Genomic DNA, 144,179 nt, shown 5'->3' on the forward strand with positions numbered 1-144,179 from the left:
TTAAATTACAGTTAATACTTACCTGGCGTCTTGTCTGATTCCGACCGCGTCCAAACCCACTACACTGGTGACCCTCGACATTTCCTCGCAAGTCGCGATGGACCCGAATGCTCCTCAACACGCACTACCCGGTCAACTGCCCCTGGACCCTGCCAGTCAACTACCCCTGGACCCTGCTGGTTAGCCGCCTCTGGACCCTGCTAGACCACACCCCTTGGACCCTGCCGGCCGCACCGCTCTCCACGCCGTGGCGTTGAAGCTGCCTCCTCTTTGGACCGACGAGCCTGATTTCTGGTTTGACCAGGCCGAGGCGCAGTTTGCACTGCGGGGAATGACAGCCGACGCAACCAAGTACTTTGACATTATCAGCGCCCTCGACCAGGCCACTGTGTGATGGGTCAGACCTTTCCTTCGCGCCCCCCCGGTGGCTAATAAGTATGAGGGCCTCAAGGCCCTTCTCCTTCGTAAGTTCCGCCTCAGCGAGGCCGAGTGGGTGACCCAGATCTTACGGATGACTGGCCTGGGTGACCGCTGCCCGTCGGCCCTGCTGGGCGATATGCTGGCCCTTATGGGCGGCCACGAGCCCTGCTCGTTCCCGGGAAACGCAAGGGCCGGCCGCAAGTGATTGCATGAGCGGCCGGCCAGATTCATCGAGTTTTTGCGTGGGATCTCCGCACCGGGGCTCGTTTCCTTGTGGACACAGGGTCTGAGGTGAGCGTACTTCCCCCTTCAAATGATGACATCCACTATGGTAAACGCGGCCCCCTCCTCACTGCAGCAAATGGGACTCCAATCCGCTCGTATGGGATGCACACGCTCTCCCTCAACTTCGGAGATGGCCGCTTCTCATGACCATTCGTCATTGCTACTTTGAATGCAAAAGAAGCACATGTCCTTTGTGGTCATTCATAACATAGAACAGAAGAGAGAGAGAGAGGACTGTGGGGATCCAACAAAGTAAATGGAAGTGATCCTGATGAGCGAAGTATTGGAAAGAAGAGATTCCGCTCATACCCGAAGCATCGGTAAAAGTAAAATCAGAAAATCCTCTGAACTGAGACAGAATTAAACCTACTCTCCTTTATTATCTGTCAGTAAGACTCAATTATGTGAGCAAGTATGACCAAGTGCTTCAGTGCATATTAAGTACCATTTTAGTACAATCAGTGTCTGTGACTCTGATGAAAAGACAAAGTTCAATGAAGGTTGATATCAAATTGAGCTGTAAAGAGGATGCAAAGAATCTGCAAAATAAAATCCAGTCAGGTTAGATGGGTAAGTACGAAGATGATAAATGGAGTGTGAAAATAGAAAGCCATGTACTTTAATCGGAAGGATAGAGGAACAATGTAAATTGAATGGTGGGAAACAAACTAACATACACCACATGAAACGCAAAAAGTTAAAGCAGATTTGGAAGACAATCATAATGTCAGCTTTTATTGCAAGGAGTTTGGAATACAAGATTAAGGAATTCCTTCTACAATTATATTGTGGTTACACGTGGAGCATTCCATGCAACTTTGGTTCTCCTACCTCAGGAAGGGACACTTGTTTTTGATATAATCCAGTATGGATTCATTCAATGGATTTCTGGGGAAGAGAATATTATGGTTATCATTTCTTCAGGTGAGTTCAGAAAAGAAAACAAGCATTGATCTTTCATTACACAAGACATACACAATTCTAGAAGAGATTGAGAGAGTTGATGCTGACAGCTTGTTTTCTCTCATGGGTAATCTTGAAATAAGGAGATAGGCAGAATGATGGGTCAGTCTTTTAAGAAGATTGCAAACCTTTTGATTGTTCCATTCCATTCGGGTATTCTTCATGGGCATCTTTCTAATGTCAAAAGACCACTTCCAATAGTTACAAGGTGGTGCCACCCATGCAATTTTGAACAAAACTGCTAAATTGTGCTACATATCTCATGGGGTTCACCAGAAACTGGTTTTCAAATGTCCAGATGATAACCAGACAGAGATCATCAAACTGAGAACCAAGTTGGGTTGAGAATACCAACATTAGAACTGAGTTGACTACTGTTAAAACTCAAGTGTTTACAATTGCTGTGGGAATTTATATCCTTTCATTTAAAACTATAACTTAACATGACATAATACAATGGAAATATATTACAGGGTCATTATTCCAGCCATATACCAAATCTTTCTGTAAATTTCATTGATCTAAACCTCTGGCTGCAATGGCTCTGGCCTGAGGTGACTGCATTTAGAGGACAATTTCACAGCAGAGAATGCAACCACTGGTAGTTGAAAGAGGGTTAGCCACAAGCATATCCACTGTTGGCAATAGCCATTTAATTACTTTATGAACCAGTATCATACTGATTAATATAGTGTGATCAATGTATTTTTCCTTGCATTAAACTTCTTGGCCAGTAAGAATACTCCATAGTGAATTTAAAATTCCGTTAATCTTTTATCACTTACACGTTTGATATCTCCAGGCTGTCCAGGATATTCTATGTAGGATGGATTACCAAAGACTATTTAAGATCTTACACTTATTTTATAAGAATGGGAGATGACATTTGGCCCACAATTGAGATATAATGGGAACGTTGAGGTTTACTAATGAAAGCAGAATAATTTGTTTTAATGTCTGCTGTTTGGAAATGACCCGATTAGGTAATGTGATGGCAGTTTTTTAATTTCTTCTCACTTCATGTGTGCTGAATGGTTCTTTTCCTTGTTGACATTCTTTGCCAAAATGGGGTTGGACAGTTTTACCTTGTTTGCACCTCTGGGTATAATTCCATCTCATGCCGAGTGAGGCAAATGGCCAATGTACAAGGTGGAGATATTTTAACTGATGGATTAGAACTGTTATCCTAATGCTGACATTTAAGCTTGGTACAGTCATGCTAGATCTTGGAAGTTTTATTGTCCACTCAATCAGGGCCAAAAGTTCTATTTTCAGACAACTTAGACATCCAACAACAAATGGCAACCTAAGTGCAACATTTTTATATTAAGCTTATGATCATAGCCTGAAAGAGTTATGGCATCCACCGTTACACGAGTGTCATAACTTAGCATGCAGCACATGATACCACAAGTGCAAAGCAAGTTATTGAGTAATAACTTTGCCCATTATGGAGATATCGCGGCAAAATTGACTGGGATAGATTAAATGCTGAACTCAATAGAGACACTTTACATAATTTTTCACACAAGTAAAGCACAAAATCTGTGGCGATTACAGCATTTTTTACAACCATAAACTGGCTGCATCGCAGTAAAAGTGTTTCTTGATCAATTTACATTCATGGCCATTGAGTTTGAACCAATGCCATTGATCTCTTTCAGATTTTACCCTCTGAGTTGCTGGGACGGAAGTACATGGACTCACCTTATTCGAACACTAAACTATGACTGATGACAAATTAGTATGACTGATGACAAATGCAAAATCTGGTATTTCTCAAATTGGACTGTTGGTTGTTAATTAACAGCAAAACAAGGCCAAAATGGTATACTTAAATTATATTCGCTACTAGTTTTGATCAAACACTAACTTATTATTGTAGTACACTTCTGGAGGTCCAATTTTAGCAGCCCAATATGTAAAGGGGTGACTTTTACTGTGCCACCTTGAGTGTTGCAATCTTGGGTCAGTATCTGAGACAGATCTTTGTCATGGTGGGTAACCATTTATCTTAAGAAGAATGGGGCCCATCACTATTTGTTGGACCCAATGCAGCTTTCTTCTACCCATGGGAACCATGTGCTGCTTGTGGGCAGTGTGCAAGCAAATTTCCATCTCTTTACAACTAAGCAAGGTGATTGCTTGATGTCAGCCTATTGTCCAGATGAATTCAAATTCAGGCCTAATATTACTACTGACGTGAATAACGCATATGAGTTTCGTTAAAACAATAACAGAACCAGCAACCAATGTTTGCAACAATTATATCTGGTTATTTTATTATATCTGGTCAAGTTACTGCCTTTCTTCCCATAGAATACGTCATAATTTTTCTACTAGGCCTCCCGTGGTAGACTTTATTGGAACTCTTGAAACCATTGATTCTCTGCAGCTACTTCATTGCATTTATTTATCTAGTCTGTCACTTCTTTAAAGCAATTTCCTTTAACAAATCGTTGTCACTGTTCTTGATTAACAAATGCATTTTTAAAGCGTCTAAACAAAATCTTTAATTATGGATCTGATGAATTTGCCTGCAACTGACATTAGACTAACTGGTCTGTAGTTACTTGATTTATTTTCTCCCCATTCCTTTAATGTGGAGCTTTGACATGAAATCATTGATAGCATAATTTCAATTATATATATTTTTTACTGACCATATTTTAGAAGAATGTCAAATGTACTGTTGCAGCTTTTATTAGTCCACATGATATTGTAGGAGCAACCAATTTGGTGCACTGAGAAAGTCAACTATTTATACGTGATAGAGGATGAAGATTGATTAAGGATCTTCCAAGAGATAACCTGGTGTTTATTAACACAGTCCTGGCATTGCATCAAGATTTTCCCAATATTGATGTACTCACTACTTCCTTCCAAATTATAAGGGATTAATAAAAACAGCAGATTACATAATACATTCAGTCCAAGCTGGTGTACATTAGCTTATGACTGCATATTTCTGATCCATTGCCAAGGACAATGACACCTCCAAGACAAATCCTCCCAGTGATCTGGTGAGTCATTAGAATTTAGACAGCCAGATGGATATATGTAGAAACAAGGAACTGCATGCAAATGCCTGTTTACGAAATAAAGACACAAAGAGCTGGAGTAACTCAGCGGTCAGACAGTATCTCTGGAGAAAATGAATACATGACGTTTCAGGTCAGGACCCTTCTTCAGATGGATATAAGTACGGACAGATAGATAGAAAGACAGAGGAAGAAAGTTAACAGGACGGGTGTAGATAGACCAGCGAGACACAAGAATCTGCAGATGTGGAATCTTGAGCAAAAACCACAAAGCGATGGAGGAACTCGATGGGTCAGGCAGCATCTCTGGAGGACATGGATATATGATGTTTTAGGTCAGGATCCTTCTTCAGTAGATCAGCTGATAAGTATGGAAAATGTAAACATTGTGAGGGATACGTTGAAGACAGAAACCTCTTTATTATTGGCAGGTTTATTATTGGCACGTGTACCAAGGTACAGAGTAAAGCATTGTTTTGCATGCTATTCAATCAACTGAGAAAATACTATACTTACATACAATCAAGTCAAACTCAAGTACAATGGGTTGAGCAAAGCAGAAGACACAGAGTGCAGAATATCATTCTCAGCATTGTAGTACCCTGATTCCAATGACTAAGTCCAATGTCTGCAACGTGGTAGAGGTGAATCATACAGTACCTACTCTCCGACAGATCCTTTATAAGCCACTAGCTTATGGAAGGACCATTCCATAACAGCCTGATAACAGAGGGGAAGAAGCTGTTCCCGAGGCTGGTCAGAGATTTTCAGTTCTCAAGGGAAATCCCCATTCAAGCAGAATTTTAAACAAGACCCTACCATCCACTGCTATTGACACTAAAAAATACAGTAGATGGGGATCTATTTTTGATGAGAAGGATGAAGCCTCTCTGAAGTGGTGATGATTTAAGGGCCTCCCTCATCTTTGGTGGCAAGTTGCATTAGCAAAGTCACCTTCCTCCACTTATTACTTGTATTTATTGGTGTCACTTTCAGGAAGATTGATGTTTTGTTGATGAAGTCATCCTGAATTCCCAGAGTCCTGCAAAATAATTGTAAATCACAAGCGTGTGAGGCCACAGAGGTTAGCTTTTAGTAAGGCTGGAAGAGTTCAACAAATCTACTGCACATCATTTTATAAACTTCAATCAAATCACCCCTAAGTCTATGCATCCACAATGTCGAGGCCCAGAGGTTGCAGCTTTTTTGTGGTTAGCAAAACACTTTAAACTAGGAATTAATTTCATGACCCTCTGCTGCATTATTTTCAAAGTGCAATTATCATTTACTATATTTTTTAAGCCATGGTCATAGAGTCATATAGCACGGAAGCAGGCCTTTCGGCCCAACTTGAGAATGCCAACTGAATCCCACTTGCCTGTGCCTGGCCAATATCCCTCCAAACCTTTCCTACCCAAGTGTCTTATAAATGTAAATGTACCCACTTCTACCAGTTGCTTTGGCAGTTTGTTTCATAACCCTCGGACTATCTTTGATCGGACTTTATTGGCTTTATCGTGCACTAAACGTTATTTACGTTATTCCCTTCATCATGTATCTGTATATGTACACTATGGATGTCTGAAGAAGGGTCTCGACCCGAAACATCACCACCATTCCTTCTCTCCTGAGATGCCGCCTGACCTGCTGAGTTACTCCAGCATTTTGCGAAATAAATACTGTGGATGGCTTGATTGTAATCATGGATTGTCTTTCCGTTGACTAGTTTGCATGCAACAAAAGCCTTTCTTTCACGGTACCTCAGTACACGTGACAATAAATTGAACTCAACTCAATTTAAATGGACCACTGTCTGTGTGAAAAAGTTGCCTGTCAAGTCCCTTTTAAATCTTTCCCCTCTCACTTTTAATCTATATCTTCTAGTTTTCGACTTCCCAACTTTGGGGAAAAGACTGTAGCTATTCATCTTATCTGTGTCCCCCTTGATTGTATAAACCTCTATGAGGTCACTCCTCAGCCTCCGGCACTCCAGGGAAACATCTCCTAGCCTGCCCAGCCTCCCGTCATAACTTAAACCTTCCAGACCCAGTAACATCCTCATAAATATTTTTTGCACCTTTTTTTAGTTTAATGACATTATTTCCATTGCTGGGCAACCAGAATTATACACAAAATGTGCCTCTTGAACACCTGTAACAAAACATCCCAACATCTGGAGTATTGTGAACCGTTTTGTGCCCCAAATCTGAGGAGGGGTGTGCTGGCGTTAGACAGAGTCCAGAGGAGGTTTATAAGAATGATCGTTGGGATGATTGGGTTAACATACGAGGAGCGTTTGAAGGCCCTGGACATGTACTCGCTGGAGTTTAGAAGGATGAGGGGGGATCTCATTGCAACCTACCAGATAACAAGCATGGATATAGTGGAAATGGAGAAGACAGCACCTAAGGTCAGGATTGAAGTGGGTCTCTCGATTTAGTATAGTATAGTTTAGTTTAGTTTATTTTAGAGATACAGGATGGAAACAGGCCCATGGAGACTGCACCATCCAGTTTTCACCTGAATACTAGTTCTATTCCAGACACTAGGGACAATTTTTACAGAAGTCAATTAACCTCCAAACGTGCATGTCTTTGGAATGTGGGAGGAAACCGAAACACAGAGAAAATCCCTGCGGTCACAGGGAGAACGTACAAACTTCGTACAGACGGCACCCATAGTCAGGATCGAACCTGGGTCTCTGTTACTGTAAGGCAGCACCTGATGGAATTATCACTTTTGAGTGATGTTTTCAAAACTTATGGGCCTTTGAGGGGACTCTTTGGATTATGCAGTTTTTGATGAAACAACTCCACATGGCTCCAAAAGTTTGCATTGTTTTAAATCAAGTTTCTGAGAGAAGTTATGAAGAACCAAAGTGGTCATTAAATTAATTTGTTTTACATAATACCAGAACAATCAAAAGCTGGACTGGGCATTACCATTAACAATGCTTATTTTAGTGATAGACCCTGCTTCCACTCTTAATCAATTTTGTCCACCATGGTAAAATCTTACATTCAGCAATATGCAAATAACATGACAGAAAATTGGGCAGAAAAAAACCCGCTTCTGATTGCTGCCATAAATTTCAGCAAAATTTGCCCTTTTACAGCTAAATGGAAGCTTCCGTGCATTCATTTTTAAGCTGTACCTTTGATCATTTTCCCAAAAGCATTCTTCTTGTTACTGCTCATTGTCTGCATCTGCCTCTTTATAAAATAGATTAGTATCTATTGTTACATTTAAGATTCTACATAATTGACTTCTAGCAGGTCCACGGAATGTCCAGCCAGCTTTTAAGTTTTCCTTGGCTCAATGTTTTAATGAAAACATGCTATTATTATGCCATAAAGCAATATCAGTGCCAGCATTTTTTTGTATTAATTAACTACAAAATGCACTTAAAACACACTGGTGCATAAAATGGATGAGCCTTGCCTGCCCCTTCCATTCATTCTGCAGAATAGTTAGTCTGCTGTTTATATCAGTACAAGTTCAATTTACCTTTATTCCAAGCTGGCCAAATGCATTTTGATAGGAAGCAACTTGATTTAGTCGTTCCAACAAGGAGACTGAGGAAATTCAGCATGTCTCCAATGACTCTTAACATCTTCTACAGACGACCATAGAAATCATATTCTTGGGTTGCATCACAGCTTGGTTTGGGATGCAACCTGACCATGCCCTAGGCTGCAAGAAATCGCAGAAAGTTGTGGATGTAGCTGGCGATCACACAGATTAGACTCCCCACCATTGACTCCAGCTACACCATTGACTCCAGCTACACCATTGACTCCATCTATCAAAGATTATGTCCACCCCAGTCATTCTTTATTCTCCCTGTTCCCGTCAGGCAGAAGGTACAGAAGATTGAAGCATGCATCACCAGACTCAGGAACGGCTTCTTTCCCTCTGTCTCCCTAGGGTACAATACGATTCACGTCTACCCTATTGCGGACATTGAACTTTGTCGCTGGAACTGGTGCTCTACAATTCTGGGAGGTATATTCTGTGCCCTGTATCATTCCCTTTGCTCTGTCTATTGTACATGAGTTTGTCTTGATTGTATTAATGTATAGTATTATCTGATTTGATTGTGCAGCATATGAAAACAAAGCCTTTCACTGCAGCTCGGTACATGTGACAATATTAAACCTAAACCTAAATCTAAGGGAAGAATGTAGTAGAAAATATTTATGATCAGAATACATGTGGAAGTGAGAATGAAGGTTTGCAATAGTTACTTGTGGTTCAGAAGTAGCTTATTTTTTTCCATTAACTATTGCTTCCCTCTCATCGAAAGGTGCATTTTCAGGAAATCTGTTACTGGGAAATAGATCGACAAGTTCCAGAACCCCAAAGTAGTTACCATTTCTGCATGAGCAAACTACTGGATCACGATAAGGACATTCGTCTTAGAAGATGCCTTTACTGAGCATTGTGCTGCTGTTATCCAATGTACGTTTTCTCAAGTAATTGGTAAAATAGACTGCTTTATCTAAATTTTGATCATGGGTTCCTGAGTGAAACTGTTGCAGTCAAGCTCATCATGTCAGCCATGACTCGGTTAATTGCTCTCTTAGTCATGAGTAAGTAGGTTGTGAGTTCCATTCTGACTCCAGAGACTTGAGTGGTAATTGTCGATCCACGGTAATACTGAAGGAATGCGGATCTGATGAAGTTGCTACCTGTCTCAGTGTCTTCCATATTAACTCCCTAAGAAATTGGAAAGAGACAGTCATTTAAACCATTAATAAAGATACTTTATTAATGAAAGAATGTATAGTACAAGTTGGTATTGCTACCATGGCATTCTGCCAGTCAGAATGCCCCTAGAACTTTATATGCACATTATTGCAGCCTAGGCTGCAGTTAATCACATGATACCATCCTTAAAGGGATAACAGTACTATAGCCGCTAGTGTGGTTCACGGAGTAATGCTGCATATGGCACATAGGTTGTATCCTTTTTTAATCATAGACAATAGACAATAAACAATAGGTGCAGGAGGAGGCCATTCAGCCCTTCGAGCCAGCACCGCCATTCAATGCGATCATGGCTGATCACTCTCAATCAGTACCCCATTCCTGCCTTCTCCCCATACCCCCTCACTCCGCTATCCTTAAGAGCTCTATCCAGCTCTCTCTTGAAAGCATCCAACGAACTGGCCTCCACTGCCGCAGAGAATTCCACACCTTCACCACTCTCTGACTGAAAAAGTTCTTCCTCATCTCCGTTCTAAATGGCCTACCCCTTATTCTTAAACTGTGGCCCCTTGTTCTGGACTCCCCCAACATTGGGAACATGTTTCCTGCCTCTAATGTGTCCATAAAAGACAAAAAGGGGGATAAAAAGCAATATCCAAAATAACTTTTCACTTTATTGCATTTCTAACTCTCGCAGCCTATTTGATGTTCACAGTCGAATGTTGTCAGTATTGGTTTGATGATTCAAAAGTCACTGCAGACGACTACTGTTGTCTCTTGTGTTGGGGCATTGCAGAGGGCTGGCCTGCTCAGTTCGGAATCTGACTGTGTTGGTTTATCCTTCCTCATCCATGCTTGGTCATCTTCACCATGTTCTCTGCCTTTCCATCTGTCTGTCACTCTGACCAAATGTTAGCCGAGGGTCAGGAGGGACTTGATGACAGTGAAAAATTGGCATATTACTGGAGATCTACTGGTCACTTGTGTCTGCACATAGTCCCTGATCTCCTGCGGTTGGTAGATGCCTTTGCACACTTTGTGGAGGCGATCATTCACTCCCGAGTGTGAGGAGTGACCAGGTTTGACCATTTCATTCCGTTGAGCATGCGAGCAATTACACTTTCATCTCTAAAAGTCAAGTCATGTTGAATGACTAATTAATGTCTCAATTTCATCTGAAAACAGATTCAACCTGTCTGGTTCATTCATTTCAGGTGTTGTGGCATACATGATGGTCTACTCTATCTCCTGCATCAAAGGCCGAGGTATCAGAGGACTCATTGAGTCACAGAGCTTGGAAACAGGCCCTTTAGCCTAACTTGCCCATGTCGATCAAATTGTCCCATCTACACTTGTCCCACCTGCCTGTATTTTGGCCCATATCCCCTAAACCTGTCCTATCCATGTACCTGTCCACATGTTTATTAAATGTTGTAATAACACATGCCTCAACTACCTCCTCCAGCAGCTTGTTACATATACATACCACCCTTTGTGTAAAAACGATGCCCCTCAGATTCCTATTAAACCTTTCCACACTTAAACCTATGTGGCCTGGCTCTTGATTTCCCTACTCTTGGTTAATAGACTCTGCATTTGCACTATCTATTTCTCTCATGGTCTTATAGGAGACCACTCTCATCCTCCTGCACTCTAAGGAATAAAATCCTAGCCTGCACAACTCAAGGCCCTATTAGCTGAGGGCCTCGAGTCCTGGCAACATCTTCATAAATCTTCTCTGCACCCTTTCCAGCTTAATAATATCTTTCCAATGACAGTGTGACAAAAACTGAATGTAATACTCTAAATGTGGCCTCACCAGTGTCTTGTATAACTGTAACATGGCCTCCCAACATCTATACACATAACTCTGACTGATGAAGCTGAATATGCAGAACATGTTGATTATCTCAAGGTCCTTATTCTAGTGTTTTAGTTTTAGAGATACAGGGTGGAAGCAGGCCCTTCGGCCCACTGAGTCCATGCCGACCAGTAATCGCCCATACACTAGCACTATCCTAATTCTAGTCACTCCAACTTGGCTTTATAACTTCTCCATGAGAGTCAATGGAACATCTCTCAATTTGCACTTTATAATTTGCACCATCATCTATGACTAGATGGTATTCTAGTTGTTCTATTCCATGAAAGACATCTACATATTCATCTTTAAATTGTACCTAAATTAAAGGCAAGACACCAATTATTAAACAACAATTATTTTATATGAGCAAAGATTAGAGAATATTACATATATCACATATATTGCACTACCTTTAAGATATGACATGAAGCTGAGGTTCAGATTGTCCCTTCAGATAGCTGTAATCAGTCCTCCTGCATTATTTGAAGAAGAACAGCGCCATTTTTGCCTGCGGTTCCACATAATTTATCTCTCAAATGAAGCTGCATAAGAACCTTTAATTCTACAGTCCTTATCTCATTGCCTATGTCTTATAACATTATAACTTTAGCTCCACATCAACAAATTATACAGTATACTGGTTGTAAAATGCATTTGGGTTTCATATGAAAGGCACCATAGATACAGAAGCTTTTTTTATTTTAACACTTGGATTCATATTGCACCTTACACTATCTCAAAGAATATATTGAAATGCATTGACTGTCATTATGCAAATAATTGCAGCAGCCACAGCATGAGTGAAATTAATTAGCAGTCAAACTGATTTTTGATGATATTGATCAGAGCCTAAGACACTTGCTCACTCAGCAGAGTGTATTCAAACTTGGACCTTTTTCCTGAACATGCTTCAGCACCAAAATCCAACAAGGTGCCTACCTGCAAAGTCAGAAGGCTGAATTTCATTTAATCAGAAATGGCTGGTTTTAACAAAGATTAGATTACTTGATATTAAAAATTGATCATAAGATTTGTATGCTGCCTGATCCGTTGAGTTACTCCAGCATTTTGTGTCTACCTTCAATTTGAACCAGCATCTGTAGTTATTTTCCTACACATCGTACCGTTTTGGTAGTCAAAACGTTTTACAAAAGAAGAGCACAATTCATAAGCATTACAGTATAGATCTTGCAGCAAGAATACAGCATATACAAGTGTGGCACGGTGGTGCAGGAGTAGAGTTGCTGCCTCACAGTGCCAGAGACCTGAATTCGATTCTGACTACGGGTGCTATACGTATAGTGCTTGTGATCATATGGGTTTTCTCTGAGAACTCCAGATTCCTCCCACACTCCAAGATGTACAGGTTTGAAGGTTAATTGGCTTTGGTAAAAGATTGTAAATTGTCCCAAATGTGTAGTATCGTGCTAGTGTACGGGAATCGCTAGTAGGTGCGGACTTGGTGGGCCGAAAGGCCTGTTTCCACACTGTATCTCCAAACGAAACTAAACTAAACCAAACAAGGGTGTACTAAGAATTATTGTCAAACAAACCAAGTCATAGTCCCACAATCAAAGACAGCAGGAGGAAAGTCTATTTTCACAGATCAAATAGTATGACTTTTTTGGGTCTTTTATTGACGTTATCCAACATTCTGCCTATCAAATAATCCCCTCACCTGTGTTCACCTATTATGGGCCATGCACTGTCCTGCCCCTCCTTTTTTCTAGCTTTTCTAGGATAAGATCTTGGCTGCGGGTGCTTTTTGTACGGAGTTTGTACATTCTCCCTGTGACCGCAAGGATTTTCTACGCGCTCACTAATTTCCTACCACACTCCAAAGACGTACAGGTTTGTAGGATAATTGGCTTCTGTAAATTGTAAATTGTCCCTTGTGTGCAGGATAATGCTAGTGTACAGGATGATCACTGGTCAGCATGGAATTGATGGGCTAAAGGGCCTGTTTCCACACTGTATCCCTAATGTTTAAAGTAAAGTCTAAAGGCAGTATAAAACTCAAGGAAGAATGAGTAAAAGCTAAATGGAGCCTCATGCCTAAATGCCACATGGTTGAAAAGAAAAATAAATATCACTTTTTGTAAATCTGTGGCCCAAGTTTGCCATTGCAATGATGGCAAAACTGTTAGCATTTGCAGTCATTTCAACATGGAACTGACAGCAGAAGCTTGTGTTTAATCTGCTATCTGTGGTTCCACAAGGAGCGTTATTTCACGGTCTTCTCCAGCACAATTTTCAGAGATTGTTTATCTGAAAACTTGAAGCAAAACGAATTCTGTCAGTGTGGCCTGCCCTCCCATTGGCATTAGCAATGCTAAAGTAAAAATCAATCAGCCACTAGCTTGGTGTTGGCTGAAACACCGAGGTCCAGTTTGAGTCTTAGACTAAGAGAGATGCACAGCACAGAAATGGGCCCTTCAGCCCACCAAGTCTGCACCAACAATCAACCACCAATTTATGCCCTAATCCTACACTAATCCCATATTATTCTCCCACAGACACATCAGTCTTCCAGATTCTACCATCTGCATTCTGGGAATAATTTGCAGTGGCCAAATAACCTATTAATTGAGCATCTTTGGCATGTGGGAGGGGATCAGAGCACCCAGAGACATACAGGACGGAAACAGGCCCTTCGGCCCAATTTGCACACGCTGACCAAGATGCTTCATCTACACTAGTCCCACCTGCCCGCATTTGGTCCATATTACTCTAAACCTGTCCTATCCCTGTACCTGTCCAAATGCCCTTAGAATGTTTTCTCCCACATTCCAAAGCCATGCTGAGTGGTTAATTGAGTAATGTAAATAGTCATAGTGTAGGTAAATGGTAGGAGAATCAGGATGGATTAATGAGCACTTGAGAAAAAAAGAGGCTATAGGGAAATGTCTAAGTGAATGGGGCTGATGAGATTGTTGTGAGAGCTGGCATAGACTTGAGGGCTGAATGGTCTATGTTATATAGAGATATAAAATATGAAACAATGGTGGAATGCAGTGCCACAACTCACCGAGGTTACATAAAATAGCCTTTCAGTCTTTCAATAACCTTACAGTACAAAATGGATGAGGGCACTGTTGTCATCCAAAAGGGAAAACATAATTTTAATGAGGCTTTTTATTTCAATGCTTAAACTGGATGGTGCCAAGTCTATTGCGAGAGAAAATGCTGTGTGGCATGTTGGAAATCAAACACTGCCTTGTGATAGACAGCTTTATGGCACGCAGTAAAGACAAACATAAATAGTAAAGCATTTAAGGATTATATTTAATGAACTTAGATCTAAAGCAAAGGACTGAAGTATTTTACATACTCATTTAAAGAGCTTTCAAACATATTTCTTGTCAAGATATCCTGCTTGGATCAATTTGTTTCCATAAAAGCTGTTACACATATTTGTAAACCTGAATTGGTGATTCCTGTGACCTAGTTACTGTATTAATGTGGAACATTAAACTCTCAATGATTGATTGCTCAAAATTGCTTCATGAGGAGCAAACATTTAAAATTTTTGACAGAAGAAATGTAATGCACATGGAATGAAGTCCATTTGGCATGAACGTTGAATTGTCCAAATTCATGTAATCCTTGCCTCCTGTGTTCCTCTCGCTCTCCCCTACCAATCCCCCTATCCAGTCCACTTATTTGTCCCAACCTTAAACTTAATTTGTTAATTTCCTGCACAGAAACTGCCAGTTCCTTTGGATTGTTCCAGGGGTTTGTTTTCGGCTCAGGATCCCTGCATCTGCCTTCTCTTGCATCCCTCATTTTTGTTTCCTTTCCAACATCCCACCATCTTTCTCCATCCCCCCCATCACCAATTTTCATCCCACTCCCCCTCCTGGTTCCAACCATCTACAACCCACATTCCACCATTAGTCCCCACCGTGTGGTTTAATTTGCCTTCATCTCTGAGTTAATGACTTTTATACCTTCCTTACTTGATCATAGTATTTGTACAATCTACAATTGAACTGCAGATGCTGGAAGTTGGCATATACACAAAGCACTGGATAACTAGATGGATCAGGCTGCATCTGTGCAGGGGACGGACAGGTGACGTTTTGGGTCAGGACCCTTCTTCAGACATTGTAGTAGGGGGCAGAAAGCTGGAAGAGAGTTGAGAGTGGGGCAAAGCCTGGAAATTAATAGGTGGTTATAGGTGAGGAGGCTTTGATTGGCAGATGGATGGACAAAAGCCAGAGATGAAAGGGAGACAAAAGGGTGTCAGATAAGGCGAGAAGAGTGAAATGTAAAATTGGTCGGCGCAACGGCGCAGTGGTAGAGTTGTGCCTTACAGTGCCAGAGACCACGGTTTTATCTTGAGTATGGGTGCTGTCTGTATGGAGTTTGTGCATTATCTCCGTGACTGCATGGGTTTTCTCCGGGTGCTCCGGTTTCCACCCACACTCCGAAGATGTACAGGTTTGTAGATTAATTGGCTTCAGTAAAAATTGTAAGTTCTCCCTGGTGTGTTGTGTACGAGGTGATCGCTGCTCAGCATGGACTCAGTGGGCCGAAAAACGTATTTCCCCGCTGTGTGTCCAAAGTCTAAAAGTGTAAAGAAAGATATAGGTGGAAGGGGATGAGTGGTTGGGGGAGGGGAGTGGGGGGAGGGGGGGGGAGGAGCAGGATGGTGGGAGAAATGGGAGCGCACAGGGGTGGGTGGGATGCAGAGGAAAGTGAGAGAGGGGACGTGTTAATTTGAATTGGCAAGTTCAATGTTCATACCCATGAGTTGTAAACTACACAAGCAGAATAGGAGGTGCTGCTCCTCCAGTTGGCGTGGAGCGGGTGGGAAAGACAAACCGGTGGATGATGTGTGTGGTAGTAGGTGGATGGAACAAGGAGTTGAGTTTAGTTTATTGTCATGTGTACTGAGATACTGTGGAAAAAAATTGTTGCATGCTAACCAGTCAGTGGAAAGAAAATACATGATTACACTCGAGTCCACCGTGTACAGATACATGATAAAGGGAATAACGTAAATAACATTTAGTGCAAGATAAAGTCCTGTAAAGTCCAATCAAAGATAGTCCAAAGGGAGATAGTAGCTCAGGAGTGTTCTCTAGTTGTTGGTAGGATGGTTCAGTTGCTTGATAACAGCTGAGACAAAACTGTCCCTGAATCTGGAGGTATGAGTTTTCACACATATCTCTTGCATTAAGTGTTTTTTTCTTATTTTAGATTTAGATTTAGAGATATAGCGCTGAAACAGGCCCTTCGGCCCACCGAGTCCGCGCCGCCCAGCGATCCCCGCACATTAACACTATCATACACACACTAGGGACAATTTTTTAAACATTTTACCCAGTCAATTAACCTACATACCTGTACGTCTTTGGAGTGTGGGAGGAAACCGAAGATCTCGGAGAAAACCCACGCAGGTCACGGGGAGAACGTACAAACTCCGTACAGACGGCGACCGTAGTCAGGATCGAACCTGAGTCTCCGGCGCTGCATTCACTGTAAGGCAGCAACTCTACCGCTGCGCCACCGTGCCGCACAGTTATTAAACCCAGGCTCGGCCTGCCCTTTAGGTTCGTGCTAAATTACTGCAGGGCACCATTTTGAAGAAAAGCTTTGGAGTGCTTTCGCCAATATTTATCTTTCAAATTATATTTTTCTAAAATAAATTATCCAGCAATTATCACATTGACATTTGGGTGAGACATAGAGCATAGCAACAGGCCCTTCTGATGACCATGTCTATTTCGACCATCAATTACTCACCTATACAAAACCCATTTACCAGTACACCTTCTATGCCATGGCAATTCAAGTCCTCATCTCAATACTTCTCAAATGGAGGGTCTCTTTCCACCACCCTTAAAGGCAGTTTGTTCCATATTCCAATCACTTACTGGATACCATTTTTTTCCCCTCTGGTCCCCTCTAAACTTTCTAACCCTTACCCTAAAAACATTGCCTCTAGTTTTAGATACTTTAGTTTAGATTCATTTATTGTCACGTGAACCGAGGCACAGTGAAAAGCATTTTGTTGCATGCTAACCAGTCAGTGGACAGACTATATATACTTACAATCGAGCCTTCCATAGTACAGATATACATGATAAAAGGAATAACGTTTAGTGCAAGATAAAGTCCAATAAAGTTTGATTAAAGATAGTCCGAGGGTCTCCAATGAGGTAGATAGTAGCTCAGGACCGCTCTCTGGTTGATCATAGGATGGTTCAGTTGCCTGCTAACAGCTGGAAAGAAACTGTCCCTGAACCTGGGGTTTGTGTTTACACACTTCTGATACTTCTGCAATGGGGAGAATTTCCTACTGCATACTCTTTTTTTCCTTTTCATAACTTTTTATATTTCAACCAGCACTGACCAGCCTCCTCTGTTTAAAGGAACCATTAAGAATAATGTAATTAATAAATTGAAACTCATTGTACACCCTAAAAAGAACACTGTGGGGTCATGGTAGGCACATGATCATGGGCCCATTACTACAAACTACAGTTTTACTTGAAGCCGGTGATGTTTATTATGCTCCATAGTGTTTTCTGCTGCAGGCTTTCTTGAGCCACAAGTATCAAGAACTTCTGTTGAACAATGCACTTCCATTTTAGAAGTGCAGAGTGGATTTAAGCCTGTTTTCACTGATGCTATCAAGCATCCTTCTACAAGCAGCCAATCAATATGATGGTTAATGCAGACTGCGTGCAGAAATCATTAAGATGGGTAGATTTGCTACCTGCATTGCAACCAATGTGCACAGGTTAAACAAGGATTCAGATCCCTGCCCGTTTGTGGTTACAAGCCAACAAGCTCCTTTTGATTTGGTCATTTGCCTCCACCTAGTGGCTATATTTAGCACATTCTACTCTACTTCAAAGTTTAATCATTGATGCCAGTGGCTTTGAACAGTCATAATTCTGGAAATAAATATGTGTGCAATTGTTTCACGAATCTTTGTCATACGTTCTTAAATAACATTGGTATTATACAGGAACATTTGTGGCTTTGCAGTGGTATAAAGTACATAATCAGTGAGAATAGACAACACATCTTTCATAATAACTCTTAACACCAGTGCCCCGCAGGGATGTGTCTCAGCTTCCTACTAGACTTACTTCCAGTACATTCGTGACTGTGTGACAAAATTCTGTTTGAACATACAAACTCCATACAGGCAGCACCCATATTCAGGATCAAACTCAGGTCTCTGGCGCTGTAAGGCAACAACTGTACCACTGCGCCACCGTGCTGTCGCTAACTGACAAGCATCCCAAAAGTGCCTCTAAATGATCTGAATTGGTATGTGCATATGTAGCACAAGAAGTGAGAAAACTATTTGAATTTTGTCAATTAAATCAGTGGGTGGAGGAGCCATAAAAACTACAAGAACCATTATTTAAAATGTGGTTTTATTCACTGTTGATGCAACGTGATAAATACAAAGATCTAAGGACTTCGGGGAAGTGTGTTTGATTTTTCATTTAGTCTTCCTTTTCTTCACCGTGTGTGATGATGTAGCAGAGTGATTTATAATCCAGGTTACCCGCCGTGTCAAAGGGAGAGGACTTAAACATCTGGTCAGTCTAAAGCATACAGCAAAATGGAAGAAAGGGAGGATAACATATTACACTGCCATTAAATGTTTAAATGTTGAAATTGTGTACACCTGGTTCCCAGTATAAAGAAAACAGATGCAGACAATCTCATTAAATATATAAAAGTGGAAATGATAAAACCCATTGAAATCAACTCAAAAACCTATTTTGTGCATAGGTACCTTATGAATACAGTCATTGTTAACACAGGATTATTTTCATCTAAATCACACATCCTAACATAACTACATTACTGATACATACATTTTTAAAGAGAAAAATACGTCACCTTTTATTTACTTCTGCTGTTTTTTAAATGCAAGTTAATTTTTGGAGAACAAATTATATAACTTACTCCATTATGGGAGTTGTAACATGGAGAAGTTTTCTTGTTACACCCATTACATGGATGTGACAAGGTGTGTGATACCTTGTTACACTTGAGATACACTCTCTTCCATTTGTAATTGGCAAATGAGTATTGGTCAGAGAAAGGTGAACAGTTAAGTGTTTGTACAAACCTCCTCAGCTGTGAACTTGTCAGCTTGGGTCATTAACAAGTGTTTCAATCTGCAGGTGGAAAAGAACAGCATGAGAAACTTGACAATAAAGACAACAAGAAACTGCAAAACAAGCACTAGCAAAACCCAAGAAGATAAAAGAAACAAGTACTCCTCTTTGTTGATGTGTCCTTTCCCATTTGGATCAAACATTTTGAAGGCATTTACCATCACTTCTTCTGGATCAGAACCTGTGCAAAAAAAAAGAATCAGTGAGAACATAGTTAGGGGGCAAAAAATGGAAACAGCCGTGATATTTTCATACCATGTAATTTTGCTCCAAACAGATTTAAAAACATGGTGAAATTAATTGGACCAGTAGCCTCTTGCAGCATGGATTCCAGTTCATCATCTTTTATGTTGAGTTTGCCTAAAAATAAAATAGAAAATTAATGATATGGTATTTTTGATATGAATCCCATAAGCTATCAACTCCTCACATAGTTTTGACCAATCTTTGTTTTATTATTTTTCATGGCTGACCATCAAACATATTATATTAAATGGACCAGGGAACTAGACCATTCAACCCTGCAGAACTGTTCTTTTATGAGCATTTTTTGATAATGGATCTTAGTATTCTTTGAGAACATATATTTCTAGCCATATCTATTTTAATTCATTTTTTATTCATTTCCATTGACAGCCAAGGACCATATCCTGAGCAGGTCTCATAAGGAACTACACCATTCAACACTTTGTCTTTCCTTTTAGTTGACATTTCTCCAGAGTGTTAAGCTCAATACTATCAGGTTTTTTTCATATACAGGGCTCCTTGGAATCCAAATAACCTGATTTACAGAAATCTGACATTACATGAATTCTCCCAAATCTTCTGAAGCATTTTCAAACTTAATTATGTGTAATGTTAGGATGATTTGGGTAAATGTATGTAGAGCAATATGATATGGATAGCTGTTGAAAAAGGACATTTCAGACTTATGGACAAACCAGCTTATGGATAATTCTCAGAAACAGAACCTTTACATAACCTGAGGAGTGCCTGTATTTTCTGTCACAGGGATCATACTTGCGCTTCTTCTCTTTTCATGGTGTCGTCATGTTGCTTAATTCATGCTGACTAAAACTGAGCACAATATTCTGTGGTCTAACCAGTACATTGAACGGTTTGCCATTCACCAGTAATCTAGCCTTATGTACAAGTGTCTCGTAATAGTGTGACAATTCTGACTGTGGGTGCTGTCTGTATGGAGTTTGTAAGTTCTCTCTGTGACCATGTGGGTTTACTCTGGGTGCTCTGGTTTCCTCCCACATTCAAAAGACCATGCAGGGTTTGTAGGTTAATTGGCTTCTGTAAATTGTCCCTAGTGTGTGGGATAGAACTAGTGTATGGGTGATTGCTGGTCGGCATGGACTTGGTGGGCCAAAGGGCCTGTTTCCACGCTGTATCTCTAAACTAAACTAAGTTATACTCATTTTATCTGCCTGCACATTACTCGTATACTTCCATTCCCTGCATATCCATGTGCTTATCTAAAAGCTTCTTAAACTTCACCATCAAATCGGCAAACTAATTTTCCTTCTTACTAATTCTAATCCTTCTACTAATGATAGTTCAAAAGTAATGCATAGGTGGCGGTAAATTTTAAAATGCTTCAAGGATGTAGCAGACACAAGTCTTTTCTTTCACCAGTGTTTAGCTGATGCTGGCTGTGGGAAAGGAACAACTGAAGATAGCTGCAAGCTGTTACTGGTTGTCAGCTGGTCGATGTAACTGATACGGCAGAGGTTGAACTGAGACATTCCAGAGGCTGAAATGTGATATTCAAATATTTACGGAATATTCTAATATTAAAGTGGATCTGTCAAGTGACTAATAACCATCATAAAGGGAAATCACAAGTGCATTTTTCTGTATTCAGCATCAGTTACACTGAGAGGGTATGAGATTTGCAAATAGCATTTACCCAAGGATGCATAAGTGTCTTTCAGATCTTCTTTGTCAATGAAGCCATCTCTGTTCTGGTCAATCAGAGTGAAAGCCTGAAAGGAGAAAACCATCAAAACCATCCAGTTTAACATGTGGAATTCATTGCCACAGACGGTTGTGGAGGTCAAGTCTAAGGATATTTTTCAAGGTGGAGATTGACAGATTTTTGATTAGTACGGGTGTCAGTGGCTATGGGGAGAAGGCAAGAGAATGTGGTTGAGAGGGAAAGAAAGATCAGCCAAGATTGAATGGTGGAATAGACTTGATGGGCCAAATGACCTAATTCTGCTCCTAGAATTTATGAATTTATGAAGTAATTAATCCCTCTGACTCAGATAATTTTATGAACATGATAACGTGCAGTTACAACAGAAGATGCCTGGATTTCAATTGAACATCTAGAAATATTTTCGTCACTTATCTTGTAATGCAAATGAATAAAGCACAATATATTATCTATTTAACTCAACTGTAAAATATATTAAATTATGTAAACTATTGCACATGTTTCCAGCCCTGACACTTTCCTGGATTCATGAATGTAATAACTAGGGAAAAAACCCATTGGAGATATTCTGAACAGTAGGCGGTTCAATTGATACAAGGAAAGGATTTAGTTTTAAAACTTTGTGCTTGGATTTTATTTCAAGTTTAGATTTGTCTTTGCATTCCATTCAATATTGATGTCCCTAATCAAATATGGGAAACCGATATCAATTTAAATAGCGTAGGAAATAAAAGTCTTCCAGCAAATGGCTAATTGTAAATCATTTCATTTTTCAGATTTTAATCTTTCTCATATCCCTTTATGATAAGAAAACAACCGTTCAGCCTAGTGAATCTATTCCACTCTTAGAACAAACCCATTACTCTTTCCTGTGGCTTTCTCCCCACTCATACTATTCATGTAATTTAACATCTTCATTAATCATTGGCTCCTCCTACCCCAGTCGCCTGTTCCAGCCTACCAGTCTCGTTTCACTCTTTCCCACATACTAGTTGCAGGGTTATCCCTCCTCTTCTCTGCAGCTCTTCTGCAATTTTATACCCAGCATTGGGGAATCAAAAACATGAGGACATCTGTTTAAGCTGAGATGTACAAAATGTAATAGGAACCTCAGGGACAACTTTTTCCACTCAGAGGGTGGTTTGTGTATGGAACCAGTTGTCAAGGAGTACATAGAACAAAGAACAGTAAAGCACATGAACGGACCCTTCGGCCCACAATGTTTGTGCCGAACATGATACATTAACAACATTTAAAAGACACTTGGACAAGTACATGGATAGGAAAGGTTTAGAGGGATATGGGCCAAACGTGCGCAAATGAGACTAGCTTAGATGGGGCATCTTGGTCGGCATGGACGAGTTGAGCCGAGGGCTCCCGTGCTGAATTACTCTATTTCGTGTCAAAGAACAAAAACTTAATAAGGTATAAAGCGCCTCGGGGTCAACGGAAAGGCGCTGTACAAATGAAATTGGTCCCAGTTCCGGACACTTACTTCCTTGAATTCCTGGATCTGGGTCTGCTCAAAGCTGGAGAAGACGTTGGAGGAAGCCCTCTGGGCTCGCTTGGCGCCGCCTTCCTTCTTTTTGGTCTTCCTGCTCGCCTACAGGGCAAAGAAAACCATGGAGTCAGATCACAAGGATAAGCTGGTTGGGCTGGCCAACGCCGCGCCGCGCCGCGCCGCGCCCTGAGTCCACACACTCACCATGCTCGCCCGTGGCTGCCCATCGCGGCTGTGGTTTATATAGCGAGCCGGGCTGGTGATGGACTCTCCGGCTGGAGTCTTCTCAACTCCCTGAGGCACACTGCAGCCCGCACCAACTACTCCTTACAAGGAAACATTTAGCTCGACTGCAAAAGTGTCCCGGGAGAATGGTCGAGAGATTAAAGTTTCAGCACCTGACTGCAGATCCGTTCTGGACTTCTGCGGGAGGAATTTTAAAGTTGCATTTATCGCCAGTGAATCCACCAAAGTTGGTGAGGTAGCAAGAAATACAACTGCAAAAGAAAAGGAACGCACTTCAGAAATGCTCCCACGATCCCATTCTGAATTTAAGCTTGCTTGTTTTAAATTAGTTTAACTATTCTCATGAAAAAGCAAATCCAAAGGAAAAAGAACATGCAGTTTGGAAACATACTCCACCCGTTCCTTCTACTGGGGTAACTTTGTCAGACCTGGATTCAGGCCATACTATCGAGCAGGTAGGGTCCTGGGAGAGAGATGGACACAAAGTGCTGGAGTAACTCACCGGGTCAGGCAGCATCTCTAGAGAGAAGGGATGGGTGACGTTTCGGGTGGGGACCCTTGTTCATCTTTCTTTCCCCCCCCCCCCACCTGCAATCAGTCTGAAGATGGGTCCCGAGCCGAAATGTCACCAATCCATGTTCTCCAGAGATGCTGCCTGACCTGCTGAGGTACTCCAGCACTTCGCGTTCTTTTGTGCAAGCCAGCTTCTGCGGTTCATTGTTTCTACAACATGGACAGATTCTTGTAACAGGTTCTCCCCGGGTTACGTACGCCGATGTACATGCATCATGTGCATGCGAACAAGCGTTTGGAAGACCGGCGGGGTGGATTTACAGGCTACTGCGAGGTTGACATCCCCTCGCTCCGTCCCTTCCCTACCCTTGTCGTCGTACTCGTTTTACTGTCGTCCTGTTGAGTTCCTCTACTCGTTGTCACCTGTCCCACCTATTGTGTGCCACGTGTCCTTGATTATCTGTGCTTTTTGCATATCTTGCATAATGTTTTCACAAAATGCTGGAGTAACTCAGCAGGTCAGGCAGCATCTCTTCAGTCTGAAGAAGGGTCTCGACCCGAAACGTCGCCCATTCCTGCTCTCCTGAGATGCTGCCTGACCTGCTGAGTTACTCCAGCATTTTGTGAATAAACACCGTCGATTTGTACCAGCATCTGCAGTTATTTTCTTATATTCCCTTCATTTTTCCTCAGTACCGTTTACATCTCTCGACCCCCTTTCCTCTGATTCTCAGTCTGAAGGAGGGTCTCGAACCGAAACGTCACCTATTCCTTTTCTCCAGAGATGCTGCCTGACCTGTTGAGTTACTCCACCATTTTCCGTCTGTCTGCAGACATCTTCTGTCGTGTGGGGAACTTCGCGTAAGATGTGAATGGTTGCGCTAAAGATTGGTTGGACTATGCAACAGTTGCTTTATGTTGGGCCGCCACATTTGTGACTAGGGAACAGTTCTTAGGAACAGAACCCAGTGGCAACCTAGGTAGCCAGAGAGCTGTACACCATGGGAAATTGGCCCTTCGGCCCACCTGGTTCATGCCGACCAAGATGGCTTACCGAGCTAGACCCAATTACCTGCATTTGACCCATGTCGCTCTCAACCTTTCCTGTCCATAACTTTGTCCAAATGTATTTTTAAAGTCGTAATTATATCTGCTTGCGTAGCTTCCTCTGGCAACTTATTCGTTGGGAAGACCTTTACATGGGCAGTACAGAAGGGGTATCCACAACTGTTGATAAACGACTCTTTCCCAAGTACAGCAGCTTGTATTTACATTGGCCTGTTATTATAAAATCGAAATTGAGGCACTTTACCGAGGCTTAATCTGCTAGAAAGGCCCAGACAAACCGAAGGCACCATTTATAATATCTGCTAACATGAGGGCAGGGAAGATGAAATATACATAATCTGGAAGAAGGATAATACATCATCTGAGAAAGAAAGCTGTTTTCAAAATAGCATTGATCATTGATTTCTGACTTGTTAAATTGCTACCATGGAACTGGATTGTACTCAATCTCTGATAAATCCCCAGGGCCTGATGCTCTGCACCCCAGGGTACTTAAGGAAGTGGCTCTAGAAATCGTGAACGCATTGGTGATCATTTTCCAATGTTCTATAGATTCACGATCAGTTCCGGTAGCTAATATTATCCCACTATTTAAGAAAGGAGGGTGAGAAAACAGGGAATTATAGACCAGTTAGCCTGACCGGTGGTTGGGAAGATGCTGAGTCAATTATAAAAGATGAAATCGCGGCACATTTGGACAGCAGTAACAGAATCGGTCCGAGTCAGCATGGATTTACGAAGGGGGAATCATGCTTAACTCATTTTCTGGAACTTTTTGAGGATGTAACTAGAAAAATGGACAATGGAGAGCCAGTAGATGTAGTGTAACTGGACTTTCAGAAAGCCTTTGATAAAGTCCCACATAGGAGATTAGTGGGCAAAATTAGAGCACATGGTATTGGGGGTAGGATACTGACATGGATAGAAAACCGAGGACCCAAACAGTCTTTCCAGGTAAGGCAGAGGTTCACCTGTACATCCTCCAACCTCATCTATTGTATCCGCTGTTCCAGATGTCAACTTCTCTACATCGGTGAGACCAAGCGCAGGCTTGGCGATCGTTTCGCTGAAAACCTCCGCTCAGTCGATCTCAACCAACCTGATCTCCCGGTGGCTCAGCACTTCAACTCCCCCTCCCATTCCCAATCTGACCTTTCTGTCCTGGTCCTCATCCATTGTCAGAGTGAGGCCCAGCGCAAATTGGAGGAACAGCACCTCATATTTCGCTTGGGCAGTTTACACCCCAGCGGTTTGAACATTGACTTCTCCCACTTCATGTAGTCCCTTCTTCCCCTCTCTCTCCTCTCCCTCTTCCCAGTTCTCCCACTAATCTTCCTGTCTCCGTCTACATTCTATCTTTGTCCCGCCCCCTCCCCTGACATCAGTCTGAAGAAGGGTCTCGACCCGAAACGTCACCCATTCCTTCTCTCCTGAGATGCTGCCTGATCCACTGAGTTACTCCACCATTTTGTGTCTACCTTGGATAGAAAATTGGTTGGCAGACAGGAAACAAAGAGTAGGGATTAACGGGTCCCTTTCAGAATGGCAGGTAGTGACTAGTGGGTACCGCAAGGCTCGGTCCTGGGACTGCAACTATTTACAATATACATTAATAACCTAGATGAAGGGATTAAAAGTAATATTAGGAAATTTGCAGAAGACACAAAGCTGGGTGGCAGTGTGAACTGTGAGGAGGATGCTATGTGGATGCAGGGTGACTTGGACAGGTTGGATGAGTGGGCAGATGCCTGACAGATGCCATTTTAATGTGTATAAATGTGAGGTTATCCACTTTGGTGGCAAGAACAGGAAGGCAGATTATTATCTGAATGGTGTCAAGTTAGGAAATGGGGAAGTACAACGAGATCTGGGTGTCCTCGTTCATCAGTCACTGAAAGCAAGCATGCAGGTACAGCAGGCATTGAAGAAAGCTAATGGCATGTTGGCCTTCATAACAAGAGGAGTTGAGTATAGGAGCAAAGAGGTCCTTCTGCAGTTGTACAGGGCCTTAGTAAGACCACACCTGGAGTATTGTGTGCAGATTTGGTCTCCAAATTTGAGGAAGGACATTCCTGTTACTGAGGGAGTGCAGCGTAGGTTCATGGGGTTAATTCCCGGGATGGCGGGACTGTCATATGTTGAAAAAATGGAGCGACTGGGCTTGTAAACACTGGAATTTAGAAGGATGAGAGGGGATCTTATTGAAACATATAAGATTATTAAGGGATTGGACAAGCTAGAGGTAGGAAACATGTTCCCGATGTTGGGGGAGTACAGAACTAGGGGCCTCAGTTTAAGAATAAGGGGTAGGCCATTTAGAAAAGAGATGGGGAAGAACTTTTTCACCCAGAGAGTTGTGAATCTTTGGAATTTTCTGCCTCAGAAGGCAGTGGAGGCCAATTCTCTGGATGCTTTCAAGAGAGAGTTAGATAGAGCTCATAACGATAGTGGAGTCAAGGGACATGGGGAGAAGGCAGGAACGGGGTACTGATTGTGGATGATCAGCCATGATCACATTGAATGGCGGTGCTGGCTTGAAGGGCCGAATGGCCTACTCCTGCACCTCTTGTCTATTTTATCCTCAGCATGACAATTCACAAAGTACAATGCATACTCAGATAATAATGGCCAGAGGCCTGTACCGCAAAGAGATTACAAAGAACTGGTCAGGTGGCATTTCCAAAATCCAACTCAAGAAAGCCTGCAGCAAAGGTACAGATCTGTTTCAAAACTAATTGCTCCATTGTGTTTGGAATCAGACAATCATTACGCCATTGTGAATATTCTGAATATTTTGAGAGATACATCATCATCTAGTTAAATTGGGAGCAAATAAATCCCAACACATTAAAGATGTGCAGATCTATTCTTTCCAGCCTTGCATGGAACATAAGAACTTGCATTTATGCAGCATTTGCAATATAGTAAAATGTCCCAACTTCTTTAAATGACAATCTTTGACACGAGCTATTGAAAGAGTTGACCAAAGGCTTTGCCAAAGTGGTTGGTTTTGCAAAAACAGAAAAAAGTAAGAGTTAATGATTAAATAATGATAGGGTTCGAACAAATGAAAGGACGGCCAATAATTTTGAAGGATGTGGAGGATGCGCAGTAGGGTAGAATTATAATGTAGACTGTTTACTGTTTTAAAGGTTTTTGAAACGAGTTTACTGAGAAAGTGGTGATGTCATGGTGTCGCACTGGAGAGATTTCATCAACACCATCTCTGCAGAGTTCTTCAAATCCATAGGCAAGATAAGTCAACCAACATTGGTGTATTCTTCCATGTCAACATTTCCTGCATTAAGGCCCTAATTATACATGGTCAGCTCCATGGGTCAGGTCAGGAAAGAAACAGCTACTTTCTGCTGTGGCCTGATAGTATCCACAGCAGAAAGATTGGTTCTCACGAGGATCATTCCGATGGGATTCCAATCTTGATTAGCATGTCCATCTAGAATTTGCCTGGATGGATTATGCCAATTGAATCCCTTAGAAAAGTTACACATGGAGGTTTAAGTTCATTATTGTCACATGTACTGAGATACAGTGAAAAGCTTTGTTTTGCATGCTATCCAAACAAATCAGATATTCCATACATAGATACAATCAGTTCAGACTCAAGTACAATAGATTGAATAAAGGGGAAGATACTGAGGAAGAATAAAGTTCACAGCATTATAGCATTGTCATGCATCAATTCCATTTCCATTGACAAAGTCAAATGGTCCTCAATGGGGTAGCTGTGAATCGAACAGTACCTAGTTTATGGAAAGACGGTTCAGAAGCCTGATAATGGGGGGGGGTGGCTGTACTTGAATCTGGCGGTGAGAACTTTCAAACTTCTGTACCTTCAGGAGCAGGAAGAAGGAATGACTAGGGTGGAACAAGTCTTTGACTATGTTGGTTGCTTTTTTCAATGCATTGTGAAGTGTAGCTGGAGTCTGTAGTGGGAAGTGTGGTCTGTATGATGAACTAGGCTTCATCTACAACTCTCTGCAATTCCTTGTGGTCTTGGACAAAGTTGGTCCCAAACCAAGCTGTGATGCAATCTGACAGTGTGCATTCTATTGTGCATCTGTAGAAGTTTGTAAGAGTCGCTAGAGAGAGGCCAAATTTCCTCACACTCCTCAGGAAGTAGAGGCCTTTGTATGCCTTGTTGGCTATCGCATCAATGTGGTTGGTCCACAACTGATTATTGATAATATTAACACCAAGAAACATATAGCTCACAAACCATTTCCTCTTGTGCATCATTGATACTGATTGAGGCATGTTTCCTGAAGTCAATTACTGACTCCGTCGACTTGCTGACATTGAGGGAGAGGTTATTGGAGAAGAAGAAAAAGATGAGCATAGTTCTGTACTTTATTAAAATATTTTGTCACATTGATCAATCAACAATATCGATTAGGTTCTTCAAAGTCGATAAATGCCTTTCTTGAATTTTGAAACTGTTTAATGCATTAATTGTTGGTGTTTTACTCAGTGTATGTTCAGAACTGAATACCAAAATCATCTCAAGAGAATTTAGCCTTAAGATGTTTGGTATTTTAATAGTTAGCTTTAAATAGTTATCAAACGATGAGCTTTGGAGCAAAGAAAAACAGAAAGGTCTCCAATCATAAAAAGTATATTTATAGGTCATCTGTTGCAGAAACATTATGATTTATTTCTCAAATAATAAATTATAATCCCATTAACTAACTCTACCAATGTTTGTTTTAATACCATCTGATGGCATTAGAGAGTTTTATATTAATAAGGAGGATTTCAGGATTAACTAAGCAAAACCACTTTTTTCTTATTCTCAAGAGCTATTACAAGTGCACGATAAATACTGGACTTCCCAGCAATGTTTGGATCCTGAAATTTTAATTTAAACTAGTAAATTTTTTGGTAGAGAGATACAGCGGAGAAACAGGCCCTTCGGCCCACTGGGTCCGTGCTGACCAGCGATCCCTGCATATTAACACTATCCAACACCCACTAGGTACCAAGCCAATTAACCTATAAACCTGTACGTCTTTGAAGTGTGGGAGGAAACCGAAGATCTCGGTGAAAACCCACGCAGGTCAAGGGGAGAACGTACAAACTCCATACGGACAGCACCCGTAGTCACGATCGAACCCGAGTCTCCGGCGCTGCATTTGCTGTAAGGCAGCAACTCTACCGCTGCGCCACCGTGACCGCCCTTTTTAAGTTTTTAAACTTGTTGCAAACAGATAGCTTAATATATTGAAACAGAATGGAAAGAGATGAACTATTAAAGGCTGGGAAGGCATGTCATCCCCATAACATTTCACAATACATTTATAGAATTAGTTTGAAATGTTTCCACTGGTTATAAGAACCTATTATGAACTTTACAACAAGTGTAGAGAGCTATAAAATATTCAAAGGTGTCACATGTCATGCAGAAGATTCATCTCATTTAATGGTTTTATTAGAAAACCTTTATAAGTTGGCTAGACACAGGGAGTGATTGAGTATGCCACAACAAATCTAAAAGAAGAGTCTGATGGATTGACCATATCCCAGAGAGAATATCACTATACAAAGCAATGGCAAAGTTATATTTACACAGACAGCTGACCCTACCATTAATTCCCAGCTGAGTTGATAGCAACTTTTCATCCTCATTTAGTTACAATCCTTCGAGTTTAAAAACACACACAAAATGTAATACTTTATTCTCTATAATGTGCTTTATGCCAACAATTTAGGCAAAATATTGACATTTGCCATTCAGTCTATTTCAGTGAATTACCGACATTGCATAACAATTATTACCTTGGTTTGAATAAATGAGATGTATCTTCTCAAGAACAAGAATTTATATCTAGTTGGAATCTTTTATACACGAAATAATATTGATTAGGTTCTGCAGAGTAATAACAAAAGTTGATAAAAGTTCTCAAATTTGGAGAGTCAGAAATAAGCAGTTACTGAGCCAAAGGAAATGTTCGATGAGGTGACTGAATTATTTTTAATTTTTCAGGAACCAAACATTGCTGGGAAGTGCAGTATTTATGGTGCACTCCTAATTGCTCTTGAGAATAAGGTGGATCACCATCACCTGGAACCACTGCAGTTTATCTGACTAACATACATCCATGGTACTGTTGGGTTCAGAGTTCCAGCATTAAGCCGCAGCAATGATGAAGAAACAGCACCTGACCGAAGCAGATGGTGTTGCCGAATGGCTCCAGCAACCCGCTTTTAATCCTGATTTAGGGTGCTATCTTCACACAGAATGCACCTTCTCCAATGTGACCGGATTTCCCTTGGGCACTCCAGTTTCTTCTCACATCCCAAAGCCAGGGTGATTAATTACTTGGCTACTGTGAATTAGTTACTTACTGTCAGTGGGTGAAAGTCAATGGATATGTGAAGATAATGAGTTCCAGGGAGAAAAGTGGCGAATTGACTTTTAGACTTCAGATACAGCATGGAAACAGGTCTTTTGGCGCAACGAGTCCACGCCAACCATTGATCATCCTGCATTCTAGCATTATCCTACACACTAGGGAAATTAACAATTTACAGAAGCCAATTAACCTACAAACCTGCACATCTTTGGAGTGTGAGAGGAAATCGGAACACCCGGAGAAGTATTTAGTGCGTTAGTAATTTCATTAAAAATGACAAAATTCTTACAAATATCGACATGGTGGACGCAGAGAGGCTGCGTCTCCAGGCCGTGTCACCTAGAACTAGTGGTTGGAATCTCAGAATAAGGTGCACACCATGGGGACTGATATAAGGAGGTACCTCTTTACACAGAGAGTCTCTACCCCGAAAGTATCTGCCCCGAAAAACAGTGGAAGCTCAAACGCAAAACAAAGTTCTACAGATTTGGAAGTTCTCTGGACATTGAAGTAATCAGGAGACATGAGGAGCAGTGGAGCCACAAGAAACTGCAGATGCTGGAATCATGAGCAAAACACAAACTATTGGAGGAACTCAATGGGTCAGGCAGCATCTGTGGAGGGAGATGGACAGATGACTTTTCAGGTTGGGATCCTCCTTCAGGATGACATGTGGACAGAGCTGGATAAAGGGCTGGAACTGGCTCAATGGGCCATATGGCCTACTGGTTCTTATAGAACTTTTCATTCTTAGAAACATAGAAAAAAGGTGCAGGAATAGGCCATTTGGCCCTTCAATATGATCATGGCTGATCCTGCTTTCCCCCCCATATCCCTTAGCCCTAAGAGCTACATCTAACTCTCTCTTGAAAACATCCAGTGAATTGGCCTCCACTGCCTTCTGTGGCAGAGAATTCCACAGATTCACAACTCTGGGTGAAGATTTTTTTCCTCATCTCATGACCTAAATGACCTACTGTAGCGACCATGGAGAATGGTCTAGGTCGTCGAACCCTCGGATTGGCCAGCGAGGTCACGTGGGAACGCGACCATGGGGATTGGTCCAGGGAAGGACATCGCTGATTGGTCAGCGATGTCATGGGTGCGTTTGGCGCCCGATTTAGTTAGTTCGTCTGAGTCTTCAAGGAAGACAGTAAGTTTATATTGGTTGTCCTGCGACTTGTTGTTTTGATTCTGTATTCGTGTATTGCGGTTGCAATAAACTTCATCTACAACTACAAGTCTCGGACTCGCCATATTGGTGACCCCGAACGTGATCTGGACGATCACCGACTGAGAAAAACCCGACGCCTCGTTGACGATGACTGAGCAGGGCACACCGGAGTCAAGCGCGGCGGACGTTCATCTTCCGTTATTTTGGACGTACGCACCGCAAGCTTGGTTTATCCACGCCGAGGCCCAATTCCATATAAAGAAGGTGTCGGATGATTCCACGAAGTATTTCTACCTCGTCAGCGCACTATCGCCGGACACAACCAAGCGCGTGATGCGGTTCATAATAAATTCACCTGCGGAAGACAAGTATGAAACCATGAAGAAGGTATTACTGCGGACCTTCGGGTTAAAAAAGCATGGTGGTGCGGCAAAACTTCTGCACCTACCTGAGCTTGGAGACAAACTGCCTTCCGTCCTCATGGCCGAAATGATGGTGCTAGCCGGTGAGCATACGGATTGCCCGATGTTTGAGCAGGCATTCCGCGAAAAACTCCCCGAGGATGTCCGATTGCTGCTTACGGATTGTTCTTTTAAGGACCCCGAAGCATATGCAGCGAAAGCGGACGCGCTCATAGCAGGAAAAAACAAGGCAGGGGATTCCATCAACAAAGTCTCGACATCGGTGACCACGCCACAGCGACGACAAGAGGGCGCCACGTCTCCCGCCAATTCTCCGAAAGCCCGCCAAAAAGATCCGCACAAGCGCGGCTGGTGCTATTATCACCTACGATGGGGTAACGAATCCCGCAACTGCCGTTTGCCTTGTACCTTCGCGGGAAATGCCTCGGCCGATCGTACATAGGGGCAGTTACGATTGGCCAGAACCGGCGCCTCTATGTCCATGATCGATTCACGGACACAGAATTTTTGGTGGACACCGGAGCCATTGTCAGCATAGTGCCGCCGACCGACCTCGAAACCAGATCGGGTAAGACAGGTCCCACCCTCATCGCGGTTAATGGCAGCCCAATTCGCACTTTCGGCACACGGAAGATGTCCCTTGCGTTAGGCCTACGCACGTACGAATGGCCATTCATCATAGCCGACGTCAAACAAGCGATCCTGGGCGCAGATTTTCTCTGGGCTTTTTCACTGGTTCCTGATGTCCGCGGTAACGACCTCCGACCCGCTGCTGAAGACGAGCACGTCGCTCCGGCAATCGCCTCCTCGCCCAGCCCTACTGTCCAGGCCGTCGTCGCGGCCCCCGATTCGTATGCTGCGATTCTGGCAGAGTTCCCAGAGCTGCTCGTCCAACGTTTCGACGCGCCTTCAGCTAAGCACGGTGTGGTCCATCACATCCGCACCGAAGGCCCTCCCGTTTTCGCTCGGGCCAGGAGACTACCGCCAGACAAACTGGTGGTGGCACGGGCGGAGTTCAGGAAGATGGAGGAAATGGGAATTGTTCGTCAGTCTGACAGCCCGTGGGCCTCGCCATTACACATGGTCTCCAAGGCATCTGGGGGGTGGAGACCATGTGGCGATTATCGGCGTCTCAATGCTGTCACCACGGCTGATCGCTACCCCATACCGCACCTACAGGACTTTTCATCTGGACTGGAAGGAGCGGTAGTGTTTTCCAAAATCGATTTGGTGCGAGGATACCACCAGATTCCGGTGCGACCGGAGGACATACAAAAAACTGCAACTATTACTCCGTTCGGGTTGTTTGAATGGTTGCGTATGCCTTTCGGTTTAAAGAACGCGGCACAGGCTTTCCAGCGACTGATGGACCGCGTGGGCAGGGGTTTACCCTTTGTGTTTATTTATTTAGACGACATCCTGGTAGCTAGCCCCTCAGTGCAAGAACACCAGGCCCATTTGCGGACCGTGTTCCAGCGGCTCCAAGACCACGGGCTCATTATTCAACCCTCCAAATGTCAATTCGGCCTCCCTGCTCTCGATTTTCTAGGGCACAGAATTACCCCTGCCGGCGCTGCCCCTTTGCCAGAGAAGGTGGAGGCTATTCGGGCTTTCCCCAGGCCCACCACAGTAAAAGGGCTGCAGGAGTTCGTTGGCATGGTTAATTTCTACCATAGATTCGTTCCGGCAGCGGCGCGAGTCCTGCGCCCGCTTTTCCAATGCCTTGCAGGTAATCCAGTAGAATTGTTGTGGTCCCCGGCCGCAGAGTCGGCTTTTACGGCAGCTAAGGCAGCCTTGGCAGACGCCACCATGTTGGTCCATCCGAGCCCCTCAGCCCCCACGGCCCTGACGGTCGACGCCTCTGACGTGGCGGTGGGTGGAGTTCTGGAGCAGCAGGTTGGTGGCCGTTGGCAGCCTTTAGCGTTTTTCAGCCGGCAACTAAATTCGGCCGAGCTGAAATATAGCGCATTTGACCGAGAGCTTCTAGCTCTCCATTTAGCTGTCCGTCATTTCAGGTATTTCCTCGAGGGCCGCCCATTTGTGGCATTTACGGACCACAAGCCATTAACATTCGCTTTTTTGAAATTGTCTGACCCATGGTCGGCCCGCCAGCAGCGGCACCTCACTGCTATCTCAGAATTTACCACAGATGTCCGTCATATCGCGGGTAAGCTGAATGCCGTTGCTGACGCCCTGTCTAGACCTGCTTTTCCCCCTATTTCGGCGGTGGACTGCGAAGTGGATCCCCAGCTCCTGGCGGATACCGTTTCGACGTACCAGTCCACCACTTCGGGATTGAAGTTGGCTCAGGTAGCTTGTGGTTCGGAGGGCACGAAAGTCTGGTGCGATGTTTCTCTTCCTCGCCCCAGGCCGGTAGTACCGCCCTCCCTTCAGCGCCGGGTTTTCGATGCCATTCATGGGCTGGCGCACCCGTCCATCCGCTCCACCTCTGCTTTGGTAGCAGCTCGGTTTGTCTGGCATGGCCTACGGAAACAGGTAGCGGGTTGGGCACGTTCCTGCGTTCCCTGTCAGATCGCTAAAGTCCAGCGCCATGTCCAGCCCCCCGTACAGGATTTCGAAGTCCCGGCTTTTCGTTTTTTTCACATCCACGTGGATTTGGTCGGGCCTTTGCCTTCCTCCCAGGGCTACACCCACCTCCTCACGGTGGTGGATCGGTTCACCCGGTGGCCAGAGGCTTTCCCATTGTCTGACATCTCGTCAGCGTCTTGTGCTAGGACTTTGGCCCTTCATTGGGTAGCCCGTTTCGGGGTCCCGGCAGTTATTACAACTGACAGAGGACCACAGTTCACTTCGTCCCTCTGGGCCGCGCTGGCGGAACTGTACGGGTCCAAATTACAACCCACAACTGCATATCACCCCCAGGCAAATGGTCTCGTGGAGAGGTTCCACCGCCAACTTAAGGCGTCCCTCAGTGCAAGGCTTGAAGGCCCGGACTGGGTAGACCAACTCCCTTGGGTTCTTTTGGGCATCCGGACGGCTCCAAAGCCAGATCTCGGTGCGTCGTCCGCAGAGCTGGTATATGGCTCGACCCTTCGAGTACCTGGAGATCTGTTTCCGGACACTTCAGCACTGCTCCCTACAGTCCCAGCAGCGTTAGCAGCTCTCCGGGAACGGGTGGGCTCCCTGGCTCCAGTGCCGACTTCACGTCATGGGTGTCCCATGGTACATGAACCGTCTTCCCTGAAGGACTGTGAGTTCGTTTTTTTGCGTAAAGATGCCCATCGCGCCCCGTTGCAGAGGGTCTATCAAGGGCCGTTTCGGGTTTTACGTAAGGGAACGGCTACTTTCACCTTAGACATGGGCGGCAAGAGTGAGCTCGTCTCGGTGTCCCGGCTCAAACCTGCCCATTTGGACCCGGATCAACCAGTCCTGGTCGGTCAAACCCCTAGAAGAGGCCGACCTCCGTTAGTTCCGCCCAGTCCACAAACCCCCATTCCGACAGTTCCTCCGGGACCCCCAGTTTCGGCAGTCCCCCTAGGACCCCCCGTTCCGGCAGTTCCTCCAGGACCCCCCGTTCCGGCAGTTCCTCCAGGACCCCCCGTTCCGGTAGTTCCTCCAGAACCTCCCGTTCCGGCTGTCCCACCAAGTCCGGAACCTCCGGCTCCTGTGGTTCAGGCTGTCCCTCTCCGTACTCGTTATGGTCGCGAAATCAGGCTCCCAGCTAGGTTCCGCACCTCGGGTTCTGGGGGGGGTCATGTAGCGACCATGGAGAATGGTCTAGGTCGTCGAACCCTCGGATTGGCCAGCGAGGTCACGTGGGAACGCGACCATGGGGATTGGTCCAGGGAAGGACATCGCTGATTGGTCAGCGATGTCATGGGTGCGTTTGGCGCCCGATTTAGTTAGTTCGTCTGAGTCTTCAAGGAAGACAGTAAGTTTATATTGGTTGTCCTGCGACTTGTTGTTTTGATTCTGTATTCGTGTATTGCGGTTGCAATAAACTTCATCTACAACTACAAGTCTCGGACTCGCCATACTACCCCTTATTCTTGAAATGTGATCCCTGGTTCTGGACTCCCCCCACATCAGGAATTTTTTTCCTGCATCTAGCCTGTCCAATCCTTTAAGAATTTTATGTTTCTATAAGATCCCCTCTCATCCTTCTAAATTCCAGTGAAGACAAGCCCAGTCGACCCATTCTTTCAGAGGCTGTCTGACCTGTTCAGCATTTTCTGTTTTATTTCACTGCTCCCTTCACGTCCTGTTCAATTTTTGAGACAACTTTGTCCGGCTCTCCCGGAACATTTGAGATCAAGTGTTGCATTTAGTGTTGCCTTTGTAGTCGTGAATGTGTTCTTCCAGGATTCTTTATGCTGGATATGTCTCACAAATAAAAACAGAATGAAGAGTGTTTCAAAGCTGGGTGCATCATAACCATCAATCAACTGTTCGAAGGTATTTATTCACAAAATGCTGGAGTAACTCAGCAGGTCAGGCAGCATCTCAGGAGAGAAGGAATGGGCGACGTTTCGGGTCGAGACCCTTCAGTTATTTTCTTACACATCAATCTACTGTTGTATGATAAAGAGCTTCCCGAAGAAATTACCTCTGGAGGTTTAGGACAAGCAAGAGTCTCACTTAGAGTGATTATTGGCAACAAATTTCTGCCTAGCATCTGCCAAGAAAACTCTTTAAACTTTTAGACTGGAGAGAGAAGGAATGGGTTACATTTCAGGTCGAGACCCTTCCTCCAGAGATGCTGCCTGCCCCACTGTGTTACTCCAGCATAGTCTTTGTGTCTGTCTGAGGTGTAAACCAGCATCTTTTGCTCCTTCCTACTCATATGGGACAGGCACTATACTGTTTGTGAAGTCCCATGCAACGCAATAAAAATAAAACACCGTCAGCCCTACCATTGAATGATCTTGTCAACACATCAAGTAAAAGCATCACAGAAATCAGCTGACATACACCTGGAAAATACCTGTGCTGGAGAGTGGGAAGGGAAGAACAAGACTCATGTACACACTACATAGAAACATAGAAAATAGGTGCAGGAGTAGGCCATTCGGCCCTTCGAGCCTGCACCACCATTCAATATGATCATGGCTGATCATCCAACTCAGTAACCTGTACCTGCCTCCTCTCCATACCCCCTGATCCCTTTAGCCACAAGGGCCACATCTAACTCCCTCTTAAATATAGCCAATGAACTGGCCTCAACTACCTTCTGTGGCAGAGAATTCCACAGATTCACCACACTCTGTGTGAAAAAAAACTTTCTTCACAAATGTCATCTCTTCCTTTCTCTGCAGAGATGCTGCTGAGACTGAGTTACTGCAGCATTTTGAATCTACCTGGGTACAAGCCAGCGCCTGCACTTCCTTCCCACGGCCACGGGGCAGCGTCCTCCGCCTCAACGTGATGACGCTCCGACGCAGTGCACGGTGACGTCGGGCCGCCGCTCTCAGGGACGCGATGACGTGCCCGCGGTGCGACACGTGGACGCGATGACGCAGTGAGCTGCCCTCTGCTGCCGCGGACATTTGCTTCGCGTTGCCGGTGGCCGCCATGGTTCCCCCGGTGCAGGTGTCGCCCTTCATCAAGGTAGGCGGCCGTGGCGGCGCTCGGGGACTGCGGTGGGCGCGGCTCACACCGTCCCCTGAGCGAGGGAGGCGGCAGGGAGCTGTTCCGTCGCCTCTCTGGCGGAGACTGCCCTGTACTGCCCTGGCGGAGCCTGAGCTCTAAGGTCAAACCGGGACCTTGGGGCGGGGCGGGGGCACGGAGATAGAGTGTGTGGGGAGAAACTGCAGAGACATCGGAGATAGACACAACATGCCGGAGTAACGCAGCGGGACATGCAGCATCTCTGGAGATAGAGGGCAGAGGGAGAGAGAGATACAGAGTGATACTGGGAGGAGGGGGAGAGATGGACAGGGGGAGTCATACAGGAGAGGGGGAGAGGGGATACAGGAGAGGGAGGATGCAAAAGAAAGAGATCCAGGAGAACGGACGAGGTACAGGAGAAGGGGAGAGGTTGGGGAGAAAGGAAAGGGTCATTGAGTCATATATCATGGAAACAGGCCCAACTTGCCCATGCCAACCAACATGTCCCATTGACATTAGTCCCACTAGTGGTGACAGATACAATAGTGCAATTAAAGAAGCTGGAAGATAGGCACATGGATATATAGGGAATAGAGAGAGATGGATCACTTTGGAGGCAGAGATTAATTTTACCAGGCATCGTGTTTGGCATGGACGTTGTAGGCCGAAGGGCCTGTTCCTCTACCGTTCTGTACAGTGTCTACATATTACCTGTACTGTTTTCTGTTGCAGATGGCTAGATACTCTGCGTTGTTCGTTGGTGTTATCTATGGCAAGACACGCTACGGTAAGGACCTGTGCCCTGTCTAACCTGAATGCATCATATGTTTACTGTACATTTACTGTGAGGATAGTAAGATCATTGTGGGAATATTACTGTTAGGGCAGTTTGATGTCCAGTTGGAGGTGGTGTTTGGTCTCTTGAAAAGCATTAAGGTGGATAAATCTCCAATGCCTGGTGGGATGTATCCCAGGTTATTAGGAGGTAAACGAGGATATTGTTAGGGACATTGAAGATCTTTATTCTCTCAAGCCACAAGGCCCCGGGGGGACTGGGGAGCAGCCAATGTTTGTTTCTTTAAGAAGGGAAATTAAGATAATCCAGGGTATTCTAGGCCGGTGAGCCTCATGTCAATGGAAGGGAAGTTATTGGAGAGAGTTCTTTGGGATAAAATCTGCTTGCATCTGGAAGAGTATTTGACAACTAGGGACAGTTAGCATGGCTTTGTCCATGGCAGGTCATGTCTTACGAACTTGATTTAATTTTTTGAGGTTATGATGGTGATCGATGAGGGTAGGGTAGAGGAGGAAGAAACAGACCGTGCGGGGCTGGGGAACGATGAGGTTGGAGGCTCTGGTGGGCAGATCAGAGGAGAGGTCCTGACCTGAAATGTTACCTGTCCTTTTTCTCCAGAGATGCTGTCTGACCCGCTGAGTTGTTCCAGCACTTTGTAGCTATATTTGGTATAAATCAGCATCTGCAGTTCTTTCCTGTCATAAACATTGAAATAACCTTTTACAAAAATAACACAATCCTATAATTCCTTTTCCGTGAACCTGGTAAGTTTAAGGCAGCAGGGAAACTGAGGCTCCAGTGTGAGGGTAGATGGAGCAGTACACTTTACCTCATGAGCCAATGCTGAGCCATTGGGGTTTCCCAACCAACAGATAATAGATTGTACAAGACAATTGGTGAGGAAATGTTTGGAATATTATATTCAGTTTTTTTCATGTTATAGGAAAGATGTTGTTAAGCTGGAAAAGGTGCAGGGGCGATTTCAGAGGATGTTGCCAGGACTCGAGGGCCTGAGCTATAAGGGGAGGTTGAATAGGCTTGGACATTATTCCTTGGCATACAGGAGGATGAGGGATGATCTTAGAGCAAAAAAAGATCACACGGTGAATGGATAGGGTAAATGCAGAGTCTTTTACCAAGAGTAGGGGAATCAAGACCAGTGGACATGGGTTTCAGGTGAGAGGAGAAAGATTCATTTGGATCCTGAGGGGCAATTTTTTCACACAAAGGGTGGTGGGTATATGGAGTGTGAAGTAGTTGAGGCGGGTACTGTAGCAACATTTAAAAGACTTGGGCAGGTGCATGAATAAGATAGATTTAGAAGGATTGTGGACCAAATGCAAGCAGGTGGGACTAATGTAGATGGGGCATGTTGGTTGGCATGGGCAAGTTTGGCCGAAGGACCTCTTTCCACACTGTGACCGAGAGCTTCAATGTGTCAAGCTTGGAACAAATTACACTGCTCCGGTGAGTGAAGGCAGTGTGGGTGCTGATGAGTGGGAAGGCAGTGGGGCAAACATTAACGATGACCCTAATGCCATTCAATGGCATTGCCAGATCATCCGTTGATGTGTTAGTAGTTTCATTGTATTTGGCTTTGAATGAATTACACTGTTGCACTTTTATTCAAAGAATTTGTCCCAATGTAAACAGGACAAAATTGGAAAGGGCACTAAGTGCTAGAGTAACCTAGCAGGTTAGGCAACATCTACTTTGAAGAAGTTCTCGTGTAAACCAGCATCTGTTGTTCCTTATATCTACATTTTGATGCTCCAGTGCAAAATCTCCAGCTTATGCTTTGAAGAAGTTCTCTTCTCCAGAGATCTGCTGAGCACTTTGTGTACTTTTGTGTAAACCAGCATCTGCAGTTCCGTGTTTTTACACAGGACAATGATTAGTATTTATGGAACGTTAGCAAGTAATTTAAATTCATTGTTTAAGGACCAAAATATGAAAATGGATGATTCTTATAAAATTAAGTCTGATCTTTAAAAGGGGATTTAACCAAGTTGTTTGATATTTTTTTGAAGACTATTTGAAGCCTGTTGCAGCAGAAGAGAGAAGAATCGAAGCTGAAGAGAAAAAGAAGCGAGAGGAGCTTGAACGCATTGCAAAGCAATTGGCTGAAGGTATTTGAAAGTTAGATTTGATTCCTTGCCATTCTATTTAAGTGGTTATGGTTCCATTGAAATTCCGACATCCTTACAGCCATTTACAGGTTGGATGCTGGGAGGATGTTACACTATGCTGAAAAATCTACAAGTAGGAGTCACCATCTCAGAACGAGGGAAAGCCCATTTTGGACTGAGATGAGAAATATGTAAATAATGGGGGTGGTGCATCGTTGGAATTCTCTACTCTCGGGAGACATGCGGACTCAGTCATTGAGCGAATTTAAAACGGATCAATAAACTTCTGAATATTAAGGGAGTCAAGGGATATGAATGTAGTGTAGTAAAATGGTTTTGAATTGGAAATCAGCCATGATCTTGGTGAATGATGAAGAAAGCTTAAAAGGGTCAATTGTGCCACTCATCTTCCGGTTACTTGTGTCTTATGAAAGTAAGATTTGTATGTGACTATGAGCTTATATAATTTATGCCAGGAATGTTGAAGCATAAATGGATCCATTCTGTTTGAATTGTTCAATAGCTATATATTTCATTGCCCATGCCTAACAAAAGTCTATTGGTGTAGGAAAGAACTACAGATGCTGGTTTAAATCGAAGGTAGACACAAAATGCTGGAGTAACTCAGCGGGACAGGCAGCATCTCTGGAGAGAAGGAATGGGTGTCGTTTCGGGTCGAGGCCGTTCAGACTTCTTCAGAAAAGTCTGTTAGTCTCAGTCTTAAATATCTCAGTTGCCCCACAGTCTATGGAGGGGTACAACCTCTAAATATCCATTATTTTGGGCAGAAAGCGCTTTCACTCCACATACCATAACTAATTTTAAGGCTGTGTTATTTGTCCTGGATTTGGGTACCAAACAAAACCACTTTTATGCACTTATTCAACTGCACTTATTCCTATCAACGTTATCTTTCATTTAAAATATCTCATGCATACTGTGCCTGGTCCTTGCAATCTATATTCACATTTATCCTTTAAGTCCCAATGTACCTACCAAAATACCTTTATTCTTAATTGTTAACTGTATGTTTGTGTTGTCATTTGTGAGTGGAGCACCAAGGCACATTCTTTGTATATGCACATACTTGGCCAATAAACTTATTCATTCGTTCAAAGCCCAAAACAGACTTGTACCTACAGATGGACTCCAAATGGTATCTGTTTAAAACTTTGCATAGTTGGAGAATCACTTGCAATCCTTGCTCACCCTCCACCATAAATCCTTCAAATTATTAGCTCCTGTGGTAGTTTGTTGATAACCTCAGCAATCAGTTGGACCTTGAGCTGACCATGCCTTGCAAAGACTATCTATTTCTGGCTTAAACATGGTGCCCTGGCAGGGAGTCCCTTCATCATCAGTTTTACCCATTGCAAATCTCCCTTTATGCAGTCCCCATTTCCACTTTTATAAATCCGAGTTAATTCAAAACTCTCCTGTTTGTATTTCACATATTACGGACCAGCATCAATTAACTCGCCAGCACTTGACATTTAACTTTCCCATCCTTGTTCAAAGGTCTTCATGTTATCCTTTCCTATCTGGAATATATTTTTAAAGACTGCATTTTCCAGCTTTCGCCATTTGTAAATCCAATGCCCGATTCACTGGAATCATGTGAATTGCGTGGACTGAGGCCAAAATTGGAAAATCTATATTTTTCCCCACAAAATTTACTACTTTGATCAAGCAGTTTGATTTCCTAATTTCTTCCTCTCTGAGTTTACCAGTTTTAATTTTGTGAAATACAAAAGAATTATATTTTGTATAATCATACACAATTTTTTAACAAGCTTGACTTTGAGATAGGACAAACAAATTGGAAAGGGCATGAGTGTCAATGATAATAAAAGATGATACAAGGGGAGTGAAGAATTGAAAGTGGAATCTGTTTGGGTGAGGATCAGAGAGAATTACTGGAGGTGGTTTCAAACTTTCATTGCATCATCTTCGCTCTGCGAACCCACCACTCCTCAAATTCAAAGATAAGTTGTTTAGTTGATGGGGAATCCAAATAAGCGAAAATAGATTGGAGGAAGTTTTATACTGGAGCAGTGTCATAAAACTATCTGGGGGACAGACTGCTTTGAATCTTTTCATATGTAATGAGTGGAAGAAATTAATTTAGAGGGTAATTAAAGGAAAATGAAAAGCCGAGACTTTGCAGGTTTGCTTCAAGAGACTTTATTGCATGATACCATGGAGAGATTGTGGCAGTGAACTGCTCACCAGTTCTGTGACTTCACAGCAGAATTAACCGACAGTTATACTGTGCAGTAAACAACTTTTGTTTTTTGTCAAATACAACTATACGAAAATATACTATCTACTACATGGGTACCAATTATTTTATTGGTCATAACATACTTTTTATCTATGTTAATCTTATTCAACAACAGATGATTAATACAAGTCAAACATAATACAAGGGCATCTTGACATTATTCTATCTCACCTTTTAGGCGGACCGCGCCACCATCCCCTCTGCGAGTCAATCATAAGCCCCCCATTTACTGCACCATTTCTACGCTACTAGTGGTAGGGGGCACGGGTGGTCTACCCAGCTTGACATTCCATCTACTATTGTAATCCAGCATTCTGTAACTTCCCTCTGGGGAAAACCAGCTTCCTTGTATACACTGGAATTTAGAAGGATGAGGGGGGATCTTATTGAAACATATAAGATAATTAGGGGATTGGACACATTAGAGGCAGGAAACATGTTCCCAATGTTGGGGGAGTCCAGAACAAGGGGCCGCAGTTTAAGAATAAGGGGTAGGCCATTTAGAACGGAGATGAGGAAGAACTTTTTCAGTCAGAGAGTGGTGAAGGTGTGGAATTCTCTGCCTCAGAAGGCAGTGGAGGCCAGTTCGTTGGATGCTTTCAAGAGAGAGCTGGATAGAGCTCTTAAGGATAGCGGAGTGAGGGGGTATGGGGAGAAGGCAGGAACGGGGTACTGATTGAGAGTAATCAGCCATGATCGCATTGAATGGCAGTGCTGGCTCGAAGGGCTGAATGGCCTACTCCTGCACCTATTGTCTATTATCTCTGTCCTAATTTTGTAATGCTTACATTCACCATTCAACACATTCCCAGACAAGAGGTAATGCGTCTAATCTTATTTTGCTGGTTCCCACGAGCCTCTTCTGCACCTGGTCAACAAGAGATGCCAATTGCCACATCCGCACACCCGTTCGTTACCTTGTTCAATTCCGATCAAAATTAAGTAAGACAGGATTTTAATATTTTCTTCCACAATGAGCAAGTCAATTGGTAATCTCAAGGAATTCTCAGCAACGGTGATCACAACATTAATATTTTTATTGAATACAAAAAGCACATTAGAATCTATTTTTAAAGTAATTTGCATAGCAAGAGTAAGTAAATTGACTATGATGTATTTGGAAAATAAATGAAAACGTTTGCCAGTAGATAGGCAATGAGCATTAAAAATTTAAGTGTTTTCCAATTAATATGTGTTGAGTAATCTATGTAAGAGTTTAAGGATTGTATTAGATTGAAAAGAGGCTTGTGAGCCCAGAATAGTAATTCATTTTGAGGATTGAGAGTGTTTTGTAAGCCAGAAGAGCATGAATTGATTGTGAGAGAAGAGAGCAAGATATGTGTATTTCAGGATAACTACTGGGAGATGAACAGTTATGAAATTAAATAAGGAAATGACTGAGGCCATTGACTATTTTGTATCTGGCTAATTAGTAGATGTCACAGTAAATGTATATAATGATATTAACATAATTGATTATTAATAGAAAGTGCTGGAGAAAGTAAAGATCAAATCCTCTAGAGCAGGTGCCCCACATTCTTGAGTTCTAAAAGGATTAGGCAGTGAGATGGTGGTTTCTCTAACATTCACTAATTTGGAATGGCCCCAATGGATTAGAAGGTAGCAAATATACAGATGCTCCCCGACGAATGATGCTTCGACTTACGATGTTTCGACTTTACAATGGTGCAAACGCTGGGCAACAGCAGCGACCCATAGCTCGCTTCCGGCCACGTGATCAGGTGTATTTAAATGCATTTTGACGCAATATTTTCGGTTTACGATGGGTTTATCGGAACGTAACCCCATTGTAAGTTGAGGAGCACCTGTAATACTACTACTCAAAAAAAGAGCAGAAATAAAATAGAGCTTCAGCGTGGTTAGCATGAGAACATTTGTCAGGGAAATTGTGGAATCTATTGAAAGTAGTGGTAAAACAACAAATTGTTATTTGAAACAAAAATAATCAGGATTTATGAAAGGCAAATTGTATTTGATAAATTTGAGGATTTTAGCACATAGTTAGTAACTAATGAGGGAGCCAATAGGTGTTAGAAACATAGAAAATAGGTGTAGGAGGAAGCCATTCGGTCCTTTGAGCCAGCACCGCCATTCATTGTGATCATGGCTGATCATCCACAATCAGTAACCTGCGCCCAACTTCTCCCCATATCCCTTGATTCCACCTGCTCCCAAAGCTCTATCTAAGGCCCTAAATGTACAAAAGGCATTTGATAAGGTTTTATACCAAAGCTTTTACATAAATTAGGGTCTAAATATCGTATGTGTTAACATGGGTGGAGGATTAGTTAAAGACAAGTAGGAATCATTCACAGACTGTTGAAGTTAAGGAGCGGGCATGAGATGAAAGTTGAGGATTTTTGTCTTGCATCAGACCAGAAAGATTGTGATGCTGAGAGGAACACATCTCCCTGCCATTTCTTTGGCTTTGAGCATAACGGAACCCAAAAGTTTAATACAAAATTTAGTTTAGTTCAGTACCGTGAAAAGCTTTTGTAAAATAGAATACAGACAATGTATGTGCATCAAACAGTAAATTTATTTCCCATTCCAGCAAATGAAGACACTATATTGAAATGATTGAACCAACAAAAGAATGGATGAAGAATATATGACGTGCATTTCTGGTTGATCGTATGGACTTATCAGACGTAAATATTCAAGACCGCTTTCTGGTGCATTTTCCACCACTTCAAAGTGAAAAAATAAAATTTATTTGAACTATAAGTAGTCTTTTTGTTTGATTATTTCTTGAAGGTTCAATGTGGAGCATTTGACTTACAAGAACTGCTAATATTGCTTTTGCTGTGTTTGATTTTGAATTGCAAGAATATGCCAACAGACCACACATTATGTGTCGTATGTGTAAGAAACATAGAAAATAGGTGCAGGAGGAGGCCATTTGGCCTTTCGAGCCAGCACCGACATTCATTGTGATCATGGCCGAGCATCCACAATCAGTAACCTGTGCCTGTCTTCTCCCCATAACCCTTGATTCGGCTAGCCCCTAGAGCTCTATCTAACCCTCTTTTCAATTCATCCAGTGAATTGGCCTCCACTGCCTTCTGTGCAGAGAATTCCACAAATGCACAACTCTCTGGGTGAAAACGTTTCTTCTCACCTCAGTTTTAAATGGCCTCCCCTTTATTGTTAGACTGTGGCCCCTGGTTCTGGTCTCTCCCAACATTGGGAACATTTTTCCTGCATCTAGTTTGTCCAGTCCTTTTGTAATTTTTTATATCTTTAAGATCCCCTCTCATCTTTCAAAACTCCAGTGAATACAAGCCCAGTCTTTCCAATCTTTCCACCTATGACATTCTCGCCATCCCAGGGATTAGCCTCGTGATCCTGCGTTGTACTGTCTCAATAGCAAGGATGTCCTTCTTCAAATTAGGAGACCAAAACTGCACACAATACTCCAGATGTGGTCTCACCAGGGCCCTATACAACTGCAGAAGGACCTCTTTGCTCATATACTCAAATCCTCTGTTATGAAGGCCAACATGCCATTCGCTTTCTTCACTGCCTGCTGTACCTACACGCTTACTTTCAGGGACTGATGTACAAGGACACCCAGGTCTCGTTGCACTTCCCCTTTACCTAACCTGACACCATTGAGATAATAATCTGCCTCCTTGTTTTTGCTGCCAAAGTGAATAACCTCACATTAATCTACATTATACTGCACCTGCCATGCATCTGCCCACTCATTCAACCTGTCCAAGTCACCCTGCAACCTCCTAACATCGTCTTCGCAGTTCACACTGCCCCCCAGCTTTGTGTCATCTGCAAACTTGCTGGTGTTCTAATTCCATCATCCAAATCATTAATATATATTGTAAATGGTTGCGGCCCCAGCACCAAGCCTTGCGGCACTCCACTCGCCACTGCCTGCCATTCTGAAAAGGACCCGTTTATTCCTACTCGTTGCTTCCTGTCTGCCAACCAATTCTCTATCCATGTCAATACCCTATCTCCAATACCATGTGGCCACCAATTTTGCTCTCCAATCTCCTGTGTGGGACCTTATCAAAGTCTGAAAGTCTAGATACACTACATCCACTGGCTCTCCTTCATCCATTTTACTTGGCACATCCTCAAAAAATTCCAGAAGATTAGTCAAGCAGGATTTCTCCTTCATAAATCCATGCTGACTTGGACCAATCCTTTTACTGCTATCCAAATGTGCCGTTATTACCTCTTTAATAATTGACTCCAGCATCTTCCCCACCACTGATGTCAGGCTAACTGGTCTATAATTCGATTTATTCACAAAATGCTGGAGTAACTCAGCAGGTCAGGCAGCATCTCGGGAGAGAAGGAATGGGTGACGTTTCGGGTCGAGACCCTTCTTTCTATAATTCTCTGTTTTCTCTCTCACTCCTTTCCTGAAAAGTGGGATAACTAGCTACCCTCCAATCCACAGGAACCGGTCATGAATCTATTGAACATTTTTTTTTTTTTTTTTTGATAGTTTCTTTTTCTGAGCACCTAAACATACTTTTGATATTAACCAGTGTATATACTGTCAAAAACAAACTTGAGGGCAAACAAATAATATATTCAGTAAATTATTTCAGTTTTACATGTTTCTGTGCATGGAAAACTATACATTCCAACTTTTAGGATCTTTTTACTGAGATTCTTTAAGCCATCCGCTCTACATCTTCTTTAACTAAACTCCATTCGCGTCAATGCTACTTGCCTCCTTTCACATTACATAATCGGTGAGCTGACATTTTCTGCAAAATGAGTTTTAATGTAGATAAGTTTGAGATGTTGCATTTTGGGAAGTTAAATCAGGACAGGACCTTCATAATGAATGGTTAGGGCCCTGAGAAGTGCTGTAGAGCAGGGGAATTGAGAAATACAGGATGGTGTCACAGGTAGAATTTTGTAGCTCTTTGGATGCATTTCAATAATAATAATATATTCCTTTATTCGTCCCACACCGGGGAAATTTACAGTGTTACAGCAGCAAAGTGGATAGCAAGAGATCATTCATTATAAATAAAAGTAAAGACAAGAATTAATTGTCATCAGTTTACTGTGTATTCCTTAACTGTTACTGTTGACTCGTCTACTGGGAGTAGTGCAGTCTCACAGCAGCAGGAAGGAAGGATCTCCTATATCTCTCCTTCACACACTTGGGGTGAAGGAGTCTGTCACTGAAGGAGCTAGTGCACTCAGTGCAGTGACAAGTGTCCTGCATGGGGTGGGAGTCGTTGTCCAGCAGCGATGTTAACTTTGCCATCATCCTCCTCTCTCCCACCGCCTGTACTGAGTCGAGGGGGCAACCCAGGACAGAGCTGGCCTTCCTGACCAGCTTGTCAAGTCTCTTCCCCTCTGCCGCTGAGATGCTGCTGCTCCAGCAGACCACTCCATAGAAAATGGCTGATGCAACCACCGTGTTGTAGAAGGTCCTTAGGAGTGCCCCCTGCACTCCAAAGGACCTGAGTCTCCTCAGCAGATAAAGTCTGCTCTGGCCCTTTTTGAATAGCCCATTGGTGTTTTCGGTCCAGTCCAATTTATTATTGAGGTAAACACCCAGGTACTTATAAGAGTCCACCCTCCCGATGACCATTCTCTGGATGTTCACCGGTGTCGGGGGGACCTGGCTGCGCCTGCAGAAATCTATCACCATCTCCCTGGTTTTCCCGGGAGGCGGTTCCGCTGGCACGTCCACAAACTCCTTGAGCAGTTCTCTGTACGCCCTGTTATCGTCACGTGTGATGAGTCCGACGATGGCAAAGTTGTCAGAGCACTTCTGTAGATAGTTTGCAGAGCTGTGCCTGAGGTCCGCAATGTACAGGTTGAACAAGAATGGAGCTAACACTTCCCTGCGGAACCCCTGTGCTGCAGACCACCATGTCCGAGACATAGTCCTTTGTCCTCACATACTGTGGTCGGTTGATGAGGTAGTCCAGAATCCAGGATGTGAGGTGGTGATCCACTCCTGTGTGCTCCAGCTTGCCCCCTAGAAGCTCCGGCTGGATGGTATTGAATGCACTGGAGAAATCAAAAAACATGATTCTCACAGTGCTATCCGATATCTCCAGGTGCGAAAGAGCTCTGTTCCGCAGGTAGATGATGGCGTCCTCCACCCCGATGCGAGTCTGGTTGGCGAACTACAACAGATCCATTGATGGTCTCACCAGGGGGTGGAGATGGGCGAGGACCAGATGCTCTAGTGTCTTCATCAGGTGTGATGTCAGTGCCACCGGCCTGTAGCTGTTGAGTTCCTTCGGGTGCGGCGTCTTTGGCACCGGTACCACACAGGATGTTTTCCACAGCTGTGGAACTCTACCGCGTTTCAGGCTCAGATTGAAGACGTGCTCCACTATCCCGCACAGCTGGTCTGCACAGGACTTGAGGTTCCTCGAGCAGATGCCATCCAGACCAGCCACCTTCCTCGCATTGATCTTCCTGAGCTCATTTCTTGTGAATAAATCAGCTGTGACAGCATTGGAACATCAGCTGCAGCAGCAGCAAAGAAAGAGCTGCTAGCTTCCTCATGTGACAGGCACATTCACTGGTTGCATCACGGACTGATTCATATATCATATCATATCATATATATACAGCCGGAAACAGGCCTTTTCGGCCCACCAAGTCCGTGCCGCCCAGTGATCCCTGCACATTAACACTATCCTACAACCACTAGGGACAATTTTTACATTTATCCAGCCAATTAACCTACATACCTGTACGTCTTTGGAGTGTGGGAGGAAACCGAAGATCTCGGAGAAAACCCACGCAGGTCACGGGGAGAACGTACAAACTCCTTACAGTGCAGCACCCGTAGTCAGGATCGAACCTGAGTCAACGGCGCTGCATTCGCTGTAAAGCAGCAACTCTACCGCTGCGCTACCATGCCAACTCTAATGCCCGGAAATGAAGGAGATTACAAAAAGTGGTTGATGCCACCGAGCCCATCACTGGTACTGGCCTCCCCACCATCAAAAAGATCTATAGAAGGTGTTGCTGTAAAAAGGCAGCTTGCATCATTAAGGGCGTGCACAATCCTGGCTTTGTTCTCAAGAAGGCAGTGGAGGCCAATTCTCTGGATGCTTTCAAGAGAGCTAGATAAAGCTCTTGAAGATAGCGGAGTCAGGGGGTATGGGGAAAAGGCAGGAACGGGGAACTGATTGTGAATGATCAACCATGATCACATTGAATGGCGGTGCTGGCTCGAAGGGCCTAATGGCCTACTCCTGCACCTATTGTCTATTTCACTTCTATCATTGGGAAGAAAGTATGGGAGTCGAAAAACTGACCCAGTTTAGGAACAGCTACTTCCCAACAACCATTAGGGTCCTGAACACAAGTACTTATGAACTGTCTTTGTTGCACTAAGATCTTTGGACGTGTTTGCACTAATACTGCAGTGTTTATACCACCGGGTGGTGCTTCAATGGCAGCCTCGCCAACAGTCTGTCCTTTTCGTCTTTTTTTGTTATTTTCAGTGAGTTTTAAAAGTATGTGTTAATGTTCACTGGTTTGTTTTATGTGGGCGGGGAGGGGGTCGGGGGACACTTTTTTCAATTTCTTACCTTGCCGGTAACAACCTTGTGATTGTTTTCCGGATCGTATCGTATCTCCAGACGTTCTGCGGCCTAACATCGTGGAGCTGGAGGCCTTGCTCGGGACTGACTTTCAGCCTCACCGCGGGGCGTGGACTTACCATCAGAGCGTACGATTCCTTGCCTGGGATCGACGCTCCAACCGCGGCCTGCGGACCTCAACATCAAGGAGCACACAGTCTCGGGTAGAGACTGACATCGGGAAACTCCAAATTGCAGAAGATTTTCCGTCAGCCCCGACCTGGGGTAGATCGTCCGGCTTGGGGGAGCTGAGATTCCCCCCCGATGCAGGAGCTTGATCGCCCTGATGTGAGGGCCCGACCACCGGCTACAGAGTCAAGATCGTCCTGTCAACGGAAGGCTCGAGGCCCCCGACCGCGGGAAAACAAAGAAGGGAAGAGACTGAACATTTTTTTCGCCTTCCATCACAGTGAGGAATGTGGAGGAGTCACTGGTGGATGTTCATGTAAAAATGTATTTTGTGTGTTCTGTTGCTTTTTATTGGTATGACTGTATGGCAAATGAAATTCCTCGTATGTTGCAAAACATACTTGGCTAATAAAGTCTGATTATGATTATGCTTTTATTGATTTATTTTTGGTTTGTGATGTTATCTATGAACACTGTAATTACAGGCCTGGTATACTGCTGCAAGTAAGAATTTCACTGTTCCATTGTCGGCACATGTGACAATTAAACACTTGATCCCATTGCCCTATTTCAGGTGCAGGGAATTGCTCTGTGATTAAATATATATCACATGAAGAAAAACAAATAGCCTGTATTTATAAAGCACCTTTCACTGTCATATAGTGTGAGTACTTTGCAGCCTGTAAAGTATATGTTACATGCATAAAATTCTTTAAAAAATCAGCAGTTGAATGCAACGGGACGAGTAAAAGTTAAAGAAACATGAACTCTATATCCTTTCACAATACTGCCTGATCTGAGATTTTCAGTACCTAGCATTTTGATCTTCATTTTTTAAATCTTCCACACCGGGCATAGGAAAAGAGAGCAATTTGAATGGACTCTTAAATGATAGAGATAAACAATAAGATTACATAGTTGATAGATAAACTCAGCAAGGACACCAGAGTAATCTAACTACCAGATATTTTGCATTAATTTAACATATTCTCGAGAAGATGGAACCTTCAATGATATAATGCTCTGTCAGTAGCAAAATGAAGGTGGGGGGGGTTCAATATCTCCCAAAATTAGAGAGGTGCGATAATGGAAGTTAATTATCCTCAACAAATGACATTCATTTGAACTGAACCATAACAGAACAGATATTTTTGCCTGCTGATGTGGTCCAGTCACAAATTATACTTTAATCGGGATTTATTTGCGGTGGAGAGGAAGTGAACTGCAATGACAAAATCTTTACTTTGTTACTTATTAGGTCTTCTCTGTAAACTTCTCTGTAATCTCATGTATCTATAGATAAACCCAAGAATTAGGTCAAGCAGTGCTTAAAACTGCCAAGCAGTTGGATGCATGCAGATGTAAACTATATTTCAGCAATTTACAAGATGAAGACAGTCCTTGTTCTGGAACTAGGATATTGTTGCTCAAGAGTTGTCAAGTGGCATTTTAAGATTTTCAGACGGTGAGCATGTCGAATATATTTTTTTGCCTGAGAATATTTGGCTAGAAGAAACCAATGATGGAAAGAAATAAGAGTGGAACTTGATCCAACTACTTTTACCATTTTATACATAAGGTTACCATTCATCTGCTTTATTTATATACAGCTAACCTGCATCCATCATGCAATAAATTAATAAGAAATATGAATTTGTAATAAAAATAATATCCAATAGTTAAATACATAAAAATGAAATCCAAATTGACCTTGAAATGCATTAATGAAATGACAGATGATTTAGGAAACTGCTGAGTGTTTCTGTTGGATAAGAAGATTTATCAACCAATGAATTACTAATCTGTACACATCAGTGTGCATTATTATACAATGGTGTCAGTAATCCTTGTAAATGTGGAATTAAATCCTGTAATACCTAATATAGAGAGCTGTTAAATATTATTAATGGGGTTTTTTTTTAAAACATGGCAGGCGCAAGCACTTAAAATTAAAGCATTTATGTATTATCAATGTTCATAATGACAATCTACGATGAATGATAATTTTAATGTTTAAGATGTACGCAACAATTCCTTGCTCACCGCATATTGTTTTTCTTTGCCTTGTGCAGCCTTAACATACCAAGTAAGTTCCAACAAGAATGCGGTGACCAGGTTAGCTTTTCTGAAAGACGCAAACTTTCTGCCACTGGAGTTTTGTATTTATATGCTACACATATAACCATTGTTTGTTATAACATTTGTTTCTAGCCTACTGGCGTTGAAAGTCGTGCTGCTTGTTCATTGAGTGATGAATCAATGTAAATGAAAATGTGGTAATCCTGTATAAAAGATTGGTACCAGTCATATAAATGAATGTTGAACAGGTTTACAGGTTATGATCAATTTTAGGAAATCCACTACCTGCCATTTATTTTGCTCTTTGGAGTTTTAGACAGACTCCATTCTCAGAAAAATAATGTCCTTCATTTCTCTTTGTCATCTTTGTCATGAGGCTGCATAATCTGAAGGCATAATATTGGGTTCTTCATTCTTGAGAGAGATGAAGGTGATAAAAAACAGGTGTTGATAATATACATGAAGAACCCAATATTGCATCAAGCATTTGTCCTCATATGACTGCACTGAATTTTCTTCAAGGCATGTCCACTTTCAAAGCTCTTGCTTATTCTCAGCTATTTATAATAAAATTACAACAGAGGCTACATTTGATTGCCGATTGCAGCTGGTGGAAGAATGTAGTGACATTGACAGATTTTTAAAGCCTTCCTTAAGATAACAAAGTGCAAATCTAATTTGTATCATTTATAAATGAAAATACTATTGCAGGTACGCAACACAAATGAATATATTACAAATGGTTAAATATACAATGTACTCAAACACTATTGATTAAATGTACTCTGTTCTGTTGTTCCTTTTAAATCACACTTTGAGTGAACAACTCAGAGTCTTCATTTAACGGAACATCGTCGCATAAGATCTGATAATTGCATGTTTTATATGATTCAATGGAGAGCATTCTTATTTGGTTGGGTGATATATCCTGAGAAGCTGAAGTTAAAACTATATATTCAACACCCAATGAAAATACCGTGGTTAGCCACAAATTAATTAGCATTGCATGTAGTCTATAGCTCTACATGTGTTTTTATTTTGCATTAAACATATTGGTGTTTCTATAATGTACTGTTACATGAAAATATAGCCACCAATATGGAAATCCTGCTGAAGCATCTTCTCAGAGAGTAGGTATAACCTAATGAATCTAGTTATACCATTGCCTATTCCATTGTGCAGCTGTTCTGAAAAAACTCAAAAGAATGTTTAATTATTTAATTAGTGTTACAAATATTTCACAACATTTATAAAGATTGAACAGATCAATTTTGATTTTATATTAACACATAATTTATGTCAATGTGAATTTGGAAAATACGTAAATTTAACAACATGGACAAGTGACACACTTTTGCAATTTATCACAAGAAAAAAATTGAAATTTAAAAAGTATCTGGGTGAAGAGATCTAAAATGTAGAAGAGCTCGACACCTGTTTCCAGAGAGGCTAAAGTTCAAAGATGCTTTCCCAATTTTCAGTTGGGTCAATGATTGCAAGGTGTGGTTAGCACCTGCATACTTTAAAGCATTTTAATGGAGTAACAATGCAACAATACAATCAAGTTGATCACATGGCATCATTATTGCAATATCTGAACCAACTCTTGCATCCTGCTTTCCAGATTCACATTTGACTAATATCTTCACAAAAAGACTGACATACTTATAATCCCATGCTGCAAAATTATAGTTCAATGATTTAATTATGATTTATAACCCCAATGTTATTTTGCATGCTTATTTGAAAACTAAAGTTGAATAAATTGTTAAAAAAATAATGTTGGATCAAAGCTATTTGAGCAAAAACACACTGAAAGATTGTAGTTTCTATTACCACTTGTACATACATAAATATTTAATAAATAAAAGTTTGTGATCGGAAGATATTCCTTCTGGATGGAAGCAGTTATTTGAGATGGCAGAGCAAATAAGACAGTAGCACATTGACCTTTTGTACTTCCTACTCAATATTCATTCCCACTGTCACCAAATTGCTTAGAACAGAACGTATTTTGAGCTGCTGTCCATCGAGTTCCATCACCACAAAACTTGGGAAGTTCCCCATTTTTATTTGTTTCAAAATGTATTATGATCTACATAGGAACTAAAGCACAAGTGCCACGCACAACAGATTAACCATTGTAATGAGTTAATCCCTTTACCGCAGGCTGGTCTCAACACCTGGTCATTCCTTGACACATTACTAGAATCCAAACACATGTCACTGGATAAACAGATGTCACCTCTGTACAGTTCGTGCAGTCTCGTCATTGTGAATACTGAAGAGATTGAGGCAGCAAGGAACCACAAGGCTAACACATGCAACAGGTTTTCGATTGAGCTTTCTCTGCAGCAGCAGCAGTGTCGGCTGAAAGGGAAAGCCAAAGCAACAATGAGCAAAGGCGTAAAATGAATACGGGAAAATAAGAAGTTTGAAAACATTTAATTGGTGCTTTATGGTACAAAATAAACTAGAGGGTTATTTTGTTCTCTTATGTAACCATTTATTTTCTATGCTTAAGATAGACATAAAGTGCTGGAGAAACTCAGTGGGTCAGGCAGCAAGTCTGGAGAAAAGGAACAGGTGACTTTTCGGGTCGGAACCCTTCTTCAGACAGAAAGTAGGAGAGAGGAAGGAGGGGACCTGGAAATGGGAAAAATATTTTCTCCAAGGATGCTGCCTCTCTTGCTGAGTTGCTCCAACACGTTGTCTATCTTTTCTATGCTTTTTAGCCCTGACATAAAGGTCCTCTATTTACTATATTTTCTATGTTCTCATTTTCTAGGTGTTCTTCTATTTTCCATTGAGAATTTACTAATTGGTAAAAGCTGCAATTTAAATTACTTTTTTTTAAACTTGGTTACATGAATGTATAACAATATAATTTCAACATGTGTAAATGTTCATTTAATAATTATATTAAATTTCTAGTCAAATGTTTTTGTTTTTTAACAGGGCGTATCTTTAGCCACAAAAATTGGTCTGGATGGGGCCAATAGGTCATTTTCTTTGAGTTCCTTTATTTCCCTCTCTTTCTCCGTGAGTAAAACCTTATACTGAATATCCTCCACAGCTTCTCACTTCAGGTCGTTGTTTGTTTTTAATCGCTGATTCAAGCATAACACTTGCTTGTACATGAGCGAGTGTTATGTTCAGCGAAAGCTTTGACAGAAGACAAAACCCCTTTCCTAGCCTTACCTTTTGTCAAAAGTCATCAGGCGTGTGTCAGAGCTATTGTCTTGCTGCTGAACCCACAGTGGAATCGCCTTTCCACATCTATACCAGGTAAAAATAGTGATGTGTATGAAGGAACTGCAGATGCTGGTTTAAACTGAAGATAGACACAAAATGCTGGAGTAACTCAGCGGGACAGGCAGCATCTCTGGAGAGAAGGAATGGGTGACGTTTCGGTTCGAGACCCTTCAGACTGATGTCGGGAAAGGGAGATACATAGATAGTGATAAGGGATTCTAGGTAGCCGGTGTCAGGGCCGTTGAAGTCAATACGCATTGATAGATTCATGGCACAGTGTTGATGGAGACTTTGGACTTTGCATGCTGATTTAGCAAGCAAGCTATCAGTGGATTCTAGGTTCCTGAGCTGCAGGAAACTATGTTGGGATAGTTTTTCGAACTGAAGGATGTGGGCGTGGGTCACAGGGAGAACATGCAAACCACACACATACAGCACCCGAGGTTAGGATCAAACTGGGGTTTCCGGCACTATGAGGCAGCAGCTCTACCAGCTGCAAGCTCTCAGGCTCACCCTGAGTGCCTCACTCTGGGCTTGATTTTAATGCAAGAGAAGGGCAAGAGCAATAAATCCTTCAGAATCCTCAGGGAATTGCCCATCCTATGAAAAAGTTTGAAACTTCTAAAGTCCATGAAAGGCCAGTATTTGCCAGCCTCTGATTATTGAGGGTAAAAAAATAAATCGTGTTTTTCGAACCTTTCTTTGCTTCTAGCTCTTCTGCTTTCTGATTTTTGGTTTCCACCAGAGCTTTTACTTTTGTCTCATATTCATCACCGAGTGCTTTCCATTCTTTCCTATTGTTGAGCAGACCATTGAGCATCGGTGTGATAGTCTCGTGAAAGCGAGAGAATTCCTGAAAGAAAACAATTGCAACTGGCAAACAGCACTGGTACACAAGTACCTAACCACCAAATTTAACTGAGAGCTTGTTATTTCCGGAATCTGAAATGTTGAAACTTGGTTGAAGGCTTTTCCATATGTGCTTCATCCAGTGAACGTAATTCTATCGAGCTTTGGAGAGGGTGCAGAGAAAGTTTCCCAGAATGCTGCTTGGTTTTGAGGGTTTCAGCTACAGAGGGAGATTGGGATTGTTTTCTCTGGAATGACAGAGGTTCAAGAGAGACTTGATAGCATCTAAAATTATGAGAGGCATGGATAGGGTAGATATTCAGAACCTTTTTCCAAGGGGGGAAATGTTCAGTACTAGAGGACATAGCTATAAGCTGAGAGGGGATCGTTTCATAGAGATATGCGGGGCAAGTTTTCTACACAGTGGGTGATGGGGAACTGGAATGCATTGCCATGGGTGGTGGTGGAGGCAGATACAATAGTGGTGTTTAAAAGGCTTTTAGATTGGCACATGGAAGTGTAGGGAAAAGAGAGACACGGATCATGTGCAGATAGATGAGATTAGTTCAGCTAGGCATCATGTTTGGCACAAACATTGTGGGCCGAAGGGCCCTTTCCTGTGCTGTACTATTTTATGTTCTATGTTTGAAACCATTGTGTTTACTCTAATAGATATTTAGAAGCACACACAGAGCTACAAACATCATAAGCTTCTTTATTTCATTTTTCATTTTGTATGTTTCCAACTTAATTTCTGGATTAGACAACAACCACTTTGGAGTTATACAGCACTTTGGAAACAGGCCCTTCTACCCGACTTGCCCACGCCAACTAACATGTCCCATCTACATTAGTCCTACCTGCCTACTTATGGCCCATATCCCTCTAAACTGTCCTATCCATGTACCTGTCCAAATGTTTCTTAAACATTACAATAGTCCCTGGCTCAACTACCACCTCTGGCAGTTCGTTCCAAACACACACCACCCTTTGTGTGAAAAAGTTACCCCTCAGATTACTATTAAATCTTTCTTCCTTCACCTTCACCTATTGTGTCAACAGGGAGCTGGTGGACGGCCAGAGATACAAGCAACTGCAGATGATGTAATCTTGAGCAGGATATAAAGTGCTAGAATAACTTAGCGCGTCAGGCAGCATCTGTGGAGGGAATGGTTAGGCAGCATATCTGTTTGGGACTCTTCTTCAGGCTCCATATAAGATATTCAATAAATCTGAAGGATCCCGATCCGAAACATTGCCTGTTCATTCCTTCCACAGATGCTGCCTGACATGCTGAGTTACTCCTGCAGTTTGTGTTTTACTGGTGGATGTCTATTTGATTGCAGGTGAAATAACAAGACCATGCAGAGGGAATGTGCGATAGTCATATACAGGTGTTTGCCTCATTTTCCACTTAAAGAGGGTTTGAATGTAGCGCACAGAAGACGTTCCGATGTGTTCAGCTTGCACTTGGAACCATAGCAATTATCTTAAGGAGACCTGCCAGTTAGAAGATAGATCTTCCAGTCTTACCAACAGACTAGTTGCCTTTTTAATGTTGGAACAAGGTTTAACTCTCCAGCTAAGGCCTGTTTCTCTGTGATTGACCCAAGCTGCTGGTAGAACTTGGAAGCACAAATGAATTCGGTTGTAAACTGTGGTTTGCTTCACCTGAAGCAATATTTACAGGAAATCATTAAAATAATATTTTTAACATGCTTGGAGGCAAACCCCTTTGGAAGTTAGAAAATAAATTACATCCACATACCTTGTAGACAAATGTGCACACAAAGTCAATGAAACCAACTTGGAGCTTGGGAAGTTCATCAGATTTATTCCTGTCCATCATAGGCTAGGGGTTTAAATAAATATAACTGAAAAGTTAAAATCTGTGAAGTTTAAACGCAATGTAGAATTACTCTGTTTATCTATAAAAGCATTATCGCTAAAATTGGTCAACATAAAATCAATAGTTTTGTGGTCTATATGTTCCTGCCTACAACTGCTCTGGGACAACGAAGCTCGGTTTAGCAAAGAGATCAAGAGGTGGCTTAATTGGGGTCTTTAAAGCTGTAGGCAGGTTTGTTAGCTTTTATTTGTAGAAGACGGGGAACTCAAAAAAAAAAAGAACTGTAAATATGAGATAGTCGCTCATAGATCCAATTATGAATTATGAGAAACTTCTTTGCCTAGAGAGCTAATAGTAATTGAAATTTGTAATTATTTGGAGTGTATGAGGAGAATATTATATGGGAAGCTTGATGAACGCAAGGGGAAAAGGAAGCCAAACGTATGGAAATAGGGTGCGACCCAGTCAGAACCAACCACTTGTGGAGACCAAACACGAGCATTGGGCTGCGGGATTAAGTAACTTTTCTTAATGCTGCAAATTCTACATGAAACTGATACAGTATTTTTGAATATTGTTCCTTACTCACAATAGGATTTTGTTGCAATACCGTCCGTTCCAAGTCTCCCTGTTCCCAGAATTCCGCTGCTACTAACAGAGCCACCTATAACACAACACAAGTACAACAATTGTTGAGTTTGGCTCAGTATCCAGTTTTGTAATTCACTTCAGCATCATTTCTTCTTGTTTTGATTTTCTACTCCAGTCTGAGCCTAGAAAGCATGAAACCAGCTACTTTGATGAGGGCGAACAAGAGTAATACCAATCTCATTCTCATTCAGTGAGATCAGGACAACTTAGCAATCAAGAGTGCGCCAATAGTCAGTTTCTCCGTTTCCTATTTCAGGGCAACAGAAGCCGACTGCAATGTTCCCTAAGACTTAAACCGGCTCCCTTATGTGCGTGTTGAAAGAGCGCCGAAGACTTTGGAAATCTGAAATAAAAACAGAAGGCACTGGAAACACAGCAGGTCAGGCAGCATCTGTGGAAGGGAAGCTGTTTCAGGAAAAGCCTGAATCGGAACCAGGGAAGAGAGAGGTTAGTTCATTTTAAATTGCTAAAAGGGTGGAAGAAGGATGCCTGGAACAATGGGAAGCCAGGGAGTTACACAAATGCCCTGACCAATACTGTACAGATTCCCCGTACAACATTCCTAACATACAGTGCATTCAGAAAGTATTCAGACCCTTTCACTTTTTCCACATTTTGTTACGTTACAGCATTATTTTAAAATGAATTAAATTAATTTTTTATCAGCAATCTACACACAATACCCCAGAATGAAGAAGCGAAAACAGGTGTTTAGAAATTTTTGCAAAGTAATTAAAAAGAAATAAATGAAATATCACATTTACATAAGTATTCAGACCCTTTGCTGTGACACTCAAAATTGAGCTTAGGTTCATCCCGTTTCCATTGATTATCCTTGAGATGTTTCTACAACTTGATTTTAGTCCACCAGTGGTAAATTAAATTGATTGGACATGATTTGGAAATGCACACACCTGTCTGTATAAGGTCCCACAGTTGACAGTGCATGTCAGAGCAAAAACCAAGCCATGAAGACGAAGGAATTGTCTGTAGACCTCCGAGACAGGATTGTGTCGAGACGCAGATCTGGGGAAGGGTATAAAACAATTTCTGCAGCATCGCAGGAGAGCACAGTGGCCTCCGTCATTCTTAAATGGAAGAACTTTGGAACCACTAGGAACCACCAGGACTCTTCATAGAGCTGGCCACCCGGCCAAACTGAGCAATCGGGGGAGAAGGGCCTTGGTCAGGGAGGTGATCAAGATCCTGATGGTCACACTGACAGAGCTCCAGAGTTCCCCTGTGAAGATGGGAGAACCTTCCAGAAGGACAACTATATCTGCAGCACTCCACCAATCAGGCCTTTATGGTAGAGTGACAAGGTGGAAGCCACTCCTCAGTAAAAGGCACATGACAGCCCGCTTGGAGTTTGCCAAAAGGCACCTAAAGGACCCTCAGACCATGAGAAACAAGATTCTCTGATCTGATGAAACCAAGATTGAACACTTTGGCCTGAATACCAAGCGTCATGTCTGGAGGAAACCAGGCACCGCTCATCACCTGGCCAATACCATACCTACGGTGAAGCATGGTGGTGGCAGCATCCTGCTGTGGGGATGCTTTTCAGCGGCAGGAACTGGGAGACTAGTCAGGATCGAGAGAAAGATGAACGGAGCAAAGTACAGAAAGATCCTTGATGAAAACCTGCTCCAGAGCGTTCTGGACCTCGGACTGGGGCAGAGGTTCACTTTCCACCAGGCCAATGACCCTAAGCACACAGCCAAGACAACGCAGGAGTGGCTTTGTGACAAGTCTGTGAACGTCCTTGAGTGGCCCAGCCAGAGCCCGGACTTGAACCCGATGGAACATCTCTGGAGGGACCTGAAAATAACTGTGCATCGACGCTTCCCATCCAAGCTGACAGAGCTTGAGAGGATCTGCAGAGAAGAATGGGAGAAATTACCCAAATATAGGTGTGCCAAGCTTGTAGCGTCATACCCAAGAAGACTTGAGGCTGTAATCGCTGCCAAGGGTGCCTCAACAAAGTACTGACTAGAGGGTCTGAATACTTATGTAAATGTAATATTTCAGTTATTTCTTTATAATTATTTTGCAAAAATTTCTAAATACCTGTTTTCACTTCTTCATTCTGCAGTATTGTGTGTAGATTGATGATAAAAAAATGAAATGAATCCATTTTAAAATAAGGCTGTAACATAACAAACTGTGGAAAAAGTGAAGGGGTCTGAATACTTTCTGAATGGAGTGTGGATGACCTAGTCCTGATCACATTGTTGCCTGTGAGAGTTGCTGCACACTCATGTTATTCTGCCTCAGCTACTTCAGCAATGACAAGGCACCAGTCTGAGGCTTTACTGGCCACAGCTTTTGACTCTTGCCCAGGGGGGCCACACGATGGCTGCCTCACCAACGGTCTGTCTTCGTCTTTTCCTTTTTTGTGTTTTTATTTTGTTGTAAAATGTATGTTTTAGTTTATCTTTAGTTTTGTATTATGTGGGGGGTGGTGGGGGAAACTTTTCTTTTCTCTTTCCACGACGGAGTTGCAACTTTTTCCATGTCTTATCTCCGTCTGCACTGCGGCCTGACATCGTGGAGTTGGCGGCCTCTTTCTGGGACTTCTAGAGCTCCAAAACCGCGAAGCCTGCGGACTTTAACATCTCGGAGCGGACGATCCCTTTGCCAGGGGTCGGCCTTTGGTATTCTAACCTGCAGGAGCTGCGGACTTTAACATCGTGGAGCTCACTGTCCCTGGCTAGGGACCGATTTCGGGTACTCCAAACCGTAGGGGTTTTTGACCGCCCCGATGTGGGAGCTTAGACTGCCCCGACAAGGGAGCTCCATCGCCGGCTGCAGATGGTTCGACTCCCTCAACCGAGGGAGTAAAGGAGGGAAGAAGATAAGACTTTATGGCCTTCCATCACAGTGAGGAATATGGAGGAGCCGCTGTGGTGGATGTTTATGTCAATTTTTTATAATAATAATAATAATAATAATATATTTATTTTATATAGCGCCTTAACACATGCACAAAGCGCTTTACAAATACAATTAACATAGAAACAAACAGACAAACAGACAAACTATCCTGACGGAAAAGCGGCGAATAATCAACGCCAGCGTCCTCTCACGTCAGGGTCCAGCAGTAGACATTAAAGAACACAAGACACACAGATACAATTTTTTACACAAAACAGCCATCACAGTGATTGCTCTAGGCATACCCTCACTGAGATGGAAGGCAAAGTCTTATCTCCTCCTCGTTCTTCTCCCGTGGCGCCACGAGGCGATCGAGGCTCCCAACCCCTTGAAGCCCCCACCGGGCGATGGAAAGTCCCAGGGTCGAGCCGAGCAGGCCGAAGAAAGTCCTGAGCCCCCACCGGGCGATGGAAAATGCCGCGGCCGAGCCACGCAGGGCGATGAGAGTCCTGAGCCCCCACCGGGCGATGTAAAGTGCCGCGGCCAGGCCACGCAGGGTGATGAAGGGCCTGCGGGCGGGTTGATCGTGCCTCGTGCTTCGGGGCGGTCGAAGCTGCTACGGCTGGAGCTCCCAAAAGCCGGTCGCCAGCCAGGGACCTGCGAACTCCCGATGTTGCGGTCTGCAGGGCCCACGGCCGAAGCCTCCGAGATGGTAAGTCCAGGCCCTGCGACCGGAGTCTTCAAGGTCGATCCCAGCTGGAGGCCGCCGACTCCACGATGTTAGGCCGTTGCGCGAACGGAGATACGACACGGTAAAGGTCGCATCTCCGTTGAGGAGGAGATTTAAAAAAAGGTTTCCCCCAACCCCCCCACCACCCCCCTACATACACAGAATTAAAAATAAAACAAAACGTACATTTAACATCGACAATGACAAAAAAACACCAAAAAAAACGGAGAGACTGCCGGTGAGCCGCAGCTGCAGAACACAGCCACGCCCCAATTTATGTAGTTGTGTATCTTGTTGCTTATTTGTTACGACTGTATGGCAAACCAAATTCCTCATATGTTGCAAAACATACTTGGCTAATAAATTACTATTTGATTATTATTATTATGCTTATGATTTTATGTGAGAATATTTTAGCCCTTACACCCCTCTCTACCCTGTGCCTCATCCAGCAATAATTAACAGAAGTCAACATGCTCCCTGGTTTCCAATCAGTCCTTTTGCATCCTTGCAACTCCTGTCTGTTAGAGTCCGCCAAGGTAAACTGATGTATCAGGAAGCAAGTAGTCTACACTCGTTAGAGTAGTTCAGCTACTCCTCAATTTACAAAGCCATGCCTGACTTGAATATGTTTTATGAAGTATTTTTTTGTGAATCAGAAAGGCTGGGTTAGATGCATATATAGTGGGAAAATAGATTTGTAAATTGAAGATATGCAAGGGCGAATGACATTATAACAAAAGTTGTAGCTTGATTATGCATATATCTAGAAATATTTGTAATTTTGTGTCCCACCCATGAACAATGGCTCCATCTATAAAAGGAATATGTTTATAGTGGATGGGTGCATTGATGACTATACAGTTTTAATCCTCCTGACCCTAACCTGTGGGGAGATACTTCTACCTGATTCCATGAATATTGTGAATATTGTGGATTTTCCCATGTATCTATTTGGTATTAAAAGGACAGTGTTGCAGCTTCATAGCTGGGGATTCCCTAATTGTCAATGACCACGTTGATTCAAATGGAGCCTCCTGCCACAATTGAAACTCCATTAATTTATACTCGTGATCCCCAGAGTGTATCTGAACAGAGAGACCAGATCTCTGTTATTTTGTAGCATCCAATACTGCTAGGGAGCTACCGTACAAACTATTGAAATATTATAATTCCCTCACTCAATAAATCTGCTTCAAACTATCAAACATAAAACAAATTTTCATCAAGCTAATATTTTCTGCTTATAATGCCAAAGTCATGGCAATGGCGCATTTAAAGAACAGTGGAGGAATGCCATTAGAACACTGTAGGCACTCTCAACCAATACAAATAACAGATAATACACAAGCATGCAAAGCCCTCTGTTGCAGTCAAAGAGATCAAAACAATAAACTATTTTAAGTGTAAGCATATTATGTAGCCATTTATCCACCTTTTAAATTTTCTATGGTTATGTAGCTACTTCTATCCACAGATAATCTATTAACCATTAACTTACCACATCTCTATTGGAATCTACTGTATTAACGAAGAACTGCCAATAAATTTAGTAATTTAGATTAACACCATTGGAATTCCACACAATAGTTCATAAGATCAAAGTGATAGGAGCAGAATTAGCCCATTCGTCCCATCAAGTTTACTCCCCCATACAATCATGGCTGATCTATCTCTCCCTCCGAACCTCATTCTCCTGCCTTCTCCCCATAACCTCTGACGCCCGTACTAATCAAGAATCTATCTATCTCTGCCTTAAATATATCCACCGACTTGGCCTCCACAGCCTTCTGTGACAAAGAGTTCCACAAATCAAACAATAGTTTTATAGTTGACAGAGAATAAAGCCCCATGTCACCAAAAAATTTCAGTCTACACACAGGAACACTACAGGACCTTCCAAATGGCATAGGTTCATGGTGGTGCAAAGTGCTGCTGGATTTGAAAACTCACCTTGCTCTGAACCTCCCAGGGTTTCGTAATGGCTGACAAGTCACATGCTGTCATCATCATGGCCCTGGGTGTAGTAAGAGCAAATGTTATCACTTTTCCGTGGAGTTATTCATCAAAACCTACAAGGCTTTTCACAGCCTTTACTGCATTTTGAAAGTCTTATACTTACATTACTATTTCCTTCTTGGTATCCTCCAGAGACATATACTCCACCCATGCCGTGTCTTCCTCATATGTTTTAGAGAGGTCCACAATTTTTTGAAACATTGTTCTCTTTCTACAAGAAGGGAAACAATTTAAATCCCATGAAAGATGCACTTTTGCTGAATAAGCGAGTTTGGTATCTGGATTGAGCATGTGCCGGTCATAGGTCGCAGGGGCAAAACATTCTCGCCGGCTGATCTGCTGCGTGTATACAGACCTGCAATTCATCCGTATTTTCCAGTTTTGCTTGTTAGATGTAAGAAAACACTGCTTTAAAAATTATCAATTAGGTGTATTTATGGTTAATTTGTGCAAGACTATGATGATTTTGTAGGTTTTATCGCTTTATGCTTCGGTGAGTGAGCGAGATCGTTACGATTTTATTTTGCATTGTAACTTGTACCGGAGTTGCTCCTGAAGCGGGAATATGTCGCACTTCCCAAACCATGAGTTATTCTTGGTTTTCCGGATTGTCGGCGATGCAAAAGAAAAACAAACGTTTGAGTGAATGAATTGCTGTTTTGTGCAGGCGGTGGTTACAGTCAACATCCAGCGAAGCGGTTTGTCTGATCAAACCCTCCCTATAATATCACCCGGTAGACACAAAATGCTGGAGAAACTCAGCGGGACAGGCAGCATCTCTGGAGAGAAGGAATGGCTGACGTTTCAGGTCGAGACACTTCCTGTAGTTTCTTTCCAGCATCTCAACTCTGTTACTTCAGGTACATTAGAGTTTGGAGTGTAGAGGTACAGCATGGAAACAGGCCCTTCAGCCCACCATGTCCACGCCAACCATCACCTGTTCACACTAGTTCTATGTTATCCTATTTCCTCATCCATTGCCTTCACATTAGGGGCAATTTTACAGAGGCCAATTAACCTACAAACTCACAAATCTTTGGGATGTGGGAGGAAACCGAAGCTCCTGGAGGAAACCCATGCGGTCATAGGGAGAACATGCAAACGCCACACAAACAGCACCCAAGCTCAGGATCGAACCCAGGTCTCCGGCGCTGCGAGGCAGCGGATCTGCCAGCTGCGCTCTGGAAGATTTGCCCCAAAGAGAAGCTTTACGCTAAAGCTTACCTTGTAAACCTTTAACTTGCCCAGCAGGGCCATGTGGTTTGGTTAATTATGTAATATGATCTCAACGAGTGAAGTTGTAAGGAAGAATTTAAACTATGTAGCGATGCATTTCTAAAATCTTTTGACTTTTTAACTAATTTCAATCAATCAATATCTCTTTGTGACAGATCAGTTCTTTGGCTGAGACACTGCAAAGCTTCAACAATCCTCTTTCTAATGTACCTGTATTATGTCTGCTAGAAGAATAACAAAGCTGTTTATCAATAAAGGAAACTTACTGCCCCTTACTTAAAGTAGAGAGCCAAGTCCGTGGCAATGATAGCAATGTCCATCAGGCGTAGGACATGGTCATACTGTCTTCTGTTCAAGTTCTGGAAAATGTTCAGTGTCTGGAAGAGAACAGATGGGATAGGTTTAAAATGGTTGCCCAGTGGTATCATAGGATAGTATAGAAATTGGGATTCTCCGCACTGGAAATACCAGCTCTTGGCTATGCTGTGGAACTGGGGTGTATTAAATTGAAAATATGTACAAGAAGGGATGGATGCAGGACCAATAGTAAAAATGTCCTTAGTGGCTTGCTTAGTTTAGTTCAGTTTAGTTTAGAGATACAGCGCGGAAACGTGCCCTTCGGCCACTGAATCCGCACCGACCAGCAATCCCCGTACACTAACTCTATCCTACACACCAGGGACAACTTACAATTTTTGCTGAAGCCAATTAACCTACAAATCTGTACGTCTTTGGAGTGTTCGGTGAAACCAGAGCACCCCGGGATAAAACCCACGCGGTATTTCCCATTGGTTTTAATATTAGAAACTTCTGACAATATTTCAAAGCTCAAGATTCTCAAACACCTAAAAATAGATTAATAGAATTCTCTGAAAAGAACAAAGTACTGTTTTATTAACAATCAAGCCAAATAACACCATGAAACATAAAATGTACATAATATATCAGGGTACATACCAAGTAAAGCAATTTAGATCCTGTTAGATCTTGACAGAGTCTTCTGGGAGAAACTAGAACTAGGATTCACCATTTAAAATGGCATTGCCCTTTTGTAACAGAGATGAATGATTTTCCTTCCTCTCAGGTCTCAAGTATTTGGAACTCTTTTCCTCAAAGGCTGGTTGTAGCAGAATTTTGTTTGAGACTCTTTTCTTATTAGTAGGGGGATAAAAGGGGGAACGGGATGCTGTAACATCAGAACCCTTGATCTTAAGGAATGGTGGAACAAACTCAGAAGGCCGAGTATTGCATCCCCACTCCTAATTCAAAATGTCAAGATGGCGGCCTGGAAGGTGAGAGGTCGAGCTGCCTCAGGTTCGGGTGATGGTGGTGCTGATGTTCTCGAGCTAGATGGAGCTCGCAACATTGAAGGGAAGTGTTGTTCTTGTGACTGTCCCTGAAATGCTAATGAACAATGTTTAAGGAAGATGCCAGTGGGCATTTGGTCAGCTCTCCTCTTCTTCATCTGATAAATCTCCTTGCAGCAAGGCACAGCATTTCCATGGTATGGCCACATATAATGTAGGGATTGTCATCGTTGTTTTCTCAAAGTGGAAGATTGTCTCGGATCATGTTTCTGGAGCTGTTATTAATTTAAAGTCTTCCATCCTATGCTGAAGAAACATTTTAACCACAGGAAGAATTCCACCGACATCATCCATCAATGGTGTTAAACACTATGCCATTAGTATCCAAATTTCTGAATTACTCATCCACAGATGTGATCTTGTCCACCACGGGGTCCTGGAGTGGAATTCAAATTCATGTAACTAAACAGGAATTCTAGAACTAGTAATAATAGCCATCTAGCCACTGTTTAATTTATAAAATTCCATTTGGTCTGCTCATATCCTTCAGGAAGGAGATCTGTCATCTGTACTCAGAATGGGTCTTACTGCCTACTTAGTCTATTGGAGTTGATGGGAATTTAAGGGATAGATCACAAATATGGCTATTGCCTTTGACATTCACACTCCATGAATAAATAAGAGAAAATATGCAAAATGGGCACATCAAGCTTTTCCAGTTTGTAGTTCACATTTCAATGTCTGTGTTGTTATCTCAATTAAAATATTCCATCGTTTTTCAGTTCCCTTGAGTTTTTTTAAAATTTAGAAATACAGCATGGAAACAGGCCCTTCGGCCCACTGATTCCTCCCACCTGCCCACTCCCTACAGACCAGGTGCACTTTACAGAAGCCAATTAACCTACAAACCCATAAATCTTTGGAAATCGGAACACTCAGAGGATACCCACGTGGTCACAGGGGGAACGTGCAAACTCCAAGCAGACATTTCCCGAGGCTAGGATCAAAACTGGGTCTCTAGCGCTGCAAGGCAGCAACTCCACCAGCTGCGCCACTGTGCAGACTCTTCTGCCGTTTGAAAGTGCTGAAATTCCTCTTGAATTCAATGGAAGAACTAACGTCAACGTGTGAAAGACTCTGCAGATGAGCTATCATCCACAGACAGTGGAACCAAACAAATGAATTACATCATCCGCTCACACTTTTTCAACCACATTCTGTTCAATTTCACTCCAATGTCTGATCAGTTCAGGAAGAAGACCCCGACTAATTACGTGTCTACCTGATTCCAAGACTCACCTCATCATCAAGTAAAGTCTTGCTGAACTCCAGGTGGTGACGCTCCATGATTGAAGAGCCGTGAAGTTTAGCCAATGGGTGCTGGGTCCTGGTAATAAATAAACAGCAATGAGAAATAGTGGGGTGCTTGTTACCATGGGCAACAGTGACTTTCCAGAGAACTACAAATAAAGGGAACAAATAAACCAAAGAGACTTGTTCAATGATTTTTAAATGTAGCTTTAAATAAAAAGTAAATGAACTCGTGCATTCTGGTAACCTTTTGTCTTTTCCACCTAAGTCAGTAAACTACCCTCCTATCAATAAGTCACATTCCCTCAATCCATAAACTATCCTCCACCTCTCATCCAGTTAGTAAGTTATTTTCCACGTCAGTAACTCACCCTCCATATAACTACCCTTCCCAAGCCCATTTCCAGATCTCTAGAAATTTACGTGATCATAATTATCATTTTGGTATTGCACTCCTAAATGAACATCAGATCTTACATTATAGGTGGCATCATCTGCCATTAAAAAGAGATTGTGCTTTTTTGTTCTGTGATCAACATTGAAATGATATTTAAGAAATTAATAAATTGAATTTAAAGAAATAAGGGTTGGTCATCTCACCTGAAACATTAACTGTTTTATTTTCTTTTAGTAGATACTATTTGATTGACTGGGGTATATAGAAGCACAGAAAGAGTGCAGCTCAAGGAAACGCCCTTTGACCCACTATGTCTGTGCCAACCCAAGACTAATCCCACCAGCCTGCATATGGTCCATACCCTCCTTTCCCTGCATCTTGATATTGGTTTATTATTGTCATGTTTACCGAGATACAGTGATAAACTTTATGTGCCTCTTAAATGTTGCTATTGCGCCTGCTTCTAACACCTCCCCAGGTAGTATATCCCAAGCACCTACCAATCCATGTAAAACATTTGCCCAGTGAATCTACTTGAAATTTCCCTTTCACACCAGAAACCTTTGTCCTCTAGAATTTGACATTTCCACTCTAGGAAAAAGACTCCAAAGTCAATCTCTCATAATTCTATATATTTCCATCAAGTCACCTGTCAGCATTTAACAGTTTGTCCAGTCTCTCCTTATAGCTAATGCACTTTATATTAATTTCATATTTTTTGTTTAGATTCCAGTATCTACAGTTTTATTAGTCAATCATTTTTTAAACGCAGATAACTGATTCCAGCTTTTATTTTACACCATCTTATTACCCAGGACTTCAGATTAACGACATAAATGTGGAAGGTTAACATCTTCCACCCCCAGGTCAAATTGTCGAAAAGCACGTGGATAATCTTTAGAGGTAGTATTATACCAGGGGATATCTCAGAATATTGGTTTGGGAGCAGGGAACGTTATCTAACCATATTAAAGCTGGATAATACTTTGGTTAGGCTGCACTTGGAGCATTGTGAGCAGTTCTGGTTGCCCTATTACAGGAAGGTTGGGGAGGCTTTGGAGGGGGTGCAGAAGAGGGTGGACAAATGTGGATAGTTTTCTCTGGAGTATCAGAGGCTGTGGGGTGACAGTCATAGTGTAGATAGAATATTTTTTCCAGGATAGAAATTACCTTTTACATATAACACAGGGGAGAGGTTTAAGCTCAAGGTTTTAAGGTTTAAAGGTCAGTTTATTGTCACATTAAGGTACCAATTAAGGTACAGTGAAATTTGAATTACCATACAACCATACTAAAAAAGCAACAAGACACACAACAACTGAAAGGCTGGAGCGATTGGGCTTGTATACACTGGAATTTAGAAGGATGAGGGGGGATCTTATTGAAACATATAAGATAATTAGGGGATTGGACACATTAGAGGCAGATAACATGTTCCCAATGTTGGGGGAGTCCAGAACAAGGGGCCACAGTTTGAGAATAAGGGGTAGGCCATTTAGAACGGAGATGAGGAAGAACTTTTTCAGTCAGAGGGTGGTGAAGGTGTGGAATTCTCTGCCTCAGAAGGCAGTGGAGGCCAGTTCGTTGGATGCTTTCAAGAGAGAGCTGGATAGAGCTCTTAAGGATAGCGGAGTGAGGGGGTATGGGGAGAAGGCAGGAACGGGGTACTGATTGATAGTGATCAGCCATGATCGCATTGAATGGCGGTGCTGGCTCGAAGGGCTGAATGGCCTACTCCTGCACCTATTGTCTATTGTCTATTGTCTACATAAAAGTTACCATCAGTATCCAGCACAGTGGATTCCCCACATTCCTCACTGTGATGGAAGGCAATAAGGTCCAATCTCCTTTTCTTCTTCTTGCGTTTGAGGCAGCAGAAATTATGTAACACCCTCCAGGCGCTGTAGCCAGTGCAATGTGCTGTTGTTGAGGGCCGTGAGGTCTATCCCTTCACCAGGGGGACGGAGGACAGTGCAGTCGAAAATGACGTGCTACGCTGTTTGCTGGTCTGCTCCACACACGCAGGCTGCTGATGGACACAACCCCCAACGATGCATGTTGGCATTGAACCGGCCGACCCCTGTGCGGAGCCGGTTCAGGGCGACCCACTCTTTGCGGGGCATGTCCGAGCCGGGTGGGGCTGTGGTGTTTGGTGCGACAGTGAATTCTTCATCTCCTTCATCTCCAATCTCCTTCATCTTTATTCTCCCGCGGTCGGGGAAGTCGAACCATCCGCAGTCGGAGCGAGCGAAGCTCCCGCAGGCGACGAGCAAAACTCCCATGTCGGGGCGATTGAAACTCCCGAGTCGGGGCGATCGAAACTCCTGCGTCGGGGCCGTCAAAACTCCTGCGGCTTGGAGTCTCCGATGTCGGTCTCTGGTTAGAGACCATGAGCTCCGCGATGCTAAAGTCCCACAGGCTCCCACGGTTGGAACCCCAAAAACGACCCCCGACAGGTATTGCAAACTCCGTGATGATAAGTCCGCAGGCTCGCGCGATGGAGCTCCCGGTTGATCTCCAGCAAAGGCTGCCAACTCCTCGATGTTAGGCCACAGTGGATATCGAGGATACGATACAGAAAACATTGCATCTCTGTCGAGGTAAGAGATTAAAAAAGGTTTCCCCCAACTCTCCCCCCCCCCCCCCCACCCCCCCCACATAAAACAAACTAGAAAACACTAAAAAAACATACATTTAATATATACAAAACAAACACAAAGAAGGAAAGGACAGACAGACAGTTAGCGAGGCAGCCATTGCTGGCGCCACTGCTGAGAGATTTGCAAGACAGGTTTACAACACAGAAAGTGGGAGTTGCCTGGAAAGTGTTGCATGAGAGTGGGTGGAAGCAGATACAATTGTAATGTTTTAATGGCATTTAGAGAGGCACACGAACATGCAGGGAATGGGGGGTATAGATCATCATGATGTCATAGGTATCATGATCTGTGCGCTTCTATATACTTTTCCTATGTTATGGAAATATGTTGTGCAGAAAGATCATGAGATATCACCATTTCTTGTAAGATTTCTGCATCTGATAAAGATAAGTATGTGCTCTGCTCAGTAAATACGCTCCTCTTGTGCACTTGTTTAATTTTGTGTAGTTCTGGATTTAAAACGTTTTAAAATATATTAATACGTTTAATGAGCATGGAACACAAATGATAAGATATTCTAAAAAACAAAACTACATAAGCAGGTGACCAACAATATTAGATTTAAAACTAAAACGTTAATATCGTCTAACATTAAATGCCCAGTTCATTTTTGGAATAATGTTATTTATCACATTACCCAATTTACCAGTGGCAGTTTATGAACACAGTTAGCACGCAACAAAAGTTTTTCACTGCACCTCGATATACATGAAAATAAGCTATTCTCAAATAACTTACTTCAGCTGGTACAAGTTGTTGGTTCCCCTGTGATCAATGTCATGGCAAAAACCCGCAGTTAACATGGCCATTCTTTCCAGGTCTGTATAATAGCGTTGCAATTTACCGGTCTGCGGAAATAAAACAACCTTTCAGATTTTGTCCAATTGTTCTTCACGGCAGGCCACAGCCCATGGTAATGCAACTTCCAGTGGCAGGAAAATCAATCTTCACCTATATTCAATCAGTAATCAGAAGTTGCAGATCCATGAAAATATGAGCATTGAATTTATAGAGTAAACCTATCTACATGCTATTTACATGGATAACAGCAACACATAATGTGTCAGAAGGAACCACAGATGCTGGTGAACACCAAAAATAGACACAAAATGCTGGAGTAACAGCGGGTCAGACAGCACCTCTGGAGAGAAGAAATAGGTGACGTTTCCTAGAACATCCTAGACTGGATGCCTGAAGAAGGATCTCGGCCCAAAACGTCACCTATTCTTCTTCTGACCCGCTGAGTTACTCCAGCATCTTGTGACTATCTTCACAAAATTTATATCTTGCATTGATTTGGGCCATTAACGTCAAAGTATATCTCAAAGGTACTTTGTGAAGTAATAATGAATGTAATGGTAGTGCTGTGGTTATGTCATTGGACTGGTACTCCAGTAGCATAGGTAAGCAGCCAATGATTAAAGGCTCACATTCTGCCTTGGCTGTTTGATTATTTGGATTAAGAAATTAAAAGCATGACATTAATTAGTAATGTCAAGCTCTGGGTAGATAAAAACAAAACCATCTTGAGAATTAAATATATTTTGGAATAATTGCAATGAATGAATCTTAACACATTTTAAAGGTGATATTGAAATAAAGGAGGGGAAGCCAGAAAGGAAAGAAGTCTTACATTGGAATGTTAAATGGATACCTCTGTTTAATTATTCATGGCTACCAATGCTTTTCTTATCGAGCAAGATGGGGAAAACAGTCTGTGACATGAATCTGCATTTTAGAAACTTCTAGTTCTTCTAAAAAGGTAAGATTTTGGCAATAATCTTACCGTCAGAAGCGTGAACATGGTCTGCCCAACGTTAAATCCATGGCGCCAATTGTGGTAGGTAATTCTTCGATATCCTTTACTCAACGAGTAAATGAATCGGACTAGCACCTGTGAAATATCCATGGAATATTTTGTTAATTGAGGAAAATGGAGGCTTTTCTTCAGCAGCCAGTAAAATGCATCATCTTTAACAATTTAAGGGAATTAAGGAATTATGAACTGTATGACCCATGCTACATACCTCTGAAATTATCCACTTAGATGTTGTGCAATACATGTCAATAATAGAGAATCTTTAGGGTTGGATATTCTTTTTGAAGGGAGGAGGTGGTTGGTTGGTTAATTGACTACTGTAAATTGCCCTTGGTGTCTAGGTAATGCAGGAATCTATACATAGGTGATGGGAATGTGGGAAGAATGATATTAAATTAGTGTAGGATTAGTGTAAATAGGAAGGCATAGACTCAGTAGGAGGGAGGGTCTGTTTTCAAGTTGTTTCAAGCTCTATCCATGACTATGGGAAAGTTATGTTCAGTTTGATCAATAATGTTTCTGAAAGTTAAATCTAGAATCTGAATACTTCAAAGAACGCCCAGAATCTTAAATCAAAAAATTCTCTGGCCACTTCCTTTTCAGGCACTTCATCGCGTAGAATTACCTACCTCACGTGGAATATGGAATTTGTTCACCACTTTTAATTCGTAGTACATCTGAATGCCACACCGCACAAGATCCATCTCAGCATGTTCAAGATCACTAAAACTGAATTCATAAATGTGAAATTGTTCTGCTGCCGGAAGTTGCTTGTCCTAGAAAGTAAAATGATGTCACATTGTTTAATAGGAAAAGTTGGATATGGGACGGTAAGTTGCAATGTTCCATCTATGTGCTTAAGCAGTTTAAGTCTCATCATAGTTGTAGTTTCATTCATTTGAAAACTATTCCTAATAAGGGCAGCACAATGGGGCAGCAGTAGAGATGCTGCCTCATAACGTCAGAGACCCAAGTTTAATCCTGACAACGAGTGCTGTCTGTACAATGGAGCTTGTACTTTCTCCCCGTGACCATGTGCATTTTGTCTAGGTGCTCTGATTTCCTCCCACATTCCAAAGACATGCAGGTTTGTAGGTAAATTGGCCTCTGTAAATTGCCCCTAGTGTGTAGGATGTCAAAAGTGGGATAACATAGAACTAGTAGTGATCAGGTGACCCGAACATAGAACGGGTGATCGATGGTCAATGTGGACTCGGTGCACTGAAGGGCCTGTTTCTAAGCTGTATCTCCAAAAAATAAATTAAAATAAAAAGTTTGCAAGATCATTAAATACCTATTACACTGTTCACACTGCAATTCAATACTGAAAATATGAAGTGACCTTTGTGTAATAATGAAATCACCTTTGTTATTGAATCCAATTAATTTATTTACAGAACTCATCATGAAATATTGATTGGTTCTAATGGAAAGCTTAATTAACAATGCTGCTAAAAATATCATTATTGAAGAAGAACTTATTGGTGGAATAAACATGAAGGAATTTTGTTCACCATGGTAACAATTTCAGTCTCAACCTAATCCCAATAAAATTTGCGTAGTGGAATTCGGAGAGAAAATGGAAGGGTATAGGCTTGTATCCACTGGAGTTTAGAAGGATGAGAGGGGATCTTATAGAAACATATAAAATTATAAAAGGACTGGACAAGCTAGATGCAGGAAAAATGTTCCCAATGTTGAGCGAGTCCAGAACCAGGGGCCACAGTCTTAGAATAAAGCGGAGGCCATTTAAAACTGAGGTGAGAAGGAACCTTTTCACCCAGAGAGTTGTGAATTTGTGGAATTCTCTGCCACAGAGGGCAGTGGAGGCCAAATCACCAAAGATAGAGTTAGATAGAGCTCTAGGGGCTAGTGGAATCAAGGGATATGGTGAGAAGGCAGGCACGGGTTATTGATTGTGGACGATCAGCCATGATCACAATGAATGGCGGTGCTGGCTCAAAGGGCCGAATGGCCTCCTCCTGCACCTATTTTCTATGTTTTTATGTTTCTATGTAAAGTGTATTTGTGGTAACCACAAACCAGCTTTGAAATTGTGAAATAAATATTAAAAAATGCTGGAAACATTCAGCAGGGCAGGCCGCATCTATGGAATGAGAAACAGTGGGTAAGAAGGAACTGCAGATGCTGTTTTAAACCGAAGATAGACACAAAAAGTTGGAGCAATTCAGCGGGACAGGCAGCATCTCTGGAGAGAAGGAATGGGTGACTTTTTGGGTCGAGACCCTTTTTCAGACAACAGAAACAGTGTTATTGTTTCAGCTCTGAGAACCTTTGACAGAGCTGGGAAAGAGAGGTCAAATTAGTTTTCAGGAGCCCATAAGGCAGGGGAAGAATGGACAGAACAAAGAGAATACGTATGACAGGTTGTGACCAAATGAGTTAACATGATGGTTAGAATTAGGTTGTGCTTCTTTATCTGTGTAGTATGTTACAACCAGCTTTTCTGTGGGATACGCCTGGCAGGGCCTTACAACTAATGGAAAGAGAAAAAAACGAACCAAAATCACAGATAGTTGACTGAAAGAAATGAACAATTCTGATGCAGAAGGAAAGAAAGTCTGAAATATCAAAAGTTGAAGAATTCAATATTGAGTCCAAGAGGCTGGTGTATACCCAGACAAAAAAATGGGGTGTTGTTCCTCATACTCACATTGTGCCTCATTGTAAAACTGCAAGAGACCCCAAACATAAAGGTCAGGGTGGGAACAGGATGTGAATTGATGTCTGAACAAAGTTAACACTCGAGGTCAAGATCCTTCATCAGATCTAGGAATTTCGTAACATAAGTAACTCAAAATTAACATTGTTGAAGAACTAGTAACTGACTTGTCCAAGTACACCTGTGCAGACAGGCTACACATGTTAGCTCTCAGGACTGATAAATGGCTGCTTTAACATTACTTTGCCAAGGCCATCCATGTTTAGAACGCTTTGAGCAGGACAATCTGTCATGTCTTACCAAGATTTCTTGCAATTCTTGCTCATCACATTCGTTGGGTTCTTTTCCAAAATATTCCCTTGTTGGCTGATAACAAAGAACAAGATTTAGTGATTGTACAACTAATTAAACCTTCAAACAAATAGAATAAATATTTGGCTTGGAGCATTTACTTTCACAAGAAGGTTATTCTATATTATTGTAGTAATATCCTGAATATAGTTCAACTTATTTGAGCTAACAGATCTGTCACTATTTGAGTTAAAGGGTACTGTATAATATCATTCTCCAGGTTACTTAGTGCAGGCAAATTATGCGATGCAGATTGAATTTAAACTATCTTGTTTATCATCTTAATTGTAGCTTAACATTATTCTGTGGATGAGCCAACCATTGTGCAAACATCTATGCCCCTGTTTCTCATATTCCTCTGTTTTTTTGTTCCTCATCTATAGAGCAAACCATACCTTGAATTAGAGTAATCGAGTGATACAGTGTGGAAACATGCACTTCAGTCCAACTTGCCCACACCGACCACCGTGACCATCACTAGTCTACACCTGCCTACGTTTTGCACATATCCCTCTAAAGCTATTCTATCCATGTACCTGTCCAAATGTTTCTTAAATGTTAAACTGCCTCAACTACTTCTTCCTGCAGCACATTCCATATATCTACCACCCTTTGTGTAAAAAAGTTGTTCCTCAAAGGGGAAAATGTCCCCTTTCAAACTCCAATTGGGCCCACGATACCCTACTGCCAGCAGGCTAAAGAAAAAGAGCAAATATAAAAAGTGCTGGAAACATTCAGGGAAAAGAAACCAGATACTTTAACTCTATTTCTCTTTCCACAGCTCTGCCTGATCTGACCATAATGAAGTGCTTTGAGAGATTGGTTTGGAGGCGAGTTAATTCCTGCCTCAGGCCTGGGCGGCACAGTGGCACAACGGTAGAGTTGCTGCCTTAGCCAGAGATCTGGGTTCAATCCTGACCACGGGTTTTGTCTGTAAGGATGCTCCCTGTGATCGTTTGTTTTCTCCGGGTGCTCCTATCTTCTCCCACATGTCAAAAATGTTGAGGTTTGTAGGTTAATTGGCTTTTGTAAATTGTCCCCAGTGCATAGGATAGAATTAGCTTTGTTGTAATCACACTGAATTGCCTGACAACAATGTGGCACTGTGGTAACGACATTGTTCACTCTCCCCAATCAAATTGCTGCCACCTACAAACATTAAAAATAACTTTTTTTATAGAAGCTTATTTGGGCAAAGACATACCAATATGTCCTGAATTTCTTCCTTGCTGCATTTCACATGATAGAGCACCATTCCTTGCGCAATGTCCTTTCGATGTTGAAGCTTGTTCATTTTATCGTTTGTGTCCGTGTTGAGAACAGACCAGCCCAGGAACTGGGTCAAGGACTAAGGGTAGAAACAGAAGCAGAAAATAATGAAATGCCAAGAAGGCACCTCATAATGGACAATCGCTCAGGTGAAAAGATCCAGAGTGCGAGACTTACTTCCATAAGAACCTCATCCATTTCATCGAAAGGTTTCCCATCTTTCCTGTTGTAAAATGTGGCAATTCCAACAATCTCTTCCTTTTTGTTTACTATTGGCATTGAAAGGACATTTTTGATTGTCCATCCAAAACTATCCAAAGGTTCAGTCTGAATGAAGGAAAAAAAGAGAATTTACAAATGGCACCAGCACCAATTTGAAATATGCCATTAATGCCAGAAAGTAAAAATTATCTTCTGTTATCTATCTAAGAGCCACTTAATGTCTTTTGCTCCTTTTCCCAGTTCTGTACAAGGGCCAACTGATCATTACCGAGAAATGCAAGGGTCTAAAAAATAAAGTGGATGAGCTTGCGGCACAGTTAGATATTGGCAAGTATGATGATGTTGTGGGAATTACAGAGACATGGCTACAAGAGGACCAGGGCTGGGAGCTGAATATTCAGGGGTATATGAACTATCGAAAAGCTAGACAGGTGGGCAGAGGGGGTGGGGTCGCTCTGTTGGTAAGGAATGATATTCAGTCCCTTGCAAGGGGTGATATAGAATCAGGAGATGTAGAATCAGTATGGATAGAATTGAGGAATTGTAAGGGTAAAAGGACCCTAATGGGAGTTATCTACAGGCCCCCAAACAGTAGCCTGGACATAGGGTGCAAGTTGAATCAAGAGTTAAAATTGGCATGTCGCAAATGTAATGCTACGGTGGTTATGGGTGATTTCAACATGCAGGTAGACTGGGAAAATCAGGCTGGTAATGGACCCCAGGAAAGAGAGTTTGTAGGGTGCCTCCGAGATGGATTCTTAGAACAGCTTGTACTGGAGCCTACCAGGGAGAAGGCAATTCTGGATTTAGTGTTGAGTAATGAACCTGATTTGATAAGGGGACTCAAGGTAAAAGAGCCATTAGGAGGCAGTGATCATAATATGATAAGTTGTAATCTACAATTATAGAGAGAGAAGGGAAAATCAGAAGCGTCAGTATTACAGTTGAGCAAAGAGAACTATGGAGGCATGAGGGAGGAGCTGGCCAGAGTTGACTGGAAGGAGACCCGAGCAGTGAATACAGTGGAACAGCAATGACAGGTATTCCTGCGAATAATAAAGAAGGTGCAGGTTCAGTTCATCCCAAAGAGGAGGAAAGATTCTAAGGGGAGTAAGAGGCCACCGTGGCTAACAAGGGAAGTCAAGGACGGCATAAAAATAAAAGAGAAGTATAACATCGCAAAGATGAGCGGGAAGCCAGAGGATGGGACTTTTTTTAAGAGCAACAGAAGATAACTAAAAAGGCAATACGGGGAGAAAAGATGAGGTACGAGGGTAAGCTAACCAAGAATATAAAGGAGGATAATAAAAGCTTCTTTAGGTACGTGAAGAGGAAAAAAATAGTTAAGGCAAATGTGGGTCCCTTGAAGACAGAAGCAGGTGAATTTATTATGGGGAACAAGGAAATGGCAGATGAGTTGAACCGGTACTTTGGATCTGTCTTCATTAAGGAAGACACAAACAATCTCCCAGATGTTGTAGTGGCCAGAGATCCTAGGGTGACGGAGGAACTGAAGGAAATTCACATTAGACGGGAAATGGTGTTGGGTAGACTGATGGGACTGAAGACTGATAAATCCCCAGGGCCTGATGGTCTACATCCCAGGGTACTTAAGGAGGTGGCTCTAGAAATCGTGGACGCATTGGTGATCATTTTCCAATGTTCTATAGATTCAGGATCAGTTCCTGGGGATTGGAGGGTAGCTAATGTTATCCCACTTTTTAAGAAAGGAGTGAGAGAGAAAATAGGAAATTATAGACCAGTTAGTCTGACATCGGTGGTGAGGAAGACGCTGGAGTCAATTATCAAAGAAGAAATTGCGGAGCATTTGGATAGCAGTAACAGGATCATTCCGAATCAGCATGGATTTACAAAGGGGAAATCAAGCTTGACAAATCTTCTGGAATTTTTTGAGGATGTAACTAGGAAAATGGACAGGGGAGAGCCAGTGGATGTAGTGTACTTGGACTTTCAGAAAGCCTTCAACAAGGTCCCACATAGGAGATTAGAGGGCAAAATTAGAACACATGGTATTGGGGGTAGGGTACTGACATGGATAAAACATTGGTTGGCAGACAGGAAACAAAGAAGAGGGATAAATGGGACCCCTTCAGAATGGCAGGCAGTGACTAGTGGGGTACCGCAAGGCTCGGTGCTGGGACCGCAGCTATTTACAATATACATTAATGACTTGGTTGAAGGGATTAAAAGTAACATTAGCAAATTTGCAGATGATACAAAGCTGGGTGGCAGTGTGAACTGTGAGGAAGATGCTATGAGGTTGCAGGGTGACTTGGACACGTTGTGTGAGTGGGCAGATGCAGTTTAATGCGGATAAGTGTGAGGTTATCCACTTTGGTGGTAAGAATAGGAAGGCAGAGTATTATCTGAATGGTGTCAAGTGAGGAAAAGGGGACGTACAACGAGATCTGGGTGTCCTAGTGCATCAGTCACTGAAAAGAAGCATGCAGTACAGCAGGCAGTGAAGAAAGCCAATGGAATGTTGGCCTTCATAACAAGAGGAGTTGAGTATAGGAGCAAAGAGGTCCTTCTGCAGTTGTACAGGGCCCTAGTGAGACCGCACCTGGAGTACTGTGTGCAGTTTTGGTCTCCAAATTTGAGGAAGGATATTCTTGCTATTGAGGGCGTGCAGCGTAGGTTTACTAGGTTAATTCCCGGAATGGCGGGACTATCATATATTGAAAGACTGGAGCGACTAGGCTTGAATACACTGGAATTTAGAAGGATGAGAGGAGATCTTATCGAAACGTATAAGATTATTAAGGGGTTGGACATGTTAGAGGCAGGAAACATGTTCCCAATGTTGGGGGAGTCCAGAACAAGGGGCCACAGTTTAAGAATAAGGGGTAGGCCATTTAGAACTGAGATGAGGAAAAGCTTTTTCAGTCAGAGAGTTGTGAATCTGTGGAATTCTCTGCCTCAGAAGGCAGTGGAGGCCAATTATCTGAAGGCATTCAAGAGAGAGCTAGATAGAGCTCTTAAGGATAGCGGAGTCAGGGGGTATGGGGAGAAGGCAGGAACGGGGTACTGATTGAGAATGATCAGCCATGATCACATTGAATGGCGGTGCTGGCTCGAAGGGCCGAAAGGCCTCCTCCTGCGTCTATTGTCTATTATCTGTTGTCTATTGAAAGACTGATGTGACTGAGCTTGTATACTCTGGAATTTAGAAGGATGAGAGGGGATCTTATTGAAACATATAAGATTATTAAGGGATTGGACAAGCTCGAGGCAGGAAATGTTTTGCTATGGCGAGTCCGAAAACTTGTTGGTTGTAGAAGAAGTTTATTGTAGCCGCAATATTCGAATACAAAGTTAAACAACAAGGTAAAGGACAACCATCAAAAACTTACTGTCTTCTTCGAAGACTTCGCCGAACTAACATTTCGGGCGCCAAAAGCGCACATGACAACGCTGGCCAATCAGCGATGTCGCTCTCTGGACCAATCCCTTCGGTCGCGCTCACACGTGACCTTGCTGGCCAATCTGAGGGTTCGACGACCCGGACCATTCTCTATGGTCGCTACATGACCCCCCCCCAGAACCCGAGGTACGGAACCTAGCAGGGAGCCGGATTTCGCGACCATAACGAGTAAGGAGAGGGGCAGCCTGAACCACAGGAGCCGGGGGTTCCGGACTTGGAGGAACTGCCGGAACGGGGGGTCCTGGAGGAACTGCCGGAACGGGGGGTCCTGGACTGAGCGGAACTGACGGAGGTCGGCCTCTCCTAGGGGTTTGGCCGACCAGGACTGGTTGATCCGGATCCAAGTGTGCAGGTTTGAGCCGGGACACCGAGACGAGCTCACTCCTGCCGCACATGTCTAAGGTGAAGGTAGCCGTTCCTTTACGCAAAACCCGGAACGGCCCTTGATAGACCCTCTGCAACGGGGCACGATGGGAATCTTTTCGCAGAAACACAAACTCACAGTCCTTCAGGGAAGGCGGTTCATGTACCATGGGACACCCATGACGTGAAGTCGGAACTGGAGCCAGGGAACCCACCCGTGCCCGGAGAGATGCTAAGACTGATGGGACTGGAGGCAGCTGGTCTGAGGGGTCCGGAAACAAATCTCCGGGAACTCGAAGTGTCGAGCCATATACTAGCTCCGCGGACGACGCACCGAGATCTTGCCTAGGAGCAGTCCGGATGCCCAGAAGAACCCAGGGGAGTTGGTCTACCCAGTCCGGGCCTTCAAGCCTTGCACTGAGGGACGCCTTAAGTTGACGGTGGAACCTTTCTACAAGTCCATTTGCCTGGGGGTGATATGCAGTAGTGGGTTGTAACTTGGAACCGTACAGTTCTGCGAGCGCGGCCCAGAAGGACGAAGTGAACTGCGGCCCCCTGTCAGTGGTAATAACTGCCGGGACCCCGAAACGAGCTACCCAATGGAGGGCCAAAGTCCTGGCACAAGAGGCTGACGAAATATCAGACAATGGGAAAGCCTCTGGCCACCGGGTGAACCGATCCACCACTGTGAGGAGGTGGGTGTAGCCCCGGGAGGAAGGCAAAGGCCCGACCAAATCCACGTGGATGTGGAAAAAACGAACTGCTGGGACCTCGAACTCCTGTACGGGGGGCTGGACATGGCGCTGGACTTTAGCGGTCTGACAGGGAACGCAGGAACGCGCCCAACCCGCTACCTGTTTCCGTAGGCCATGCCAGACAAACCGAGCTGCTACTAAAGCAGAGGTGGAGCGGATGGACGGGTGCGCCAGCCCATGAATGGCATCAAAAACCCGGCGCTGAAGGGAGGGCGGTACTACCGGCCTGGGACGGGGAAGGGAAACAGCACACCAGACTTTTGTGCCTTCCGACCCGCAGGCTACCTGAGCCAACTTCAATCCCGAAGTGGTGGACTGGTATGCCGAGGCGGTATCCGCTAGAAGCTGTGCCTCCGCAAGCTCCTGGGGATCCACCTCGCAGTCCACCGCCGAAATAGGGGAAAAAGCAGGTCTAGACAGGGCGTCAGCAACGGCATTAAGCTTACCCGCGACATGACGGACATCGGTGGTAAATTCGGAGATAGCAGTCAGGTGCCGCTGCTGGCGGGCCGACCATGGGTCAGACAATTTGAAAAATGCAAATGCTAATGGTTTGTGGTCCGTAAAGGCCACAAATGGGCGGCCCTCAAGGAAATACCTGAAATGACGAACAGCTAAATAGAGGGCCAGAAGCTCTCGGTCAAATGCGCTATACTTCAGCTCAGCCGAATTTAGTTGCCGGCTGAAAAACGCCAAGGGCTGCCAACGGCCACCGACCTGCTGCTCCAAGACCCCGCCCACCGCCACGTCAGAGGCGTCAACCGTCAGGGCCGTGGGGGCGGAGGGGCTCGGGTGGACCAACATGGTGGCGTCTGCTAATGCTGCCTTAGCTGCTGTAAAAGCCGACTCTGCGGCCGGGGACCATATCAACTACCGGTTTTCCCGCAAGGCACTGGAAGAGCGGGCGCATGACCCGCGCAGCTGCCGGAACGAACCTATGGTAGAAGTTAACCATGCCTACGAACTCCTGTAGTCCTTTTACTGTGGTGGGCCTGGGAAATGCCCGGATAGCCTCCACCTTCTCGGGCAAAGGGGAGGCGCCGGCAGGGGTAATTCTGTGCCCTAAAAAATCAAGAGAAGGGAGGCCGAATTGACACTTGGAGGGTTGGATAATGAGCCCGTGGTCTTGGAGCCGCTGGAACACAGTCCGCAAGTGGACCTGGTGTTCCTGCACTGAGGGGCTGGCGACCAGGATGTCGTCTAAATAAATAAACAAAAAGGGTAAACCCCGACCCACACGGTCCATCAGTCGTTGGAAAGCCTGTGCCGCATTCTTTAAACAGAAAGGCATACGCAACCATTCAAACAACCCGAACGGAGTAATCGTGGCAGTTTTCTGTATGTCCTCCGGACGCACCGGAATCTGGTGGTATCCTCGCACCAAATCGATTTTGGAGAACACCACCGCTCCTTCCAGCCCAGACGAAAAGTCCTGTAGGTGCGGTATGGGGTAGCGATCAGCCGTGATGACAGCATTGAGACGCCGATAATCGCCACATGGTCTCCACCCCCCAGATGCCTTGGAGACCATATGCAACGGCGAGGCCCACGGGCTGTCGGACTGACGGACAATGCCCATTTCCTCCATCTTCCTAAATTCCGCCCGTGCCACCACCAGTTTGTCTGGCGGTAGTCTCCTGGCCCGAGCGAAAACGGGAGGGCCCTCGGTGCGGATGTGATGGACCATGCCGTGCTTGGCCGAAGGCGTGTCAAAACGTTGGATGAGCAGCTCTGGAAACTCCGCCAGGATCTCCGCATACGAGTCAGGGGCCGCGACGACGGCCTGGACAGTAGGGCTGGGCGGGGAGGTGATTGTCGGAGCGACGGGCTCCTCGCTGGCGGAGGTTCAGAGGTCGTTACCGCGGACATCAGGGACCAGTGAAAAAGCCCAGAGAAAATCTGCGCCTAGGATCGCTTGTCTGACGTCTGCTATGATGAATGGCCATTCGTACGTGCGGAGGCCTAACACAAGGGACATCTTCCGTATACCGAAAGTGCGAATGGGGCTGCCATTAACCGCGATGAGGGTGGGACCTGTCTTACCCGTTCTGGTTTCGAGGTCGGTCGGCGGCACTATACTGACGATGGCTCCCGTGTCTACCAAAAATTCTGTGTCCGTGAATCGATCGTGGACGTAGAGGCGTCGGTTGTGGCCAATCGCAACTGCCCCTATGTACGATCGGCCGAGGCATTTCCCGCGAAAGTACAAGGTGAGCGGCAGTTGCGGGATTCTCTACCCCATCGTAGGTGATAATAGCACCATCCGCGCTTGTGCGGATCTTTTTGGCGGGCTTTCGGAGAACTGGCGGGAGACGCGGCGCCATCTTGATGTCGCTGTGGCGTGGTCACTGATGTCGAGACCTTGTTGATCGAACCGCTTGCCTTGTTTTTAGCCGCTATGAGCGCGTCCGCTTTCGCTGCATATGCTTCGGGGTCCTTAAAAGAACAATCCGTGAGCAGCAGTCGGACATCCTCAGGAAGCTTCTCTCGGAATGCCTGTTCGAACATGAGGCAATCCGTATGCTCACCGGCTAGCATCATCATCTCGGCCATGAGAACGGACGGCCGTCGATCTCCGAGGTCCGGTAGGTGCAGAAGTCTTTCAGCGCAATCATGCCTATTAAACCCGAAGGTTCGCAGTAACAATTTCTTCATTGCCTCGTACTTGCTTTCCGCAGGCGGATTAACGATGAACCGCATCACGCGTGTGGTCGTCTCCGGTGATAGAGCGCTGACGAGGTAGTAATACTTCGTCGAGTCGGCCGATATGTTCTTTATATGAAATTGGGCTTCGGTGTGGACAAACCAAGATTGCGGTGAATGTGTCCAAAACAACGGAAGGTGAACGCTTACCGCGCTTAACTCCGGTGTGCCAGGCGCGGCAATCAACAACGAGGCGTCGTGTTCCTGCATAGTCGGTGATCGTCCAGATCACGTCGGGGTCACCAATATGGCGAGTCCGAAAACTTGTTGGTTGTAGAAGAAGTTTATTGCAGCCGCAATATTCGAATACAAAGTTAAACAACAAGGTAAAGGACAACCATCAAAAACTTACTGTCTTCTTCGAAGACTTCGCCGAACTAACATTTCGGGCGCCAAAAGCGCACATGACAACGCTGGCCAATCAGCGATGTCGCTCTCTGGACCAATCCCTACGGTCGCGCTCACACGTGACCTTGCTGGCCAATCTGAGGGTTCGACGACCCGGACCATTCTCTATGGTCGCTACATTGCTGATGTTGGGGGAATCCCGAACCAGGGGCCACAGTTTAAGAATAAGGGGTAGGCCATTTAGAATGGAGATGAGGAAAAACGTTTTCACTCAGAGAGTTGTGAAGCTGTGGAATTCTCTGCCTCAGCCATGATCATGGTGAATGGCGGTGCTGGCTCGAAGGGCCAAGTGGCCTACTCCTGCACCTGTTGTCTATTGTCAATTGTCTAACACACTTTGGAGTGACCACAACTCTGACGCTTGAGGGAGATGAATATAATCTGTTATGAGCGGAAAGAACAGGAATAAAACGCCTGATCCAGCAAATACTGTGATTTCTGTTCCAGCTTTTTCACCATCTCTCTCACACACTTCTCTAGCTGAAAGCTGAACCACTTATGATGGCTGCTTAAATGGCAATTATACCCTGATTTAATTACCATTTGCAATAAAGATGTTTTTCACTTCTGCCTGCTGCTGCCCCTCTGACATGAACTTATAAAATAAAAGAATCATCTGGGTGAGGTATAAATGCTGTGAGCAGAATCAATAACTAAGGTATTTGTGTTGATTTTCAACATTTACTAAGAATTTTAGATATTCCCTTGTACAGACCTCAGCTCAACTTGCCCACGCTGATCAAGGTGCTCCATCTAAGCTCATCCCATTTGTCCACATTAGGCCCATATCCCTCTAAACCTTTCATAGAACAGAGAACAGTGAATATAGAAAAGTAATCATAGAACAGCAAACATAGAGCATAAAACAGTAAATGTTGATTCCACATTGATCATTTGAACCCTCTAAATCATTCATTTCTTTCCTTACTTATTCCTTAATCATTGGAACTAGATTCTGAACAGATAAGCCAACTACAGTTAAGGTTTTCTTGTTTCTGAATGACATTCTGAATGACAGGAGTTGGGATTTGAAGGGGCTACTGAATCAGTGGTTTGTGGCTCCAGTTATTGGTTATTTTACCTGGAAGGTGAATGTTTCATCGGCTGCTGCATTCATGATATTGCAGATCTGTAAAGATAACAATGAAAATTAGTCATAGAGAATGACTGCATCGAAACAGGCTGTTTGGTCCACTGAGTCCAAGCCAACTACCAACCACACATTTACACTAATAGTACCTTATCCCATGTTTTATTCTCCCTGCAATCTCATCATCTTCCTCCAAGAGTCTATCACTCACTTATACTCTATGATCAACTTACAGTTGTGGGAGGAAACCGGAGCACTTGGGGAAAACCCATGTGGTCACAAGAACTGTAAAAATGTGTATATTTGGGTGAGAATATGAGAGTTAACTTGGAAGAAAAGCACCAACCGAAATGAAAAGATGGCTCAAACAAGTCATCTTCTCAGTTTTATTGGTAGAGAACAAGAGGAAGTATATGTTCCCTGTACCAGGGTACTAACTGGCAAATACAGGATAGGACAGGTTTGTAGGGATATGGACCAAGCGCAGGCAAGTGGGACTAGTATAGCTGGGACATTGTTGGCCGGTATGGGCAAGTTGGGTCGAAGGGCCTGTTTCCACACTGTATCATGCTATGACTCTATGACTGTATATATGAAACATTCAGCCTCCGGGTTGACTCGCTTTGTATGTTGTGCTGACAAGGATGGGTTTCCCAAATCTCAGGAAGATTTCCATCTGAGAGCGATCTTTCGAACACTTGGTAGCTCCTGGAAATAATGGGGATTCCAGAATGTGGTGGTCCATGCAGTGGTCCGTCCACATGGGAGATCCACGACATGCGTTGTTAAATGGAACATTCACCTGAAGTTCGCTAATAGGTATTTCTCAACTGCTGGTGAACTTCTTTGAGACCTGGAAGATTCTGCGTTTCATCTGTAGATGTTTCTGAAACCTCAGGAAACCCATCATCTGATGTGAAATTAGGTGCTCTCAGGAGAAGTTTGATACATTCACACAATTTGTGGGGAAGCTTTCCCATTTCCACCGCCACAAGGTACCTCTTTAGTCAGAGGGTGGTGAATCTGTGGAATTCATTGGCGCAGAAGGCTCTGGAGGCCGTCAATGGATATTTTTATGGCGGAGATTAATAGATTTTTTATTAGTATGGGTGTCAGGGTTATGGGAAGAAGGCAGAAGAAAGGGGTTGACAGGAAATTCTCTGCCTCAGAAGGCAGTGGAGACCAATTCTCTGGATGCTTTCAAGAGAGAGTTAGATAGAGCTCTTAATGTTAGTGGAGTCAGGGGGTATGGGGAGAGGGCAGGAACGGGGTACTGATTGTGAATGATCAGCCATGATCACATTGAATGGCGGTGCTCGCTTGAAGGGCCGAATGGCCTACTCCTGCACCTATTGTCTATTGAAAAAATAGATCTGCCTTGATTGAATGACTGAGTAGACTTGATGGGTCAAATGGCCTAATTCTGCTCCTCTAACTTATGTATCATTGCATCATAGATCGACCTGTCAACATACAAATTGCCAGCTCTTTGCAACCCTGCCACCATGGTGCATCCCTCCTCCTGCAACCCCACCTCATTTGTCATGGACGGAATGCCTCCGTTCTGTTTCGGTACTAAGCCTACCTCCATGTGTAGTATTTCGTCTTAAACGAAAAGCATTTGCACCGGAGCTAAAATTCCACAGGATGATGCAATCCTCAGTCCAAAAATGTGCTTGAATCACCTTGCATAATTCAAGGCAATAAACTCCAGGCTTACATCTACATTCCATGAAGATGGTTCCCAAAACCTCAGCTGATTGGTTTCCTGAGGGTTGGCCCCATATAGAAATCTACCTGCACAGAATGAAATGACGCAGTTTCACACGCAGTTTCCAAGAGATAGACCAACTTGCGAAGCCAAGTGAAAGGTGTGTCACAGATAAGGTTAAAATTAAGTTGGTTTGCTCACATACAAGAGCAACCCGCATACTTTGGAGTCGAGGCCTGGAATGATTTTCAATGCATTTGATCATGAGGCAATTTTAGCACAAGCATCTCCTGTGACATGTTGCCATCGCCATTAGATCCTGTAGTGAATTATCTTCAGAGTTATGCAACTTCTCTGCCCCGCGTTTCAAGGTCGACTCAATCGAGTTTGGTATTGCGAGTTTCTTTGCTACTGACTTTGCCTCAGCTCTTTGTAACTAAATCTATTCCATATTTCTCCTCGAGTTCTTTTCCAAGATATACAGTAATTGCATTACTTTACAAAATTCTTTAGTGGCTAAAACAACAAAACTTACTAAGCCAGTTTCTGCAACGTAAGTTGGCAGTCCACTAACCAAGGACCAGTGGTCAGCAGGAGGAGTCCTGCAGAAGTGAGAGAGAGCAAGAGAGAGAGAAAATCACAAGTTGGACTTTTATATCATTTTACCAACTGAAAAAAATGGTCGTCTGCGACATGTTAAAAACTTACGGAATGACCTTAATCTCCTCCTTCCCATGTAGAAAGTAATCAATGATTTTGTGATAGATTATTTCCTATAAAATAATAACATTCATTAATGACAAGCAGAAATTACAATGAACCCAGCTGGAATTTGTTAGAGCCTTTATCAGCTACCATCGGCCTTGGTTTGACACAAAATGGTGGATTAACTCAGCAGGTCAGGCTGCATCCCTGGAGAACATAGCTTGGTTCAGTTGGTTCAAGCCTTGGTTCATCTGGTATCCCTCTTGCCTCTGATCTAGAAAGTTGGGATTCAAGTGACCTTTTAACACTGGGGTGCAAAATCTCGATTGGCACCCTGAGGGTAGTACCAGAAATATTGGGCTGAAAATTCATCCTGTGTTGCACTTTACTTCTGAAATTCGATTCTACTAAAATCAACAAAATCAAATTTCATAGCAGAATGACGGTGTTGATTTTTTAAGAGCAAACATAGAGCCTAAATCTGCCTTGTCATCTTTCAAATATTTTTATTTACATCTCATCCCTAATCTAGCAAAGACATCCCAGGGCTCCTCGTGTAATAATATTGTCATCTGTCCATATTGGCCCAGATTACCAAAACCTTGTTCACAGATGGACGTTTTATCCAATTGCCTTGAAGGAAGAAAAAGAGGTGGAAAGGCAGGGAGGTATAAGGAGAGAATTCCAGAGCTTGGAAACTTGACATAAGAAAGCATGAAACCCCATAAAGGGATGATTAAATTCAGGGCTGACTGACGTCAAAATTAGAGGTGGCCTGTTATCACGGTGGGTTATTGATATGGAGGAATTACAGGGGTATGGAGAGGCAGGGAAAAGTTTATAACAAGGCTATGAATATTACAATTGAGGCACTGTTTAACTGGGAGTCACTGAGGGTCAGCAAGCCCTGGAGTGATGCAAGGGTGGAGGAATTGTTAAACTGAAGGCACAAGTATGGTCTGAGGTCCAGTTGAAGGAATCTAGAACACTTTTATAAAGAAAACCAGAGAAGTTCCAGCCAATATGCATCTCCCAGCCAACGTGATTTCAATCAGATTATTGGGCCCTCGCTATATTATGGAACCCTGCTGCCTACAAATGAGCTGCCAACCTGCCCACAGTATACATGTGATGGTAATACACTGGTGGCAAAACGCCGAAGAAATAGTGAAGTGCACAGTATAAACAAGGATGTTTCTGTGTCAATGCAAGTCTTTCTATAACAGAGTTCTCACATTCACAATGAATCCAATTAAAACATACTCTGCCGTCTGGTGTTCTGGGACCTTGGTAGGGAGGAACTTCACCCATCTGTTCAGGCCATAGGTCAAAGAATTCCTGCAAATAAAACAAAAAAAAGAAATGTTGGATCTTTGTTATAAAACTGAATAGTGAGATTGTTCATTTTTCAGAACATAGAGATCAACACAGGGGCTGGAGGACTACTACCAGCTACGAATGCCATGTTTGGGTGAAACAATGGAGACAACAACAAAAACTGTTATAGGATAACATAGACTTAACACCCTCTCCAGAAGTGGAATTGTATTTTGGAATGAAACCTCTTGTCAGACAGATGTGGTAGATGTGATGTAGGAAACGATACTAGGAAGCATTCCCCCATACAGGCATGACCTCCGTTTTGCCAGACGTAATTCTACAGCATGAATCCATCTGCACAAATGTTTGTATTGTAGGATATTGGCCTACGACCTTTCTAATCAACCATGGCGATATTGGATGCAAAAGTGACACTTTCCAGTGTACTGAAAGTGAGGAGGAACAAATATAAAATTTAATGTCTGAATGGAAGTCCAGGCATCCTGATGAATAATTACACTGCAAACAACATAGCAAAGAAGTGATGGTTTGGTATTGTAAGCAAATATTACAAAATGCCACTAATGGCAGTGAGATCAATGACCATATAACTGGACATCAAGCACTACAAACATTCTGAGGATGCGAATGTATATATGTAGAAATTCCTGCCATTTTTCCTCATCCTGCCATTCCTTGGCAAACTTGCAAATGTCATCAGGTGCCCACCAATATTTTTGACTCTTTTTGGCTAGGGTCAGCGTTATGACTATTGGGTAAACTGGTGAGCTTGTCACAGGTGAGGCAAGATCTTACTGGTCTACATTATCCATTGTCGACTAACTGAGTCATATAGGCATGGAGTCATAGAGTTATATAGCACAGAACAGACCCCTCAACTCAATTTTTCCATACCAACTAGGTTGCCTACCCAACCTAGTGCCATTTTCCTACATTTGACTTAAATCCCTCTAAACCTTTTCTATCTACATATCTGTCTAAATAATTGTCAAGCATTGTAATTGTCCTCCCCTACCACTTCTTCTGGCAGCTCCTTCCATAACCCATCACCCTCAGGTCTTTAAAAAATTTCCCTATTGCCTTAAATCTACACTCCAGATTTGTACCCTCCTACCCTGGCAAAAAGACTGTGACTATTCACCTACCTATGCTCCTCATTGTTTTATATAGGTCTATCAGATCTCCTACCTGCCTTCTATGCACCAGGGAGGAAAAACACCAGCTATCCCACCTCTGTTTTTAACTTAAGTCCTTCAGTTCCATTAGCATCCTTGTGAATCTTTTCTGTACCCTCTCCAGTTTGCTGATATCCTTATTATAGCTCGCTGGCCAGAACTGCGCACGATTAGACTCTCAGTTAACTCAATGTTTCCAGTGGCATAGGAACAGGCGTTGCTGTTTTTTCCCCACAGATCATCAAACTTTGTTTTCAATAAAGTGTTATTAAATATCATTGGCAGCTTTATGAAGGTGAAACTAATTAATGACAAGTAAGATCTTTTTTGTTTGAAAATGAGATGTTTCCCCGCACATCTCCATTAAATTTTGCCCCTCTTATTTTGAAGAAATACCCTCCGGTATTTGATTTTTCCATCCTGGGAAAAAGGTTCTGACTGTCTATCCTAGCTGTGACTTCATAATTTTATACATCGTTGGTTAACAATGGTTGCTTAGTCACAAAGTATTTGTAGTAGAGAAGCATTATCTTCATTTATTATTGATACTAATTTGTTCCTGCTTTCCATGGTCATTTCCAACGATCTTATCGTATGTGAAATGTAGTCCCGGTCACCGTGACAGGCCTCTGAATGGATCCTGTATGTTGTTTTCAGAGAATGAGTTTGTAACTTCTTATGCTACCCGCATACCAAACAGAAGTATGGTAACTATCTATATTGCAATCCATATGGTCAGATGATAGTTCTCTATTCTTTTTTACTCCATTAGAGGTGTCCTCCCAATTTTCTTGGCATCTCTTCTAAATACAGTTCTGTGCCTTATATTTTCCCGTTGTGGGGAAAAGAGGCATTTTAATTAATAAATGATGGTCAGGCTAAGGATTTTCACATTCGTCAATCTAAGTTAGAATTCACCTTTTTAAGTTATCTAAAAGGTCATGTTAGTGGTACATTAAGCTGACTGCAAATAAACTCAACTTGCAACTAGGTTTCATTGTTGAAGCCTAAATTCCTGTCAAATAATATTTAGATACATAAATGATTTTCATAGGACAGGATCTGATTCATTGGTTCTTAATAGTATGGCACTTAAATCAATATAATAAACATAATATGATCCAAACCTTTATCTTGGTCATGTCCAGAAGTGCAACGGAGTATCTCTCACAGTTCAGGTAGGCTCTCACTGTGTAAAGAGCCTTGTGAAACTGTCGCTCAATATCTGTCAGCTCCTCAAACACTTTGTTAGCTGACCAGAGAAGAACCTGTGGAAATGGAAGAAACGATGAGACCGGAATAAAAGGATTCAGAGGGGACATGAAAATAAACAGTATGGATGCTGGAAATGCACAATATAACTGTAAATGCTGGAAATACTCAACAAATCAGTCAGCGTGTTGGAGACAGCAATAGAGCTGCGGCCCCACAGTGCTAGAGGCCCAGGTTTAATCTTGATATCAGGTGGTGCCTGTGTGAGGTTTGCATGATCTTCTTGTGACTGCATGAATTTCCTCCACTCACACCGGTTTCCTCCCATGTCCCAAAGATGTGCAGGAGATTAACTGGCCACCATGAATTGCCCCAAGTGTGTGGGTGAATGGTAGAATCTGGAGGGAGTTGGTGAAAGTGTGGTGAGAATCAAAGTTGTGATTAATTTAGGATTAGTGCAACCGGGTGGTTGATGGTCAACAAGGTCTTGGTAGGTGGAACATCCTGTTATTGTGCCACACCTCTATGATTTGCTATGATCTTAGAATTAATCTGTCTTGATATTCAACAATGTTAAAACACATGAAGTACTAATCATTGACATCTTGACAGGAATGTAGACACAAAATGCTGGAGTAACTCAGCGGGCCAGACAGCATCTCCGGAGTAAAGGAGTAGGTGACGTTTTGGGTCGAGACCCTTCTTCAGACTTGGAATGTAACTGGTTCCCTATTTGAAGAAAGGTTCCGACCTAAAACGTCACCTATTCTTTTTCTCAGAGATGCTGCCTGACTCACTGAGTTACTCCAGTATTTGTGTCTATCTTCGGTATAAACCAGCACCAACAGTAACTTCTTACACTGATTCCCTATCAAGTCACATACCATCTTGTCTTGGAATTATATTGCTCCAATCATTAATTTATCTATCTCCTGGAACTCACTGTCATCACCAGAACTGCTACAGTTCAGAAAGATGGTTTTCTGCAACCATCCTAAGTTCAGAAAGACAATAAAAATTACATTGCCAATGATTTTCATGACCCATGAATATATTGGAGATTTTTTTTAAATTGCCAAATGGTCTACTCCTGCTTCTTTGGTAAATGCCTCCGTGAAGGTCTTCATTTGTTTCAAATGCACTGGTTATGAGAGGTTAGCTTGCATATATGTAATTATTTGTGCTGTTTTAATGTTATATGTTCCATCCAACAAACAACCCAGGATGTTTAAGGATATAAATAAGAATCTGTTGCCATAGTTACGATGTGAAAAGCAAACACCAAGCAATTGAGTTTTCTTGGATGATGGCTGGTTCCACACTCGTAAGACGTTCATAATTTGCATTGTAATATTATAAAGACTGCAAACTAATCATAATCTATGCTCCCCTTGAGCATAACCCCAAAAATCGTCCTAGGGAGTGAAGCAGAGATGACTCTAAGAAATCCCAACTTAATCTCAAATAAAACCAGAACATTCAGGAAACTCGTAACGGGCCAGGCAGTACCAGTGGATGAGAAACAAAGTACAATATTAAGGTTGAAGGACTTTCATCAGAGCAGGGTCTTCGACCTGTTGTTGATGACCTGACGAGTGTCCCCAATGTTTTCTGTTTTCATTTGATTGTCAATGTTTTGATTAATGCAGTAGAGTTTTAGTTTTTCCTTTACCTGGCCTCTTCTAGTTTCGCAGTTGTGAAGATAGCTCAGATGATAGATCTTGAGGTTCAAAGAGGCAAAATTGAGGTATTTCAAGAAAAGCTGAAAGAAAGCAGATCACGCTCCATAAATAAACCAGTAAAATCATACTTGTTTTATTTATCAACTTCTCCTACATGTACATGGGAAGACTTACATCTTCATCATCTTCAGTGAAATGAGATCCATCTGTTTTATTGGTTGCCATTATCACAGCGACCACGTCCTTGCCATTCATGATTGGGGTTGCAAGCACGCTCTTTGTTTTATATTCTGTCAGTTCATCCACAAACTTGCTATAATAGCTGGTCTAATCCACAAGAAGCAAACAAAAAGAAGTTAACATTAGGTCAGAGAGGGAGAGAGAGACTTTTCACAATTTTTTTTCACAGTAGTTAGGAAAGCAATTGGCTTAGTTTTAATGTCATGAAATAGCCTCATGCTTTCCTATTTTGACTTGGTAAAAGCCTTTAGTACAGGCATTGGGTTGATATCAATTCTACTACATTACAATGCAATACAATATCTTTATTGTCATTGTACAAGTACAATGAGATTAAGAATGCCACTTCCATATCGATGCTATAAAATATATTTAAAAATCACGGCGAAAACGAAAACAACAAGGGGGGGGGGGGGGGGAAGGGAAACAAGGTAAAGTGCAAAAAAGGTTCATGCAGGAGTCAGTTGTGCCAGCCGACCCTGGGGGCAGAGACAGATCATGGCGGGCTCTCAGCAGGTCCGATTCAGAGCAGCTATAGCTCTAGGGATAAAGCTGTTTCTTAGTCTGGAGGTGTGGGCGTAGAAGGCCTTGTAACGTCTGCCAGATGGAAGTAGTTCAAACAGACGGTGGCATGGATGTGTGGAGTTTTTGTAGATGCTGGTGGCTTTCCTGAGGCAGTTTGTGTTGTAGATGTCCTCCAGGGCTGGTAGCTGTGTTCCAATGATCCTCTGCGCTCTGCAGACGACCCGCTGAAGAGCTTTCCTGTCCGCTGCCATGCAGCTGAGATACCACACGTAGATGCCTTTTGTCAGTATGCTCTCTGTGGTGCAACGGTAGAAGGTCATCAGTAACTGTTGGGGCAGACCGACCTTTTTTTAATGTTCTCAGGAAAAACTGCCGTTGCTGTGCTTTCTTGACTAGCACGGCGGTGTTGGTGGACCATGCGAGGTCCTCTGAAATGTATGTGCCCAGAAACCTGAAGCTGGACACTCTCACCACTTCGTCCCCGTTGATGAGGAATGGAGCGTATTCCGCATTCTGTGACCTTCTAAAGTTGATAATTAGCTCCTTGGTTTTTGATGTGTTTAGGGACAGGATGTTCTCTGAGCACCAGCTCGCCAGGTTCTGCACCTCCGCTCTGTAGGCTGATTCATCGCCGTTGGAGATCAGCCCGATCACTGTTGTGTCATCCGCAAATTTGACGATGGTGTTGGTGGCGAATGCGGGGACACAGTCATGTGTGAAGAGGGAGTAGAGGATGGGGCTCAATACACAACCCTGAGATGTGCCAGTACTCAGAGTGGTAGTGGAGGACTGGTGGAGGCCCATTATCACTGCCTGATGGCGTTCCATCAGGAAATTCAGGATCCAGTTGCATATAAACGAGCTGAGGCCTAGCTGGTGGAGTTTGAAGGTGAGCTTGGTAGGGATGACAGTATTGAAGGCAGTATTAAGGCAGGATGACAGTATTAAACAGTTAATAACCTATGCCTTATGATTTTATGCATCATCCAATTTAGAGCAACATAAGTTATTTGACCTCTCAAGCCTTTCAGTCATTCCATAACATTATGGTCTATTCCATCAATTTGCATTTTAGTCATATTTAATTTATAACAATCAAAATTAGCACTTTTTCTTTCATGAGAGATTCAAACGTCTACTACCCTTTGTATGCCACTTTCACTCCGGAAAAGCCTGGCTAATATTTAGACTTTTCCCTTTGTCCTGAACTCTCCAACCTGGAGCACGTTTTTCTCTATTCTTTCCTGTTACTTCCCCCTTAATCCCACGCAAACTATACACAAATTTATCCTGAATTTTCCAATTTCCTGGATATAGAACATTTGTTTGCGTAGTCTCCTCATGACCTAAGTAATTGAGACCAGCTACTTCCTTTTGCACTCCCTCCACTAGGCTTTAGTCTATAGATTTTAGACTTTAGAAATACAGTGCGGAAACAGGCCCTTCAGCCCACCAAGTCCATGACAACCAGTGATCACCCCATACATTAACACTGTCCTACAGACTAGGGATAATTTACAATTTTACCAAAGCAAATTAACCTACAAACCTGCACATCTTTGGAGTGTGAGAGGAAACCCGAAAGCTCAGAGAAAGCCCAGGAGACAGCACCCGTAGTCAGAATCAAATACGGGTCTCTGGCGCTGTAAGGCAGCAAATCTACCGCTGCGCCACTGTGTCACAGTTTATCCTTCCTAAGTTATGTTCTTAAGATCAAAACAAGACTTGGACATAACTTCTATTAGATTGGTTTGCTCCCTTTGTCATGGATAATTTTGTCCTCTTAAGATATTTTTATCCCGATCCCTCTTTTTGTGTCTGCACAGTGGCTGGGACTCAAGCTTCTGATGATGTCTCTGAATGTAGAACAACACAGCAATTTTAGTCCCATTTATGTCCTGCTCATCTTCTTAAAAGGAAAGTCCTGTTCTTCAGGGTGGCACAGTACTACAGTAGTAGAGTTGCTGCCCTACAGCACAAGAGACCTGGGTTCAATCCTGAATATGGTGCTGCCTGTAGACAGTTTGCACGTTCTGCAAAAAGATGTGAGATCTTTTGGTTATTTTAATAAAGTGTCTAATAAATGTAATAAAGTTGCCATAGAGTCAGACAGCATGGAAACAAGCCCTTCAGCCCAACTTGCCCAATCCAAGCTAAATGCCCTATCCACACTAGAACCACCTGCATGCATTTGACCCATATCCCTCTAAACCTTTCCTATCCATGTACCTTTCCATATGTCTATTACGTGTTGTTATAGTACCTGCCTCAACTACATCCACTGGCAGCTTGCTCCATATACCTAACAGCATCTGTGTGAAAAAGTTGCCCCTCGGGTTCCTATTAAGTCTTTCCCCTTAAACCTATGTTCTCTGGTTCTTGATTCGCTTACTTTGGGGAAAAGGGCCCTGTGCCTTCACCCTGTCTATTTTCCAAGGATTGATAGTGTAGAGCTCATTACACCACCTGTAGTTGAGGTGAATGACACAGATGTACCGAGTGGCAAATTGGATGAGCACATGAGGGAGAACAGATGAGAAAGTTTCACGGATGGAGTTAAGTAAAGAGTGAGCGGAGGTTCATGGTGAGCATGAACATCAGCAGAAATCTGCTGAAATTGTGCTATAAATTTGATATTTCTCTACAACATTTGGTCTGTCAATCATGCTTAGTGCCTCCAAACTTCGTGACATCGAAAGCCTGAAGCTATTCACTGCATCAAGAACTATGTGATAACAGAATCAAAAATATATTTGTTAACAGACATTATATTATAGGAGAAATAAGACTTCATTTTAACGGATTAGCTGCCGTTACAGCCGAACACTCACAACTATGTCAGTTACAGAAGCTGCAAGGACAAGTTAAAAATGGCTTGGACATTTAGGGACACAATCAAACTATTAAATCCGAAGAAGTAATTAAAACTAGATTTCATTAACAAAAAATACAGGTTAACTCCACACAATCATAACTATTCAAAAATAATTATAAATATTGAACTAGAGTAAAATAATTGAAAGAAATAAAATGTACAATCCAGGTTGCCTCCAAATATGGAGCACTACAATCACCAATGAAATTTAGTTTAGTTTAGAGATACAGTGTGGAAACAGACCCTTCGGCCCACCGAGTCCGCACAGACCAGCGATTTGCGCACATTAACACTATCCTACACACACAAGGGACATTTTACCCTTTTATCAAGTATACAAAACCAAGCCAATTAACCTACAAACCTGTAAGTCTTTGGAGTGTGGGAGGAAACCAGAGGTCAAGGAGAAAACCCACGTGGTCACGGGGACAACGTACAAACACCGTACTGACAGCACCCATAGTCGGGATCGAACCTTGCCGCCCTATTATTATTTGAGCTAGCAATTTTATTTTGGGTCTGACAGTGCAAGATCCATGGGGCAATACCCCAGAGTAAAGGTTGAGAGATCTCGACAAACTCTGGGATCTGTTACGTTGAACAGTATATGCAGTTCTATGGCAAACTAACTGGCAGATTTGGCATCCAGTAAATAGATACATTTGCAGAAGTCCAAGATAAGATTCCACATTGTTTTAGTTTAGTTTAGAGATACAGCATGGAAACAGGATCTTCGGCCCACCGAGACCGCGCCGACCAGCAATCCCCTTTGCATGAGCACACACTACACACGAGGGACAATTTACAATTTTTTTTACTGAAGTCAATTAACCTACAAACCTGCACGTATTTGTGTGTGAAATCGGAGCACCCGGGGAAAACCCATGTGGTCACGGGGAGAACGTACAAACTCCATACGGACAGCACCCGAAGTCAGGATCGTACCCAGGTCTCTGGCACTGTAATGCAGCAACCCTACCGCTGCACCACTTTTAAGTAGAAATTGGGGGAGCTTCATATGTAGCATGATATTAACCATTGAGACGTGGCCCAATGGACCAATTAATAGAAATGTTAGACAATAATTTCAAGCACAACACTGCAACCAACAACAGTCCATGCCATCACACTGGCAGACAAAATAAACCACAATACCACAATGCTAAACACAATACTGTATATAACCCATCATTTCCCAGTCGCAGAACTTAACATCATCACATCGCCAACTACACCAATGCACAACCAAACACTCCGTATCATCATACCTCTAAACTCAATGCACCAGGCCATTGTCCTGAATGCACTTGAATCATTTTGAATGCACAGTCTTTTTCCAAGAGTAGATTAAGACCTTGAGGGCATAGGTTTAAGGTGAGAGGGAAAAGAATTAATAGGAACTTGGGAGCAATTATTTTGCACCAAGGATTTTGGATATATGGAATGAGCTGCTAGAGGATATAGTTGAGGCAAGTACAGTAATAACGTTTATAACACATTTGGACAGATGCGTGGATAGGAATGTTTCAGAAGGACGTGGGCTAAAAGTGGGAAAATGGGACTAGCTTGGATGAGACATCTTAATTGGCATGGATGAGTTGGGCCAAAGGGCCTATTTCCGTGCTATGTGTCTCTATGTCTCTTTGACTCAATCCTGACAACCTACTTCCATACTGGAAGATCAATACATAACACAACCATGCAGACAAGCACAAAAACAACACTTCTTACTGCTAAATACAATGTCACACACCATTCAACTGTTTAACACATACTCTGCAACATTACAATGCCAAAGATACTATCCAGCCAATTGCATTGCAAACTACAAGACACGGCTTGCTGTATTATTGCAAGATCTAAGGCATCCACCATTAGACAGCGAAGCACAACACTCGGCATTACTGCTCTGCTAAACACGCCAGAATACTATACCAATATGATACTAAACACGGTATTCCATACCTTCACAATGCAAGCACAAGACATCACCTCACCCTTTGCCAAACCCGACATTACCTCATCAAAAAGCAATAAAAAACTGCAGATTCTGGAGATCTGTAACAAAAACAGAACATGCCACAAATATTCAGATCGAAGAACTTTAAAGCACTGAACACCATACAACCAATCTACCAAGCGTAGCACAGCACAACATCCACTGCCAAACACAGTGGTTCAATGGTTCAATGGTCCTTCATTCGTGACATGTGAAACTGCACAGTGAAATTCTTTTTGCATATTTACACATGCAGGCGTCACCATATTTTGACGCCATTTCTAAATTCCAAAATTTAGTCCGCCCGTGTGCTCGGTCTACTGGAGCAGGTTCCAATCCTGATAAACCCCAGGAACTTGCAGGGCCTCCCTCCGTCATCCTCTACCAGATCGGCCCACGAACTGACGTCCCTCTCCTCACCCGGCCATCTTTGCGTCCCAGGGGCGGTTCCTGCAGCCAATCTTGGAAGGCGCTGGAGGCATTGCCTCATGTCTCTTTCCTCCTGGCCCTTGCTCCTCTTGTCCAACGTCTCCAGTGGCTGCCTCCTGGATCCACGGTCCGCAAAGCCTTTGAGCGGGTTTTGCATTTTGCCAAGCCTTCAGGTGGGTTCCGCAGTCCACCCAGCCTTCGGGTCTTCCGAGCGGGCACCGTGGCCGCGGCACCTCTGGAAGGCCTCTGGCGCACAGCAGACACCATACCGTCACACATTGAAAGACAAAACAATCCAACCTCGCTGTTGCCAGCCCCTACACAAACCATGGCAAGGCCGGTCCCATTACTGCATATGATCTACCAAACACAACACATTTCCACAACAAAACACAAGGAACACACTGGCAAATACCATTTAACTGGCAAATACAATGCGCCACTCCACTGCCAAGCATAATGCATCACAACATCGGTTTCCAAACGCAAAGTATGGGACAGTCACATTGCTAATTACAATACTACAGGGTGTCACACACCCAGATACAACACCCTGCCAAAGCACAATCTTACAGCCAGTGCACCAGCAAACCCAAAATACAACACCGTCATCTTGTCAATGCAATACATCACAATACCAAACTTTTAAATACAAGGCATGATACCTGCATCATGCTTACTTTTGCTCTCACAATACACTACACCATCACGCTTCCAGTCACAATATTCCACATTACTGAATGTCCGAACAAATTACCCCAAACCAGCAACACTGCCATACGCATTATATAATCATATTGACATATTGTCAAAGATAATACATCTGGGTATTTTGTTGCTCCACACAAACCATGACAAATTATAGACTGCACTATGGTTTCTTTACACTCAATACAACTTGAAGAAATGAAGTGATAACCCAGCTTTGGAAATATTACTCTGGACTCGGCATGGACTCAGTTGGCCAAAAGGTCTGTTTCTGTGCTGTATCTGTAAACTAAACTAAATCCCACAATTATCAATGAATATTGTGTCAATTCAGTGCTAACTAATCACCACCTTGAACAAAAAACAACCCAGGCATAGATTTGCAATGACACCCACTCATACAGGATCATTGATATGGTTGCAGGAGCAAGGTTGAAGCTGTGTGGTATGGAAATGGTTCGCTTCCTGAGACCGCTAAACCTCTTCATCATCTACAATTCATTAATCAGGGCTGTAACAGAATACCCTCCTTCAAGTGACAAAAGCAGCAACATTCAAGAATAACATCACACAAAACCAGCTTGTTTAATCGGTGGCCCTATCCTTGCATCCAATTATAGGTTCTCCATGGATGAATGTGTGCATTCTCCGCTATTCACAGAAGCAACTTACTCAAACTTGTTCCTTCCTCTGTGATCTTTGCCACTGTAAACAAGAGCACTGATATTGTGAGATTATTAGCACTTTCCACTCACACTCTGCCATTCAGTCAATTTTACGTGATTCTTTGCCGAACAGCATTTTGGAGATTCCCAGGTTTAGCATTCCAACCCGAAACTCCAGCACTTTGTGTCTATTTTTGGTATAGACCAGTATCTACAGTTCCTTCTTACATGTTTAGGTTTAGTTTTGGGTTTATTATTGTCCAGTGAATGGAGATACAGTAAAAAGGTTTGTTTTGTGTTTCATCTATTCAGATTAGATAATACTATACATAAATACAATCAAGTCAAACAAGTACAATAGACAGAGCATAGGGGAAGATACAGAGTGCAGAATATAGTTCTCAGCATTATAGCACATTGGTTTCATAGACAAAGTCCAATGTCCGCATTGGGGTAGAGGTGAATCAGACAGAACCTAAGCATGTGGAAGGACGATTCAGAAGTCTGATAACAGAGGGAAAGAAGTTGTTCTTGAGTCAGGTGATGCATGTTTTCAAGCTTCTGTACATCCTACCAGACAGGAGCAGAGGGCCAAGTGTGGACGACTTGTGTCAGGCCATCCAAGGACGGGCAATAGAAGTAACTTTGCTAATGCTATCCACATCTTGGAAACAAAACGCTACTAAATTTAGACACTTCAATGCCTAGATTGTAGCTTTAAATATCCAACTGTGCACAAAAAGCATTGCTGTCTTGAAAAATAGAACCAGGGACTTTGCAACCTATTTATAATGGTGAAATATAAATGGCAAAGGAAGATTCCATCTGTTGACAACAGGAACCATTTGTTGAAAGAAATTGTCCCTGCCCTAAGGCTGGGTTGCAACTGCCTTTCTAAACTGTTGCTAAAGTAGGTAGTCTTTGAAAGTCTTGTATGCCACATATATGGTAAAGCTTAGTATGTTGAGTATCACTACAGTTGTGGGTCATTGTGAAAAATATCAATCATGCTCAAGAGGTGGCAACAATGATAAACCATGGTCTTGGGCATATCCACTGAGTTTATTATTCAGAATAATAGGATTTTGTGAGGAGTTTGTAAATATTATATACATTCATCAGTGGAGAACTAATAATGCTAAAGATTTCAACATCTGGTCTCTCTTGTGCCCCTGGATTGCTAGGGGGATTGTTATGCAGATTCACGGGCCTAGAACTTTGTACCACAATCCTACAATACATGATCAGCGAATCATGATTAAAACGAGGAGAAATTTCTTCGGGCAAATGGCTGTGAATCTTTACAATTTTCCACCACAGAGGGGCATTGGTCATTGGATATATTGAAGACTGGTGGATTTAAGGGTATCAGAGTGCCTAGGCATGTGGGCAGTCAATAGAGCAGTGGCAGATGATCATTCATTATCCTAATGCATGGGGAAGTATCAAGAGGAGCCAAATTCCACTTTCAATTCTTGTGCTTTCACTGCAGTTTATGTGACAAGTAATGCTCAATTTTATGGACTACTCAATTGATAATCGCTAGAACATGTGCTACCTTAATGTAATAAAAGGAACTGCAGATGCTGATTTATACCAAAGGTAGACACAAAACGCTGGAGTAACTCAGTGGGTCGGGCAGCATCGCTGGAGAAAATGGATTAGTGAGGTTTCAGATTGGCATCCTACTTCAGTCTGATAGTGAGAGGGCATGTTGAGATGAGAAAATTTGGACTTTCTAACCAGATATGGAGAGGGTGCATAAGTGTGTGCAAACCTATCACCCAGAACTTGTTTATTATAGGGTTTACGCAGTACTATGTTTACATATCTGTTGTGCTGTTGCAAGTAAGAATTTCATTGTTCCGTTTCAGGGTATGTGCCAATAAAACACTCTTGAAGCTTGTCTCTTGAAAATGAACAGGATAAAGCCGCGGCCACACCTGACCATCTAATGAAGCAGGAATTTCTTCTTTTGGAATGTGAGGAAGCTCTGGAATTCTCTATCCCAAAAGGTTGTGAAGCTAGTTCATTGGAGCTATTGGAGGCCATTTTTTGAAAGATTGAGGAATAGAGGGCTCTGGAACAGTGGTGCAAATGAGGGGTAGATCAGCCATGAACATATTAAACGGTAGGGCACACTCTTGCTACCATTTTCCTGTTCCTTTATTTTTCTATGTATCTGCATTGTAACTTTCATCAAATAGAGTACAAGGACATAATGAAAAAATTAATTAACTTCCCAATCTTACAACTTAGAAAAAATAATTCTTCCTTTCACTTTTTCATGTGGATGTAGGTAACTTCACATATCCCTTCATGGTATTCCAACTGCAGCATTCTTTCATACATGTCTTCTCGAGGATACTGAAGATAGACACAAAATGCTGGAGTAATCTAACAGGTCAGGCAGTATCTCTGGAGAAAAAGGATGGGTGATGTTTTGGGTCGGGACCCTGGGCTCTGTCCATCACCTGGACTGTTTGTAAGTCGGAATTGAACAAATATAGTATGTGGGATCCCTGTGATGAGAGGGATTAGGCGTGGGAAGAGTGGCCGCTACCCAGCCTCATTGACTCAGTGAGGGAGCGAGTGAGTCTTCTCAGTGCTCCTGGTTCTACTTAGCTCCGTTGATGCACCTATGGTGTGAGAGGGGGTGGGGTGTTGGTGGAGGTCCTGTTAGAAAGAGAAGGAACATGGAAATGTGTCATCCCATCCAGCAGAAGGTGCCTGCAGCCCTCCACCACCCAAGGAATCCATCCTGTCAGCATACCCAACACTTGCTTGTACGTAAGGGCTGCACAAAGGTCGACTATTTGTTACACGGGGAGAATCTGTACTCATTTTGTTTTCCTGTATCTCTTTGCAATTCCGAGTACCTCATTACAGCTTACTTCCCCACCTAGTCTTGCATTATTAACACGCACAGATAGGTTACTGTTTCCTTCTCCCGTCAAGTCAATGGTATAAATTATAAATAAAGAAAAAGCACAGAGCCTTCCAATGACATATTTGTCACCAGCTGCCAACCCAGGTCACCCATTTAATGTTCTTCTTCCCACTAACCAATTTGTTATTCATGTTACCAATTTACATGTAATTTTATGCAGGAAATTTTTTAATGATTTTTAAAATATTTAAAATATATTACATCCACTTGTTTCCCCTTATCTTTCCCATTAGTTGGAGGCTCAACATTTCCAAACAGATTTAGCAAACTGATATGCCTTGCATAAAGTCATACACAGGGATTTAGTTTAGAGGGAGAAACGCGAGCTGCTGGGACTAACTAGATGGGGCATCTTGGTCAGCATGGAGAGGTTGGGCCGAAGGGCCCGTTTCCATGCTGTATGACTCCATCACATTAGATTTAAAGGGAAGTTAAACTAAGGGTTGATTACGATACAATAAAGCAATATTTTTGAAAATATTTTTGACTTTTGCTACTGTGCTCAAAAGCTCAGACTAAAATGTCAAAATTAGACTACTATCACGCTTGTTGCTTTAAAGAATAGTGAGTTTGGCTGCAACGTCTAATTGGGTAACCTGCAATGAAACCTCAGAACTGACTAAATATTGTTGGCGTGTTACCCCTGTTTTGGCATTGCAATGTTGGCTGCATAACTACTGATGGCAGCGGTATGCAGGTCCAGAAGCTGGTGCATTATTCCTACATTCACCAGGGCAGGCACAGCAATTATACATAAAGCAGCCAAGCAGAGAAGATATTCACAGATGAAGATTCACCTCCGGCCCAACCCAATTTCTTCCTCCAATGATCACATCCACACAATCATTCATATACAATGAACGATCTTAAGCCAGAAAGAGGCACAGGATCATGCTTCAGGTGGAGAGAGTCAAAAACTTCAAATTCCTGAACGTGCATATTTCCAAAGTTCTTTCCTGGACCCAGCACACTGATACAATTATAAAGAAAGCACATCAACTCCTCTACTTCCTGAGAAGATTACGGAGGTTTGGTATGTCAAAGAGGATTCTCTTGAACTTCTACAGGTGTACAGTAGAGAGCATATTGACTGGTTGCATCATGGTCTGGTTCGGCAACTTGAACGCCCAGGAGCGAAAAAGACTGCAAAAAGATGTGAACACTGCCCAGTCCATCACTGGCTCTGATCTCCCCACCAGCGAAGGGATTTACTGGAGTCGCTGCCTCAAAAAGACAGCCAGCATCATCAGAGACCCACACCACCCTGGCCACACACTCATTACATTCCTGTAGAAGTTATAGGAAGAAGTTATAGGAGCCTGAAAACTGTGGCTTCCAGGTTCAGGAACAGCTTCTTCATTCTATACATGATTACAATTGAGCCATCCACAGTGTACAGATACATGATAGACCGAGAGCCTCCATGGGGGTGGATAGCGGCTCAGGATCACTCCCTAGTTGTTGATAGGATGGTTCAGTTGCCTGATAAAAGCTGGGAAGAAACTGTCCCTGGATCTGGAGATGTGCGTTTTCACACTTCTGTACCTCGTGCCTGATGGGAGAGGGGAGAAGAGGCAGTGACTGGGGTAAGGTGGCCTTGATTATGCTGAGGGCCTTGCCGAGGCAGCGTGAAATGTAATTGGAAGTGAGGTTGGTTTGTGCGATGGTCTTGACTGTGTCCACAATTCTCTGCAATTTCTTGCGGTCTTGGATGGAGGTATTCCTAAACCATGCTGTGATGCATCCTGATAAAAATGGAGAATTGATCTGCTGCATAAACAGATCAGCGATCAGTCAGGCAATGAGGGGACAAATTATCAATGACCCAGTGGGATTACTTAATTCACAAATAATTAGCAATGAATGGTTTGCTCCTTGTCTAACCTAAGTGAAAATGCAAGAAAGGTCACAGAAGTAACACTGGTACTTAGGCAAAATACACACTCAAGTGCTCGGACTCCCTTCCAGATGGATAGAGCTTCCATTGAAAACATACAAATTGCCTTTAAAACTTATACCAACTTTTCTGTGTAGTTAATGATTAAACTGGATTAAAAGAGTCCAAGCACAGATATGTCCCTACCCACTGTATTGTAATCTAATCAACTTGACTCCAAAAAGCACAAGGACATGAGGAAGAAGGTCCATTCAAGGGATTTAATTTGCTCCATTAAGGGTTTATGTGGCAGTACTTTTTAATGTAAAGAAAAAAAAAATTCAGCTTCCATAACTTGTTCCAAAATTAATGATTATTTATCATCGTATTTGTTTTTAAATGAGAATATTTGGATGAAGGAAGGTGAACAGTTGAGGAATGTGTTCCATGTTGGTGCCAGTGGCACAGGTAGAGGGATGAGTTTTAAGGAGCTTGGAACACTTTTGGAAAGCAGGACCTCGTCAGTGATCTCCAAATTCCTATTAATCCCACACGTAATGAGTACAGAAACAGAAGCATAATGGGCATGACTGTGGCCAAAGAGATGGTGCCAGGGGGATTATTTTAGATATCGCGGTGGGTTCTGAGGGAAGGGCAATACGTGTAAGTCACATGGGTTGCACCACAGCAGAATTAGGTGCAATGTTTCCTGCGGCATGTTCATCAGTATTATGTGATTGAATTTGAACCAATTTGTTAGGGTGATGGACCACAATATGATCCAGGAGATGGGGTGTCAGAGGGTAAAAAAGATGCTCAAAAGGATTGAGAGAGGTAGATGGTCCTAAAGGAAGAAACAGAACATAATTAGACAGGATCAGACTCAGGAAGACTGAGCAAGTATAAGGTTGGTGAGCTTAAACTCATCTGGAGAAAAGGTCACCGGGAAATAAATGGAAGACGTGGGATTGATAGGAAAACTCTGAGAGCTAACATATACATATTGGGCTGAATTGCCTCCTAATATGACATGAGAACCTGAAAACTCCAACAAAAGATAAGATTGGGTAAGTAAGAAGTTGTCATTCTATAATTGAACCAAGATCTTCTGAAAACATGCATCAGAAACCTATTTGAGTTCTAATCAGGTTCTCACGTTGGTTGACCAATTAGACAGTGGGCCGAGATGCCTTTTTGTTTCATGCCGTGACCCATATCCCTTATCTACCTATATTTATAACATATTGTGTGAAAATATTATAGAAATTATATCTGGAACTCATCAAGAAGAAAACCTGCACATATTTTTAAAATATGGGAGAAAACGCCAAAGTCTTGTCAATTTTAATTGTCCAATCAAAGCACGTTTGTCACTGAGTCGGACGCCAATTGACCAATCACGTGCTTTGTTTCAAGCTAGCTAGACAGGGAGCCCACGTGTCGCTGTTCCTTCACTCTTGATGGGTCAAAGTCCTGCAACTCACTCACTAACTATGGCTGGAGCCTGGGATGATGGAGCCCGTGGCTGATGGAGCCTGGGTCGATGGAGCCCGGGTCGATGGAGCCCGCGGCTGGAGCCTGGGTCGATGGAGCCCACGGCTGACGGAGCCCGGGTCGATGAGCCCATGGCTGGAGCCTGGGTCGATGGACCCCGCGGCTGGAGTGCTGTAACTTTTTCTAATTCGCTTAATTAATTAGTGTGCAACTTTCTGCACTGACGAGTTATGAATTCCTCCATAATGATTTTTAATCTAAATCTGTGCCACATTTCAAGTAGATAACGCAGATGAGTCACGGAAGTTAAAATCTAGACACATTTTCGATGTTCGGCCCGCCGTCCAAATCCAGTATTTTGCTTTTTTGCTAATCTTCCACTGAATGCCATGAAGGAGTGAAGGAGTAGAACCTTCTGCCACCTACAAAAGACAGTAAGCTTAGAAGAGTGGGCTGCACCTTTCAATAGACAATAGACAATAGGTGCAGGAGGAGGCCATTCGGCCCTTCGAGCCAGCACCGCCATTCAATATGATTATGGCTGATCATTCTCAATCAGTACCCTGTTCCTACCTTCTCCCCATACCTCCTGACTCCGCTATCCTTAAGAGCTCTATCTAGCTCTCTCTTGAATGCATTCAGAGAATTGGCCTCCACTGCCTTCTGAGGCAGAGAATTTCACAGATTTACAACTCTCTGACTGAAAAAGTTTTCCTCATCTCCGTTCTAAATGGCCTACCCCTTATTCTTAAACTGTGGCCCCTGGTTCTGGACCAACCCCTTAATAATCTTTTATGTTTTGATAAGATCCCCTCTCATCCTTCTAAATTCCAGTGTATACAAGCCTAGTCGCTCCAGTCTTTCAACATATGACAGTCCCACCATTCTGGGAATCAACCTAGTAAACCTACGCTGCATGCCCTCAATAGCAAGAATATCCTTCCTCAAATTTGGAGACCAAAACTGCACACAGTACTCCAGGTGCGTTCTCACTAGGGCCCAGTACAACTGCAGAAGGATCTCTTTGCTCCTATACTCAACTCCTCTTGTTATGAAGGCCAACATTCCATTGGCTTTCTTCACTGCCTGCTGTACCTGCATGCTTCCTTTCAGTGACTGATGCACTAGGACACCCAGATCTCGTTGTACGTCCCCTTTTCCTAACTTGACACCATTCAGATAATAATCTGCCTTCCCATTCTTACCACCAAAGTGGATAACCTCACACTTATCCACATTAAACTGCATCTGCCATGCATCCGCCCACTCACACAACCTGTCCAAGTCACCCTGCAACCTCAAAGCATCTTCCTCACAGTTCACACTACCACCCAGCTTTGTATCATCTGCAAATTTGCTAATGGTACTTTTAATCCCTTCATCCAAGTCATTAGTGTATATTGTAAATAGCTGCGGTCCCAGCACCAAGCCTTGCGGTACCCCACTAATCATTGCCTGCCATTCTGAAAGGGACCCTTTTATCCCCACTCTTTGCTTTCTGTCTGTCAACCATTTTTCTATCCATGTCAGTACCCTACCTCCAATACCATGTGCTCTAATTTTGCCCACTAATCTCCTATGTGGAACCTTGTCAAAGGCTTTCTGAAAGTCGAGGTACACCACATCCACCAGCTCTCCCCTGTCAATTTTCCTAGTTACATCCTCAAAAAATTCCAGAAGATTAGTCAAGCATGATTTCCCCTTCGTAAATCCATGCTAACTCGGAACGATCCTGTTACTGCTATCCAAAATGCTCCTTAATCGTCAATGCTTTTTCCATATCTTTCATTCATTTGTTCTAATTACCTTCTATATATCTCGTTTCCCTCACCCCTGACTGAGTCTGAAGAAGGGTCTCGACCGGAAACGTCACCTATTTATTTTCCCCAGAGATGCTGCCTGACCCGTTGAGTGACTCCAGTTTTTTTGTCTCTTAAGTTAAATCCAATACAGGGATCCCCCGAGTTATCACAGGGTTTTGTTCCTGAGAACTGTTGGTAACCGGTATTGCCGATAAGTGGGAAGTAAACAAAAATGGTGTGCAGGAGATGCCGCTCTCCCAAACGCTCGTTCGTATGTGCGGGATATCTATAAATCGGGTGTTCGTAACCCGAGGATGGCATGCAGCTGGGGATAGTCACAAAATGCTGGAGTAACTCAGCGGGACATCGGCATCTCTGGAGAGAAGGAATGAGTGGCATTTCAGGTCGAGACCCTTCTTCAGACTTCAGCTGGAGTAGTGCTGGAAAATACATAGATCTCACCTAGCGACCGCTCTCTCGGTCATGGGAAGTCTGAGCTCATCTATGTGTGTGATGTAAGACCTACAGGGAGAATAAGGCACACATTTATGGGTGCCATGCAATAACTTGGGTGCGGATAATCGATTGCTAACTGCAATCGGACCTTCTGTGTGCACGTAGTTTGCACATGGCATTGTCTCAAATCCACCCTAGTGCTTGAAGGGGTGGCTCTCGGTGAAAGGATTTTAAGCGTTTCTGACCTGGGTGAAAATTAGACGTTGAAGCTAGCGTTTTTCACGAATAAAGAGACTTTTTTTGCATATGACCACGCAGGAGGCTTGGGCCCACAAGACTCGGGCGCACAATAAATACAATGCAGCTTTTTCAGTTAAAATATCCAGTCCTACTTGGTCGCATGCAAAAAAAAAAAAGACCTCCCATGACCGAGAGAGCAGTCGCTAGGTGAGATCTATGTATTTTCCAGCTCTACCCCAACTGATATTTCACATGCAGAATGGCAGCACTGTAGAGTTAAAACGATGAAAGCAATTCCTCATTCGCACCATAAAGAACATGTTGAATCCAAACACTTTCTCCGTCTATCCAAACCGAATAGATTTAATTAGATTTAACCTGAAAAGTTAATCTCAGATATGATAACCAGGTCACTGGATTACATCAAGAGGATTTGACTCATCGCCAAACACATTTTTTTTTAAACCATCGACTCAAACTGTGCATTGTCCGATTAACCTCCTGCATTGAAGGGGGCCACACTGGTGGAGATTAATGATGAAGAGGCCATAAAGATTCCCATTAAAGTTAGTTATCTTGAAATATTCACTATAAATTATTACAACATTGTAATTGTGTATATTATTATTTCATTTGATCGGATAACATGCTAAACAAAGCCTTTCACTATACACGTGGCAATAATAAACTAAACTCAAATATGAAAAAGACACCAAGTGGTGGAGTAACTCAGCGGGTCAGGCAGCATCGCTGGAGAACATGGATAGGTGACGTTTCGCGTCGGGACCCTTCTTCAGACCTAAATGTCTTTCGGATCATATACATTCAAAGTACATGCATACACAAATTTGTGAGTACGGATATTTTCCTTTCCTTTTATATCCTCAAATTGAGATACAATACGAGTGAAGTCATGTAAATCTTAATTCATCCTTCAAGGCTGAGCAAGATAATCCTATTAATCATGTGGCTCAGATGAGCAAAAGCAAAGTATAAACTCCCAAAAGCCTTTCTTTCAAGCATTCACCTTGTTCCCGTATTCTCAGACCTACCTCCGCCACGTCGGGGATGTTTACAGTTTTCTTCGTCTGCGCCACATTCCCTACAATGCCCATGTCCAGTGGAAAGACAATCTCGTGTTCTGGATGAACAAAACAATCTTCCATTTCAGCATCCTTGTTTATGTTGAACAGCCTAGTAGCCAACTCCCCTATGCCATTCCTCTGCCGGTACATGAACAGACTCATTCGATCGGCGTGGATCAGAAGGCAGACCCTCCTTAAAGTTTTGAACACCACCTTTTCCATGTTGATGCTCTCCTGCATCTCCCGGATAAGATCAAAGAGAATCTCTCCCTCTTCCACTTGGCTCATTTCTTTGAAGGTTGTGATGTCGGCAGCGGAGCCTTGCTTGGGCAGGATCTGAGCCACGGTTTCTGGGGGAAGCTTCTTATCGAAGTACTGCTTGGTGAATGCGGGATTGGCATCCAGGAATTTCGCCACGTCTTCCTTGTTCATCTTGGTGGCTTCTGCCGGTCAGAGAACCCCGCCGGATAAATGCAGGTAACGCTGCCGCCCGGGTGCACAATCTGCGCACCTGGTCTAAGTCATCCTACTGCTTCTGAAACACACAGGGTGCTTTGGTCATATTTTACTGCCATCAGCAAAGTCTTTTCCTAATGCTCTTGAAGGTGAACTGTTGCACGTGTAAACTGTCTCAGACAAAACCTGATCAGGTGTCATGTGGGACACTCACAGCCAGTCCCCTGTTTACTTCCCTTACCGGACCTTTAAGACGGGGGCATCCTTCCTTGTTAACTAATTCCTGACGTTATGTTGGATCAAAGGAGGCGCTAATAGACGATAAACATATCTCGACAGCCTGTTGATATTTTCCTTTATAGTCTTGGGCAGTGAAGCAAAATCAACAAGTACTCCTCGCAGTGGCACAGCCGGGGTCTCACAGCGCCAGAGACCCGGGTTCGATCCTGACCTCGGGTGCTGTTTGTGTGAAGTTTGCACGTCCTCCCTGTGACCGTGTGGAATTCCTCTCCGAGTGCTCCATTTTCCTCCCACACCCCAAGGACGTGTAGGTTAATTGGCCTCTGTAAGTAGTGTGTGTAGTGTGTAGGGAATAGATGAGAGATTGGATGGTTGGTTGTCTTGGACTCGATGGGTTGAAGGGCCTGTTTCCATGCTGTATCTCTAAAACAAAAACCTGTTAAACATAATATCTATTGTTATTTCAACAGCAGGGGATTAAAATCTCGGACCAAACCACGCCCAGCTTTCCTTTCTCGGCGCGGCTTTAAGAAGATGACGGAGGAGCGCTATGTATTGAACGTGTTACTTTTCCTATTTCCGTGCAGGCCAGTGTGTGCTTTGTGCTAAAGCGCCATTGCTAAATTGATGTATGAGTTTGATCGATGATGTGGGCGCAGTGGAGTAACCCTAAGTGAGAGTGTGTAAACCCGCCACAAGGTGTAAATGTCACAAGGCAAACAAAAAGCAAGATTCTCAAACACTTAAGACTTTTTTAGGCCTTACAGACAAACACAGCGCGGAACAAGGGGCCACAGTTTAAGAATAAGGGGTAGGCTGAGATGAGGAAAAACTTTTTCAGTCAGAGAGTTGTGAATCTGTGGAATTCTCTGCCTCAGAAGGCAGTGGAGGCCAATTCTCTGAATGCATTCAAGAGAGAGCTAGATAGAGCTCTTAAGGATAGCGGAGTCAGGGGGTATGGGGAGAAGGCAGGAATGGGGTACTGATTGAGAATGATCAGCCATGATCACATTGAATGGCGGTGCTGGCTCGAAGGGCCGAATGGCCTCCTCCTGCACCTATTGTCTATTGGAAACAGGCCCTTCGACCAGCAATCACCACGTACTCTAGCACTATCCTACACACTGGGGACAATTTCCAATTTTACCGAAGCCAATTAACCTACAAACCTTTAGAAACAAACAACTACAGATAGTGATTTATACCAAAGATAGACTCAAAGTACTGGAGTAACTCAGCGAGTCAGACAGCATCGCTGGAGGAAAACAGATGCCGGTATCACAGATGGATGACTTGTGCAGATAAATGAGTTCCTCCAGCAGATTTTTTGTCAAATTACCTTAAGTTGTAGATTTCAATATTGAGTGCTACGTTGAACACTCTGGCCCCCAGTGTAGATCACTACACGTCTTACACCCAGAAGATTGCAATGTGACATCAGAGTACATGAAGTGTTGCAATGAGGCCCAATGTAGCCTTGAGCTCATCATCCATGTGTGCACATTGCAATGTTTTGCACTCTATTGAATTCTCCAATTGTGGGTACCTTGACTTTTTTTTCTGTCTGTATCAGTCATCCACCTGTGATTTTAGCTCAGGTTGTTTGGTTGTTCTTCCTTTTTTAATCATTTTCTGGTAGAGGTGGACATGCCCACCTTGAGAAGGCCAGGCATGTCTTCATGCTCCGCATGTTGCAGCTCACTGCAACTTAAATTCTTGTCTCACTGTCGAACTGTTCCCAAGTAACCTTGTTTGCTGCTTATCCCCATGTCCCCAAAGTTTTAACCAATCAAAGACATCTCCTCCCCTCCCCAATCTCTCTGCTGCTTAATAGGTTTGTTTTCTTGCTTTCCAAGTTCTCTCAAAGGGTGTTTGACCTGAAACTTTAACTCTCTTCTCATGGATGTAGCCTGGCCTTCTGAGTATCCAACATTTTCTTTTTAACTCTAATACTCTAATATCTGTTTTGATTATGTTTTCTTTCTATTAATAATATTATTAGTTTCTTCTTTGAACGTCGAAGTCTAAGTTACTTGCAAATATTAAATAAAAGTAGTATCTCAATTTTAAATATTTATAAAGCAGATTTTCGTGTGTTTCACATTTAGAAAGTGATTCATTTTATTGCATTTTCTATCTGCTGACATCACACTTATGGATCACTATCCCAACTTCAAGACCGTTCATTGATTTAAAATATTAGGCCTGGAATTTGGCAAGCATGTAGCATAATGGAACTTTTTTTCTGCTTTTGTCCGGGATAGTGCAAACCAACCAGTTATGACATTTTCTTTGTTGGGATGAATTGGGGGGATGCATGACCGATGTGTATTTGGAAACAAGTGTTTTCCCAAAAATGCAAATAACAATGCAGTAGAATTCACTGCAGAGAAGATTTGTTTCAATTTAGAGACAATCTGAAAGTGCTGGATATGTCTGTTTAAGAGAAATATGCTGGACAATGATATGGGATTCTTTTGTGTATGTTATTTAAGTCACTGCAGTTGATAAATATAGAAAATAGTATTTTAATTAAAATTGGGGCCAAATATTTAATGCTGGAATCTGTAACCTTTTTTACAAAATTAGAATTTTTTTTGTAATTGTGGTGGCATTTTGTGAATTTGACTGTCTACTGTGAAGGTTGGTGGATGGGTGGATGAACGCTGTTGTGGTAGATGCAGAGGTATCCAGTTAAGTATGGTGGGTTTGTTTTGTGGGGCACGAACATTGGTTGAGGGGAAATATTGTCAGGCAATTAATTTTTTTCTTGATTTCACTTTCAGAATTTTAAATGGTAAATGTATGAGCAATGTTCACGTTCTTTACATGGCTATTCCAGTATTGAGGAACTGACTGCAAACTTTGCAGTTAATTCCTGCCTGGAATGTTTATGCATTTTAGCTGCATTTAGAAATTTAGCAGAGGCTATTATCACCTGGTGATTTTAGGGTAATGATGCAAACAAAATAGAAGACGAATACATGACTCAAAATGCAGCACCAATAAAATATAATCCATCCCTTCAAACTTTATAATTGCAAACAGTATTTGCCCAAATGCCACTTCTAAGCAATTGACTTGCTGGGTTGTATTTGAAGTAGAGCCAGCAGTACCTAATACAATACAATACAATACAATATATCTTTATTGTCATTGTACCCAGGGGTACAACGAGATTGGGAATGCGCCTCCCATACAATGCAATAATTTAAGTAATTAACAGCAACCCAACGAAACGAAACAATTGTAACAGTTTTTAGACAGGGTAAAGTGCAAGTTGATCTATGCGTTGTGGCCATCCGGCTCAGCAGGACCGTTTCATAGCAGCTATGGCCCTGGGGATGAAGCTGTTCCTGAGTCTGGAGGTGCGGGCGTAGAAGGCCTTGTATCGTCTGCCCGATGGAAGGAGTTCGAACAGACTGTTGCAGGGGTGTGAAGAGTCTTTGTGGATGCTGGTGGCTTTTCTGAGGCATCGTGTGTTGTAGATGCCCTCCAAGTCTGGTAGCTGTGTTCCGATGGCCCTCTGAGCTCTATGGACTACCCGCTGTAGAGCTTTCCTTTCTGCCTCCGTGCAGCTGAGGTACCACACAGGGATGCCATGCGTTAGGATGCTCTCTATGGTGCAGCGGTAGAAGGTCGTCAGCAGCTGTTGGGGTAGACCAGACTTTTTCAGTGTTCTTAAGTAGAACAGTTATATATAGTTTAGGTTACTAAATTTACATGGTATTCATCCTGATTTTGAGGTGAAAGTCTGTATAGTAATGCATTGGTAATTAGCCATATCATAGACCAAGATGTTGGATTCAATAGTATCTTCTTTAGCTATAAAATACACAAAAATAGTTTTCTGGGTGAAATCGTGAAATTAGACTAGGCACTTCTGGTCAGCATCCAGACTGGTAGATCTGATTACACAGCAGCAGGCACACATTTAATGATGCCTTTTGCATTGATTAGAATGACTATCTCATGATGGTCATGAGGCAAAACCCTAAATCTTAATTCTTGATTTGTACGGGTGTCAGAGGTTATGGAGAGAAGGCAGAAGAATGGGGTTGGGAGGGAGAGATGGATCACCCATGATTGAGTGGCAGAGTAGTCTTGATGGCTCAATAGCCTAATTCTACTCCTATCACTTATGAACTTGCGAAAAGGATAGGTGTCATTTCAGGTCGGGACCCTTCTTCCCACAAACCTGTAAATCTTTGGAGTGTGGGAGGAAACCTGAGCACCCTGACAAAACCCACGCAGTCACAGGAAGAATGTACAAACTCTGTACAGACAGCACCCATAGTCAGGATGGTACCCGGGTCTCTGGCACTGTAAGGCAGCAACTCTACCGCTGTGCCACTTGCCGCTTGTATCATTGAAGTAGGGAACGTGAATGACTTTTGAGAATGGCAGAGCGTATTGCTTTGATGGTAGAAATAATATAATGATTTGATGACACTATGAAGAAAAGAATGATGGAGCTAGTTATGGACTACGGGAAGTGGTGCCCAAGTGGAATAGATTGAGAACTTCAAGTTCCTTGGCATAAATGTTCCCATTGAACTGTGGTGGACCAATCACATTGTAGTGGCAGCTTATAAGGCCCACCTTTGCCTCTACTTTCCCAGGAGGCTGAGGAAATTCAATATGTCTCCAATGATTTCTACAAATATTTACAGATGCACCATAGAACGCCTACTGTTGTGTTGCATCACAACTTGGTCTGGGAATAGCTCTGATCAAGACCTGAAGAAATTGCAGAGAATTGAGACTCCCGTCAGGTTGAAGATACAGAAGCTTGAAAGCGCACACTCCCACACTCAGGAACAGTTTCTTCCCTTCTATTGGGGCGGAAGAGTTGCACAGCAGTAAAGTTGCTGCCTTACAGCACCAGAACCCTGGGTTTGATCCTGACTAAAATCCAGGGTGGTGTTTATACGTTCTCCCTGTGACCACATGGGTTTTCTCCAGGTGCTCCAGGTTCCTTGCACACTCCAAAGATGTACAGGTTTGTAGCTTCAGAAATAAAATTGTAAATTGCCCTTTGTGTAGGATAGTGCTGGTGTATGGAGTGATCGCTGGTTGGTGAGGACTCGATGGGCCAAATGGCCTATTTCCACACTGTATCTCTAAAGTCTAAAGTCTAAAAGTAAAGTCTATTATCAGGCTTCTGAACGGTCCTTCCATGAGCTCGGGTACTGCCTGATGGGCCTCTAGCCCATTGTGGACATTGCACATCACATCTAGAACTGTTGTGGTAAAATGCTGAGAACTGTATTCTGCACCTAGTATTTTTCCCTTTTGTATTGTCGTTTGACCTATTGTACTTGAGTTTGGTTTGATTGGCATTTTTAGAGAGTATTATCTGATTTGGTTGGACCACATGGATGTGATGTTGCAACCCACTTTGAAAGAAAAACAGTGAACTTCATTTAACACCTTCAAGACGGGCTGCAGGGAAAATGCTAGGAACTATAGGCCGATGAGCTTAACATTTGTAGTTGGTAAGTTACTGGAGAGTATTCAGAGGGATAGGTTATACAGGCATTTGGATGGGCAAGGGCTGATTAGGGACAGTCAGCATGGTTTTGAACGTAGAAGGTCGTGTCTCAGAAATCGGATTTTTTTTTTTTAAGACGTGACCAAAAAAGGTTGATGAGGTCAGAGCTGCAAATGTTGTGTACATGGATTTCAGTAAATGTGGACCTGCAAAACGTTTATCCCCTACTCCCAATTCCTCCGACTACGCCGCATCTGAGCCCGGGACGAGGTGTTTCACACTAGGGCATCAGAGATGTCCTCATTCTTCAGGAAACAGGGCTTCCCCTCTTCCATTATAGATGAGGCTCTCACTAGGGTCTCTTCTACATCCCGCAGCTCCGCTCTTGCTCCCTCTCCCCCCATTCGTAACAAGGACAGAATCCCCCTCGTTCTCACCTTCCACCCCACCAGCCAGCGTATCCAACAAATCATCCGCCAACATTCCCGTCACCTACAACGGGACCCCACCACTGGCCACATCTTCCCATCCCCTCCCGTTTCTGCGTTCCACAGAGACCGTTCCCTCCGTAACTCCCTGGTCCACTCGTCCCTTCCTACCCAAACCACCCCATCCCCGGGCACTTTCCCCTGCAACCGCACGAGATGCAACACCTGTCCCTTTACCTCCCCCCTCAACTCCATCCAAGGACCCAAACAGTCTTTCCAGGTGAGACAGAGGTTCACCTGCACCTCTTCCAACCTCATCTATTGCATCCGCTGCTCCAGATGTCAACTTATTTATATCGGCGAAACCAAGTGCAGGCTCGGCGATCGCTTCGCTCAACACCTGCGCTCAGTCCGCATTAACCAATCTGATCTCCCGGTGGCTGAGCACTTCAACTCCCCCTCCCATTCCCAGTCTGACTTTTCTGTCATGGGCCTCCTCCAGTGCCATAGTGAGTCCCACCGGAAATTGGAGGAACAGCACCTCATATTTCGCCTGGGCAGCTTGCAGCCCAGTGGTATGAACATTGACTTCTCCAACTTTAGATAGTTCCTCTGTCCCTCTCTTCCCCTCCCCTTCCCAGATCTCCCACTGTCTTCTTGTCTCCACCTATATCCTTCCTTTGTCCCGCCCCCTGACATCAGTCTGAAGAAGGGTCTCGACCCGAAACGTCACCCATTCCTTCTCTCCTGAGATGCTGCCTGACCTGCTGAGTTACTCCAGCATTTTGTGAATAAATACCTTCGATTTGTACCAGCATCTGCAGTTATTCTCTTACATGGATTTCAGTAAGGCATTCGACAATGTTCCGCATGGTAGGCTGCTCTGGAAGGTTATATCGCATGGGATCCATGAAGAGATCACTGAATGGATAGCAAATTGGCTTCATGGAAGGAAGCAGAGGGTAATGGCAGAAGGTTGCTTCTCGGACTGGAGACCTGTGACTAGTGGTGTGCCTCAGGGTTCGTGTGTTGAGCCCGTTACTGTTTGTCATCTACATCAATGATTTGGATGAGAACATACAGGGCAAGATTAGCAAGTTTGCGGATGATACAAAAGTTAGTGGTTTTGCAGATATTGAAGATGGTTGTGAACGATTGCAGCAGGATCTGGATCGATTGGCCAAGTGGGCAGAGGAACGGTTGATGGAATTTAATACAGAAAAGTGTGAGGTGTTGCATTTTGGGACGTCAGGCAAGGGCAGGACCTACACAGTAAATGGTAGGCCTCTGGGTAGTGTTGTGGAGCAGAAGGATCTTGGATCAGAAAGTGCATGGTTCCTTGAAGGCTGAGTCGCAGGTGGTCAAAAAGGCTTTTTGCACTTGGGCCTTCATCAGTCAGAGTATTGAGTATAGAAGTTTGGAAGTCATGTTGCAGTTGTATAAGACATTGATGAGACCACATTTAGAATATTGCTTTCAGTTCTGGGCATCATGTTATAGGTAAGATATTGTCAAGTTTGAATGGGTTCAGAAAAGATTTACAAAGATGTTGCCAGGACCAGAGGGTGTGAGCTATAGGGAGAGGTTCAGTAGGCTGGGTCCCTATTCCATGGAGCGCAGGAGAATGAGGGAAGATCTGAGATATACAAAATCACGAGGGGAATAGATCGGGAAGATGCACAGAGTATTTTGCCCAGAGTAGGGGAATCGAGGACCAGAGGACATAGGTTCAAGGTGAAGGGGAAAAGATTTAATAGGAATCCGAGGGGTAACATTTTCACACAAAGTGTGGTGGGTGTATGGAACAAGCTGCCAGAGGAGGTAGTTGAGGCTGGAACTATTCCATCATTTAAAAAACAGTTACAGGTACATGGATAGGACAGGTTTGGAGGGATATGGACCAAGCGCAGGCAAGTGGGACTAGTGTAGCTGGGACATTGTTGGCGGTGTGGGCAAGTTGGGCTGAAGGGCCTGTTTCCACACTGTATCACTATGACTATGACTAAGAGAGTGTGGCTGAAAACTGCAAACTGCAATCTGCAACCACTCAAGAGGGGGCAGCGTTGTTCCGTCTGTAATGTAGCAAATTCAATTTTATTGCTATGCTATTATTAATACATTTAAATTATGTGCTAATCACCTACTTCTTTTTTTAAATGTATTCACAAATTGTCAAATTCCCATTCATGGGATATTACTGAACAAAAATGAGCTACTGTTCTTTACGTTACAGTAGAAGCATTAGAAGACACATTAGAAGCACTAAATGTTCTAATGTTTAATTTTGAACATTAGACAAAATGTTTTTAAAATGGAAGTGAAAGCCACTATATTAATGCACACTTCCCTCTTCAGTTTTCTCTGGATACTAATATAACCAATAATAACATTTAAAAAACATTTGTACAGGTCCACACCAAGATGGGGCATCTTGGTCTGCATAGACAAGTTGGGCTCAAGGCCCGGTTTCAATGCTGTATGGCTCCAAAACTTCTATGACTGTTCATAAAGTCTTCAGCTGCTTTAATTGAGAATAAAGTGTCACCTAGACATTAATAATTCAATAAAAGACTTGAGACACTGCAGATGCTGAAATCTTCGGCAAAATACATACTGCCCAAGAAACTCAGCAGGACAGTCAGAATTTGTGAAAGGATCTTTGGAACCTGCCTTCTGAGGCAGAGAATTCCACACCTTCACCACTCTCTGACTGAAAAAGTTCTTCCTCATCTCCATTCTAAATGGCCTACCCCTTATTCTTAAACTGTGGCCCCTTGTTCTGGACTCCCCCAACATTGGGAACATGTTTCCTGCCTCTAATGTGTCCAATCCCCTAATTATCTTATATATCTTATATATTCCTGCCTCATCCTTCTAAATTCCAGTGTATACAAGCCCAATCGCTCCAGCCTTTCAACATACGACAGTCCCGCCATTCCGGGAATTAACCTAGTGAACCTACGCTGCACGCCCTCCATAGCAAGAATATCCTTCCTCAAATTTGGAGACCAAAACTGCACACAGTACTCCAGGTGCGGTCTCACCAGGGCCCGGTACAACTGTAGAAGGACCTCTTTGCTCCTATACTCAACTCCTCTTGTTACGAAGGCCAACATTCCATTGGCTTTCTTCACTGCCTGCTGTACCTGCATGCTTCCTTTCATTGACTGATGCACTAGGACACCCAGATCTCGTTGAACTCCCCCTCCTCCTAACTTGACACCATTCAGATAATAATCTGCCTTTCTATTCTTACTTCCAAAGTGAATAACCTCACACTTATCTACATTAAACTGCATCTGCCATGTATCCGCCCACTCATACAACCTGTCCAAGTCACCCTGCAGCCTTATTGCATCTTCCTCACAATTCACACTACCCCCCAGCTTAGTATCACCTGCAAATTTGCTAATGGTACTTTTAATCCCTTCGTCTAAGTCATTAATGTATATCGTAAATAGCTGGGGTCCCAGCACCGAACCTTGCGGTACCCCACTGGTCACTGCCTGCCATTCCGAAAGGGACCCATTTATCCCCACTCTTTGCTTTCTGTCTGTCAACCAATTTTCTATCCATGTCAGTACCCTACCCCCAATACCATGTGCCCTAATTTTGCCCACTAATCTCCTATGTGGGACCTTGTCGAAGGCTTTCTGAAAGTAGAGGTACACCACATCCACTGACTCTCCCCTGTCAATTTTCCTAGTTACATCCTCAAAAAATTCCAGTAGATTTGTCAAGCATGATTTCCCCTTCGTAAATCCGTGCTGACTCGGAATGATCCCGTTACTGCTATCCAAATGCTCAGCAATTTCGTCTTTTATAATTGACTCCAGCATCTTCCCCACCACTGATGTCAGACTAACTGGTCTATAGTTACCCGTTTTCTCTCTCCTCCTTTCTTAAAAAGTGGGATAACATTTGCTATCCTCCAATCCACAGGAACTGATCCTGAATCTATAGAACATTGAAAAATGATCTCCAATGCTTCCACTATTTCTAAAGCCACCTCCTTAAGTACCCTGGGATGCAGACCATCAGGCCCTGGGGATTTATCAGCCTTCAGTCCCATCAGTCTACCCAAAACCATTTCCTGCCTAATGTGGATTTCCTTCAGTTCCTCCATCACCCTAGGTTCTCCGGCCCCTAGAACATTTGGGAGATTGTGTGTATCTTCCTCAGTGAAGACAGATCCAAAGTAACGGTTAAACTCGTCTGCCATTTCTTTGTTCCCCATAATAAATTCCCCTGCTTCTGTCTTCAAGGGACCCACATTTGCCTTGACTATTTTTTTCCTCTTCACGTACCTAAAAAAACTTTTGCTATCCTCCTTTATATTATTGGCTAGTTTACCCTCGTACCTCATCTTTTCTCCCCGTATTGCCTTTTTAGTTAACTTTTGTTGCTCTTTAAAAGAGTCCCAATCCTCTGTCTTCCCACTCTTCTTTGCTATGTTATACTTCCTCTCCTTAATTTTTATGCTGTCCCTGACTTCCCTTGTCAGCCACAGGTGTCTCTTACTCCCCTTAGAGTCTTTCCACCTCTTTGGAATAAATTGATCCTGCAACCTCTGCATTATTCCCAGGAATACCTGCCATTGCTGTTCTACCGTCTTCCCTGCTAGGGCCTCCTTCCAGTCAATTTTGGCCAGCTCCTGCCCCAAGGGATGTCACAATCTGTGGGTCTTAAGATGGCTGCAGGACCTCGTGACCAGCCACAAAAGTAAAAACCTTACAGCCCAGTCTCTAGGTTTCTGCAAAGCCACGGCCAGAACAATGGATGGGTATTGGCCATGCAGAAACCTGCGAAACCAGGTCGAAGTCCAGACACTGGGGCGCTGACATCAGCATACTCACAATGCCCCAAGCCGACCTACACAGTTAATCTCGTTAAGGGGGCACAATAGCCCATAGAAAACTACCTGGTAGGTGATGGGAAACCAGTTAAACCCATCACCTCGCAACAAAATACCAATTAACACCGTCTGGCCATCCCCGGTACCCCCGGACATAAGCGCAGATCAGAGAGAGAACTCATACATATCTTTTTGAACAAAGAGATCCCGAGATCTGGCGGGAGATAGGACGGGTCAGAATAGTATAACTGGCCACGACCTTTGGGTTTTAAAGGCTTTGCGAGGCAGAAGTCAAACGGATGCAGGAGGAAGAAAAGACAGGCAAGAAGAAGGGAAGTGCAAGAGAGAGGAACCGGCACGCAACTTGAGAAGAAATATTGCTAGAAGAAACCTGCAACTCATGCAAGAAGGAAGTCAAGCTCAAGCTAGAAGAAACCTGCAACTCACGCAAGAAGGAAGTCAAACGAATGCAGGAGGAAGAAAAGACAGGCAAGAAGAACGGATGCAAGAGAGAGGAACAGGCACGCAACTCGAGAAGAAATACTGAAAACCGAACATCCAGTAACCCCAGTAATAGCCCCATGGTGAGCATGTACCCCGATCTTACATATCCTGGACATAGTTTAGTGTAGAGGGGAGGGTGGTTTGAATAAACGTGGGTGTGTTAAAGGAATATGTGTTGGTCAAATTTGCGATGTGTCGTACGTTCCCCATCTTACAGTCGTGTATATGTCTAGTAAAACTGCATTTTAGAATTCGGAGTAAAAGGTATTCATGTATTCGGTATGTGTCTTATGGATATGTCTTATAGAACTGTATAAGTATTCATGTACAATAGTCCCAAGCGCTAAATAAAAGCCTTTTTCATTTAAACCCTGGTTTTCAAATCTGGTCTGGTGGAATTTTCTGCACTATAAACGCTCCTGCATCTAAGTCCAGTGTCTAGAACCGTAAGGGGTGAGTGGGTCGAACCACTCACGGGGAACCAGTGTGCGTGGCCTGGTCAAGGGATCAGAGCAAGGCACGGGACCTTAGGTCGGGCGAAAGCTCGGCACAGAAACCCCTTACAGTACCCCGTTCCTGCCTTCTCTCCATATCTCTAGATTCTGCTAGCCCTAAGAGCTCTATCTAACTCTCTTTTGAATGCATCCAGTGAGTCGGCCTCCACTGCCTTCTGAGGCAGAAAATTCCACAAATTCACAACTCTCTGGGTGAAAAGGTTTTTCCTCATCTCAGTTCTAAACGGCCTACTCCTTATACGTAAACTGTGGGCACTGGTTCTGGACAACCCCAACATCAGAAACATGTTTCCTGCATCTAGCGTGTCCAATCCCTTAATAATTTTATGTTTCTATAAGATCCCCTATCATCCTTCTAAATTCCAGTGCATACAAGCCCAGTCGTTCCATTCTTTCATCACCCTGCATTCTTGTAGCATCCTCTTCACAGTTCACAATGCCACCCAGCTATGTGTCATCTGCAAATTTGCTAACGTTACATTTAATTCCTTCACCTAAATCATTAATGTATATTGTGAATTATATATTCAGCACCAAGCCTTGTGGCAACCCACTAGTCACTACCTGCCATTCTGAAAGGGAACAATTAATTCCTACTCTTTGTTTCCTGTCTGCCAACTAATTTTCTATCCATGTCAATACCCTACCCCAATACCATGTGTTCTAATTTTGCCCACTAATCTCCTGTGTGGAACCTTGTCAAAGGCTTTCTGAAAGTCCAGGTACTACATCCACTGGCTCTCCCTTATCCATTTTACTTGTTACATCCTCAAGATTAGTCAAGCAAGATGTCCCCTTCATAAATCCATGCTGACTTGGTCCGATCCTGTTACTGCTATCCAAAAGCGCCGCTATTACATCTTTAATAATTGACTCCAGCATCTTCCCCACCACCGATGTCAGGCTAACTGGTCAATAATTCCCTGCTTTCTCTCTCCCTCCTTTCTTAAAAAGTGGGATAACATTAGCTACACTCCAATTCACAGGAACTGATCCAGAATATATAGAACATTGGAAAATGATCACCAATGTGTCCACGATTGCTAGAGCCACCTCCTTGAGTAGTCTGGGATGCAGACCATCATGCCCTGGGGATTTATCAGCCTTCACTCCTATCAGTCCACCCCACACCATTTCCTGACTAATGTGAATTTCCTTCAGTTCCTCCATCACCCTAAATTCTGTGTCCCCGAGTACATCCGGGAGATTGTTTGTGCCTTCCTTAATGAAGACCGAACCAAAATACCTGTTCATCTCAACTGCCATTTCTTGTTTCCCATAGTAAATTCACATGTTTCTGTCTTCAAGGGTCCCACATTTGTCTTAATTAATCTTTTCCTTTTCACATGCCAAAATAAGCTTTTACTATCCTCCTTTATATTCTTGACTAGCTTACCTTCGTACCATCTTTTCTCCCCGTATTGCCTTTTTAGTTACCTTCTGTTGTTCTTTAAATGTTTCCCAATCCTCTAGCTTCCTGCTCATCTTTGCTATGTTATATGTCTTCTCTTTTTGTTTTATACTGTCCTTGACTTCCCTTGTCAGCCACAGTTGCCTCTTACTCCCCTTAGAAACTTTCCTCCTCTTTGGAATGAAATGATCCTGCATCTTCTGGATTATTCCCAGAAATACCTGCCATTGCTGTTCCACCGTCATCCCTGCTCGGGTCCCTTTCCAGTTAACTTTGGCCAGCTCCTCCCTCATGCCTCCATAGTCCCCTTTGTTCAACTGCAATACTGACACTTCAGATTTTACCATCTCCCTCTCAAATTGCAGATTAAAACTTATCATATTATGGTCACTACCTCCTCATGGTTCCTTTATCGTGAATTCCCTTCTCAAATCCGGTTCATTGGACAAAACTAAATCCAGAATTGCCTTCTCCCAGGTAGGCTCCAGTACAGGCTGCTATAAGAATCCATCTCGGAGGCACTCCACAAACTCCCTTTCTTGGGGTCTAGTACCAACCAACCTGATTTACCCAGTCTACCTGCATATTGAAATCTCCCATGACCACCATTGCATTACATTTGTTACATGCCAATTTTAACTCCTGATGCAACTTGCACCCGATATCCAGGCTACTGTTTGGGGGCCTGGAGATAACTCCCATTAGGTCTTTTTGTCCTTACAATTTCTCAGTTCTATGCACAATGACTCTTCTGATTCTATGTCACCCCTCGCAAAGGACTGAATTTCATTCCTTACCAACAGAGCTACCCCACCCCCTCTGCCCACCTGTCTGTCTTTTCGATAGGACGTAAAACCCTGAATATTCAGTTCCCAGCTCCGATCCACATGCAGCCATGTCTCTATATTTCCTACAACATCATACCTACCAATCTCTAATTGAGCCCCAAGCCCAAGTTTTAATCATCCACTTTATTTCTTATACTTTGTGCATTCATATGTAACTCTTTTAATTCGGTATTCACCTTCCCTCTCACACCGATTCCTATTTCACCTGACCTTACTCTCTTATCCCTTCTTGAACTTTTCATCCCATTAATTCGGGTGTCTTTCGTAACTTTACCTGTACTCTCTTTCCCTTTAACTCCATCCTTCTACTTCCAATTTGTTGACCCCTCCCCCCCGCTATTTAGTTTAGACCCACCCGTGTAGCACTTGCAAACCTGCCTGCCAGAATGTGGTCCCCCCCCCAGTTAAAATGCAACCCGTTCCTTTTGTACCGGTCACCACTACCCCTGAGATTCCAGTGGTCTCTAAATCGAAATCCCTGCCCCCTGCACCAGTTCCTCAGCCACACATTCAGATCCCTTATCTCCCTGTTCTTGCCCTCACCAGCACGAGGTACTGGAAGCAAACCAGAGATAACCACCCTAGTCCTGCTTTTGAGACTTCTTCCTAAATCTCTAAACTCACGTTGCAGAACCTCCTTCCCCTCGTCGTTTGTGCCCACATGCACAACCACTTCCAGCTGCTCCCCTTCCCCCTTGAGGATGCTCAGCAATCGGTCCGAGACATCCTGGACCCTGGCACCTGGAAGGCAACACACCATCCTCGAGTCTCGCCTGTTGCCATAGAATCTCCTGTCCATCCCTCTCACTATTGAGTTACCTACCACTACGGCGTTACCTGACGAAGGTCTCTCCGGTTGAGCCACAGCACCAGGATTTGATTGAAAGACCTGTCCCGCCGCTCGGACTGGAAGTGTTGTCCGTCCCGACAGCTTCCAAGAGGGTGTACCTGTTTCAACAGGTACAGCCACCGGGGTCTCCTGCACTCCACGCTTACTTCCCTTCCTCATCGTCAACCACCTTCGCTCTTCTAGTATCCTTGGTGCAACAATGTCTTTGTAGGTCCTGTCCAGGAAGCTCTCGTTTTCCGGATGATCCTGAGGTCATCCAGTTCCTGCTCCAGTTTCCTAACACAATCTGCACCTGTACTCAATTTCCACAGGTGTAGTTGTATTGGTGTTCTATTGACTTCAGCAAGAGCAGATGGGAACATGGAGTTTTCCCAAACAAGGAGACAGCTTATGGACAATTAGTTCCACAGTTCTTCTATTGTTTCTCTTGAGATCACACCTTCCCTCGCCAACAATGGGCTTACCAGGCACTGCCCTGCTCAAGGTCATTTGTGTCCAGTCTTGATTGATCCTGGTCTTTTCTCACCTCCGATGCTTCACACACCCCCTCCCTCCCTCCCCACCTACGTTTAGTCTGAGGAAGGGCGCTGACCTGGAACTTCACCCATCCTTTTCCTCCAGAGATGCTGCCTGACCTGTTGAGTTACTCCAGCACTTGTGTCTATCTTTGGTTATAAACCAGCATCTACAGTTCCTTGTTGCTGTGTCATGGAATGATTGTTAGCTCCACCTCTGCCACCAGCTAGCAGCTGTCCATTGTAACCTGACCAGGGTGGTCAAGGAGTAACTCCCCACAACTGCATATCCTTGTGTTCGACTCACATCAGGGCACTTTACTGATAAAAATATACATACACCTGTCTACATTGCTATTTACCCTCCAAAGCAGCAAATGATTATAACTTCAATTACCCACCTGGATCCCATTCAATCCCCCATCTGATACCACCCAATCTGCACATTTATTCAATTCCTCTTCACTTTTTCAAACCCTTGTCATCTTGAATATTGGCAGTAAAATCTACTCCTGGAAGCAACTCACACCCCAAATGCTAAGGAATTTCTCCTGTCCCAAATTCAAAATCTCACTGTTTAAGTTTCCTATCTTCGTGAAACCCAAGCCCAGATGTCTGGGGCATGGGCATAGGCAGAGGACACCAGACACAGGTGAGATTACCAGCCTTCTTTACTATAATTTGCCCCATATCCCCACATTAATTCTCACTTCCATATGAGCCGCTGTGGCAAAGGTGGAGAGAATTTCAAGCTGCAACATGGAGGAAATGTCTGGTGGAGAAGATTTCCACAAACCCTGTACAGTATATTTCCATTCTAATCAAAAGCTGCAGCAAGTAAGAATTCAATTGTTCTTTTCTCCGTGCATCTGGCAAATAAACAATCTTGATTCGTAAACCAAACCAAAAAAGGACATAAAGTGCCAGAGTAACTCAGTGGGTCAGGCAGCATCTCTGAAGAACATGAATAGGTGATGTTTCAGGTCGGATCTGAAGAAAAGTCCTGACCTGAAACGTTCCCTTTCCCTTGTTCTCCAGAAATGCTGCCTGATCCACTGAGTTACTCCAGCACTTTGTTCCCTTTTTTTTGCAAACTAGCATTTGCAGTTTCTTGTGCCAAAATCCAACCATTGTGCTTCGCAGCAAAACCCAGCTCCAAGGTCCATAATGACACACTCGTCTGCTGATGCAGACCTTGGAGCCTGAAAACAAGAGATGGGAAAGAGCAAGAACATGCATTGATCCTTACCAGAATGCATCCTCTCTACTTAACGGAATGTATCCTCTCTAACACCAGCAATAAATACTTGCTGAAGCCTTTATTAGCAGCTCACGTTTGAACTTATTCACTCAACATCACAAATGTAGCAAGTGCCTCATGAGCTTTATTTCCTCAAGGCAGACCTCACACGTTCCACCACCCACAGGAAATCCCTTGCAAGTTTTGCAACCAGCCATTTCTGAAACTTGTCAGTGGCTTCGGAATTGAAAATAGCAGATGTTTTTATTTAGACAAGAATGAAAGGTTTACAACACTTGGTTTCTAATTATATATTACATAATGGGAGACATGTCTCCCAGATAAATGATTTAATTGCACTTAAACCCCATAATCTCCTTTATCCAAGCGATAACATTGCAAAACAGTAATTAGCACATGATTCTAAATGAGTGCATACGAGAATGAGACTCAAATGATGCAAAACATACTTTTAAATAAACCAAACTTAATGAGGCAGCATTCTGTTCACACCCTAGTCTAGGAGACACTAGCTGCTGAGCAGAGGGGGTGAAAGGAGTGGTGTAATTAGTTGCAGTGTAGAACTATTCGATTTTGATGCTTCTGGCTGGGTTTTTCTGTTTAGTCTTTGACAGAGGAACTCTCTGGTGGAAATCCTTCCAATTGCCTCCACTTTGCGTTGCGCTGCTTGAACCATAGCTAAGAGATACAAAAATAATGACATGGTTGTTAATTAATAACAATGATCCAATTAACAAGCGGTGTGGAATTTTAAACATAACATTTGAACTAGGCAACATAACATCTACAATGATTGCAAAACTAATCCAATCTGCACTTAATCAAAATTCCTTGAATGCCAAATGGATTTATGAGCATATTAATATCAGGCTCAATTTCATGGAGAAGAATATTTATTGTTCAAAATTGGACTATGGACTATGGAAATGACAGAGACCCTGCATTTGGAAAAAATAAGGTTTGCCTTAATCGACAAACCTGAGTTATTTTTTAAAATATGGTCTCCATTTATTGAATTTTTAGAAAAGTAAATGGGCTTGGCACAGGACTAAAATAAAAAAAAAAAAATTTAAATAAAAAGTTGAAACTTGAGTTGGGGGTTGGATGTACAGCTGTGGTTTTTGTCTCCCGGATCTACTCCCGTTAATTTTTATTGTTAGATCCTTTTTTCTTTTTTTTTTTAACCCTCTTACTCTCTTTCTCCCCAAGTTTATAGTTTTATATTTTTATTTTTACTTTCTCTCTTCAAAAATTTAAAAATTGAAGCTATGTAAGAACTTTGTAACAAATGTGTTTTTTCTTATTTCGATTTGTACATATGCTTTTCAAAAAAAATAAAAAAATAAAAATAAAAAAAAAATTAGATAAATATTTTCTGACAATTGTAGAATTGATTGGCTTTGGCTGAGATCAAGGGCTGATGGGGTTCAACAGGAAGTATCAATAGCAGGATGTGAAGTCAGTTGATTGTTGTTTGTGGTAAAGCATAAACAAACAGTTCCTGCATCTCACCTGTTGACAGGGAGGAGGTGAAACGGGTGCAGAGAGACCTGAAGGCGCGACTGAGACAGGGCAAGGCCAACTACAGGAGGAAGCTGGAGCGGAAACTTCAGCAGAACAACATGAGGGATGTGTGGAGTGGGATGAAGGGCATTACAGGCTACAATAAGACCAGTGGCCTGGGGAGGGAACGTAATCAGGACTGGGCCAACGAGCTAAACCTGTTTTTTAAAATAGATTTGATGGTGGGGCCTCTGCCTACCCTCCATCCTGCTCCCCGACAGTCTCTCCCCCTCAATCCCCTGGTCCACTTCCTCTGTCCTTTCTTTGTCGTGCCTGACCATCAAGGCTGAGCAGGTGAGGAAGGAGCTGAGCAGAATCCATCCAGGCAAAGCCATGGGCCCCAATGGTGTCTGCCCAAGGGTACTCAAGGCGTGTGCCAGCCAGTTGTGTGGAGTACTCCAGGATATCGTCAACCTGAGCCTGAGCCTGGAGAGGGTTCCTGTGATGTGGAAGACTTCCTGCCTGGTTCCTGTACCAAAGAGGATGCGCCCAGCTCCTCCAATGACTGCAGGCGCTGACTTGGTACATCATGAAGTCCCTGGAGAGGCTGGTGCTCACTCACCTGCAATCCCTGGTTAAACCCTCCCTGGACCCCCTGCAGTTTGCATACCAAACAAAGATGGGGTTGAGGATGCCATCATCCACCTGCTCCATCGTTCCTATGCTCACCTGGATAAGCCAGGAAGCATTGTAAGAGTCATGGTTTTTTACTTCTGCAGTGCTTTTAACACAATCCAGCCTGCACTGCTAGGGAGCAAACTGACAAGGATGCGGGTGAATGCTCCATTGGTGTCCTGGATCACCAACTACCAGACTGGACGACCACAATATGTCAGGCTACAGAACTGTGTCTCAGACATGGTAGTGAGCAACACAGGGGCCCCACAGCAGATGGTCTCCCCTCTCTTCCTGATCACCATCTACACCTCGGAGGGGAGGGAAGCTGAATACAGAGGTGTAGTCAATTATTTTGTTGAGTGGTGTGGGCTGAATCACCTGCAGCTCAACACCGACAAGGCTAAGGAGTTAATGGTGGACTCTTGGAGAAGAGGAACATCCCTGTCCCCAGTTTCCATCAATGGTGTGGATGTGCAGTTTACCAGGTAGTACAAATTTCTGAGAGTGTACCTAGACAGTAAACTGGTCCAGGAAAGCCGAGGCCCTGAACAAGAAGGGACAGAGCCGCCTGTACTTTTTGAGAAGGCTCTGCTCCTTCAACATCTGCAGATGTTCTACCAATTGGTGGTAGTCAGTGCCATCTTCTTCACTGCCATGTGGCAGGGCAACAGGGCGAAGGCTGCGGATGCAAATAGGATTAACAAACTCATCAGGAAGGCTGGCTCCATCCTGGGGGCGGAGTTGGATTCATGGGAGGTGGTCTTGGAGGGTATGAAGTTCCTCAAACTACAGAGCATCCTGGACAATACAGCTCACCCCCTCCATGACACACTGGTCAACCTGAGGAGTATCTTCAGCAACAGACTGGTTCCACCAAGATGTAGGCCAGAACGCCACAGGAGATCCTTCTTCCCTATGGCTACCAAACTGTACAACTCCTCCCCCTTCTGTCATCGGGTAGGCCGAGACTGAGACTGACTCCCCACCCAATCTTTGCACATCCCTAATCCTTTCCACTCATCACTTTAATTTCATGTCTCATGTATTTTGAATTTTTATGACTGTTGGCAGATCAATTTCCCTCCTGGGATAAAGTTCAATCGAATCGTATCATAAAAGTGCACCTAGGGACACCACCAGAGATAGTTTAAGCAAACTCCAACCAGTTAGACTTTTCTGAACATCAGAAGGGTCAGACTGAAGAAGGGCCTCGACTCGAAACGCCACACATTCCTTCTCTCCAGAGGTGCTGCCTGACCCACTGAGTTACTCCAGCATTTTGTGTCTCCCTTCGATTTAAACCAGCAACTGCAGTTTTTTTTCCCCTACTCCCTTCCAATGGCTCCATCTACACTTCACGCTGTCTCGGCAAGGACACCAGCATAATCAAGTAAGAGTCTCACCCCAGTCATTCCCTCTTCTCCCATCAGGGAGAGATACAGAAATGTGAAAAGTCACACCTCCAGATACAGAGATAGTTTCTTCCCACATATTATCAGGCAACTGAACCATCCTACCAACAACTAGCGGTCTGAGCTACTATCTGACTCATTGAAGACCCTCAGACTTTAATCAGACTTTATCTTGCACTAGATATTATACCCTTTATCTTGTATCTGTACACTGTGGATCGCTCGATTGTAATCATGTTTAGTCTTTCCACTGACTGGTTAGCACGCAATAAAAAAGCTTTTCACTATACAATAAACTAAACTAAACTTACTGGCAAAGGAGCCACCCATCAATGAAGAAAGGGGATGCAAAAATCAAATCCCCCAGCCTTTGTGAAATTTAGAAGGCCACAACTGGAGAATAAGGATCGGAAATAGAATACAAAACAGTCTGAAGGTCGACACATACTCAGCGGCTCAGGCAGAATCTCTGGAGAAAAGGGTTTTCTCCAGGAAATGCTCCCTGGCCCGCTGAGTTACTCCAACACTTTGTGTCTAACTTTGGTATAAACCAGCATCTGCAGTTCCTTTCTAGTACAAAATAGTTTTGTAGGCCCAAAGCGAGAAATCTTGGAAAATTTGAAGCATTAAAGAGGGTAACATCTTAGGGCACCTGAGCGGAGTATTGGAAAACAACAATAGACAATAGGTGCAGGAGTAGGCCATTCAGCCCTTCGAGCCAGCACCGCCATTCAATGCGATCATGGCTGATCACTCTCAATCAGTACCCCATTCCTGCCTTCTCCCCATACCCCCTCACTCCGCTATCCTTAAGAGCTCTATCCAGCTCTCTCTTGAAAGCATCCAACGAACTGGCCTCCACTGCCTTCTGAGGCAGAGAATTCCACACCTTCACCACTCTCTGACTGAAAAAGTTCTTCCTCATCTCCGTTCTAAATGGCCTACCCCTTATTCTTAAACTGTGGCCCCTTGTTCTCGACTCCCCCAACATTGGGAACATGTTTCCTGCCTCTAATGTGTCCAATCCCCTAATTATCTTATATGTTTCAATAAGATCCCCCCTCATCCTTCTAAATTCCAGTGTATACAAGCCTAATTGCTCCAGCCTTTCAACATACGACAGTCCCGCCATTCCGGGAATCCCCTCTTGAACAAAACACAAAGTACTGCAGCAACCCAGCGGGCCAGGCAGCATCGATGGAGGGAATGTACAGGCGAGTTTCGGGTCGGGACCCACCCTTCTTCACACCGGGGAAAGGAGGCAGAAGGGTTTAAAGCGGTGCGTTAAAATGGACTGGAAAGGGAGAAGGATTTCCAGAGCCTGGGGTCTTCACATGGTTATCAAACGGAAGAGCAAACGTGGGCGAGGAACGGGGTCAGAATTAGAAGGCAAAGGGTATTTTGGAAAATTATTATAGGAATAAAGATGACAGACATAGGACTGGAGATCAAGGCGGCCGCTTTATGTCCAGGATAGCATTTTACAGCGCGGGGAGAGGGACAAATCCCCGTGGAACCGAGTTGGATAAATCGGCTAACCACAAATGGATGATTAATCGGTTGAACGATACAGCATGGAAACAGACCCCTCGGCCCACCCAGACCATGCTAACCATCGATCACCCGTTCACATTCGTTCAACGTTACACCACTTTACCATTCACTCCCTGTACATTAAGGGCAATTTGCAGAGGCCAATTAACCCACAACCCCACGTCTTTGGGAGGTGGGAGGAAATAGGAGCGCCCGGAAGAAACTCAAGCGGTGCCCAAAGGGAGAACGTGCGAACTCCACACGGACAGCACCCGGAGTCAGGATCGAACCCGGGTCGCTGGCGCTGTGAGAGGCAGCAACTCTACCAGCTGCACCAATAGGCTCTACCTGCTGCGCCTTCAGAGACAGACACAACATGCTGGAGTAACTCAGAGGGACAGGCAGCATCTCTGGAGACAAGGAATGGGTGACGTTTGGGGTCGAGACCCTTCTCCAGTTCAGGCTGCCCTCCGCGCCTCTGGAGACCTCCATTCCTCGTTACCCTGAAGGCGAGCGCTAGCTTGCCCCAGATGTAGTCACAGCTACATGAAGAAATGTCTCGACCCGAAACGTCACCTATTTCCCTTTTCTCCAGGGATGCTGCTCCTGACCCGCTGAGTTACTCCAGCATTTTGTGTCTATCTTCGGTGTGCAGACCCTTCCCACACAGTTGTGACTGTGAATTCCACCTACCGCTGCCGCCTCCTCCGTCAGCCCGCACTCGGCCGAGATCAGCATCAGTGACGAGGCGTCGGGCTGCCTCATTCGGGCAAAATTATCCTCCAGCAGCTGGATCTGATCTGCTTTCAAAGTTGCCAGAGGGTCGCACTTGCCGACTTTGCCACACTGCATCGCCCCGGGTTCCAGTACGGTCACCTACTGGAGAGACAGTGAGAAACACACACACACACACACACACAGGCAGGCAGAGAGAGAGAGGATAGGCTGAGATGAGGCTGATTTTTTTTAATGATCCTGAAACATAATGCCACCCCTTCAACGCCGCCCGCTTCTGATTACGCAGTCTGTGTGCTAACGATTGTCACGCACTGGTGAAATTGTCGTGAGTTGGTCCAAAAACGACACCTCTGGACCTAAATTGCCACATGCACGCTATAATAATCACAGTTACAATCACCGAAGTTCCGCCGTTTAATTCTGCAATTACTCAGCGCGTTGTCTGGTGACCAGCAAACGCGCACCCCAGTGAGAGCATGCGTCACCTCCACTACATGGAAACGAGTAAACGACGAGCCTTGCCCAGCCAGATCTTGCATCGGGGTAACCCGCCCTCGCTGGAGGTTGCTAGGATCTATGCAAAACCGAAGCCAAGAATTGGAACCTACGAGTTTCCCGCAGTTATTCACAGCTCTCTTTGGTTACCGAGCGCTGTGAATGTTTCCCTGCAGAACCCCCAACAACAGCGAGAGAAACAGACACCGAGGGAAAACAGTGGAGGGGGTAAACCTTGGAGGTAATGCTTATGACATATTGAGCCTGGGCCAAAACAAACGGCACAAAACAAGTGTCAGTTCACTTGAACATTATTCTGTTCTTGGAATCAAACAATGACACTGTAATCTGATAAAGACTCTCATTTCAATAGAGCCTTTCACCAGTTCAGGATGTTCCCAACCACTTTCCAACCAATCAAGTACGTCTGAAGCATAGACACAGTTGCCAGTGTTAATGTTTCACTCTCATTGTTCAGCTACAGAACGAAAATGCGTTTAAATTCTATTGACTTGCCTCATTTAAATGTCCCATGTCACCCTCCATTTGGCCCACGTCACTCATTGCCAGCAGGTCATGATATTTTGAGTAAATATAGAAAATGCAAGAAACACTCAGGCAGTATTTGCGGGAAAAGACATTTTGTATATGTTCCATTCATTTCTCCTTAGTACTGTCTGTATCCCGCATTCCCCTCTCCCCTGACTCCCAATCTGAAGAAAGGTCTCGACCTGAAACTTTACTTATTCCTTTTCTCCAGACATACAGCCTGACCCTCTGAGTTACTCCAGTTTTTTGTGTGTCTGTCTTTGGTTTAAACCAGCATCTGCAGTTCCTTCCTACATGTTAACTCAATAGACAATAGACAATAGGTGCAGGAGTAGGCCATTTGGCCCTTTGAGCTAGCACCGCCATTCAATGTGATCATGGCGGATCATTCACAATCAGTACCCCGTTCCTGCCTTCTCCCCATACCTCAATTTCTCTTTCCACCGATCTGCCTGATCTGACCATATTGAGGTGCTTAGAGGGATTGGTTAGGACTTAAGTCAATTCCTCAGACCCGGGCGGCACAATGACGCAATGGTAGAGTTGCTGCCTTACAGCGCCAGAGACTCAGGTTTGATCCTGACTGTGGGTGCTGCCTGTACGGAGTTTGTATGTTCTCCCTGTGACTGTGTGGGTTTTTTTCTGGGTGCTCTGGTTTCCTCACACATTCCAAAGTCATGCAGGTTAATAGGCTTCTGCAAATTGCCCCTAGTGTGTAGGATAGAACTAGTGTACGGGTGATTGCTGGTCGGCACAAACGGGTGGGTGGAAGGGCCTGTTTCTGCGCTGTATCTCTAAACTAAACTAAACTGTCTTGGATCCATTTCAACTTGCCTATCGCCGCAACAGGTCAATGGCAGTTGCTATCTCACTGGCCCTCCACTTTGTTGTGGACCACTGCGCTGAGGTACGGTGAAAAGTTGTTTTGTTGCATGCTATCCAGTGATCGAAAAGACTATACATGATTACAATCTAGCCAATGCAGGATAAAGGGAAACCCTTTAGTGCAGGATAAAGTCCATTAAAGTCTGAACAAAGATAGTCCAAAGGTCTCCAATGAGGTAGTTAGAAGGTCAGGACTACTTTCTAGTTGGTGAGAGGACGGTTCAGTTGCCTGATAACAGCTGGGAAGAAACTGTCCCTTAATCTATACCCATGACTGCGTGGCTAAATCAGTCTATAGACTTGAGCTACAGCGCAGAAACAGGTCTTTCGGCCCTCCGAGTCTGTGCTGACCAGCGTTCTCCCCATAAACTAGCACTATCGTACACACTTCACAATTTACAATTTTTACTGAAGCCAATTAGCCTACAAACCTTTCCATGCTCTGACTCTATATCCTCCATAAATAGCAGAAGGAGCAGTGCCACTTGACAAATTACCCACCCACCCGTCCTATCCAGCACCACCCGCCCACTATGGAAGAGAGTTCAGTTCCCAAACTGAGCTCATCAGTCTCTTCAGTACTCACTGCACTGGAATGGTGTCACCTTATCTGTGATCATGGGGAACTATCTAAGACCGATCTTCGCACAAAGCTGCTGGAATCTGAAGAACATTCCTTGGCAATACCAGATCATATGCCTTTCCTGAATGCAATGACAAAAGTCAATGAATATTATGAAAATCAGGGTACTTACCACTGTGAGCTAATGTCTGAAAAATGTGCTGATTCAAATTTTACCTGGTTGGTTTGGAGCTTTATGGTGAACGTCTGCTGTAAACAAGGAAATGCAAACACAGAACATTTACATTGATTGCTTTGTGGTAAAACAGGCAGTGCAGGGTGGGTGTGGACCATTTCGCAATTATAAACAATCTTGAACACATCATGTGAGAGATCATGCAGCTCTCTGCAGCTGGGGCAGGGTGGTAATGGATGGCTCATCTGCTGCCCAAGTGGTGGGGTTTATTATATCGATGATACCGTGGAACGTGATGAATTTAGACACAAGGAAACACAGAAGCTGGTTAAAAAACAAGAGCTGGAGTAACTCAGGGGGTCAGGCAGTATCTCAGGAGAAAAACGGTAGGTGATGTTTTGGTTCATAATCTTTGGAGAACATGGATAGGTGATATTTCTGGTCGGGACGGTTCTTCAGACTGATTGTACTGGGGTCGGAAAAAGCTGGAAGAGCAGTGGGGGTGGGACAAAGCCTGGCAAGTGATAGGTGGATATAGTTGTACTTGTTGAACCAGGCAACTGTGACTTGAAGCTTACAACTGTACTGAAGCTCAAGGAGGAGAGGGGGGGGGGGGGGGGGGGGAGGGGGGTGGGGGAGCCTTCTGATTTTTTATTGTGGGAGTGCATTGTGGTTCATTTGATAGAGAACCTTTTTGTCTTGCAGATGTTGTGTATAAAGCCCAAGTGTTGATGATGGCCTGGAGCTCAGTCTTTGAATGAGTGCAAACACAGGCAATATTGATGCACAGGTACTGTAGTAATTCCAGCTCATTTATATTTAGCAAATACACCAAACCACAGACAGCATCAGCTGTTCCCTCAAGGGGAGAAAATTTGCAGTTTAAGTCCAATTCCTCATACTTGAGTGCAGAAAAATCTAACCTTCCAGTGTCAGAGTCTACAGAAAGAGTGTTGAACAGCCAAGTAAGACTTTAAACTGAAGCCTCCTCTGTTGTCTCAGGTGCATGTTGAAGATTCCATGATGATACAGGAGAAACAGGATGATACGTAAGGGTTACGTTCCTTGGACCTTTGCGTAAGTCCACTGCTACATAAGTCAGAAACAGAGTGCAACTACGCGCATATAAATTTAGTACTCATCTCGGAGACCACGGAGGAGCTCCGTCGGGGAGACCACGTGGGGGCATCTACGAAAACATCCGACCGACTTGCGGAAATGGCCGCATGTGCAGTAACGCACTGCTCCCGGGATGCACAACTTAGAAATAAAGTGGGGGGCTTAAAGAATTGCTTACGTAAGTGCAAGTTTACGTAAGTCACCCACTGCGTAAATTGGGGAGTACCTGAATTAAGAATAGCATGAACATTGTGTTCTCCAATGTCGACTGTCCATTTCCTTCTATATTTGCTGCCTGTCCTGTTGAGTTCTTCTGGAAGCTCTCCTTTCCTTGCTCTGGATTCCAGCATCCAAGGTCTCTTGTTACTCTGAGAATACATCTGCTCTTGTTCAAGAGGGATCTTATATTAGATCTTTGCTTTAAGATCTCACGAAAGGTAACAGCACCAATGGTGACGCGATATAATCACAAATTTAATTTGTACCCTAGGGGCTTAAATCTATTACCTTTGGTCCAGTGGCCAAAGCTGGCCCTTGCAGTGTGGACATGAATCAATAGCTACCCACAAAAACGTCAGTCTCCTTTCTTCCAGGGTAAAACAAACTGCAGAAACAAGGAACTGCCAATGCTGGTTTACAACAAAAAGACACAAAGTGCTGGGGTAACTCAGTGGGTCAGGCAGCATCTCTGGAGAACATGGATAGGGGACATTTTGGGCTGATTGTGGGGGGGTGGGGAGGAGATAGCTGGAAGAGAGATGGGGCAGGGCTAAGCCCTGCAGCTAGTAGGTGGAAAGAGATGAGAATTGGTTCGATAGACAGATGGTTGGACAAAGGCCAGAGATGAAAAGACAAGAGGGTGGGGCGAGAACAAAGGGGGACCTTTGGGGATTAAATGGAATACTTTGTAACTTTGTACGCACCCCATATGTGGGGACTCTTTGCATACTTGTGTATGTAAAACAAAGAAATTCACTATGACATGTCACATGTGATAATAAAGTATCATTCATTCATTCATTCATTCATTCATTCATTCATTCATTCATTCATTCATTCACAGAAGGTGAGACAAAAGGATTGAGGATTTGTAAATTGTGAAGCTAGAGGAAGGAACATATGTGGAAGGAGAGGAAGAGGCAGAAATAAGCGTGAGTCCAGGAGGGGCATAGGGAATAGTGTGTGGGAAGGGCGTGGGGGGGGGGGGGGGGGGGGGGAGAAAGGAGAAGAACAAGTGCAAGTGTCCGGCGAAACAATTGTTTTGAAGTGTTCAGCAGTCTGGTGGGAGGAGAGAAGATTTAAGTGATACTTGCCTCCTGGCTTCTGCTGAACAATTTGTGAGTCCCTTAAAAGCTTCCTGATAGCTGCCTTTAGACAGTCTGATATATTGTGCATCGTTTCAGAGGTGTGTCTCCTCACATGTGTTGTCCTCACATGAGGGGAATAGATAGGGTGAGTTTTTTTCCCTAAAGATAGGAGAATCAGAAACTAGTGGGCTTAGGTTTAAAGTGAGAGGGGAAAGATCTAATAGGAACCTGAGAGGTAACCTTTGCACACAGAGGATAGTGGGTATGTGGAACAAGATTGTTGAGGTAAATTTCTGAGGCAGGTACAATAACAACATTTAAAAGACATTTGGACTTGTACATGGATAGGAAAGGTTAACAGGGATATGGGCCAAACATGGCTAAATGGGACTTGCTGAGATGGGGCATCTTGGTTGGCATGGGCAAGTTGGGATGAAGGACCTGCTTCTGTGTTGTATGACTCCATGACTCGCTATTAACAATTTGGCCTTTGCACAACAAGCAATATAAGTTTGGCACCACCAAAAGTGGTGAAGTCCAATATTTAGGCAACTTAGCTTCACTAATACATTTCAGGGAAGACAATTTCAGTTGAATGTGAACCCAAGCCAACAGCAATATGGTTGACTGTAAAGTAGCCTTGCAAACCATTCACTTCAAGGGCAATATAGGATGGATACCAGTGACACCATTGCTAATGACTGCTATGTAAACTCCAGCTGACCATTCTGTTACCCATTATTTCCATGCAAGAATCCAAAATTTCACATCATGGATCTGGAGTTTACATACTACATATAAGCACTGAAGATGTCAAAACCAGCTAAGTTATGACTGCAAACTTGGCTGCAACACACACAGGTCAGGAATGGTTGCCACACAGCTCCAGTAACCGGCTTTGAAACAATGCTGTCTGTGTGAAGTTTGCATGCTCTCCCTGTGACCCCGTGGGTCCCCTCAGATGCTTCAGTTTCATCTCACATCCCAAAGGCAAGTTGGTTAGTAAGGTTCATTGGCATTTGTAAATTGCCCACGGTGTAGGTGGATGGAAGGAGAATCAGAGTGTTGTTGATGGGTACACGAGAGATAATAGTTGAAGGTATAGGATTCCTTGGTGAGCCAGCATTGAAATAATCAGCCAAATCCCCTTTTTCTCTATTATAATACGAGAAACCAGGGGAAATGGCCTCTTCTCCAATTTCTAGGCTAAGTACACTAAAACAGTTGCACTAATGAACGCATGGAGAATTCTTGGGTCTGATCCAAAGGGGCTTCTACTTGAGAGGAACTGCAGGAATCTTTGATGGTTGAGAGCAAGCCGCAGAAAGCTTTCCAGCAAGTAAATGACAGGTGCCAGACCCACCCAATGTGTCTTTGATTGGTATTTTAAGGAATAATTATCATTCTTAATGTTGTCTGTAAAAAGCAGTTTGGCAACAGCAGAAATATTTTAGCGTGTTGTTCCATATTATGCAAAATCAATAAACATTTAGGAAATATCTTTGAAGTGTTTAACTGACTCGTGTTTTGATCCTCTTGCCTCAGAGAAAAATCTTTGCTGCAGGAGACAGGGGCAATCTATTTTCATTTTTGTTTATACTTGCAAATTCCATTAAGCCCCTGTTTGACTTTGTGCAGCTGCATTTGTTAAAAACAGCAATAATCATTTTCTAAATTCTTTAAATGAATTGTGTACCCTCAATTTCTCCCCCCCCCCCCCCCCCCCCCCCACCCACCCACCCACCCCCCCCCCCCCCCCCCCCCCCATCACTTCCACAGTCTCTAAGAACAATGTTAAATCAGATTTTTGTGGCTAATATTTTTATGGTAAGAACTGCAAGTTGAGTAGAGTGTTCTCTGGGGATTCTCCCAACTTTCCACCTATAAATTAATTGGCTTTGGTAAAATAGTAAATTATCCTTAGTGTGTAGGATAGTGCCAGTGTACGTGTGATCGCTTGTCGGCTTGGACTCGATGGGCTGAAGAGCCTGTTTCCGCGCTGTATCTCTAAAAGTCTAAAAAATGTCTAAAAAGGTTGGTGGAAGTTTGCTGAAACAAAAGGAGCCCAGGGCACAGGGAGATGAAACCTTTGCTTTAAGGTGGGAGGGGGAAACTTAGAAAGCCATGGGGCCTGTTCCTGTGCCGTACTGTTCAATGTTGTATGTTCTAAATGCATTAAGATAGGCAGTTATTGATTTGTAAGGCAAACACTTAACTTATTTATGAATTGAGGCTTTAAGTCCCCACTCCAGGCTGTGTTCCAGTCAGTGTTACACCACATGACAATTGTGCAGTAAGGTCACAGTACAACCAGACATATTTGTGTTTCCGATAATTTCACTCAGGCCTTCACGAAGAAGGCATGTTAGCATCTCTACTTTCTTACATGTTTAAAGAGATTTGGTATATCTCTGAATACCCTAATAAACCTCTACATTTGTACTGTAGAAAGTACCCTGACTAGTTGCATCATGGCTTGGTACAGCAATACCAATGTAAGAGTCTGCAGAGAGTTGTGGACTCAGTCCAGTCCATCACATATGTAGCCCTCCCCACCATTGAGGCCATCTACATGAGGCACTGCCTCAAGAAGCAGGATCTTTCAAGGATCCCCTCCATCCATACCATGCCGTCATCTCACTGCTACAGGAGGTACAGAAGCCTGAATTCCCCCACCACCAGGTTCAAGAACAGTTACTTTTCTACAACTCTTCGGTTATTGGACCTGCAAAACCCTAATCCCACCTCAACAATGGGACACCATGGCACAACTCTTGCACTGCCAGGGGCTAGTTTTTTAAAAGATTGTGTTTTGTGCTAATATCTTGTTTTTTTGCAGTCGTCTTTCCTTTGGAAATTATATCTATAGTTTACATACAATTTGTCTTTCTGTGTATGGAATGTGCCTGTGAAGCTGTTGTAAGATTTTCTATTGTAACTGTTCCGCACCTTATTTGTGCAACTTGACTCGACTTGATTCATCTATTATCTGTCCAGTCACTCTCTGACACTTTTTATCTGATATTTTAACAATTAGGCAAGGACTAGCGCAGGACTTAAATATGTTGGTTTTTGCAAGGGCACACCCTTAATGTCATTGGGCAAGTGTATGCA

The 144,179-nt window shown here is 43.4% G+C and overlaps 4 protein-coding genes across 5 annotated transcripts; 1 reads left to right on the top strand and 3 right to left on the bottom strand.

Annotated features, from left to right (window-relative positions):
* Positions 1-18,740: 18,740 nt before the first annotated feature.
* LOC144600236 (myosin light chain 5-like) lies at positions 18,741-38,199 on the bottom strand. Of its 2 annotated transcripts, XM_078411796.1 has the most exons (7): positions 38,001-38,199; positions 22,883-22,990; positions 21,358-21,433; positions 19,695-19,799; positions 19,542-19,620; positions 19,391-19,439; positions 18,741-18,857 (listed from the first exon to the last, which is right to left on the bottom strand). In XM_078411796.1, the coding sequence occupies exons 1-7, from the start codon at positions 38,187-38,189 to the stop codon at positions 18,756-18,758; spliced, it is 708 nt and encodes a 235-aa protein (XP_078267922.1). In that variant the 5' UTR covers positions 38,190-38,199; the 3' UTR covers positions 18,741-18,755. The 2 variants fall into 2 exon arrangements, with proteins under 2 accessions (XP_078267922.1, XP_078267915.1); XM_078411789.1 differs by having other exon boundaries at positions 19,391-19,620.
* LOC144600247 (ATP synthase F(0) complex subunit e, mitochondrial-like) lies at positions 38,095-46,207 on the top strand. Its single transcript, XM_078411809.1, has 4 exons — positions 38,095-38,250; positions 38,983-39,037; positions 41,077-41,175; positions 46,035-46,207. Exons 1-4 carry the CDS (start codon positions 38,215-38,217, stop codon positions 46,058-46,060), a joined length of 216 nt encoding a protein of 71 aa, XP_078267935.1. The 5' UTR covers positions 38,095-38,214; the 3' UTR covers positions 46,061-46,207.
* An 8,388-nt stretch (positions 46,208-54,595) lies between these two features.
* LOC144600213 (rod cGMP-specific 3',5'-cyclic phosphodiesterase subunit beta-like) lies at positions 54,596-113,204 on the bottom strand. The gene is made up of 22 exons (XM_078411740.1): positions 112,679-113,204; positions 95,542-95,694; positions 95,358-95,447; positions 93,601-93,741; positions 91,221-91,295; positions 89,961-90,025; positions 89,788-89,854; positions 87,533-87,580; positions 78,733-78,882; positions 78,491-78,634; positions 77,236-77,301; positions 74,882-75,028; positions 74,220-74,327; positions 73,172-73,281; positions 69,365-69,452; positions 67,035-67,135; positions 65,626-65,733; positions 65,457-65,520; positions 59,835-59,909; positions 59,165-59,248; positions 57,244-57,400; positions 54,596-55,662 (listed from the first exon to the last, which is right to left on the bottom strand). The coding sequence occupies exons 1-22, from the start codon at positions 113,141-113,143 to the stop codon at positions 55,607-55,609; spliced, it is 2,562 nt and encodes an 853-aa protein (XP_078267866.1). The 5' UTR covers positions 113,144-113,204; the 3' UTR covers positions 54,596-55,606.
* A 16,986-nt stretch (positions 113,205-130,190) lies between these two features.
* On the bottom strand, positions 130,191-136,500 carry hopx (HOP homeobox). Its single transcript, XM_078411754.1, has 3 exons — positions 136,438-136,500; positions 135,908-136,090; positions 130,191-130,766 (listed from the first exon to the last, which is right to left on the bottom strand). The coding sequence occupies exons 1-3, from the start codon at positions 136,489-136,491 to the stop codon at positions 130,689-130,691; spliced, it is 315 nt and encodes a 104-aa protein (XP_078267880.1). The 5' UTR covers positions 136,492-136,500; the 3' UTR covers positions 130,191-130,688.
* Between the last annotated feature and the right edge of the window lie 7,679 nt (positions 136,501-144,179).

This window comes from Rhinoraja longicauda, chromosome 1 (genome assembly GCF_053455715.1).
Source record: "Rhinoraja longicauda isolate Sanriku21f chromosome 1, sRhiLon1.1, whole genome shotgun sequence".
In the NCBI taxonomy this organism is placed as follows: Eukaryota; Metazoa; Chordata; class Chondrichthyes; order Rajiformes; family Arhynchobatidae; genus Rhinoraja; species Rhinoraja longicauda.

Bases quoted from the DNA above. Each gene is read 5' to 3' on its own strand.
- LOC144600236 (XM_078411789.1), bottom strand. From the start codon at position 38,189: ATGTCCGCGGCAGCAGAGGGCAGCTCACTGCGTCATCGCGTCCACGTG. The intron at 22,991-38,000 runs GTAGATTCAAAA...TTTGCCCTGTAG, and splicing joins AGGCGCTGGCTTGTACCCAG to GCGAGCAGGAAGACCAAAAA. The intron at 18,858-19,390 runs GTTTGTACAAAC...TGTATGCTTTAG, and splicing joins ACAAGTTCACAGCTGAGGAG to ACTGACCAGATGTTTAAGTC.
- LOC144600247 (XM_078411809.1), top strand. From the start codon at position 38,215: ATGGTTCCCCCGGTGCAGGTGTCGCCCTTCATCAAG. The intron at 39,038-41,076 runs GTAAGGACCTGT...ATTTTTTTGAAG, and splicing joins CTATGGCAAGACACGCTACG to ACTATTTGAAGCCTGTTGCA. The intron at 41,176-46,034 runs GTATTTGAAAGT...TTCCCATTCCAG, and splicing joins TGCAAAGCAATTGGCTGAAG to CAAATGAAGACACTATATTG.
- LOC144600213 (XM_078411740.1), bottom strand. From the start codon at position 113,143: ATGAACAAGGAAGACGTGGCGAAATTCCTGGATGCCAATCCCGCATTC. The intron at 87,581-89,787 runs GTAAGTTTTGTT...TTATCTTTACAG, and splicing joins ACGTTGCAGAAACTGGCTTA to ATCTGCAATATCATGAATGC. The intron at 78,883-87,532 runs GTAAAATAACCA...TCCTTCATTCAG, and splicing joins ATGAAACATTCACCTTCCAG to ACTGAACCTTTGGATAGTTT.
- hopx (XM_078411754.1), bottom strand. From the start codon at position 136,491: ATGCAAGATCTGGCTGGGCAAGGCTCGTCGTTTACTCGTTTCCATGTA. The intron at 136,091-136,437 runs GTGACGCATGCT...TCTCTCCAGTAG, and splicing joins CTCGTTTCCATGTAGTGGAG to GTGACCGTACTGGAACCCGG. The intron at 130,767-135,907 runs GTAGGTGGAATT...TGTATCTCTTAG, and splicing joins TGACGGAGGAGGCGGCAGCG to CTATGGTTCAAGCAGCGCAA.